The 133,707-nt window shown below is 46.8% G+C and overlaps 3 protein-coding genes across 17 annotated transcripts; all 3 read right to left on the bottom strand.

The window, feature by feature from the left end:
* Positions 1-32,895: 32,895 nt before the first annotated feature.
* ARHGEF12 (Rho guanine nucleotide exchange factor 12) lies at positions 32,896-111,906 on the bottom strand. 7 transcript variants are annotated; one of them, XM_050715016.1, is made up of 41 exons: positions 111,816-111,870; positions 78,394-78,417; positions 77,640-77,728; positions 75,994-76,050; positions 68,481-68,579; positions 67,957-68,006; positions 67,063-67,120; positions 66,194-66,372; positions 65,494-65,571; positions 64,732-64,851; positions 63,989-64,123; positions 62,731-62,802; positions 61,860-61,952; positions 61,133-61,243; positions 60,538-60,636; positions 59,864-59,906; positions 59,360-59,465; positions 58,433-58,570; positions 57,893-57,925; positions 57,023-57,137; positions 55,811-55,916; positions 55,363-55,575; positions 54,772-54,901; positions 54,417-54,452; positions 53,631-53,785; positions 53,220-53,366; positions 52,361-52,446; positions 50,604-50,729; positions 49,695-49,809; positions 48,171-48,271; positions 47,835-47,912; positions 46,330-46,405; positions 45,752-45,919; positions 45,158-45,245; positions 44,217-44,306; positions 43,989-44,065; positions 43,379-43,606; positions 41,036-41,521; positions 39,051-39,367; positions 38,231-38,303; positions 32,896-37,610 (listed from the first exon to the last, which is right to left on the bottom strand). In XM_050715016.1, the coding sequence occupies exons 6-41, from the start codon at positions 67,993-67,995 to the stop codon at positions 37,600-37,602; spliced, it is 4,326 nt and encodes a 1,441-aa protein (XP_050570973.1). In that variant the 5' UTR covers positions 67,996-68,006; positions 68,481-68,579; positions 75,994-76,050; positions 77,640-77,728; positions 78,394-78,417; positions 111,816-111,870; the 3' UTR covers positions 32,896-37,599. The 7 variants fall into 7 exon arrangements, with proteins under 7 accessions (XP_050570973.1, XP_035411846.1, XP_050570974.1 ...); XM_035555953.2 differs by lacking the exon at positions 111,816-111,870 and adding an exon at positions 109,303-109,631; XM_050715017.1 differs by lacking the exon at positions 75,994-76,050 and having other exon boundaries at positions 111,816-111,906.
* Positions 111,907-116,604: 4,698 nt separating this feature from the next.
* On the bottom strand, positions 116,605-123,815 carry LOC118252549 (TLC domain-containing protein 5-like). 8 transcript variants are annotated; one of them, XM_050715028.1, is made up of 4 exons: positions 123,600-123,815; positions 122,794-122,872; positions 120,869-121,068; positions 116,605-120,446 (listed from the first exon to the last, which is right to left on the bottom strand). In XM_050715028.1, exons 3-4 carry the CDS (start codon positions 121,065-121,067, stop codon positions 119,908-119,910), a joined length of 738 nt encoding a protein of 245 aa, XP_050570985.1. In that variant the 5' UTR covers position 121,068; positions 122,794-122,872; positions 123,600-123,815; the 3' UTR covers positions 116,605-119,907. The 8 variants fall into 8 exon arrangements, 5 of the variants coding, with proteins under 5 accessions (XP_050570985.1, XP_035411840.1, XP_050570984.1 ...); XR_007709101.1 differs by lacking the exon at positions 122,794-122,872 and having other exon boundaries at positions 116,612-119,107; positions 119,705-120,446; XR_007709102.1 differs by lacking the exon at positions 122,794-122,872 and having other exon boundaries at positions 116,612-119,107; positions 119,701-120,446.
* A 1,863-nt stretch (positions 123,816-125,678) lies between these two features.
* LOC118252548 (TLC domain-containing protein 5-like) lies at positions 125,679-129,127 on the bottom strand. Of its 2 annotated transcripts, none has more exons than XM_035555944.2 (3): positions 129,025-129,127; positions 128,425-128,624; positions 125,679-127,780 (listed from the first exon to the last, which is right to left on the bottom strand). In XM_035555944.2, exons 2-3 carry the CDS (start codon positions 128,618-128,620, stop codon positions 127,242-127,244), a joined length of 735 nt encoding a protein of 244 aa, XP_035411837.1. In that variant the 5' UTR covers positions 128,621-128,624; positions 129,025-129,127; the 3' UTR covers positions 125,679-127,241. The 2 variants fall into 2 exon arrangements, with proteins under 2 accessions (XP_035411837.1, XP_035411838.1); XM_035555945.2 differs by having other exon boundaries at positions 128,425-128,621; positions 129,025-129,089.
* Positions 129,128-133,707: the final 4,580 nt, after the last annotated feature.

Consider the following 133,707-nt stretch of genomic DNA (forward strand, 5'->3'; position numbering starts at 1 on the left):
TAAATCAGCATGGGGCTGCAGACATCTACACGGAGATTTCAGCTACGCAGGGATCCTGGTATTGCTGGTAGGATTCAGGACGTGTAGGCCAGCTGCCCTGCTGCAATTACACCAGCTCAGATTTTAGTAGAAACAAAGCAAAGCGGTGACAGAGAGACGGGACGCCTGGATGCTCATCCTGCCTCGTCATCCCTGGAGGTGTCACCACCCCTCTCTGCCCGTGTCCTCGGCAGCAAATTAGAAATTCTTGTTCTCGCCGGAATAATGCCTCCGAGGGATGGCCAGATCACAGCACATTATTTCACGCGAGTGCTAAGTGTTACAGACAGAGCAAAATCAGTATTTAGAAAAATAACTGGGGAATAGCCATCCATTTTAATTGGGGATACGTTGCTGTGACCATCGTGCTTTGAGGCTTTTTCCTTTTTCTGTACTACAAACCTGTACCTCCATCATCATGGTTAAGAGGTTCTGCATGTCTGCACAGAGCAGTGCCAACATTTCCCTCCCATTTCTTCTAGCCTTGCTCCAGCTGAGTTGGAAAAATCCTCTGAGGAGATAAAGCAGGGTCCAACGTGAGTTACCACATCCTCTCTAGCCTTGTGCTAGACACTAAACTAGAGGGGAATAGGTCCCACATCTAGTGAGGAGCAGCCTGTTGGCTATTAACCTCTGGTAAAGGAGTTCTGTACAGCCACTGCCCCCCTGAGCCTGGCTATTCTGCCTCTGCCTTCCCGGCCTGCTCTAAAAGGTAACAGCAGTCTGAAAAATAGGATGGAGCAGAAAGCATCCCTACTGGCACATTAGTTACTGCGATCAAATGGCTCCGGATTTCTCTGTTAAGAGCACATCATTGTCTCTGTCTCTCCTCTTAACTGCCAATCCTGCAAACTCAGACCGGAGCTGGAGCTTCATGCTGGGCCCTTGCCTTTTTGGCCATCATGATTCATAAAGACCACGCTCGCCAAATGCGGCCAGTGAGGCCCCAGGGCCCTGGAGGTTCTGGCTCTGGTTTTGGGGAAAGAGAAGTGCAATTGCCTGACCCTTTGGCTGAGACTTTGTTAGCACTTCTGCTGGCGCACGAGCCGGAGCAGATGACTTCTCCTCCAGCTGCTGTGCAGGGCTCGCAGGAACAAGGAGGAAAATAAGCCCAGAGGAGGTCTGACTGAAAGCCCACCGGTGTTTTAAGGGTGAAAATACATTAAAGTGACTGTCAGATGGGCACTGCCATCAGGAGGAGATGCACATTTAGGAGAATGGCTATGTACTGTGCTTAAAATGGGAACGGCTATGCCCCACTAAGAAAACCCATGCTAACCACTCTCCCTACGTTCACCATCAAAGCTTAAAAGAGAGCTGTAAAGATGTCCTACGGCAATAAGGTTTCTTCTTCCCAGCCGGGGGAACCAGTCCCTGCCAGTGCCTCTGGGACAGCAGCTGTGCCACCAGCTGCACCCAACGTGCTGCTCTCGCCCCTGTGCTGGTGTTGCAATAACACAGACGACCACACAGATGAATGGACTTGTTCACATCAAAACCAACACGACTTCAGCCCAAATTTGAAATTAACTTTATGCTTTAGTGTTGTCTTGATGAGGATGTGAGGTCTTTTCCCCCAAGACACGGAGGGAGGCTGTGGTAGGGTCAGCTCCAGGACCGGATCTCCTGGGTTCACGGAAGCCAGCTTGGGATGGGACGGGAATCTCCAAGGCAATTGCTCCAAAAAGAGAGACACCCACTGCAGAACCACGGAGATAACTGGCAAGGACAGCAGCAGCAGGAGGAGGTGTGAAAATTAAATTGGGTAAAAGGCAGGTGTTCGGGGAGGAGTGGAGGCTGAGGGGAGGGGGAAGGCGGGAGAGGTAAAGCAAGCAACTAAATAGAACGATACCGGCATTGTGCTGCTGTCACTGGCACTTCAAAACATTTTCAAAATGCTCCTGTCTGCTTCAGGGAGAAGAAATAGAAGGAGATCTGGAGTTTTAAACTGCATAATCAACCCATGAGGAAGAGTCTAAGAAAAGCCACGTCTCCATCAGGCTCTGGCCCTGCTGCAGAGGCCAGCAGCCCAGGACAGGTGGACGCACCTTCGGTCACATTTGGAGACCAGGGGCCAGATGGGAGCACAGCAGGAGCACGAGGCTTTTGGGGATGGAGGCAGTGATGGCAGGAAAAGGGGCAGAGGGGAGGGAGGGAGGAAGAAAGAGTCCTGCTTCAAAGCAATGCGGCAGAACAACATCCCTTAGTTCATTTTATTTTCACTTTGACCACCTCCTAAACTTTCCAAGAGCTTTACATGAAGGGAGGTGGCAGCAAGGGGAGGAAAGACAGCAGCCTCACTCTGACCAGAGCTCCTTGTTCCTCCAAAACCAAGCTCAAAGCCATGATGCTCTGCTACACTGTGCTGCAGGCATGACCAAGGGGGTTGGATAGCATCCCTGCAAAACCAACATCTTGCAAAGCTCAGTCTCCACCAGGCAAAGCATGCAGTGTTTGATGGAGCCCATAAATTAGGTTGTCCCCAGACTGGCTGCAGAGGTGGGATGCTGGGGTTAGAGGGGAGCCATTGCACCTTGCCTGCGGGGTCAGGAGGGGAGAGCAGCTCTGCTGCTGCCCAACCACTCCCCACGTACAAGATTTCAGACGAGGCAGCATCCGTGCTTCAGAAATAATGATCTGTGATTACACAGGATGGTGGCCAAAACACATTACAGCTAAAGCCGGGGAGAATTTCTCAAATAGTTTTTGTCAAGAGAATGGCCTTCTTCCAAAAATTGATAATTTTTGCAATTCAGCCCCCTCACCACGAAGTTTCCAATTTTTCCCACAAGCCCTTCAAGTAACATTCTCAGTTTCCATCTCCTTTCCTAGGGGTTACTGGAAGAAAAAAAAAAAAAAGCTCTTACCAAAAGGAAAGAACACGAAAAAAAAAAAGAGCAGAAGGGAAGAGAGGCCGTGAGAAGGAGGAACATGACTTTTGCTTGTCACCTCCAAAACAGCAACTATTTTTCCACGTATGTATTTTTCCCCATCCTGGAGCCTCCTCCGGCTCTCCCGGGTTTACTCAAGCCCACGCAGAGCAGGAGGCAGATGGGATAATTTGGGTTCCTCCACGCCACGGGCGATGTCCGGCCAGATCAGCCCGGGATTAGGGCAGAGGAGCTTCCCCTGCAGGGCGATGGGGACGTGCGTCTCAGGAGAGCCCCTGCACGAGGAGCTGAGCGTGGTGGCAGCCAGCAGCCCTCCCTGCCCTGCACACACACAAATTGGAGGAGCAGAGGGGGCTGACAAGCAGCAGGGACGTGACCTGCAATTGCCTCCTCTCCCCAGCGCAATTGATCCTGTGACCTGGAAGGCAATTGCCTTAATGCACGGACGCAGCGTTACGCCAGCCTGTTAATGCAAGCTAATACTCTGGTTGATTACAGTATTCATATATTTTACATATAAAAAATTACTGCTTTCCCTTTCACTTAATGGCCTGAAGAAGTTTCCTCTGATAAGTGCTCAGAACCGCTCCTCTCCGCCTGACCGCTGATGCCCAGCCTGGCCCTTCCTTGCTGCTGGGCTGCTCTCCTCCAAGCTCTCCGCCAGGAAAGGCATCAAGACGCAGCACAGGGTTATTCCAGATGCTGTCACTGACTCACTGCAAATATTTCCATTCCTTTCCGTCTATCTGCTGCTGGCAGAAGGTGCAGCGATTGGCAGAAGTGCAAGAAAGAGCCCAGTGCTGTGCACAAAGCATCCCACCGAGGGTGCTACGTGTGCAGAAAGGCTCCCGTCCTGCCCCTGCTCCCTGCCTTACAGGAGCTCCAGCAGGTGTGAGAGGGCCTACTAATTACCCGACCGTAATGAATGAGAGCAGTTTGCAGCAGAGCTGTTACGCTCAAGTCAGGAGTCTCTTCTCTTATGAATCAGCGACCTGAACATTTTGGCACAGACCACAAAAACCCAATGGATGCACAACTCTCGTTGTGCTCACAGCGGTCCTAGGAAAGAGCCTCCAGATAAATGGGATTTTACCTGTTTGCATCATCTTTTCACAGGAAAGCCGCTCAGAAATGACTAGAGGCTTTTCCCATAAGAAGAGCATGAGCAGTTAGACTAATTGCAGACAATTCATCCACAACTTGCAATTTGTTGTAAAGCTGGCTTTACTACCAAGGCTGGAAAAGATTTCAGTATGTTGGTTCCTTAGTCTGTAGCTCACAGAAAGCCTAGTGGCCCCTCTGAAAGGGGTTTGCTGGAGTTAAGTTTCTAGAAACCGAGATCACCATCAAAATTTATGGATTGTTTCAGAAGATGAGAGCATTGCCATGCCCACTCCTAGACCTGGTCTCCAGCCGAAGCAGAAGATTCGGAAGAAGTTGCAAGGAAAACCAGATTAACTTGTCCTGAGGGAGAATTATGCCTAGCCTTTGCCACGTCCAGCACCAGAAAGACATCAAACCTTTCTAAAATAAATAAATTCTAACTCCATAATCCTTGGTCTTTGCAGCTTTGGGCACTCGCTAATTCAAGCTTTCACATCCAAAAACCAGGAAGTCATTATTCTTTTTTCTTTTTCTTCCCCTCTACAGAGGTGATAGGACTTTCTTAGCAAAAAAAAAAAAAAAAAAAAAGGAAAAAAACTCTTTTGCCAATGCAACTTTTAAAAATCATTCTCAGATCAATTAATCAAAACAATCCACTTTCAGCAGTGAATTACGAACTTCTTTTCGGGGGGGGGGAACAGCAGGGTACCTCTACAAGAAGGAGGAAAAGGAAACCAGAAGCACAAACCCCAGGAAAGGTGCTTCTGTCATCAGCGTATCGAAAGCTGTAATCACAATCCCATAAATCAGTTACCTTGATTAGCAGAGCCTCTTTTAGGCGAGCTTCCCGCACTGCTCTGCCTTGTTTCCCTGGCAGTGTTTGATCTCTTAAATGCTTTACATCCCCCTTCCCAGCACCGGGGTGCTGCAGCCGGTCATTACAGATTCAGCAGGCACCGCACACCGCCTGCCGCTGGTGCTGCTCTCGCCCTCTCTCTAATAAAGCCTGCCACGCTAATAGAAAGCCAGATTTTAGTGGTTTCCTTCCCCGTATCCCCCCACTTCCCCAGTTGGAACAACTTGTCCCAGTCCCTGCCTGCTAATTAAAGCAAAGGAAGATCCTGTGCTAAGCTGGGAGATGTTTTCCAGCATCAAAACCTTCACAGCAATTGGGCTCACCACGGCATTACTGTAACCCACACTACTCCAGCCATACAGGACACACATTTGTGCTGCTAAAACACAAACCCGGTGCCCCGTTACGTTGCTCAGGGCATGGGGAACACATCCCAGGGCTCTGGGATGTCCTTTCTGCAGCTGTCCCCCAGCATCATCTCCCAGAGATGGAAGGGGAGCACCAGGGCCAAAGCAGCAAGTGCTAAAATATAAAATCAGGGCCGGAGCTGCCAATAAACCTGAGAGCCTGTTTGCTGTCTGTGTTCCCAGGGACACATTTCCAATAGGTTTCTTCCCCCGTGTCTACAATATTTCATCTGGAGGATGGATGTTCTTACGATACACAGTGAGCTGTCAGGGAAAATGGGTTTCTCACCTAACTTTTAACACGTCTCCTGGGATGCTGATGCTGGAGGATGGCATCCTTTGAGACTCGCTGGACTGATTGACATCGGTACAGGGCCAATAATCTGCTACAGCCAACACCAGCACAGACTAATTGCCTGGTCCAGCAATGCCCAAGCAAGCTCTGCATGAGCTGCTTGCCAGCAGCCCTGCCCTCCGCTTACTCTTTTATATGCCTTTGGTAACACGTTGATGGCCCGTCAAGCGGGAGGCCACTGCGGTAGGCAATGACCAGCAGTTCTGAAACACAAAGGGAAAATAAAACACCCCACGCTTAACTAAACCCATGGAGTTCACTGCCACAGGAAGCCAGAAAATGGCAAGGATTAAAGAGATGGACCTTTTGCAGGGGAAAAGCCCCACGCTTGCATGTAAAAGGGCACATGTGGGAGAAGCACAGCCCAGGCAGGGGCACAAGGATCATTTTGATCACCACTCCCAGAAAGAGACCTGACAGTGCCAGAGCACAGGTGACAATCTGAAACACATCCGTTAGGTTCGGTACTGCAGCGACTATATTTTTTCAGTCGTCTCACACATTTGATGGGGAACGACCCCTTTCTGTGCCCTATGAAGGGATGTCTCCATAGGCAAAACAAAACACACACATGAGCAAGAAGGTATACCGAAACCCTGGCCTGTTTGCTCTCCCCTCCATCTTCTGGCTACCCCTGCAGCCATCACCAGACACCTGCATCCTATGCAGCTATTAAGATTATTAATTTTTAAAAGTCTCATTTATTTCAGCTGGTTCCCTGAAAGCCAGCCCGAACTCGGAGCCCTTTTGCTGACACAAGGCCTTTATAAAAAATGCGCCTTATTGTCGCTGTCGACGTTTACAAATTCTGCTGTATCCATCTGTCCAGTTAATTACTTTGTGCAGTAGCCTGTTAGCTTCTTAAAAAAATGAAAAAAAGACCCAATTATCATTCTGGGCAGCTCCTTCAATCCCAGAGAAGCAGCACATCCCCAGTGCCACCAGTGCCTTTGTTACCGTTTCAAGCTGACAAACGGGCAGGCAGAGAGAGGAGCGAGCGCTTTGCAAGCTCCTTTATTCCCGCGGGACGGGGGCACGATTTCCAGCTCTCGCGTACGTCGTGCCCTCCGCCTCGGTGACAGCTCTCCCTGATCTTCCCTCCCCTGTCCATGCCTGGGCTCTCTCGCATCCTTCTCCTCCTTTTCTCATTCCCTGGGACTCGGCCACCTCCAAATACCAGGGACGTGGCATGGGGCAAGCGGCTCCCCAGCCCCGCACGCGCTCCTGGGCGCGCACAGGGATGTCGGTGCCATTCGGCAGAAGAAAGGCAGGAGGGTTTTGCTGGGGCTCGGCTTCAATGAGAGCATTTTTTGCTGGAACAAGGGGCTGAATTCAGCTGCCTGGTGCTGCCTGATCGCAGTTAGTTGCCAGAGTAACGGAGGCGCTGGAGCTGCCAGGGCCACGCTTCAGGGGAGGGATGGGGCTGCAGCCTGGCACCCTGCTCCATCCCCACCAGGGCTGGGGACATGGGCAAGGGGTCCCCAGACCCTCTGCAGGATAAGCTAAGACCCCAAAGCTGAGCAGGAAAGGGGTGAGACCCCTGGGAATGCAGAACTGGCTCCTAGCACCTGCTGGGGATGTCCTGGGGTGCCTCTGGACTGCTCCATCCCCGGTGAAACAGGGACACCACGCTGCCCGCACCCCGTCCCCAGGAGCTCTGCCTCTTGCTGCAGCCCCAGAGATGTTACCCCATTGTTCCAAAGGTTTTTTCCCCATCTGAAGGCCCAGACATGCAACTGAACACAATGGCAGTAAGGATGCTTGACAGGTTAACACGTCAGCTCTCTCTCCAAGAACGTACTTCAGTCTGAAATAAAACGCAACGATGTCTTCTGCTTTATATAGCAAAACCTGGCCTTAGGGACCCAGCAGACCAGCAAAGGCTGAACAAGAGTGGTTTTCTTACACGGGGAGGACATAATTTGTGCTTTGTACAGTGAGAGTGCCAACACAGCCCCCTAAGACAGAGACTGCAGTCTCTCCAGACCAAATAAAACACCCTGTGATTTTCCCTGCTAAGGGAGGACGAGTTACAAGTTATCCCATCGCACGCCCGATCCGTAAGCTTCACAGCACATTACGGCGCCCAGCGGATCACCAGGAGACCCACGCGTTTCTCCTCTTTTCCTCTCCCCCTGCTCATATATTTGTAAATTGGATTTTCATCTGTAACCCACTGCTCACCTCACTCCCCAACTTCTCTTTGCGGAGATTTTGCAGATTAAAACAGACGGCCAAAGCCCACACGTACATGCCCCCCAGTCTTCTCAGCACGCCTGTATCATAGCGCTGCAAACATCAGGGAAAACACTTGTAAGGCACTCAAATAGCTGTAGACACAAGCAGGCTCAGCGCTGCACGGTGAGAGCTCGCTGCTATCCCCCACGTGCCCACGAGGACCTCTGAGCACGGCGCAGCTCTGTCTCCCCGCTGATTCCCTCGCACAGCCTCGCTGAAGCCAGGAGCCCCAGCCAGCCCCGCTGCGCGCGTTGGCTTGCTCCCTGTTTTGCAATTTTAATTTCTCACCTTCCTAAACAGCAAAAGATTTATCATGCTTTTGACAGAAATATTTAATTTTCCAAACGTGTTTTTTTTTTTTTTTCCCCTTCCAGAGGTGCTGAAAGTCTCGAGGTATAACATTTCCATACAACACCCGGCCCGATTTCCATAAAGCCTGCCTGAAAATAAAGGGCTGCACGCCACGGGGAGCAGAACCCCAGCAGCGTGCGCAAGGCAGGCTGCAGAGGTGCTGATAATGGTTTCTTATGCAAAGTTTGGTCCCGTTTGCATTTGTAGGAATCACAGGAGGCAAGTCCAGACCCAGGGAGGGAAGGAAGAGCTCCGCCAGCCCACCTGCCCGTCCTGTGGGCTCAGCCCTGCCAAGCCATTTGTCTAATCTGCTCCTTAAAATCTCCAGTGGCAGGAACTCCGCAAACTCCCTTAGCAATTTATTTTAGTGCTTCACCCTTTCTACTGCTCGGCAGCATTACCCGACGTCCAGCCTCAGTTTTTCTTGCTGCAATTTATGCCGTCGAGAAGAGTTCATTCCCTTGCTTTGAGATTGTTTCTCCTGGAGTCCTGTGGGCATGTGTTCAGTGCCGAGATGGCCGCAGGTTTCCGTGCTTTAATAAATCAAACATTACAGAGCAGCACTGATGGGCCATCTGATTTCGGCTGCCCTCCGCGAGCCCAGCTCGGAAATTTGCTCTCGCTGCGCTGCCATCCCAGCCCATGCATACGGCAGGGCTCAAGCAAGAGCACAAATGGGAGCTCTGGGCATTAAGGTCTCGAACTGGCGAGCAAGATGGAAGCAGTTACAAACAGCCTCTCTCCAAAGGCATTGGCCTCGTTTTTCCTCACACGCTGGCCATGCAAACGCTGGAGCCTGGTGCTGAGGTTCAGGAGCCCAGGGGGGGCAGTTTCTGTCCAGCCAAGCTAATTGCCTCCAGAGATGCTGCTGCCAAAGGGTTATTTTCACGCTTTGACTGTGGACAGTGGAGTTCAGCCTCAATCTCCCAACATTGAAACGCTGCCTGGTGGCCTCGGGAAGGCAGGAGGAGAGCAAAGCAGCCCCGTGCCAGACAGCTGGGACCCGGTGACCGCCAGGCAGGGCCAGGGCAACACAGGCTGGGATTTTACCAGAGAAAGAGATGGGGAAAGACGGGAGCACGCCGGGAAGGGAATGCAAGAGAAACAAAGCTCTCCAAGTAGGCACAATGCACAGCAGACAGTAAATCTCACTCCTGTTGCTAAAGCAGAACCGCTGAGCAGCCCTTCTGCTCCCAGCCCCTCCCTTACACCCGGAGGTTTTCCCTGTCCACCCAGCTCTGCCCCCTGCCTCCTGTGCACGCTCAGCTCTGAGAACGATGTTACTGTGCCAACACGGCCTGTAGTTCAGGCCCAGAGCCCATTGCATGGGTTGGGTTGGTGCCGCTTGGGGCTTCAGCAGGGCTCCGCAACTGCACCCGTATCCCCTACGGGCCTCAGCAGGAGCAAGGACAAGCCCTCAGCACACCTCTGCAGCGCTCCTCCTCTTTCACACCTTTGCTCCTCCTCTTTTTCATTCTTCCAGGCTACTCTCTAACGCCCCTACCCCCGTCGTGTCGTTTCTTTATCTTCCTTTAGTTCTCACAACCTTCCTTCCCCTTCTCGCACACACTTTGCCCAAGAAGGATGGGGCAGCCGGCCCTAACCCATCATCCGCGACGTTAACAACTGCATATGCAATTATTTGCCAGCCCTGTTCCCCTGATGAATTCCATCCTGCGCCTCTGCAGGCTGTATCCATTTTTTCCCTGCCTTTTGCTCCCAGATCCCATAAAGAACTTTCCCCTGTCATCATTAGGGCCGGTGCCTTTTCATATTCACTGACTAACTGCTCCCGGAGGCTCCACCTTACCCTGTGCCTTTTAAAAATATTCCATTGTTACTTCAGTTCTGATGCAAAATAACAATGCCCCAAACACAAAACAATTCTGAGCTCTCTTGGACTGGAATAATGCATGACACGAGCTCACACACCCCTCGCTCTGCTAGACCAGGCTGGCAATGCAGACACCGATCACACCACACTTGCATGCTCCCTGTTGTTTAAATTAAGTAGGCACATCCACACCTAGGAGAAAAAAAAGCCAACTTACACACAGCAGCTGGCTTGATAATTCCCATCCACCGAAAGCCATTTCTCCAATAATTAGAGGTTTTAGATGCTTTAACGAGGCTAACACCGGCTCCACCCACAGGGCAAAGTTCGGCACAAAAACCGGCAAGAAAGTGAACAAAAATGTGCACTGAATTAAAACTCAAAAGCTAGGCATCTCAGTGGGAGCATCCAAGTATACAAGTCAACAGCTTCCTTTAGCTAAAAAAAGTCATCTCAATCTGTTTTTCCACTTTTTTTTTTTTTTTAAAAAAAGCCTAGGAAATATTTCAAATATTTGAAACTTTCATTAAAAATTAAGTGCCACGTGCCTGTCCAAAGCTACCTGTTTCTACATCCCAGATTATTCACAGCTGAAGAGGGTGACATTGGGTCATAGAGATGCAAATTCTCACAAAGACAACTCCCTTTTAAAATACATAAACACAGTATTTTTGGAAAATGGAGTGAAATGCCAAGCTGAAATGGATCTACCCACAGCACTTGCTGTTCCTAACACTGCCTCATGCTAACTCAAGACCCTAAAAATGCCATGACTCCAAATCATACCACAAGTGGTAACAAAGCCAGCTTGTCCACCACTATAAGGCTGAACTCCATAGATGTTTTCTAGTACCAAATTCATTTTTTTCCAGCCGTTTACCCCTTTGTGCTGGGATCCCACACGACCAGACCCCATGCCAGTGCTCGGAGCGCTCTGTAGGCACACCGCAGCCATGGGACAGCTTTGCCCACACAGCTCAGGGATTCGCGTCCCAGGTCAGAAGAGCTTCCCCATTCAGAAAAGACGCAAAAAGCTTTGCACTTCCCTGAGCCACGACCCGAGGGGCTGCTTGCACAAGCAGGAGCGAGCAGGATTGCACGGTGACGCCAGCCCTTGTGCACCACCGAGCCCTCCCTGCGGATATCCCTTCTTTTCCCTCCCTCCCAAACCTCTCAGCCTTCAAAACAGGCACTTGGCCCCGTATTTTTCAGCGTGCCTGGGCCTTGAAAAAGCAGCAGATCGGCTGCTCTCCGGGCTGCTCGCGACAACCACAGCCCTCCTAATTAAAGGAGAGCTGAGAGAGCCAGAGCAGGGAATGGATGCGCGGGGCCCCCGGGGCGAGCACGGTGCGGATGCGGAGCAGTAATCACAGCCCTCCCAGGCACAGTTTATCACCTGCTCTCGTGGGGCCCTCCTACACTCACCTGCTCTGCAGGAGGCTCTCGGAGATTAGAGCTGAGCCTGGTATCTCCCCTGTCCCTGCACGAGCTCCTCTGCTCTGTCTCACCATGCCTTCTCTGCGCTTTTAAGTTTGCATCATTAAGTGGCCTTTAAAAGTCTATTATGCGGCTCTGGTTAGACAGGCTGTATGTGAGAAAGGGAGAAGGAAGTACAGGGGGGGGAAGTGAAATAAAATTAGCCGAGGGCTGGCAGAGGAAACATGCCCAGCAATGTCATTGCAGAGCGGTGACTTCTTGCGCGCAGCAGGCGGTGGCACGGCAGGTCTGGGGGATGAGCAGGGTCAGGGGGTGCACATTTACCTCTCGAATTGCCCCAGTGTTTTCACTTCATCCTGGAGGGTAACTGCAGGACTTGGTGAAGAAAAGGGGTACAGCAATGCCCTCACCTAAAGGTGGGAAGTTGTCTGCAGCAATGCACAGCAGGCAGCGCCATGGCACAGCCGCGTTCCACATCTGCTTGCTAACCCTCTGCAGGCAGCGACACCGAGCAAAAACCCCACTGCTGGCAGCACTCCGAGAGAGAACTCTTTTGTTCTCTTCCCTGCTGTCTCCATCGTAACTTCTCAGTGTCCTGGGACTGAGAGAAAATGCCCAGCTGCTCGAGGTGCCCCTACTACAAAGCGGTCACCATAGTCCTCTGGGGGGCACATCAGCTCCTCTTTTTTTCTTGCCCGCCTCCTGTCCCCTCCCCATGAGCATTCCCAGTGCTGACTGACCCTGGAAATGCAAAGAAATTACCAGTTCAACCTGCAAGAGGTGGGGGCGTGGGGACTTAACCCAGGCAGAAGGCACAGCAGCCTCCAGGTCACTTGCTGGGCTTCTCAGTGTGGAAGACAAAGCCTTGCATAAAAAAGGCAGAGGAAAGATAAAAACGATGGCACCAACCCTGCAGTCAAGCAGAAATAACTCAGCTGTCCCCAACACAGGTGTAAGTTGCTGCGTTTGACCTTGCCGAGATGTTTCAGGCCAGTGCTCACGACTGTGGCCATCGACAAACAGAAAACACCAGTAGCGTTTGCATCAAATGATCCCAAACAGGTCGCTGGCTATGTTGGAGCTGGGAAAACACGCAGGGACACTCACACCACAAAGCCAGGCCAGTTCCTTACACACTCAATGCTTCAGATTTTCACGTGAAAAAAAAAGTTCATCAGTAAAAAGAATCATTTATTTACCAGATTGGTAAGCACATGCACCCCAGTAATAAAACAAACTCTATTGCAACTGCCCCAGGAAAAGGCAGCACATTTCCTTGTGCCCCTACCAGCTCTTCGGTGCCAAATTCGGGTGGTGGAAAGCAGGAGGCTCCCCTTCACCCAGCTGGAGTCTCCACTCCAGGAAAGGGCCGCAGCAAAACTCTTCATTAGTCACGGCTGGCAAACTTGAAAGGAATAAAAGGAACCAGTGAGTAATGCAAAGCTATAAAAACATAACAACCTCAATAATGGGAAAATCAAAAGCCAGCACAAAGCCTCCACGTAAACAGACCTACAGAAACAGGAGCACTTGAGCCAAGGCGTATAGCTCAAAACGTCCATCTGTATAACTGCGCCTTGAACATTTCACCTGGAGTGCTGTTACACACACCGGCTTGGAAACGGTGGCTTTCCGGTCCTGACATCTGCACGGACACGCAGATGCAACCCAACCATCGCCTCCACTGCCCTGGGAAACCCTTCTGGATGTTGCCATCCCAAGGGGACGGTGAGGGGCAGCGGCTCTACCGGCCATACGTGACGGCTTTAAGAGCTGCATTTATGCAAGCAAACGGCGCGCATCGGCTGCATTAACACCAGCGCCTGCAAAACGGACTCGGAGATTTTGGCCGGAGATTTGCTCAACATACCGCCAAGGAGAGAGCAGCGCTGGGTTGTGCTTTCAGAACAGGATTTCTGCCTCCCGTGGCATTGCCTCGCCTTTATCTGCCGCACATCGGGAGCGCAATCTCGTCCACGCTTTGCACGCAGGACGAGGCGAGGACGGGCTTTCCTCTGCGGAGCTCCCCACTGGACATCCAGCACATGGAGAAGAACCCAAACTGTTGCAATTCGCAGCAGGATGAACCCTGCGGACCGCTACTGGCAACGTGCAAATTCCATCAATTACCTCAGATAAGGGCTACAAAGAGCTTTAAGCCGAAGCTGATTTGATCATTCGTCTCATGATTTCTAAAAGCCCCAGATCCCCAGCTCAAGAGTTTGTAAGAGAATCCCAAGCTTTGTTTTAACAAGCTGGTGGAGGATAACTTTCTGGTCCCTGCAGCCCTAGAGGGAAGTTTAAAGCTGCACCGTGCTGCCACGGCACCGTCCAAAAGGGAGCTGGAGTCGGGGCACAACCCCACAGCGGGCAGGAGGCGGGCATCACAGCTCACCCTGGGCATGGAAGATGAACAAGGCAGAATACATCACTGCTTTCTAACCCCTTCTGCTTTCTCAGAGGCTTTTTGGGAGGCGGCAGCACTCGTGCTTGGCAGTCCAAGCCCAAGGAGCTGCTCTCCGAGGACACCGATCAATACCTGGGCTGAACTAGCTCATCTTTTTGCAACAGCATGAGACAGTGATGGGAATGCCCCACACGAACAGCCACTTGCCAGCGTTTTCCAGCATCTCTACCCACCCTGCAGCCTCCGGAGGAAGCCCAAAAGCAGGAGGCCAAAAGCTCAGTGCAATACAAAGAGATGCTGATGAGATATCTCTGCGCTGAGGGATTTAGGAGCCTACGGGCCTGTGAGGAGTTCCCTGTCCTTGCCTGGGTCTGCAGGGTGGTTGAAAGCAGCATCTCGAACACATCAGCAGAGCTCTGACACCCCAACACCACCCCGCATGGCTGCGGGGGCGGGGGGGAAATCACTTGTACCCCAAAGTCGGGGCTGGAGAGGGAGGGAAAGCAAGCAGGGAGCGCACAGGGACTCTCGGGACCACCTGGCAGCAACGGGACCTTTGCTCAGAGCTTATGACAAGGTCCCCAGCAGCCCAGGGTGGCCAGAGCCCCCCCTGCTTTCAGGGCCTGCCGCCCGCAGTGCGATAATAAATCCGCACAGACACTGGTCAGGTAATTCCCAGCCCCTCTCAGACGTTGTCTGCGTGGCTCTAGTCACGAAATTAAAGCAGTCTGAACCAAAAGACTATTTGAGGACAAATTTGCTTCCTCATGACAGCTTTTCCACAGAACTTAATGGACTCTAACTCATATCTGTCAGCACCACGCTTTCATAAAGTCGTTTTCCTATTCCTGGGTGTCACCTGTAGGGATCGCTTAACTCACGCCGTCCTTCCCATTTTGCAACAGCTAGAATAAAAGCCTGCGGGATTTTCCTCCTGACACAGTGATATTCCCAGAGACCTACGAGCTATAGAGAGAATTCTTTTACAATACGATAATTGACTCAGTCTCCAAAGGATAAACATGTCAAGATATGAATATCATTTTTTTTTTCCCCTTACCAATGCAATGAAGATGTGATTGAAAATGTCGTGTTCTGGGTGTATGAGCAATATTCTCATAACTCATCATCCAAAATAAATTGTTCTATCATTTGTACTAGTTAGAAGCTATTCCAAATCAGACAAGCTGAAAGCAGAAGTTTAAACATACTCAGCATGGCAGCAGGAATATTAATTTCGCTCCCCCCCTATATAAATGTTAAATCACAGTTTCTCACCTAGGGTTAATTAATCTTTCAAAAGTGCTCAAGTCCACCAAGCATGCGGCAGAAAGATCTTAAAGACCAGCCAATAGCTTCAGAAAAGCTCCCTGCAAATCTTGAAGATTTCCTGCAAATTCCGGCTGAAGAAATTGGATATGCAAACCCACGCCGCCATCCCCGCGTCACGCCACGAGTCTCATTCTTTGCAAAAAAAAATAAAAAAAATGCAATTACTTCGGACGCGTCGGATCACGCAGTGGATACAGAAGAGGAGCATCGCTGAGTGCAGGGGATTACTGGGATGTGCTGCCAGCTCCTCGCCTCGCGTTAACGAAGCACTCAAGGACTCGCGGGCCCGGGAGCTACATCAAACCCCGCGGCTCTCCTGCCTGGTCCTGCCACTGCCTCCCCGTGTGTCAGCGGGGTGATGCTAGGCTTTGGTTTTTCTTTTTCCCCCCATAAAGCACTATTTACTCCCATAATTGAACCTTCAGCAACAAAGAACCTCTAACGGATGAAGCAATTTCTGGGGAAACCGGGACCCTAAATCCTCCCAGACAACAGCTCCTGGACCGCGTTCAAACACATCCCCTGGCTAAATTCGTGTTTCAGGCCACTTAAAAGCCTTGAAGTATTAGGTGCATTAAAGGTACTTGCGAGAGAACAAGGCTGGCACGCAGGCTGAGGTGCCTCCAAAGAGGAGGAGATGATACTAATTATACTGCTGGTAAAATGGAATCACTGGGGGAGAAAATACGAACAGTCAAGACAGCCACGCGGTACGAGAGCAGCAGTACTATTTTATCAGTGGTGGGCCATCCCTCGGAAAGGGGAATAACAGATTACATCAAGGCACTGACAGACAATCAGTGAACACTCAATTAACAGCTACAAAATTACGAACTTAAGCAAAACGTGGCTTTGCAAATGGCAAGCTCTCCCTCGCACAGATAAACCCTAATTTCATTTTCTTCAACGCACCGATACGAAACATCAATAGGGAAAAATTCGGATGCCGCCACCCGAAAGGAAGTACCCCCAAGTCCTGCAGAGCCAAAGGAGCTGGCCCAGGGCTTTGCAGCCCAGGCAGAAGGGTCCTGGCTTGGGGGCACGGCCAAATCACCCCCTGCCCCCTTGGTTTCAAGGTGCCATCTGTCCCTGGATTTTCTTGCTTCTGCTCCTTCTCCACTTTTGCCTGGTTTTGCAGCTGTAAGGGTGGAGAGGAGCTGGGTATTAGCAGAACGTCACCCTCCTGAGCACGCCCTGCGCGCTAATTAACACCCAGCCACTGGCTGAATGGTAACGACGCCTCTTCATCTCCCTCCCCGAGTTTGCTGAGCACGTCTAGGTGGTGGCACAGGGGATCTGTGGCTGCAGCAACCTTTGCTTTTGTGCAGCAGATGCCAGGGGCTGTGTCTAACGAAGGGGCAGGAGGGGAGCGGGGCTGAGAAAATCACAACCCCATCAGCCACCCTGCAGACATCCAAACACCGGCTGCTGGGATGGAAAACCAGGGGCCAGCAGGGAAAGAGTGTTGCTCCTGAGGACAAGAAACCAGGGGTGCCTGCTGCACGTCGCTGTCCATATGACAGAAGGTCAGCACGTGCCCGGACCCAGCACCACCCTGTTAATGCCAGAGCTTCTGGCCAAGTCCTAGAAACAGGCTCTGCTGACACCAACCCCATCTCCTCCAAGCTACAGCCCCATTCTCTGGTGAGTGTTGCTTTCTGCCTTAAAAATAAGAAAAATGACTTAATTAAAAGTTTTGAAGGCCAATAACGACCACTTTGAAAAGCTTGTTTTATTTGTTATTTACTCCTGCTGAGTTTTCCCAAACCAAGCCACCACAGCCTGCAGCTGACCTAAAGCAGCTCCTGCGGAGGTATCATTTCAATTTAAGAACACCAAATATACCAAGTCCCGGGTACTTCGCTCCTGTGCCTAACTATAGAGCAGTACGAAAATAAAGCAGGCCTTTGTTTTTCTTCATCTGAATTGATTTATCTTGAGCATCCAGCCACAGAACCACGTCCTGCCTTTGAACCTTCGGCTCGCAGAGTCTCCTGCCCTGGTTAAGTATTTACAGACAGCAATCAAATCCCCCCTTAACCTTCTCTTCATTAAAAGACACAGATTGAGCTGCAGCCTCTCTCTCCAGCACGCTTTACAGACCTCAAATCATCCTTGTAGTTCTTCTCTTATCTCTCACCAGTTTGTCAACATCATTTTTAAAGTATAGATACCAGAACTGCACACAATGCTCTCCCAACTTGGATTCATTATTTCTTTGCTTAGATTGCCAAAGATAGCACCAACACTCCCCGAGAATTCACACCACTGTAGGACCAGCAGGTTAGTGATAAGATAATGAAATTAAGCTCCAGCTTCTCACCTTGACGCGGCAGCTCCCAGGGGTTCCTCTCTCCAAGTGAGAGTTTTACTCCCTGCTCCCGTTAATGGGGATTAGTAAGTTATCACATGCCAGGCACACGCCCTGCCGGAGTTGTCTGCACATTTACCCTTTTTTCCCCCCATTATAAACAACTGATAACTCGACTAACTTCACACCCTTGCTCAAAAACCCTCACGCTCATCACCTAAGCGCAGGCTCATGGGTTGTGCCACATGAACCCCAAAACCAGAGCCTGCTCCAACATCCATGAGCGAATTTCATAGCTGTCGGGGGCCAAAGCGGAAAGAAGGAGCTCATTTGGCAGGCTGGGTCCCAAGCCACGCTTTGTGGTCCCAAAGCAAAGCCAGCTCCCAGGAGCCACGAGAGCTCCCTCCACCAAACCGCAGCAGCACCAGTTTGCCCATGCCAGAGCACAGCAAACGCTAAATCCCATGACATTCATACCCCTTCCAGAGCTGCACCTGCAGCCCCTGCTGCTCTGACACCCGTGGGACAAGGAGCTTGCAAAATCCCCCACCCACACCCCAAACCCACGGGGACATTTGGGGCAGCGCTGCCAGGGCTCCGGCACCTGACACCAGATGGAAATCCCAAACTCACTCCGTGTTCGAGGGGACGCAGAGCCGGGGTTTGCTTTAAGAAGCCTCCTCTCTCCCTCTTCTTAGCCCTACCAGTTGGAAGCTCATACGCCGGGATTTTTCCACCAATCGTCGGAAAAAAAATTTGTCATAGGAAATGAGCAAGCGCTGACATCTTAAGACAAAAAAGATGTAGATTTCTCAACTGTTTGCAGCACATTATGGAAATACATTCTTAGGGACTATTAAATATGGGGATTATTGACTAGATAACAGCAACTCAATGGACTAGCTTGCAAATATGTCTTTAGACCATTCTTAAAATGCAGATTAATTATCTAACAGACCAGAACATTTTTTTTCCTACAGACCTTCTAATGATCTGTTGCGTAAACAAACAACCAGACAGTTTTGTTTGCATTTGTGTTGGCTGCGATGTTCTTCAATAACTAAATAGGGACTGAGGAGACCTAAATCTTGTTTAACACCCAGCAGGAACAGAACAAAAGGCACGTCAGTCCAAATCACTGAAAGACATGTTACTTTAAAGACTCCTGGGAAGCCCAACCATCATAACACCAAAAGGCACCGGTTCTCAAGCACACAACTTCAGACACGCCAAGTAGCATTAAGTTTGTTTTTTTTTTATTTGCCATTAGGTTTCATTAAAGAGATTACAACGTTGACTAGAAACCACAACATTTAACGGCTAGTATCCCCATCAGTGCCTTTTTAAATGAGCAGGGCGTGTTATGCTATGGAGATATCATTCAGGGCTCTCTGCTGACTCAGGAGAACATCGCCGCTCCCCAGGATGCTCGAGGTGGGTTTTTTAAGATTTATGGCATGCACAGGTGGAAGTGAGGAGAACCATTACAGAGCCCTGCTGCTCCGCACAGACCCTCACCCACCAATTCCTGCACAACAACTTGAATCCTTAAATTCAAATATACGAATCCCATCTTGACTTTAAATTTGCCATTGGTATAGAGTTGACCATGGCACTAGTTTTTTCAGCATAGGTAATTAACTCGTTATTTGTAGACTACTTCTCCTCAATTTCTAGTTTCACCTTCTCCTCAATTTCTTTATGCCTTTCCTGATAGGTTAAAATGCTGTCGGGTATCAAAACCAATGCAAAGCAAGTGCGAAACATTATTATTCCAGCTTCACACCCACTTTCCCTCGGTGTGAACAATAATGCAAACCGCGAGACAGTGATGAATTGGACCTGGAGAGGACCAGATGCTCTGTGAACATCAGCACAGTCTCTGCCCCAAACATTTTTCAGTCTAAAAAGAGATGTGATAGCCTGCTCTCAGAGCTGTCCCTGCACACATACAACCCTTTAACGCCAGATGTTAGCAGATCACACCCGAGGTGGAGCAAAATGGGGAACAAGAGGAGAGCAAAGAAGAAAAGAGCAGGGGCAAGTAATGAGTACAAGTGGAGCGAAGTACAGTTTGCTCAACCTGGTTTGGGACGAAAAATGAAGCTCTGGCATGCGTAACAGCCCGTGGGTGAGCACTGGGTTCAGAGAAACACGTCCTAGCAGCCCCATGCTGCAGCCCAGCTCTGCCAGGGGCTCCGTTATTCCCCAGCCTCGCCAGTCCGCCCTGGATGAGCCGCATGAAGAGCAATGCCTTCACACACAGCAATTTGCTTCTCCATCGCCGCCTACAAGAGGAAAGCACGAGGTCGATGCCCAACACAAGCCCCACCACGGATCTAAACGTCGGTGCCAACTCGCCTTGCCACCCCTCGGTCCCTGAGCAGGGCCAGAGAGCTCGACGAAAAAATAAATCCGCTGCACCAAAAGGCAGCGCATTCTTCAGAAAAACGTCAACTTCTGCCACTGAACCAAAACCACGCTCGTTTTCAGCAAAAAGTTAAAATATAAAATCTAAAGGCTGAGCACGGAATGTTGCAGGATTTTTTTTTTTTTTTTTTTTAAAATCAGTCCATCCCTCCTGCTCAGGCCCAGGCTATCATTGCTCTCAGGGTCAGATGCCCGTGGAGGAAGGGATGGGTGCAGCTTCATGATGAGGCAGAGGTGTGACCCCACAGCCCCCAGCCTGCAGTGCCCCGATGCTGGAGGCTCCAGCCCCACCAGGGGACGGCTCCGTGGGGCTCTCCAAGGGGGGGACGCATCCACTTGCCCCCGCTCCCACCCGCTGTGACAGCCCCAGCAAGGGAAAACCTGCTTTGTAAAACCAGCCAAGTCTTCCAGGAGCCGAGCACATGCCTGAGTGGGTGGGAAATTAGTGTTATTATTACTTTGTGCTCACGGGGTCTAAGACCTCAGATGACTTGTTTGTGCCCAGAATGAATTTCTGCAGACTCATTACAAACCCTTGCAAAGCAGGGTTTATATGGTCACAGGAGAATTTCCCTTACTGGTAGCCTAGCTAGGGATTGCCAGGATGATCTATTTCTCTCATTTATGCATATGCAATAAGGCCACGACGAAGCTCCTTTGCTTTATTTCCACATCATTGTGCTGATGCTGAGCTAACCAAATAAACTGGAAAGCGGGTGAGGAGGGGAGGAACAGAGAGGCTGAAGGAAAAAAAACAACAAAAAAAAAAAAAAACAAAAAACACACGTACGCCTGGCTCTCTTCCTCATGAAGGATGCAAATGAATTCTGCAGACTTTGAAGCTGGGAGACCTCAGCAGAGATGAAAATCCCCTCGCGCTGGAGGGCTCACTGGGTGCTCGGCTGAGACACCGCGCGGGTGTTGCATTATGCAGCCGCTGCCATGCGAAGGACGGCCGGAATAAATATCGGAGCCCCGACACCTGACGGAGCCCTGGCTCTGGATTTGCAGCCGGGCAGGAACACGAATCCTCCAGGCTCGCTTTTCTCCAGCACCGCTGTGAGACCACAGCCTCTCCGCAACCCACGCCTGAGCCACTTCACAATAACTCGCTCCCTTCCAGAGCCTGCACGCGCTTCCCGAGTCTCCAGTGAGAAGCAAAGCAGGTCCGGAGGGGAAATCACCCAGGTCCGGAGGGGAAATCACCCAGGCAGACGGACAGCTGGCACCCTCAGCTCCTCCTTCCCCAGAGCGATTAGCACAGGATCCCCTTGGAAAGGCACGGGAAGGAGCTGGGGGAGCTCAGCGGGGCTCCCTATGTCCTTTGGGAAGCCAGCCAGCCCGCTGGGGTGCCCGTGACCACGGCCCCATCCAGGGCAGCTGCCTGGCTCCAGCAGAAGGAGTCCCTGGTCTGATGCCAGAAGTTTTGGGTACAGACCCGCGGCCACCACGGTGCCGCTGGAGCACGCGGTGCCCGGGACAGGCAGCAGTTTGCTGGGTCAGAGCATCTCCTGCCCCTGCTTCTTCTCCTGGCAGAGCCCCACAGAAGCATCACTGACCACACCAGCAGGAAAAAAGCCCCATTTGCTCCAGTTTTTCCTTTTTCACACGCTTGGGGTGCTCCAGGCTGAGTTACGCCCCGAGCACTGCCCGAACCGCTGGCGTGCTCAAACGCAGCAGGCCTCGCCTGTTCATTCCTTCAAATGCTCAGCAGCAAAAGCCCTTTCCATTGGCATGCTCTGTGTCTCTCACCCAGCTCTGATCCATTTCCACCTCCAAATCATTAAAGATCACAAATAAACCCAGCCTCAGCATGAGGAACCTTCCCATAATCACCTATCTGCGCTCCTCCATTCCACTTCTGTTTTCTAGAGGTGAACAAGGAAAGCTGGTGCTGGACTCTTCCCCTTACACCGCTATTTATTGCCCACATTCTGCTATTTATTTCCTAAAATAGTCTCTTTGGGTTGGATCTAATGAAAATACCCAAATAAATGAGGTCCGTCGGTACGTCCTCGGTTCCCATTTCATTAACCTCCCAACCCGCCAGCAGCATCAGGCAGGCAGGTTTCCCTGCCGTGCGCCCATCCTCTCATAAGCGATGGTGATTTGACCCCCAAGGTTAGACCCATCAGAATATTTGAGCGATAATTTGCCCATACCTGCCTCATATCCTTGCTCTTCCTCAGGTTTGTTTGATTTCTGCAAAGGCATTGCGTGGCAAAACCACTCCTGGGGTGCCTGGCAGCTCCCTTTGACCGCTTGGGTCTGTACCTTGGTAGTGCCCCAGCACAGGGAAGAGCCGTCCCTTTTGCCAACAGCTGCTGCGATTTCACACCATTTACTCTGGGCCCCTGGATGAACCACCCCGGACCTACAGATTTACAGCACCTGTGGTCCATTACAAGCAAAAAGCACTGGTGTTAACCCCACGGGCTGCCCTTCCAGCCCCTGTCCCACAGGGCAGGTGGAAACTCACTGCAGGGAGCCTTAACAGCGCTCCATCACTTCCTCATGGGTCCTGGAACTTCTTTTTTTTTTTACCTCCCCAGGTGCCCCATTTCTCCTGTCTGAGGACCCAGGACCATGTCGGTGTCTCTGCTGGGAGCAGACAGGCAGCCAAAGCGGAGTTTGGGCTCCCCTGTGCACAGAAGCAGCTCTGCAGCGGTGCCAGCAGCCTCCTCCTCGGCACAGCCGAAAGCCAGGAGTTCCACTCCTACGTCAAGCTTTCACCGTGAAGCCGCTGAAACCCCACAGGTTTCCCTGCATCGCTCCCCCAGGTCTAAGAGAAGACTTACAGAAACTTCTGTCTCACGTTCTGCGTATTGCGAAATAAATAAAATCTGACCCTACCGATAGCTGTGCGTGAAGATCTCCCCGCAGAGTCAGTGAGAACCGATACCCACAGCCCAGCCACGTCAGCAAGCCTTTAGAAAGGGCAAGGCACTGACCACCTGCACGTCCTCGGTACCGACTGAATGCAAAATGAAGCTGAAAGCGGCTTCAAGGAAACACAAGTTTGTCGCACTGGTGAGCTCTCTGCCCGCGTGGCCCAGCGATACCTGCTCCTGAGCACGCACCCGCTCCTCCCCGGTCCTTTATGGCTTGTGTCACCCCGGGCTCGTCCCCTTTTCCCCATTCCCACCCTCGGCTCACCCCCACGGACCCTCATTCCCAGCCAGCCCCCCCACACGTGTGCCCGTGCCTACCTGCCTCGCTGGTCCCCCCGCGGGGCTCCCCAGGGAGCAGCTCCCCTGCCTCGCTCGCCACCCCCCCAGCCTGCCGCGTGCTCCCGGGCGCTCAGGCCTCTGCCAGCCCGCATCGCTCCTTGGCTTCTTTTCCCTGCGCAGCTTGCAAAAAGAAGTCTCCAGCACGAAGCCGGCGGGCGGCAGCAGCGCAGCCTCTGCCCGAGCTGCAGGCAGCTCTGCTTGGGGACCCTTGGCTGCCTTCACCCCGCAGCCGTGCTCTCTGCCCTTCCCAGCCACCCCAGGACCTTGTTTCGGGGCTGCCCGGTGCCACCACCTGTCACCAGCCCCACAGGGGCTGCCTGAAATGGCTGTTTTAAGGAAGGAGGAGCGCTCGTTGTGCCACATCTACAGCTGTGCTCGTGCTCATGCTGGCTGTCGGCTCCCTCTGCCCCACGTCCCGGGCACAGCTCCCTGCCCACGGCACTGACTAACGCCAGACGGGAGCAAAGAAACCCCTGCGAACCAGAGCGAGCCGCACAGCAACTTTCCCAACTTCTGGCTCTGCTGATCAGCCCCGACTCCCAAACGGGAACCGACGGGGAAAAGCTCCAGCCTCTTAGCATCCATTCCTCTGCCCAGACGGCTCCCTGCAAACACCCAAATGCCCAAACACCAAAGCGGGCTTGCAGCAAGACGCTTTAGTAACGCCTTGGCGTGGTGGGAGCCTCACTGCAGATTTCTTCCGGAGAGCAAGCTCCCATTAAGTGGTGAAACGAAGAACGAAACGAGCCACAGCAGAAAAGCACCGAGCCCAGCAAACATCCCCCTGCTACCTGCGAGCACGCACGTCCTGGCCCCGGGAAGCGCTGCCGGCGGCGGGAGCACCAGCGGCTCCGCGGGGATGCTCGCTCCCCGGTGCCGTGGCCCCCGGGACAGCCCCGCTCCCGCTGCCCCCAGCCTGGGAGGAGAAGCTCAGCGAGACAAAGGGATCGCAGCTGGCAGGGGCTGGTGGAGCTCGGGGCAGCCGCAGCATCGCTCGCCACCGGCAGCGGGGCCCCGGAGATGCTCCGGGAGCGCCTCGCCGCCACGGGGGCACGTGGGGGAGGCGAAGCAAAGCCGGGCTGAGCAGCTCCTGTGAACTTTCCCCAGGGTCTCAGCCTTCGGGGTTTGGTCCTGCAGGGCTGGGGATGGGAAATACCGGCGAGCCGGGGGGTGTTGGACGGTGCGTGGGGCATCTCAGCCAGGCGGAGCTGCGGGCCGTGCCCAAATCCCGGGATGAAGTTGGGCCTAGGGAGAGGTCCCTACGCGGAGTTTGCCCCCCGCTGCCCACAGTGGGTTCATTTAAGAGAGCCCGTGCCAGCACCAAGCCCGCACGTCTGCGCACGCCGTGAGCGCCTGGCAGATTCTGAATTATTCACGAGCCCAACTCCGCCGGAACGCGCGCCCCCAGCCCCCAGCCCCCGGCCCCCGGCCCCCGGCGTGCCGGGGCAGGGTGCCCGCGGAAGAGCGTCCTCCCCGCGCCCAGGGCCACGGCAGCCGGGCTGGGCGGCAGCACCGGGGGGCTCGGGGGGCAGCCCCCGGCCGGCTCCGGGCTGCTGCTGCTGGGGGTCCCCGGGGGGGTCTCCGGGTAAGCCCCGGGAACTGCGCCCCCCCCCCCAGCCCGCACTCCTTCAACTTCAGCTCTCCCCAAAGCCGGCGCAAACTCTCCCCGCGTTAAAACGCTGCGGAAAACAACCCGGGGGGGGGGGGGGGGGGCTGTCGGGGGATGCGAGCCAAGCCCCCCAAGGTGGGCACCCCCAGGCAGCAGCCGCCGCCCCCCCCCCGGGCACGTCTCAGCCCCGGGCCGAGCCGAGCGGCTCCCCCCCGGCTGGGGGGGGGGGGGGGGGTGGTCTCGGGCGGGCACCCCCCGGCCGGAGCTGCGACCCCCGAGGGGGTGTGTGGGTGTATAGAGGGGGGTGCTGCCCCCCCCCAGCCCCCTCCCCGTGGGATGCTGGGGGACCCCTGGGCGGCCCCTACCTGGCGGCGCTGCTCTGCCCACGGCGCGGCTCTGCCCGCGGCTGCCGCTGCTGCTCCCGCCGCGCTCCCGAGGCTCCGGGCCCCCGGCGGCCAGCGGGGGAAGTGCAGGGGGCGGGGGGCGCCGGGGGGGGGGCAGGGGTGGGGAGGGGGTACCGGGGTGGGGAGGGGGTGCAGGGGATAAGGGAGGGGGTTAAAAGGGTGGGGAGAGGGTGCAGGAGATAAGGGGGTGGGTACAGGGGATGGGGAGGGGCAAGGAGCAGGGGAAGGATGCGGGGGGGGGGGGGGGGCAGAGGAATGGGATGGGGAAGGTGGGAGGGCAGGGAAATGGGAGGGGGATAGGGGCAGGAGGGGGGATGCGGGGAGGGATGCGGGGAGGGATGGAGGGAGGTGGGCTGGAGAGAGGTGGATGGAGGCAGGGAGGGAGGGAGATGGGGATGCGGGGAGGTGGGATGGATGCAGGGAGGAATGGAAGGAGGTGGGATGGAGGGGGCACCCGGAGCAGCTGCTCCCCGAAAGCAGCACTTTTCCCAGACTCAGCACTTCTGGAAGGACCACTTGACCCCTGGAAGGGCTGCGCCTTCTCCCCACGCATCCCAGCTCTCAGTGCCTGGGGCCAGGGCCCTCCCTCTCCCTCTCCCTCTCCCCGTGAGCTTTCTCCTCCTGCCCTGCCTGAGAAGGACGGGACAAGACACTCTTGCACCCACCTCCTAAAATTCTTCATGTTAAGTATTAATCTCTTCTTTGCCCCCCGCACAGTAACACGTGAGGGCAAGAGGCATCCCCTGGTGCTGGGAGCCAGCAGTGGGACCGAGGGAGCTGTCCTATAGCGCAGAGACAAGAAATGCAGCGCCAGCCAGGGCCAGCTTCCCGAGCTGCGTCCCCTGTGGGCTGCAATGCTCCAGCTCTCCCTGCCACGCTGCAGCTCTGCTTTCCAGTTTGTTTGTTTGTTTGTTAATAGCGAGGAAAAACAAAGCTTCTAAACCATCAATTAACTGGACTCTTGCGTTAGGAGCAATGAACTGCTGCTTGATGGAAATTCATCTTCCCCTCCTGCTGCGAGGAAACCGAAATAAGCTGGAGGAAGAGAAACAACTTCACAGGAGGGAAAAAAAAAAAAAAAAAAAGCGACGCCTCTGCTTCAGAGACAAATTACTCATAAGACGCACAGGTAACAGGCACGGGGTGCTTTGAGCTCATCCCTTTTGCACATCATTTCCCTCAGGACAGCAGCCACAAGGCGATCGCTTTTTGAGCGATCCCTGCGCCTTCGCACCAGGACCCTGCCCACCAGGCCAGGAATTTGTTATTCTCAGCACAGAGGAGCATTTCCTGACATGTGGGCTGCATCCACAGGCTCTCACGTTGGGATATTTTGACCATGATTTTCACCTACCCAGGCATGGAACAGCATGGCACGGTCGCACGCCCTCCTTTACACCAGCACCAGGAGCGGTCCCATCCAAGGAGCATCACGCAGGACATCACAGCTGATGCGCTGAGCCCTGCTCTTCTCCTCCCCTCCTCTTAACCAACTCCGGCTCTCCTGCCACAAGTCTCGCCGCTAAGTTTGAGCCAAGATAGCTGGGTTCCAATTATTTCCAATTGCATTTGCTCTCTCCGGTTCCTGAGACAGTTGTATTTTATTTAAAAGCTTCTGGTATCTTTGCGCTCGAGATAATTCAGCGAGGGAACAAACGGGGTTTAAACTGTCCGCAAATAAATCTGGTTGGGGAATAAAGACTGTAACCCTGAGGGAGATTTTGAAGCTGCCTCCTGATAAAAATAAAAAAGGGTGTGTGGGGAGAGCAGGGGGAGGGAAGGCATCCGACTGGCTTTAAAATAGAGTTCGGTCATTTTATGAATGAGGCTATCTGCGAGCTGCTTGCGATGACCCAGAAAATGCCGTTTGTGGAAGGCGCTGGTGTGGCTGGAAGGCAAAGCCCCCGAGAGGTGCCGGGGGCAGAGCCCTGCTCCCTGCATCCATGCCGGGTGTAAAAAAGGCTGTGCCACGCAGGTGGGTGGCCCTGCCCCTGTTTTCGCAGAGGGTTTGTCCCCTGTGATAATCCAATATGGATAAACCCAAAGAGCTGGGGGAAACAGCCACCACCCCGCGCCTCGCTGCCTGTTACGCACCCGAGCAATTAAATTATCTTCTCCCTCTCAGCTGCACCAAGAGGGGCTCTGATTTCAAACTGACACCAAGTTGAGCCGTGAATCATTTAAACAACTGCCACATTTATCTTCATAGGTGTCTGGATTTCAGCAGAAGAGTAAATAACAGCACCACTGTATAAAGAGGCAGTCAAACGCGTGAAGTACTGAGAGATTGCGGGGATAAAAGGCACTGCAAAAGGCAAGATTTCTCTTTCGATTGAAATATAAAAAAATAAATCTATTATATACGTGCCTGTTTTTTTCCTTCAAGATTCATAACAACTTTCCAGTGGTAATAGAATATGTCCAAATTAGATCATTTTACAGATAAGAGCAGCTTTGAAAGAACTGGTTAGTGGAATAAGTATCTTGTGGTAGTTACATAAAAAAGCCTATCTAATTATATATATATATTTAGATGGCTCGCAGAAAGTTAGTAGGACGAGTTAGATAAATAAGGAACATTTTGTGGAACAGTTTGTTTTCTTTCTTTTTTATGCAAAACGGAAATGTGTGTGAATTGAAGGGAGCTCAAGTCAGGAACGGCATCTGCGATCCTGGAGCTGGATTTGGGGCAGGCACCCACAGCCCCTGTATTGTGTGGCTACCCTTTAATCTCGTATTATCTAAATATATATACATATAAATGTATATATACATAGCTAGTGCCCAATGCATCACACAGGCTTGCAGGGCAAATCCCCGAGCACCTTTGGTTGCAGCCCCGTGCCGTCGCGGTGCGATTCAGCCTCTTCAGACAATAATAAATATTGGGCTGATTACTTGCAAAGCGTTTATCTTCATTTGGATCTTCGTGTTCCTTGCTGTTTGGTGTTCTCTCCCTTGTAATTACTGCCATCAAAAGATGTTTTCTCCATTCACACACCAAAGAAAAATAAAAGCAGTCATTTATAAAGCAAGGGAAAAAAAAAATACCACCTCTTTTTTGAAACGCGGTGAAAGCAGAAGATTCAATAGACTTTCAGGTGAGAAATAATTAAGCAAAGAGCGTGATGAAGAAGGAAACCAGCTTGAGAGATGTGATGGGCCCACCAGCGAGGGAAGGCAGCGAGGGATGCTCTGGGCTCTGCCATGCCCGATATCCCCTCTGCCCCAGGAGGAAAATTGAGGCTTCAGGGCTGCAAAATTCTCTCCAGGGCTGCAAAATTCACCCTAGGAGTCCCTGCTCTGGCTGTGGCTCACCCTGGGACACGTTAGCTTGCCCTTAAATCCCCACCTCACCAGGCATGGAGCCTTGGGAGGCACCCGGTCGCTCTCCCGTATGCTGATGGGGGCGTGTGGGGCTCATGCAAGAGATGAGCAATGGCTCGGCAGCGACAGGGGCGGTTTTGTTACAGCCAAATAAAGAAATTGCAGAGGGATAAAAAGGAAAAAAAAGTTCAGTGTAAGATACAATTGAGGTTATTTGACTTGTGCTGCGCACAGCCGCTGAAATGATGATGATGAATGGGGCAGGGAGGCTTTTGAAATGTTGCGAGCCTCTTTCTCCCAGGATGGAAGTTATGGTAAATAAATAAACAAACAGAAATTCAATATTTGGAGGTGAAATACTAGGAAAAGGGCAAGCGCGGCAGAACATGGAACAGGCAGTTCTTTAATCAGCTTCTCGTGTTGAATAGTAAGCAAGGACCAGAACTGCTGGAGAAAAGGGAGGGCGCCTCTGCTGCCCCGGGTGCTCTCATCAGGCCTCCGAGTTTTGGGAGGAGAGGGCAGAAGGGAGGAGGAGGGGAAACCATTTCAAAAACGAAGACCCACAGAGAAGGGCTTAATCTCCTTCTCACCACGAAGGTCAAAGGGAGGACAGGTGGAATTCCATCAAATACACCTTTATAAAACCAGAACCAAAGCATTTCCAACTGGAGCTGACGGAGGCCAGCGCGAAGCTTCCTCCTTTCCATGCTAATTCAGAACTGAGATGTTGTTTTAGCACCAGCACTGGCATCTGAATTGAAGCTTCAAGAGACAGGAGGAAGGAAAAATGTGCTCGTTAATATCCTAGTATAACAATAAACTCAGATAATATGAATTATTGCAAAACCTCCAGAGAGCTGATAGAAATGTAGATTTACTCTCCCATCCATGGAGCTCCACTTAATGCAGTTTATTCAGCAACACTGAGTAAATATCAACAAGAAGGTTAAAATATTGATCAGGGAAAATACTTCACGCTGAATAAGCTGCAGACATCTGGAAACAAACAAACTACTGCAAGAAAGCGGCAGAGATATTTTGGGCCTTTCATCCTGCCAAAAGCCCAGCTGATGATTTGCAGCTGTGAACTCCCATCTGGTGAGGAAGACGGGGAGGAAGAGATGCTCAGGTGCGTGAAGCAGGAGAAGGAAGCCCTGATGGTTCATTGGTTTGTGATAGAGAAATGCAGGAGGGGTCTGCAGAGCCACCTCGAGCAAGGAATGCTCGTCTCCCAGAATTGCTTTCCAAGAGGTGCCCAAGTCTGTCAGTGGGGCTGGAAACCAATCTGCAACACTTCCAGCTTGCAGAATGGCTCTGACACTTGCAGATGTATTTTCCTACTCCCTTACTTCTCTCACTTTCTGCCCAGCACAGCTCTGACTCCTCCAGTGTGGAGCCGAACATCACATCAGAACTTTTGTCTGTCCAAGCCCCTCATTCAGAAGCAATCCTGACCCTACTCTTTATATCACAGGTGTCTAAAAAGTTTGGAGCGGTCATTGAGCCGACAGCTCAACGCAGACACACACTAGCTATCAATCCCACACTGTGCCATTGCTCTCAGGCACTTGACACGAAAACATTGGATCACACAAAGCAAACTCATCCAAGCTTCCAATTTTTTGAGAGCCGTGCCCTGCCTGGCTTCATCTATCTGGTGATGCACTTGCCTTCACAATAACCAGACCAACTGGCAGGGAACATGTGCCAGGGACTAGGCAACTTCCATTCTCTTCCAGCCTTCATAAATATTTTCAGGGAAGAAAAACGGCAACAACCTGAAACGCATTGACTAGTCGATAAAAAGAAAAGGTCATTATAGACAATCCACAGGAAAAACAAAGTCACCCGCGCCAACAATGTTCCTGGAATAAAATGGAATAAAGTCTTTTGCCATTTGGGATGGTGCTGGTAGGAGAGGAGGGAACCGCCACCCTAACTTGGACAAAGAAAAAACAACCCTACAAACCAATAATCCAGGAATGAGTGGCTGTGCAAGCAAGAGCAGCAAATACCTCTAGGTAGGTAAATATCCCTAAGACCTACGTGAATACCCTTGGGTAAAGGGGAGGAGAGACTTCACAAAGACGACTGGGAGGTGGGTGGCTCAGGAGCTGCCTTATGAAGTCAGCACTGCTTGCGAATCAGGATCCCAAAGCAGGCTGCAGCTTCGCTTAGACTCCAGCCTCTCTGGCCCAGAGATCAGTCTTGTGAAGCCTGCATCAGCTCCAGCTACGAGTGCCAGGCATTGCCACGGAAGATATATTCACAGCCACTACCAAGCACGTCGGCGTTTCTGGGAGCATGCTGCATGACCGCAATACCTCAGACATAACCCAGAAACGACACGAACCCATCGGAAGGAAGACTCTTCGAATCCTCGCTGGTGTTTTCTTCCCCTATCTGTGGCAGGCAGCAAGGAGAGATTAATTCCATGACCAGGGATGTGAAAGCTCTAAAAGATGCGGTACGGCTCTTCCCCATCCCTAGCTGGGATTCAAGGGCACAGGCTGCAGGAGAAGACACAAAGCAGAATCTCAGCTGTTTATTTTGAATCATTTATTTACAGCAGCGCAGTAAAGGGAATATATAAAATAACATTTAAATAGGCAAAACACGAACAGCATCATTAGGAAAGCATAATAGAGCTCAGATTACCAATTATAATAAAGTAATCTCTCAAGAAGCTTCACATGCATACTGCAGAAGGGAAAAAAAAAAGAGAACTCAATATTCAGAAGTATATCTGATTTAATTTGTTTTCTGTTTGGATGGTTTTTTTTCTTTTTTTCTAAATTCCATTATTTTTATTGGCTTGACCACCAGAAATGTGGGGACATCATTTACCAGGGAAGTCAAAGGGTGAGAATGGGAACACTGCTAAATGATAGGGATTCATGGAAAGCATCCTCTACAGATAACACAGCAAAACAGCGGCCCTGGCACAAAACTCACAGCACAGATGTTCCCTATTAAAAAATATTGCAAGTTCCCTCAACGACAAGTTTCAGCTTTGCTTCTCTTTCAAATTCCTGTTTGATCCTAGTGGAGGGAAAAAAAAAAAAAAGCAGCAAATGCCTGGGAATGAGAAGCCTCCAGTGCTCCCGCAACACAAAGCTCCCGACACGCGATGTCCCCGCAGGCGCTCGAGCCCACATCTTGTAAGGAGGCAAGGGCTGCCAAGCACAAGGGGGAAGTTTCTTCTTCTAGAAACTCTAACTTGGTAAAACAGAGCAGAGTCTAGCCAGGCAAAACACGAGCCTTCTGCCGCACACATCACTTCACACATACGCGCTGTCTTTGTGAACGCTTTTGAGACTGTCTGCTCAAAGGCAGCCTCAAAAAGAACTTCCAGGAAGAAACCAAACTTCTTCAAAGGTAAAGAGTTTAAAACCAAATGCATGCAGAAGGAAAAAAATTCACACAGCGCACGAGCAAGCTACTATTTAAGCCCGACGAACCCTGGCTGACATTTGATACAAAGGTGCAGCTTTCTTTTTTTTTTTTTTTTTTCCAGTTGAACAGCAAACGCTTGCAGTTATGCTTCAGGGGAAAAATTAGTGCAGCACGACTCAATAATGAAAACTGGCAAGGTACTGAGCTCTAACGTCACGTTGAAAGGCTATGCACTGACAGCCCCTAGTGCCCCAACAGTTAGATTCCGTTTTAAAAACAAGAATAAGCTTGTAAGTTAATAAAATCAACTCGCTTAACTTCCCTGGATAATTGTTCTGGCTGGATTTAAAACCACACTGCTAGAAACTTACAAACAACCACAGCAGCAGGTGAGGTGCTGAACTACGGGAACACAAAACCGTTGTAGCCAGGTAGGAATTCACTGTAAATGGCAATATCCCACTTCCAAATCACATCCAACAATTGCAGAAACAAGTGCAATGGCCACGGGGGCACTGCAAGCTGTGCAAAGCAACCGGGACGTCACTTACCGTGGGGAACCTCCTGAAGCATCCTTCTCAGCTCAGATCAAGCGGCAGATCTGTGGTTCCTGGTAGTTCGTGCTCTGTGCTAACTCCTCCTTACTGGGCCATACAGAAGGGAAGACACGGGGACATTCCTCCCCATACAACAAAGACTGCGTTTGGCAAGGAACCCGCCACCGCCACTCTAAAAGGCAGCTCCCAAGCAGGCGCTGCTCTGCTCTGATTTCATGAACTTTCTTTTGCCCAGGCTTAGCGTGACTCTTATTATACACCATGTCCACACCCCCGTCAGATTACTGCCTTCCTATGACACTGCTGGTAAAACCACACCCACACTTCTTTATTCTTTTATTTTCTTTCCTTTTTTTCTTTTTTTTTTTTTTTTTCCATTTTTCTCCTGTGGGTATTCATTTTAAACGACCATCTTGGGCACCCGCCTTAGGAGGAGCCACACGAAATGGGTTACATCGATAGAAGATGCTCTCTAAGCAGAACCTGCTGAATCCAGGCACATCCCTGTCTTGTGCTGTGAGGTTAGGATGGGGATGAGGTTTGGGTGCTTACAGTGAACTCACTGCCTAGAGCCAGCGGTCCACCTGGCCCAAACACTTCCTGGGCACAGGAGGGCATCGCTCTGGCTCCCTCTTCCAGGAAGAGCCCCAGTGCACAGGAATGGTGCTAACTGGGAGAACTGGGCATTCCACGTTTACCAGAGCGGCTACAGATCCTGCGAAGTCACCAGATGAAAGCTTCCCTGGCCCGTCAGGACAGCTTGTCCTGCCAAATGCTCCAAGTAATTAAAATAAAACCACCCCAAAAAATCCAGCAGTCAAAACATGTTTCCTTTAAGCTTATTTAATGATATTTGAAACGCTTAGATTTTCTATTTCCCAGATCCTGAAAACAGATATTTTTTTTTAAGTGACCAATATTTAATTCCAGAAACATACAACCTTATCAGCTAAGTCATAAAAGAGCTATTTTACAAACATACATCTGGATAATTAGAACAATAAAGTCTTTTTAGACATTCAAACATGATCAGTAAAAATACAGGATTATTAATAAAGATTTTTGTGTATTTTTTAAAGAATACTTCCAGATTTTTTTCTTCTCTTTAAAGTAAATCTCTGTTAAGAGTACATGATTGTATGTTGTACAAAGAAAATAAAAATATTCTAGTATGAAGAGAGCTCCAAAAGACTTAATTCAAAACAAAACAGCAGTGTTTTGGCTGCAGTATCCCTTTTGCAGTACATCTGCTTGTCAGTTGGCACCTTTGGGGACGGGGAGGGAAGTCAGGGATTTCTTTGGGGAACAGAGAGAGAAAACAATACCAGATACCATCGAGCACTGAGACCACAGCCAAGGGCCACCCGCAGAAGCATCAGACCCCTCTTCTAACAGCAGGGACAGTATCTGCAATTCAGAACATCTGTTTTATGGAAATCGGAATAGCGCTGTCTGAAAGCTGACCAAACCCACCCAGACTTCTGAGCTCTTCAGGTTCACGCTCCATACCCTTCCTTCTGATCCCAACTATAGGATGTTAAAGAAATCTCCCTCCCTGAAGACATGGCACGTTCAAGGAACCAGAGTGGCCAAAGAGAATCTTGCCATTTCATCCTCTACCCCTCTAGGAGAGAAGGAAACTTCCCTCTCCAGACAGCACCCAGCCCACCTTTTTTTTCTTCTTTTTTTTTTCTGGTCCATGAGGAAGAACCCTTAATAGCAGAGAAGAGAAAGCACATCTCAGAAGGACATGAAAGATGGTTGCTGTACTACATCCTTGTTCCCATGCTAAGAAACCCTTGCTCATCTTATACTGGGAGAGGGGAAAAAAAAACAACACACAAAAACCACTGGAGTACAGGGGCCGGGGCAAACAAACCAGAGATCACTGCCCTGCTCTGCTGTCCAGTCTGAAAAAGGGAATGTACAATCACCAGCCAGGAACAAATTAAAATGCTTTCTTACACTGGGAACTGGAATTTAAAAAGGGTAATCTTATGGCTTAAAGAGGGGGAAAAATGAAAATCCTGAAAAGTGCATTTGAGTTCCAGCTCCCTCCACACAGCAAGCCACGGCCTGAGGTCTGCCGTACAGTAGACGTGCTAGAGAGTAACGAGGAATCCCTCGTAATTGCAGGTAACCGCACACAGGAGATAAAGGATCCCTGACCCCACCGTCATCTTTTTAGAGTAATGCCCTATTTGTGAGGATGATCGATGTAGCGTAAGAAGGCCAGGTGAAAACAAAACCCGAACAGGACGGAGCACAGCGTGACAGTTATAATTTCCATACAACTGGGTTCAAATGGGTCGCTCCCCTCTAACACTCCTTAAAGCACCGTGCATGCAGTCTGCTGCACTGCACGTTGCCCGTGTCATCCGCCCCAAAGGCTCCTCTGCCATCACCGTCAGCCTAGCAGAAAGTGAGGCTGTTTCCCCTTAGACATCCTGAGAGGAGCCAGGGACAGAATCGCACCTCACCTCCTCCTGGCCCACATCCATTAGGGGACGGTGGAGAACTTCTCTCCAGCAGCTCCAGAGGCAGAAACGCTAGGATGAGATGGCAACACGAACGCTCTGCATTCCCAGCTTGCTTTTTCACTGGCGTTACATTCTTAGAGAAGAGACAACACAGCGGTGGATGACGCTACAGAATGCTTAAGCAGAAGTGGAAAAGTCAGAGGCCACGTGGGCGATCGCCCCTCCACGGCCCATCTGAGCAACCTTAAAATTCACGCAACCTGGAGAAACCAGAGAGCCAAGGATTTTGTCTTCAGTTACAAGGGAAGAGAACTGAGCAACTAGGCCTTCACAATTCCTGTCCTGGCTGGTTTTCAGTGGAGTCTTGAAAAGCCAGAGCAAGCTATTTAATACGGTTTGATGGTGATTTTCAATCAAGCATGGGAACCTGCTGGAAAGCTTTTAGACAGCTAAGGTCATAGGAACTGCTCCCGTTTCTGGAGTGTGTAAACCCAGACCAGCATCGTGCCAACTGACCAAGGGGATTTGAGGGTGGGGAGAACACAAGTCCTTGTCTATAGGGAAAAAAGGGCTTTGAACACCAAGTCTGGCTACGGCCCAGCTCTTTTTCTGGCAGGATCAGGTAAAAAGATGCCACATCAGCATAAGGCAGCATTCTACTTCGGGGGCTTATCAGAGGAAGTCTAGATGCTTATAACCAAAGGAACTGTATGGCTGAAGGTGAGGGGGGAGGTCCCACCAGGTAAGAAAGGAAGCGCTCGGCTAATACTGACAGTATATTCATGCAGGTGCAGCAGGACAGGCCTTAGTGGGTCCCAAGGAAGAAGCAGCTCCTGCCAGCATGGAAGAGAACACTTTGGCTTGTGTTGGCAGTGTAATGCTCCTGCTGGTGACAAATGACACTTTGTGCAATTGGTTCTTAAAAAAAAAAAAAAGAGAGAGAAAACTCCTCCCTGCTCTGAAAGGGCTTACGGCTCCATCGTACGATCAGGTCCCAAATCCTCTCTGCTCAACCTCTGTCCATCTTTTCATGAATTTATCCCTTGCGTTATTTCTAACTGGAAGAACAAGAACTGTGTTTTTTTTCCAGTGTGAGTAAAAAAGGGAGAGCTCTGATTCTTTGCCAATAGCTGAAGAGAAACCATTTGTTTTAATGGAGCAGGGAGAGTGATCTTTATGCTGACCAAAGGCAGATTCTCAGCACCTCACGATCCACGCAATCGCAGTTGCTGTTGCAGTTCTGATGTGTTAATGGGATTTACAGGTCTGTGACACTGGGGACAGCTTGAACCACCCTGTGCCAAGCAGGTGCCTGCCCTAGGGCCAACTCCAGAGCAGAGGCACAGCAAGCTTAGGCTGTCCAGCATTAGCTCTGCTGGTAGGCTGGTATTTACCATCTTGTTCCCAGACTGGAAGAAATTACAACAGCAAAACCCATTAGAACAGGCCTAAGGAAGTACTAGAGAGCTGTTCCAGCCTTCTTTGCTTTGCGCATCTCTGTTTCAGTTAGAACACATTGGCACAAATCAGTGTTTTTTAAAAAAATGAAAATAAAAAAATAACACCCCAAGCCCTCAGCAAGACATACTTTCAGGTACTAAAATTTACTGGCCCTATAATCAGCAGTACCTGTGGCTAACTCAAATGGCAGCCCTTATTCATTCAGTAGTGAATCAGGGGCAGATACCCATGTGCCCCACATCTTTGAAACACTTCTGGGTTTGCATTTTTTCTTTTTGATCCAGAGAAGAGTTACAAAAGTGCTGCAGGTCCAAGTATTTTTATCACTTTACAAAGGAGACAATGATCAAAGCCAACGAAGTCAAGAAAAAAAATTAAACCTATCTTTCTCCTCTCCCAGCCTAATCTTGCATGTCAACAAAGGAGACCTCTAATGGGAGAGGGGGGGAAAATAGTTTGCCCAAGTGCCTGGCTATTTAGCGCATGGAAAATTCTCGTTACACGCGTGGTGACATGAGTATTTCCCATGCAGTTTTTTAATATAGATAGTTCCAGCCACAAGTCATCCTAACACCTTCATAAGTAGCTCTTCGCATGGCAGTTTGATTGCCAGCAGGGAGTGCAGAGTCCAGTCCAGTGAAGTAAAGATACACCTGCACACAGGCACACCCTCTCCCCTCAGACCTGACCTTTGGTTCAGGAGCAGTGGGAGGCAGCGTGTACTGTATGCAAAGGGCTAGAACTGTCACTACCCAATTAAAATAGAACAAAAAAAAAGGCAGATTAAAAAATTAAAATGTGCTTTTGATACACGGAATGAAGTCAAATAAATACATTGATTTTTTCTTAAATGTCTAAATACATTTTTATATCCTACACCCAAAGCTCTGTACATTTGGTTTGGTTTTTCTTTCTGAAAAATGAATTTCTGGTATCAAGGAGAGGAGGAGTAGAATAGAACAGACTCCCTCACTGATAAGATAGTGCAGATGCTCCACAGGAAAAGCACCCATGCCCACTTCGCTAGAGTATGGTTCACGTTTGGATGGTCCGAACCCTCTTGTCTCAGAGTCCACACGGAAGACACTAGGTGCTGGGTCCTGATACTCTTCATCCAATCTTCAGCCACTCCTGAAAACATGACTAGCTTTTCTCTGATGGAGGGGAAAAAAAAAAGGGGTGGTGGTGAGAGAGGGAGAGGGTGCAATGAGAGGTGAATGCCTAACATTTCTGAACACTAGTATTACCAGAGAAAGCGTGCTAATGTGAGAGAGAGCACATTTAACCTGAAGACCCTGAAGACCTTTGTTAATAATCCCAGCAATTGCATCTCGAGGATGCCTAAGGCAAATTTAAAAAGCCCCATGACAGCCACTTTACACAGTATCAGAGACACCCCAGAGAAAGAAAGGACAGATTGGAATCATTTTGCATGTTCAAAAATCTTCATTTGGGACTTTACATCAATCCAGCCTTCTTTGAAAGAGAAGTTGTACGCCCTTAGATGTCGGTCTTTGGCAGGTAGGGGTGAGAGAGCTCGCAAACAACCTTTTCAGAGGAAGGAACAAACTCCTCTGCACATGTGAATCTCAATGGATTCAACTGACCTTTCTTGGAATCAGCACAGTCTCAGCCCTGTGAGAGATGCTGAAGTAGATGAAACTCTTTTTGTGTGTGTGTGTGTGAAACATTAAAAATTGACTTCGTGCTCTGTGGTTAATGTCTGATGCCAACACGGTGCATGTTACCTATTGTAGAAGGTGTGGCTGCATACCTGAGTGCTCTCCTGTGGAGGCTGATCCAGCCAGCCCTTGGCGACGGAGGATGATGTAGTCTTCCTCAACCTCCTAAAAAACAAATGAACAAACAAAAAAAAGAACACCGAAAGTCAAGTGGCTTTTTCTCCTTTATCATGTGAACAAAGAGGGCTTCAAATGGGAAAAGACAAGTTGCACTGCGGCTGACTGGAATCGACCATGATGCTACTGTGACCCACAACGGATCTCAGCTCCTTTAGCAGCACCTTTATTAGGCCTTCCATTCCCATTCAATATTCCACCTCTTCCTCAAATTTCAGTTAGATTAAAGTCTGGCTATCGACTTAATGTGTCAGTACAGCAATTGCTGTGATGGATGGACAAACCCCAATACATACAAAAAATTATTTTGGATATAGTAAGTTTGAAAACTTCGTTATTACCCTACTGCAACTTACCACCTTCTTTTAACATTAGCAGCAGCATGCAACAGATTCAACAAGCCTTTGTGTGTCGGTAAGTCATATTCACTGCATTAGTGGTCCCTTCAAAACTCCACTGCTGCAGACATGCAGTTTTGTCCTATCCCTGAGGAATCTCTCCAAATGGAAAGTAATATACATACATCCTGCCTCTACAACTACTAGCTTGTTGTAGTCCCTCAACGTAATGCAAGCAAAATGGCACCAAGTTTCTCCTTTGAAAGCTTCCGGAGCCGAACACATAAAAAGGCACAACTGCCTGCCTTCCTCTGCAAAATTATTTTCAAACTCTTTTCTAAAACAAAGTCTAGAGAATACGATAACCCTTGATACTGCAAATGGAAACGTACTATACCTTTAACTTTTCAAGGTCGTTCTCTATCTTCTGAATATACTGCATCATCTGCACACGCGACTCTAAAGACAAGAAGTGAGGGCTTGCTACAACTGAGCAGGACTCTTCCACTCCCCCCCAGCGCGAGACCAGCATCTCCTCGGCAAACGGGGAGCTTCCTCCATCCGACTGCGTGTCCCGTGGGGAAAGAGGCTGCTGCTGGGCAGAGTCCAAAGAGGTGTGGCCACCTGCAGTGCACTGGAGAACTAGAGATGATACCTCCTCATCTGTGGAGCTCTCCTGCACTGTTCCATATCCATCAAGGATCAAATAATTTCCTGTTAAGAGAACAGATTTTTACGAACACCTCAGTTCCATAATCACTGAGAACCACTGACCTGTAGACAGTTTAAGCAGACTTTAAGAAGGATAAGTGGTGAAAGGCCCATCTCTTGAGACATTTTAAAATGGATAAGAAAAAGCATTTGTGAACACTACACAGAATAGTGATTATATTAGACCAGACTAGCTTGGTTCTGAATGGGACTTTACAGATCAAGGCTGGTTTTTGCACTGCAGTTTGAGAGTCCCGTGGTTAGACGAGCTAATCACATTCCCTCTTGTTTTTCCAAACTCTCTGTATCCAATATAACATCTGAAAAACCTGCACTTAATATTAATGGTACCCACAAACCAGACCGCTAGATTTGGAACCTACACTTACTGGTTACAGTACTGAGCACCCCTTTAGATGTGTTAGCTTCAAAATTTAGCCTGCTGAAGATAATTAAAAAAACAAAGCAATTACAGATAGAAACGCATTCACAACTGCACCTACTAATAGCCTTATATTGAATAATTTCTCTACAATACTACAGCAAAGCTAGCATGTGGAAGCAGAACTGACTGAAAACAGGTCAATCTAATTTTGATGTCCCTGCACAGTTAAGAAAGTAAACAGCATAAGTGGTGACAAGTAAATTAGATGCTTCAAGTTGTTGGCTCAGTTTTAATAATTTAAAATGTTTCCGTAATTCAGGGAAAGACAAATATATACTTGGAAGGCAGCATTTGGACAGTCACAAATTGGCTTATTTATTGGCTCATGATAGAATCCATAAATTCATATTCACAGATAAGAAATTTCAAGACTAACAGTCATATAGAATCTACCAGCTAGTACCTACTTCTATTATAATATGCACAAGATAAACCTCAACTTGTGTGCTAAATTTAGTGCAGGGTCACCACTCAAGCTGATCAAAATCACAGGACTTTCCAAACACAAAGTGCACAAAGTCCCACGCAGGTGCTTACAGCTGCTGTCTTGGAGCTAGTTTTCTGCTGAGTTAACAGCTCTACAACCTTCTTGAAGGGTAGAAGAGAGATGCTTTGAGATGCCGCTCAGGTAAGTGCCCAAATATAGCAAATGTAATAATAATAGAAATAATGATAAGCTTTTAAGAGCTTCAGACTGAGGGTGAGGTCGCTGGAGACAATTACAATGCAAAGCTAAACTCTAAGTTTCTTTTCTGAAGCTCTGTCAGGAGAAGCCAACACAATAGCTACAAAAAATAGCACGAGTCATGGGGGCTCTGTGTGTATGGACTAAGGCAGGGCTTTGCCTTCAGGGACAGTATTTTCCCTATAGGGCCGAACAGCCAGCAGAGAGACAATATGGTCCAGTGCCAACAGCAATCGAGAGCTTGCACTGTGCCCATACCTCTGTAAATACAGTTTGTCACAGTGTGTTAAACCCCATAGGATTTTAGTGTCTTCTTTCATGAAATAGAAAAAATCATTAAGTACAGCCCTTTTCAGGGCTAGAATAACTGCCAAGGACTAGAGAACTTTAAATAAATGTCCTATACTGTATAAGCATGAGAAGCTTCACCAGCAAAACATACTGTGGTTTTCTTTAGTATTTCCTATTTAAAATTGAACTCAGGTCTCTAATGTCAAATCTGGACAGCCTATCGTTCAACGAGGTAATGAAATATGCTCACCTGAGATCCGTATTTGCACATCCTCCTCTTCCTTCCTTTCCATTAGTTCACTTTCAGATGGATTTTCATCACTGTGAGCTTCTCGAGCATCAAAAAAATGCTCCCCGCTCTCATCAGCACCCACCCCTTCCAGCTCGGCGGTTGAGATCTCCAGATTCATACTCATGCGGTCTATTGCTGAGTTACTGCTCGATCTGGGGTCTCTCCCTATCAGCTGCATGGCATCCCCTGAAGCTGGTGATTCAGCTGAAGTCCGGAGGCCATAACTAGCTGTGGATTCATTAGTTTCGGTTCTTGGAAGCATGCGGTCTGTTCCAGGCTGGTGAAATTTGTTATCGTCAGAGTGCTGTAGTCCAAGCTCACTTCCACTCTCCGTTTGGGCTTCTTGAGAGACGGTCCTAAACCTGGGAAAGCGCTGCCGGTCTTCAAGGGTCCCCTTCTCAGAAAAGCCAAGCTGCTGTACCAACAGTTTTTTCAGCAAGTCCACTGCAAGTAGAGATAATGTTGGCAAAGCTTCACAGACCATATTCTCCCTAACAGTGATTAAACTAGACAAAAAGGGCAAACAGAGAGATCTCAGAGCAGCCAGCCCTCTTATTGTTCTTGGTAGAAAACACAGGGGTAAAAATAAATTAAAGGTCTGAAGCATTGTACCAACACCTTACTCCACGTTTCATCTTACAAGTAAAGGCAAAAACAGCGGGACAAGTTCCATCTTGCTTAGGAGAAACAAAGAAATCATCTACTGAATTTACCCAGCAAGTGAATCGTAGCGCAGGTGAGTGCCCGCGTGTTACCTGCCCCCAAATGAACTAAAAAGCAATGGCACTAACAGGGGATTCCCACCTTAGAAATAAGTATATTGAGAACACGCCACCCAACGTCAAATAACAGATCAAAACATAGAAGACCTTTTCCCTAAAATTTCCTGTAAATTTATGCTTATTTGAACTTCAACCCACATTCCTTTAGCTCTCAAATTAACCCAACCAAACACTTCATAATAAGGACACGTCGTTCAAAACAAAAATACGATGCTGCCAAGAGCATAAGTACACTGCTTGTTCTCACAGAGCTCACGTAGCACCCAATAAAAGCTGCGAGTTCACACAATGCGACAGTCTAAGAGGAAGGCTCTTGTCAAAACATGAGTGACCCACAGCTGCTGCTAGAGGGCTGCTCTATGAAGCCCGAGCAGTTATGAGATGCGAGGTCACTAATACCATCTTTACACACTTCTCATACTAAGGTTCTCTATCACCTGTCTCTGAGAACGACTACTAAGAACATTTGTACAGCATTCAGAATTAGAAGAGGGCTTTGAATCCCATAAAAAGGAGAAGCACAAATGGATCAAAAAGATCCGAGGTAAACTATTAGATTGCAGAAGACTGTCATTACTTGTAAAAAGAGAGAGAGAAGAGGGAATTGGGGCCAAGGATATGAATGCTCTGCATTTGAGTAACAGCAAATGATCCACAGAGAAGCAATACAGACTATTCCCTTCACGTACAATTCAGGGACTTTACATCCATTTCAAAGTTGCCAGGGAGAGAGATATGGATTAATGAATTCATTCAAATTTTAGGAAGTTATATTTAGAAACACAAGGAACTGGAATGCTGGATCTGATCAGGTAGGTTGCAGAGCCCCGCATCGTTCCTCTGAAAGAGGGTATACCACCAAACAGAGGAAGCGCTTAAAACTCTAAAACCAATCTTGCAGAATTATCTGTCCATTGGGAAAAATTCCTTTCAATACACACAAGTGTCAACCTAATCATACCCAACAGCTTCCAGACTCTCAGAAGATCTGAACCTAGACTTTGTCAAGCTTGTGTAAAACATCCAACTTCATTTGCATGATTTTGCAAAAAAAAAAACAAAGAAAAGCCGAATCATATTCTGCAACTCATGCAACTTCTCCTACTCTACTTCTCTGGTGCTATGAATGTTAAGTCCACAGGCTAACTGCATCGTCTCTTAAAAAAACTGCTGACTAGCCGTGGCACTTTACAGCACTGCACAAAGCTCTGCAATGTGATTTTGTCATCAAAGCACTTCCTGGGCAGTAAGTAACAATTCATTACTACCCTCATTTTATACATGGGAAAACCACAGCAAAACAATGAGATACCTGCATCCAAAGAGCTCGGTATATGAATTTTGAACTTACAATTCCTTCGTGTCAGATCCACTTTGTTTTGCTATGCTGTATTACAGCACAGAGAAAATTTTTATTTCATAGAAGTGGGCATTATTTTAGCTCACTGCTTCATAAGGTCGATCTAACAATTCCCACCTCCAAACCATATGCTTCCAGATGCTGCTCCACGATACTTACAGTTCCTTAAGGCATCCAATGCCCACTGCCCTCCTGATACCGACGGTAAATCGGTGGCTGTGTGTTCATAGCATGTAGAAGTATCTTTAAGCGTCAGGTCTGCCTGCTGCACTTTATCAAACTGTCTTTCTGTCACAAGAAGACTTTCTACCTCCGACTTTTCAGACATGGTGGGCGAAGAAGTCTGAGCGTTCAGTATCAAGGAAGAGTCTAGGCCCAAATCTTTGTCTAGTAAATAGAAAACATACATTCGCGTTAAGCAACTGTGGCAAATATGATGTTAAACTGCAGAAAATTCTGCTTCACGTTAACTTTTTCACAGTGCTGCTGAAAACACTGTAAAATACAATTCTTGAGCATTGGCTTGGTAAAATGCTGATTTGTTCCTGGGGAAAAAAGATTCTTACTCAGCAAGTTACAAAGGAGATGGAAATAATAAGAGGTATGTTTCCAAGACGTTCAGTATCTCTTCTCCACATGACTCATAAAGAAATCACTCCTTTCCAGAAAAATGTCAATGCTACCAAAAGAGCCCCAAGACACAAGGAATATGGCTTTGTTCTCTACGTAGCAAATTTATGGACACCTTTTATCTGGCCCACTGTTTTACCTGGACTTTGTAGACTACTGGCAGGAATGTCATGCTGCTCTTTGAGCTTCTGCTGCTCCTCTTCTTCACGCTCTTCTCTGCAGGGAGGAAGGAATGAATACAAGCTTTTAGTCACCTGTATCTGAATTACTGCATGACAAGCAGAGCTCTGGCTGACAATCTTCGAGTAGAAGAGGGATTACCAGAAAAAGAATACCAGCCCTTCCTCCCCCAGCTGCTTTTACTTACTCGCCAGGTCCTGACTGTGGTAATGGAATCACTCTTCTGGTACTCTCCATTTTTACAGTCCCCGCCATCTGAGCTATAAGGTCCTGCCACCTGCATAAAGATATCAAATAAAAATATGCAAGATGTGAAGCACAACGACTACTGCTCCATTCAACAGTTTTTAAATCCAGCTAATATCATCACTGCTTTTCCTATCAACAGAAACGACTAATCCTGTTGCATAGTTGCCTTAGTTTTTTTAATCCTGTTACAGTCAGTGCCTCAGTAATACCTTGCAGCCACAAGTGAAACACCACAGCTTAATGCTCACCTCACCAGGATACTACTCAGCGGAAGGAAATGAATGACAGGACCTTAGCAGGAGCCATCAAGTGAAGCAGTTGTATTTATATATAAATACATATGAAAGCATTAAGTAACCTTTCACGCAGAATTGAATAGTTTAATATGTGACACACTACAACAGTTGCTACGTATCGTACAAGTCTATGCCCTGCTTATGCGCTGGAAGAAAAGCACTTGTACCAAAGAGGAAAAAGTGTAGGTAGGGCCTCACATTCAGGCACTGTGGATGCTGATGATGCCAGTATCAAACTCTGCAAAACTAAGCGGTTCTGCAGGAAGATGCAGGATGATTTCAGTGACTTATCTGGCAGTCAGTCACATAAGACCAAGAATTGCAATTTTTTGTTTTATACGTATCTGTATATATAAATACACTCATTTTTGTGTATACACCCTCTCCCTGCTTTTTAGAAGCTGGGAGATACTATGCTTGGATACTCCCCATGGAGGCAAACATAGTTATGTTTTCAGCTAAGCTTAGATAAGGAACTCAGGTAATTCCTGGACACCTGCAGAGTTACTACACACAAGCAGATGTAAAAGTTCTCTCAAGTACAACAAATCACACAGCAGATGGAACCGAACCAATTACTTACACATTCTTCTCTGAAACCGTCTGTGCCACCAGTTCATAAATATGAGCGCCATTTTCTGACATGGAGATGACGAAGAAAGCTTTGTTATCTGGAGCAACACAGGGAGGGAGGAATTTAATTAGATGCCTTGTTCCGTACAGCTTTCTGAAAATTCCTAGAACTGGACATAACCCCAACCAGAAGCAGTGAAAGAAGAGTTCATGAAATAAACCTATAATGCTATCATATACAAAGACAGATCTTTCTCTGTCCAGGAGATTTGTCTGTTAGTTCAAACTGCTTTGAGACATATTCTTCCCCTCTTTTCCCTCATAATGATTTGCATTTCTAGAGTACTTTTCATCTAATAAAATCAGACTACTTTAACTTAGAGGTCTATTTATAACTCAAGCTGTGCCTAAAAAGGTTATTAACGATGCAGAGAAGTTAAGCAGCTCATACAGCATTACAGAGCAAGACATTGGACAACCAAGAATTAAGCCTACGCATTTCTGCATGTTCTACTGTGGAACTCTAGACAAAACCAACTGTCCTCAACTGATCTAATCTTCATTTCTGGCTTCCTCCTTTGCTTTCCCCATTGGTTACACTGACCTGTTGCCACCTGACGAACCAGAACAGTGTTCAGCTTGATGATAGGACTGAAGGTGTGTTTGCTATCAGCTGTTGATGCCAAGATTTTACTGTGACACTTCAAGACCAGTTTATCATCCTGTTTCTGCAACAGCACCAGAATGTCCTCCAGGAGCAGAGTGTAGAGATCTGTACAGAGCGCAAAAGAACCCAGAATGAGTTAAAGATTCATGGTTTTCTATCACACCCCTGCAGAAAGAAAAAAGCTGCATTTTTGATTACTCATGCAGAGGCACTAATCAGTGCTATGCCATTCTAGGCAAAGCTTGCAAATCTTCCTCATCAAAACTAGAGCAGAGAGCTACAGATGGGATTGGATCATCTCACGACTGACTGCTGTGTCCCTGCATGGCCTTAATGATACTCCAGCACATTTCAGAATTGACAAGAATAATTTAATCAGCTCTGAGAAACACATACACATTATTATAGGCGGCAGTACAGATCATAATTGGAAACTGCATAAATGCTTTCTCTCTCCCCCCCCTCAGCAAACACATACAAACCCAACTCTACATCAGCTGATGAACAGGACTCACCAATAGTTTTGTCACGATTAACCTTCCAAGTTAGAGGTCCTTCATGAAGCATTTTTCTCTTTGTTAGATCCAAGTTCTGCCAGCAAGGGAAAGAAAAAAAAAGTAGCAATATGAAATTTTTATAGAAGCATGGAACGGTAAAGCATGGGAATTTCAGAGGGAAAGCTACAGATAGGCACTCCAGTGTGGAAGTGAGCAGCTAAACCCAGTATGGAAAAAGAAACGTGGATCAGGAATTAGGTATGCTTGTAAACCAAAATCTTGTGAGAGGTGTTTGCTGTCATTCTTCCTCATTCACTGCTCTTTTGCAGATACTGGGAGTGCCAGGGTGGAGAACTGTCCTTCCAAGTCAAGCTCCTAATGCATTAGGTTGTCTTCTGATTTCTAGGAGGAGTTTTTCCAATATCCCATACAAAGTTTGCAGTTCTAGTATTATAACAGGTTAATGCTTCAGCACTCTATTTGCAAGTCAAGTATGCCTACAAATGACACACTGATATAAAAATCATTCCAATGATCTGATGGACTTTATAATGTCAATGGATTCTTCAGACATTTCAGTGCTTGTGACATTTAGATCTGCAGGCAAGTAGAAGTGACAATTTTCACAAGTCATTCCTTCCAAGTCTCAGAGTCTACAATCAATAACAGCAAGATTTCATAACTGCCAGTAAGTTCTTCATTTCCTAACTAAATGCTTGCAAGTTTATTTGTGGAAGACTACATAATACAGATTTACAGAGAAGTCTTCATATAAAAATGTCTTTGGATACGTGCTGACTTTGGGGAAGGTAGGGGAGTGATAAATAAACAACACAATCTATGCATGAGACAGACACAGATAGTGGTCAGAATGAAATGGGGTTAAAGTATCAAAACATCATCATCCATCTGAGACATGAAAATTTCCTAGAGTTAATTTTGCTCTGAGCGTGTTTTTGCTCATTCCATTTATCAGCAGTTGACACCAAGTAACCAGCTTTATTAATGTAATTGCAAGAATTTATAGGAGCCACAGTACTTGTAGCAATGGACTTAGAATTTTACTTGGCTATACCTGTGGATCCCCTACACTAATTAGCACCTCTATCAGCTCTTCTTTTAAAGCCTAAACTAATGACTCCCTGAGGCCACCCCATTTTCAACAGCACAACTAAGACACGATTATGTGACAGGCATACCCACTGTAAGATTTACCATCCTCTAAGTACCTCCTACGTGATACAGAAGTGCATTAGCTTGCAGGCCCTTAACATTTATCTCACACGACTTACAAGCTCTATCAGCTCTTCTATGTGCAGAACCACGTTGTTACATCCAGAGATCTTCAGGAATACAGCAAAATTCAAGCTTCTGAACCCAATGATTTTATTTTTTGTACAGAAATGTATATGCCAAAGGCCATTTGATTGTACATCAGAAGACTGCAGTAGAAAGAGCCACAAATTGAACAATAGCGTTGCAGTAATGGTGCACCGAGCAATTACTTCAGTGTCGTGACTTACCCTGAACTCATCCATCATGGGATCCTCAGATTGCTTCAAGTAGGAGAGGTCAAGACGACGCTGATAATCTTCCAAATGCTGAAAAAAATGCATTGGAGACAGTCACTTTGATAAGCAAAACTAACTACTAGAGTCAGAGAGCAAGCAAACATGAATACTTCTATGTTCCCAAAGGCCTGGGATTCCTGCTCTCATAGGAACACTTGGGCCACAAAGCACCTTTAAGCACAATATACAGTCACTAGCACAGAGATTCTAGCCATCTTAAGCAGCCTTTTTCCCTTCATCTCTCTCTCTTCTCCCCAACCCTTAATGCTCACTCCTTTCACCTCCTACCTGCTTGTTCTCAGATTCCTTGACAGCCTGGTTCACGTGGTTAAGAACCTGACGACAATGATCTGCTGCTTTCTTCACTTTCTCTTTCTCTTCAGGCAGTTCTGTAAGAGGACAAGGAAATACAGTAACGTTCTCTGATAAAGGATGAAAAGGCTACAAATCTAGCACAGTTTGCTGTCCAAAAATTCGAGAAAGGGAACTCAAATCTGCAGAACACCCGATCAATAAAAGCACTCCATTTCAAAGGTGAAATGATGGGAACACATCTGTGATGGGAGAGAATTCCGTCTGCCCTACTCTGATGATGACCACAGACAGCCCAGACTGCACTTTTTTATATTTATTTTTTAAAGGGCTTACGACAACTGTTCACTGCACAAACATGAATCGGTGAAGTATTCTGAGTAACACAAAAAGTTTACTAAGACTCCACTGTGGTACAAAGAGAGCATTGGGACAGATGCTTGAAGTCACACACAGCCAGCTAGCCAAAGACCCAGCTTTACTGAGTGGCTGCTTCAGCAAGTGACCACTGGCTTCTGCATTCAATTCTTTATTTATTTACACTGGAAGAGAGAAACAAAGAAAATATAATAGAGAATATCAAAAAGTTGCTACCTAATAGCCTTTTCCACCCAGATACCCTGTATTTACTTTAACAGCTTAAAAAATATGTCTCTCTGGCTACATACATGCAGCCTTACTATAAAAACCAGTCTTGCACTACAGGAAGAACAAACAAAAGACACTTTTCCAGCCAATGTCTCTTGATCATACACAAATAGACATAGGTGAACCCCATCAATTCTCACTACCACGAGCCACATTATGCATTTAGTTAACTGGCAAATAAACAAGGACATCAAGGATAATGGAGTATCACATGCTTTCTTAATTATGTTTAGAGTGAACTTGTAAGCGCAGTATATTTTTTACGAGTAATGAAATTAGACTGCAGCAGGTATCTGTTAGTAAACATGTAAAGGCATTTTGCAGTATTATTAATCCTCTTTTTGCCACCACCCTGCTGCAGCCTCCTTTGAGGAAGCCGTAGAGAACAAGGAGGTCTCCCCTAAGTCTCCTTTTCTCTAAGCTTTTTCTCCTGGTTCCCTCAGCTGGTCCTCATAAGACTAGATCTCTAGACCCTTCACTAGCTTTGTTGTCCTTCTTTGGGCACGCTCCAGCACCTCGATGTCCTTCTTGTAGTGAGGGGCCCAAAACTGAACACGGTGTTAGAGGTGTTCAAACCCAACATGGACTGCCACTCACCTATTTCAAAATGCAATTCTCACCCTCCCCCTTTTTTTCCCCTAAGAAAAAAAAAAAATTAATTGAGAAACAAAGACTGGATTTTTTAAATAGTTTTTTTGTTTTTAACTTGCTCTCCAGTGAGGTCACAATGAAAACAGACAGTGACCCATAAAATTGAACTGAACTTCAATACATGCTTTGAAATCACATTTGCTTAGAAAACCTGCTGTGCTGCAACCACCAACCATGGGCTACCTAGTGGAAATGCTTTACCTGTGTACTTAGCAATGTTATCCAGCAGAAGGGGGTACTTAGTCAACCTCTGCATCTCTGTGGGAATGATATCCTTCAGCTGCAACCGGCGACACAGTGGATTACTCTCAGCATCCTAAAATTAAACAGCACAATAACTACATTTGTCATTTTTATTAAGACTATAATTACCTGAACGTGTAACATCTATTCATCACATAAATGTCTATTACTTCACTTTCTGGTAATTAAATACAAGACAAGAAATGCCAAGATCTATCATTCAGACAACACATCCTCTCTCCATTTGCAATTACATATAGGAAAGGCTGATCACAAAAGCAGCAGCTTCCTTCCCTCATTACTTCACAGAGGCCTGGTGCTATCACCAATCAATCTCAGTCACTGCCATACAGGAAAGACATCAGTTTAGCCTTTCAAGCTATAGCAAAACTACAGTACATTTTTCAAAATAACATCAACCCTCATATTACAGCAGTTCTTCCCAGCCTGTGGTAATGAAGATAATGTTCTCCTCTCCAAATGCCACAAGTATTCGAGTCCCTTTCCTGGTGGGCAGAATAGGTGTACAACATCTGTCTTCTGACTGTGGCATGCTTCAAAATTGCACTGCTATAAGCAGTTTTCCCCGCAGAAGTACTCATCTTTAGGAAACAGCCACCTCAAGTGACATGCGATTTTCCTGCCTAGGACAGCTTTTCCTTCCTGCATTGCAACGGGACGTTATGCAGTCCCCTCCCTCCAGAAACGATTAGAAGAGATAAATACAGTGCTGGAAATGATCCCAATCTGAAGGCAATGTTAAGCATAATCTCATTAATGATAACAACTTTACCTACAGCCCTTCATTATCCCATACTGGCCATCAGCCGCACTCTCAGGCAGATCAAACCCTTGCATAAAATTCACCTGCACGAAAGTCTGGAAACGAGAGTCCTTCTTCTGACGCGATTTTATGACCTCTAGAGCAAAGGGCTGGTTACTGCAGAACGTGGCAGTTGCGTGTTTTATCTTCTCCTCTGCTGCTCCACTAAACTGTGCCAGAAAACCATGAAAAGTCAAAATTAGACCCAACTTCAGCATGTGCCATTGATAAAATAGGATAGAATAGAATAGAACAGAACAGAACAGAACAGGTTCAGTTGGAAGGGACCTACAAAGACCAGTGTTTGACCACCCCCTCAGTAAATATTTTTTTCCTAATACCCAGTCTGAATCTCCCCGGCACAGCTTTGTGCTGTTCCCTTGAGTTCTATCTATATATGAGAAGTCATTTCTATGGAAGACAGCATTTTAAACATCCTGGTTTTAAGGGTTTATCTTCCCCGTCTACTGAGGAACCCCTTACATGTCAAACTCTACAGTTCTCCTGTCTCCAGCTTCTACCACATCCAATCATTTCTATAAATGCACTGCTGATTCAGGGAGAGAATACAATGCCATGTCTCCACTGTTAGCTGTAAGAGAAGTGGAAAAAACTGCACCCAAATGAATGACAAGGGATTATTTACCACACTGTTGGCCAGCAAAGCCAAGACCAAAGGTCTTGCTTCTCAGGGACACCCATTCTTAAAGACCAAAATATAACATAATATCTTGTTTCCTAAATGAAAATATTACAGAAACATGGCTGGGGAAAATGATAGCCATGAACAGGGCTGAGAAATGTGCCGCAGATGACAGATGGCTAATCTGTCACTCCAACTTTTCCCATTCCTGCTACCCAATCTGTGATGCAGCATAGTAACTCCTGAAAATACTCACTCTGGAGAACAAGATCCTTTTTTTTTTTTTTTTTTTTGTTTGTTTGTTTCAGCCACTTAGCCAGACACTAGTCAAAAAAATATAACTATCAATCTGTAACGCTTAGCTTGCTCTAGCTTGCTCAAAAATGAATGCAGAAGGTATTTTTTGCCTTTTCACAGCACACAGGGGAGAACTGAAGGGGTTGGAGGTGTTCCTCTACTAGCCATGTCTGATTTTCATTTTCTTTTCTTTTTTCTGAAATACTAGACAAGTAGTGGGATTAAAAAAATAATAATTCACAAGAGACTTCTGCATGAACAGCTGAAAAGAATAAGCAGATCAATCTTCAATCCTAAATTATGTAGGCTTGAAAACAAACAACAAAACAGAAGACTCCCAAGAGAGATGGTTTTGGTTTTTGTTTTTTAAAGAATTTATATCACTCCTGCTCTTGTCATTTGGATCTCAGAAATCTGAAACGATGCCTGCAACAGTGCTACAAAATTGAAGAGGTTCAGCTATGTAAATTCTAGGATTGGAAAACAGTATTTTAAAATACCTTTAACTGCACCACAGGCAACACAAGGCATATTTCAATATTATTGCAATAAACTGTGCTATTACATTTTTCAAAATCCTACTCTCGGTTTACGTCTCCAGAACTAAGCTTCTGTTCTACCAACACATCAAGAGGCAATGTTTTTTTTCTCCTTTAAATGACTTCTGTCTCTAGACAGATGAAAATCCTATGAGTTGTTCCTGCTTTCTTTCAACCCTCTTTCTCTAGCTCTGTGTTGGCTCCATAGAAATGACAACTCTCAGACCTTCAGTTCCTATTAGCTGGGAATGACCTTCATTAACCTCTGACTCCAGTTGCAATTTTATGAAACATATTTTCAAGTACAAAAAATGGAGTTTACCCAAGAAAGCAAGTCCTCCCCAATTTGATCAATAACAGAAGTCTCGTTCCTTTTTCGGACTGCTTTCATCTGATCGTTCAACGCAACTTAGGGGAAAAAAAAAAAAAAGGAGATTTTATTAGTATCGATTAAATTGTGTTTGATTTTCAGCATTTATTTTAAAATAACACCAATTTGAATAAAAGACTAGACTTAGAATTATTTCAATTACTTAAAGTGTCCTGCAACATAATAAATTTAGCAGAATATCTACGAAAATGCTATGTTCCTCCTTTGCACTTCTATCTCACCTGTATTCAAATGACCCCTAAGAACCTCTCCAGTCTATCTTTCCTGAGGCTCAATATCATTGACCTTTTAAAAACACAAGAAAAATGTAGAATACACTTCAAGCCACCTGCCTAACATTTTACAACTTACTATTCAGTGGCAGAGCTGAAATTCTGACTCTGAACAGCCCTTTCTCTAAACAATTAGAAAGGGTGACCCTTCAAAACCACCTGCAAGACATCAATCCTTTCACTTGTTTTCATAATTTCTTCAACAACAGTTACAACTTTTTGAACATTGGCCTACAAAGACCATTCATCAAAGCATTGCTCTTTTCATCAAAACATGAACGAGCACAAGAGAATCTGCGTAAACAGATACAGAAAAGCAAGCATCTGAAACACCGGACGCATGCATTCTTTATAAAAATACCTTTGTAAATTAGAAATGGGAGAATTGTGTGTGAAAGGAAAAAGTGTTATAGGAAGCTGCCTCTTGTTTCCTGTTCACCTGCATAAATTTTTCAGATATCTGTATCCTGAATTTCAGCTGAAACTGCGAAGCTGAAAAGCACCTCAGCTACTCTTACCATGAAGCCCGAGGATATCCTCCAGATTTGAAAAGATTTTCCGTTTGTCACTGGAGTTCAGGATCCCTTCCCGGGTGACACGCTGGTAGAAAACATTATGCAGAACCTTCAGAGTGCGGACATGAGCTCTCTCGGTGTAAAACAGCTCTGAAGAGAGAGGGGAGGGCAGGATTGTTAACTACTGACTTAAAGAGGTGTAGCAATGTGGGATCGGTCTCATCTCAGGATACTTTTCAGTAGCAAATACAAGTTTCACACACATGAACTGTGGAAACCAAAAGTAATACATGGCTACTACTTTGGATAGATTGGTGAAAAGAGACCTTGTTTTAGATGTTAAGAACTCCAAAGCTCTGCAAGACAAGATTTTAACTTTGCACTTGGTGAGCTAGGAAAAAATATTCATCTCACCGTTAATCACTTCTTGGCGCTTGATTTCATAGGGTTTCAGCCCCATCAACACTTCCCGGCTCACAAGTTGCTGCCAGTTGGGAGGGTCCATGTCCGTGTCAAAATCATACAGCTCATCTTCACTTTGTACATCTGCGAAACCGACACTGTCCATCCTAAGAAGAAAAAGTAGGTCAGACAACTGCCATTTTAGGCATGGATGTAAGGAAGAAAGAAGAGAAAAATCTAAGTATACGTAGCAGTTGTAAAGCATTATGAATATGCCCTCCAGTAAGCTGTTGTATGTCAGAAGCTACAAACACATTTTGTAATTTTGCCCTTTACAGGACAACTAAGAGTGAATATCTGTTCTTACAGTATTTTCACAAACCTCCTTTTAATGATACAGATAAAATAATTTGCTTAAGATCGAATAGCAAGCCAGTGAATGGGCAGGTTACAATTTCTTTCCTCTGCTTATCTGCAGATACAGAGCTAACAGAAACATACACACTTAAAAAGAAAACCTGGAAATCACAATTCCATAGCCCATCAATTCAAATCAGTAGATAAAACACTTAAAATATTTCACCCATAGATCAAAGGGTTTATCTGCATATGATCTGCTCCACCTGTCCTATACACAGATGCCAATGCCTCTTTTCATATATGAGTTATTTAAGAACAGGAAAGATCAGGCAGGCAATCATACTGCCTCAGAACAATGAACGCTGCAGCATTCAGCTTTATAACCTATTAAAATCTCAATAAATTCAGTGAAGCTCAAACAGTTATAAGCACACTCACTTGCGAAAAGGCTTTGGTGTTCCCATTTCGACAACTCTGCAAAAAAAGAAAGAAAGGGATTATGAGGGAACCACGCAAGAACTTCACCCCACTCAGACATTCAGCATAAATTCAGAGTAAAGGCCTAACCTCCTAACCCCAATGTTTTGTCCATTTCTCAGCCTCACCCTCCTGAGAGCAGACACAGACCAGTATTTCCTTCTTCTACTAATAACGTTTAATGCAAACGTTGTGACTAGTGTTTTATAGAGCCGGCTTCACCACCCCTTGTCAAAACCACCACTGCCACCAGCCTGTCCAGCAACAGCTATCCAACAGCCACTGCCCCATCCAAGCAAGCAGGGCACTCATTTACCTCTCAGATTCTCCCTCCTCCTCTGGCAAGTTTTCCAAGGGAGATGGGAATTCAAAAGTATTATTAGGTGTGCGGGGTGTGCCATCCACACAGTCATTAGCAGGTGGTGCTTCTCCAGTCTGCTTCGAGCCTACAAAAAAATGTGTAAGAAATGTCAAGAACTGTATCAAATTAGAGTACCTAAGAGAACTTCACAATCTCTTCATAGCCTCTTGATTCATAGCCTCATTTCAACTTAGAGCTGGAGGAAGTGAATTTGTAGCTTGGTAAGAAAAATCCCCATGATATGTGTTTCCAGGTAATACTGACTTGTGATTACAAAGGCAGGCACCTGGGGATGCTTTTTTCCTGTTGGATGATCCAATGCCACCATGACAGAAGCCACCAGACAACAACTTCTGGCCATGACAAGACTTCCTAACTTAAACCAGAGACTAAGTCAGAAAACATGACGAAGCACCCAGGAAAATCATGTCTAGTGACACAGAAACATGTCCCAATTTGTCAGGCTCCTTGCATTAGAAGTGTGCCTTCCATATCCTATTCACAACACAATTTTCAATAGTCCCTCTTCAGTAGTATCATCCTAACCTGCTTCACTGTCCTTGCTTCCCTCTGGAGATGAAAAGGGACCCGTTGCCAAAGGAGACATTGGGTTGGCAGGTGCGTAGGGTGCATCTGTTCCATCACTGGAGGACCCACTCTGGCGCATCTTGCCAGAATCCGGTGGTTCTGGGCTAACAGAAGATGCTGTAGGTAAGTGCTTTGGATGGCGCTGCTTCTGTATTTCCATGGCTCTGCCAACTAAACAAACACAGAGTCATTACATTGCTGAAAGAGCTTTTACCTGTTCCCAGTAACCAAAAGAAGTATTTCAGGACAACTACTTTAATTAAGATTTGCCTATCGTTAAAAACATGGTTTAAAATCAAAAATTTTACTAAGTCTTTTGTTGTTGTTGTTGTTGTTGTTAAACAGCAGAGACTAACTGGCTTTCATACAAGTAGCGGGGGTACATACATTTCCTTGTCTGACATACTTGCACTGCTGTCATGTCGGCTTGGTCTCCTCGGTGGGCCCAGAATATTAGGAAAGCCTCTTCTCTTTCCTTTTTCATCTCCTTCTTTCTCTTTCTTGATACTTTGCTGCATTAATATACAACAAAGAAAAGCAGAGTAAACAGGAAACTCATTTCTTCAGGCTCAATTATTTACTGGGATATTGACTAATTCTTTAGAACAGCAGCAGCAGTTTGGTACAAGAAAAGCTTATTTGTCATAAAGCAGGTTTTAAAGTTACCCAGGGGTCAGCATCCTGCAGCATACCAGGCAAAGACAGTACGGACAGCCTACGAGTGGTGTGTACCAGGGTTTGCAGCAGGGAGCCACAGCATCTTAAGAGATGCGTCTGTTAAAAGCAAGAACTCACACAGCCTGGTTTTAACTTAACGGGAGCCAGAAACCACTCTCTTCCCTAGGGCAAGACACCCATTTACAGTGACCACTAGCTCCTTGTTTCTCCGAAGAACAACATCTTGTGACTCCAAACCACCACAAACATACAGACTCTAATCTGGGGAAGAAAAATACAACTTAGCAAACCACGTCAGAAAGGCTGCTAATGCTTAATGTAAACTTTTCACACTGTCAGTGCAGAACTGCTCACGACAGCCTTAACATTCAAAGGAGGCTGAACACCGATGAAAATACACAGCTGCTGTGACCAGACATGGCCACACCGTGGGAGATCACTGAACACACCCACGGAGATGGAGTTTTGGTGAAAAAACTCATTATATAAACGGGGGAGTGTGGGTGGCAGGAAGAGTAGCTTTCCTGCACCACAAAGCCTTTGTTTTTGGGCAAGTTTCTCAAGAAAAAACCTTAAGTATACCGGCCAACAGACTGATGGGTTTAATGAGGTCCTGAGTTCTGACAGCTTTAATGAGGTCCTCAAATTATTTAATATTGTAGTACGTGAAACGTTTATCACCCAAAGTTTTAATAAGTCTAGAACCGTGAAAAGGAAGGTAATTAATTTATAATTGAGGTGTCTGAAAACATATGTACAACTCAATCTCAGCTGTTAGGTTTTCTGTGCAGATTGATAATGCTATATCCTGTTGGTGCAATGAAGACTGTAAAAATCATACCAACTTCTAGTGTGTCACGCAAAAGTCTATTCTGAATTCTATTGAAGCACCCATGTCAGACAGTTTTAAACGAATGTGCTCTGGTCACAACACTACTACCTTGATCTTTGGCAAGAAACCAATACGGCCACGCTTCTGCTCCAGGTTCCGAGGCTCTTTAACTTTGACTCCCAGATGCTTCATGTAAGTAAGGATCACGTATTGCATTGTGGAACTGCCAAATAAACACAAGGAAAGAAGATGGATGTTAAGGAGAAATGTACTGGGGAAAATCCATCTTGTCAAGAAAATGAAATAGGTCAAATGCAAAGGTTCCGTGGAGAAATGAACCATTTCTGGATTAAAGGAAGTTGAGTGATTTTGTCTGTTTGTTTTAATATGAAACTATGTGTTACATACAATGGAAAATACTCAGCCAATATTATAACCTATCCTTTTGTAAATAACAGATGCAGTTTATGAAAGGCGTACCAGCCTAAGAGGTAAAAATATATATATTTTTTAAGAATTACACAGAAACTTCTAAGCTCATACACTAAGTACATATCTGAAGTCATATTACGGGAGTTACAGTAAAAATCAGTAACAGTAAAAGGTGTAGTAGCTGTAGTGAGTATAGTAAAAGCTACCCAGCTAGTTGTAGGGTGCCAAACAAACTGAACAGGGCAAGGCATCACTTAAATATTAGACTGGACTGAAGCAGCTACAGAACCAAACCAAAGAAACAGATGAGCTCTCAGAAACAGTAACTTTTTCTGGTCTGAAACAAAAGAAACAAACTTCACAACAAGGAGAGGCTGGAAACGAGATTGATACTTCAAGTTAATTATGCCAGCAGATTTAGAAAATAAGAGTTTGGAGCTACGGCCAGCAGAGGGCTGCCTTGTTCTGTTCAGCAAAGAGAGCCAGCAGAGCAAGCATCAGCAACGGGGTTCTTACTTCAGACTAAGCCCACACAACTTCCATTACCTCTTTTCTTCCTCCAAAGGCTGAGATGTCATCCTAAAAACAAGAGAGAATGTAAAAAGGAAACAATAATTAACTAACAATTAACAGCCAGTCATATCCAGCGAGAGTGTCAGCAGTAGTATTCAAAGTGTCCTTTGGCATATAAGAAAGCCCCAGGAAAAGGAAACAAAAATGAAAGTTCAGTTAGGAAAATCGGGTTCAGCTCACATTAAAAAAAAAAAAAAAAAAAAAAAGGTTATGAAACTATAGGTTTCTACAGCCCAGAAGAAGGACCCTGACCTAACAATGCACAACACAACAACAGAAGCATACCTCTGCTATCTGAACAGTAGCCTCCCTTAAAAAGATATATGGACTTCAGCTAAATATTAACATATTTTTTGCTGTCATTACTGAAATATATGTTGGTAGCAAAATGGGGAAGCAATATAAATGTAGTGGTGTAAAATTACTTCTAGTTATTAATTCCTTTGCTCTGCTGCTGTAAGGTTCAGGGTGAAACCGTTTTTAACTCCCACAATTATACTTGCTGATACTCACAAGACTTCCTCAATTTTGGCAATAATCTGTTCTGCACATGCTCTTTCCTTCTCCACCGCGTTCCGATCACGAACCCTTTCTGCATCCAGCTTGGTCAGCTCTCCTTCTGCCAGGGTCAATCCCATACTACGTTTCTGCCTGAAATACAGAGAGAGGGAAGCATCACTCGAAACTGAGTACTGACTTGTAACAAGGAAAGGCAACCTCTTGACATTCAGAATGTCAAGCAAGTTGCATTATTGGTTTCTGAACAAGAATGGAGAGGTCATCACAGTTCTCTGTAACATTTGCATTCACTGTAAAACAAAGCTAATAAAGTTGTACGATATTTATCAAGAGAGCTAGCCATGGCAATGGCCAAGCAAAAGTGGTCGTTCTTTTTGCAGTATCCCAGGTTGTACATTTGAAGCATCTACTTGAACTCAGACACTTTTAGCTGTGAAAAAGTCCATTATATCTTTTGCTACAGCATCTCATGTTGGCACAGAATGCTCGCAACTGTACAAGAAAGGGCATATTAATTATTAAATTCTACCATATGCTCATGACAGCTCTCTAAAGTGGATTATTTCTTGTCCAAAGGAGAGCAAAAATAAAAAAGGATATAAACTGATTACAAACGTGCTTAGTAAGAAAGATTCATGTAACATCACCTAAGTAATAATATTCTAAAATTGCCTAAAATAACCTCTAGGAATAAATAAACAAATCTCTAACAAAGATCTTGCAAAGAACTAGTTGCAGCACAGTGTCAAAAAACATTCAAGTGTTGGTCAGGGTGACCCCGTAGGCCCTCTTCAGTGCCATCTTCCTGTTCAGTCTGAGATGAATTACTATGTCCCTTGAGTTTGGACTTCTCCCATAACGGACATGTTGACTGAGGGCAGGTATGAATTAAACTAAAGCTGCACGGGCAACTGTTGTTACCTGAAGTCTTCCAGATTCCTCTGAACTTCTGGACAGACTTTATCTTGCATAGTTTGTATATAGTGGCGATGAAGTTCTTCAGGAATGAGCTCTGGCCTTCTTTTGTCTGCAAGCCAGAAGAGAAAGTTAAGAGATTATTCTTTTGAGAACAGTGATAGCCCATGCTACATTAGAATAAAGTCACTCATTCACATCTTTGACCCATCCAAGAGTACCCTTTTGCTTTTCACTTACTGATAATATGAATTTTACAGCATTAACTGTAAAAAGATTTAGTCACATCCAGTATTAGACTAAAAAATACACATGCCAATGTGGCCAGTGCTTCTCACTACTAATGCATGTATCAGAGCATGCATAATGCCCTCCATAAGAAACAAATATTTATTTGTCTCTTCCTGTAAACACATGATACCGTATATCTGAAGTAACCCTAAGTGCATTTCAGAAATTTCCTTGGACTGCCTTGAACAGCAGAAGCTGCAGAAGTAGATAGTGCCTTACCTAGATCTACGGAGATTTCATCTGGAACTGGAACTTTAAGATTCTGTTAAAAAGAAAAAAAAAATGGAAAGAAAAAAAAAAGACTGGGGGAACATACACAACAAACAGCACCCCAATTAAACATACAATGCATACAGTACAACCCCCTCAAAAAACAAAACCTACAACCTTAACACCTAAAGTTATCATGAGGGAGGCTCCCATCTTGAATATGTATTATATTACACAAGGATTATTTCATCTTAGCATGCGATACTAGCCTCTGCTACACTACGTGGTAGTCTGATTTATGATGGTAAAGAAGCTTCGCAGGCTTTCCACCAGACATACAAAATTGCCCAATCCTTGCAACAGCCACGTCAATATATGCAGTTGTTATTAACTAAAAGGGAATCTATAACAACTAAAGCTAGCTTACACATCACAGAAATACTACTCCTATCAGACAATGCATTCTCTGTGACATACAGACTTACCCAGGCATCTGAGCCTATTTACCATTCATTTTGCCTTATTTAGTGGTATCATTTTAACCAAAAGAAAAAACAAAAAAACGCTATTGATTCTGGAGGACTTATATAACTCCTGAGTTTCTTCCAGTTCAGGAGAGCGAAGAATGGTAAAAGTCAACTTCCTGGATACACCTGAAAACGAGAGAAAGGTCTGGAACTTACTGCAGTTCGGTCCAAGAAGAACTGGTAAAACTCAAGAAAGACACGCCGAGTCTCTTTGGAGTTGGTCTGCTTGTACAGGTCTGTGTAAAGGTAGCACAACTGTGGGAAAGAGGAGGAGAAGAAATTAGGAGATACAATGAGAACTCTTCTAACACACCAAACTCAAATCTTTCTTTCCTCTATTTCAAAGAATTCAGCATTGCTGGATTGTGAGTCTTCCTAGCTACCTTCAGCCACCTAGACTGCACAGGTAACCTCATCTAGTCAGCTAGGCTGCCCCTGTAATCAGTGGAGGAGGGAAGGGAAAAGAGAAACGGAGATCAGACCTTCCTTGTAGATAACTAATCCCACTACCTTAGGCTGGAATTAAATGCTTTCAAGAGCTAAATATTTATTTGTAAACCACTGAATGTAAAGGAGACAGTTCTCTTCGTCCTTCTCTTCCTTTATCTGAAATACCCTCGTGCCTGCACAGAATCTCTATTTGCTGATCCAGTGGTGTCACTGGTAATGCTACACAAGAACAAGGAGATCCTGAAATACTCTGGTTAAGACTACAAATTTTGGCCACGGAAACAATTCCAGAACATCTTACCAATGCTGCAGGGTCAAACTGGGACACCACATGATGCAGAAGAACAGCAAGGTGAGCTGGGCGAGATTTCAGGAGCTCAATGTTTTGGAAACAGCTGCACTGTCCATTAATCTGCAGAGATACAAGGAAACTATTTGAATTATTCAAGAAAGCTACCGTGCAAAAAAATAACAAGCTTCTTCCTACAGCTTAGCTCCTCATTTGTTTAATTAAAATAAAAACTGAACAATTCCAGAGCCTTTGCAATGCCATTCTAACATCCCAGGAAGAGTTTACAGTGGGAACATTTCTTTTAAATACACCCCTGAACACTGACTACAATATAATGACACATAGCTCAGAGCAAAGGAGAGCTAAAATAACTCAGAATCAGTATGTCAAAAGCCATAGCAGCTGTACTGCTGTGACTATAATGCAGAACTGTTAATAGAAACTTAATAAACAGAAGGAAATCAAATAAGGCAAATGAATTTCTAGAAAGCTTGAATTTGTAAGAAGAAAGATTAACAGAAAGAATCAAAGACAGAATATTGTCATAAAATCCCCAAGTGTTACTATTTGGTATGATCAGCAGTAACAAGAATCACATGCCTTAATTCTTAATTCACCACATGAAAACTGTTAAATAAAAAGAAGCAATGGAGTCCTTGCAGTTTAGGCACAGAAAAAACAGAATTCTGGTTGAGGTAGGGAGAAGGGGTGGCTGAGGGCTAAAAGTCATTCCCACCTGCTCCTGCTCAGTGTCAAAGTCATCATCCTCTGCTCCAATGATCTGAGGCCCTATGCGGCATGAAGGACTTCCAACACTCGACTGAGAATCCTGGGGCGAGTCAGAAGTGTGAGAAGGGAGGGACGAAAAGTACAGCTCTGTTAGTGTCTTGGAACAGTAAACTTTCTTTACCTAGTCAAAAATATCACCATCACTTTAATTCTTCTTTTCAAATTGCAAAAGAAACCCATGTGCCTTTATTCAACCTTGTCCGAGTTTATAGTTGCGAGATCCCCTTTAGAATGTTTCTCCCGAGTTGGAAGCATTCAGAAATGTCAAATCAGATGACTCAAAACCAATTGCATCATCTGCAGACTTCTGAGTACATTAAACATGGAGCATATGACAAATGACAGCTTTGTACAAATGGAGAAATATGACTTCAGAAAGTCATGCAAATGAGGGAAAAATACTTCAGAAGTCATCCTGTGGAAGACGGCAGTACTTTCAGATAGCTCAGAACTTCCTGCTATGTTCCACTTTTATCCATTTTCGAGGCCATCCCTGATAATACCAGCCTTATAATTACTTGAATATCCTAAAGACTGGTTTTCATTTAGGGTTGGACTCAAGGAATAAAATATGTACAACAGCTATTTTAGGTCCAGCTGTTTTACTGCTGATTATCTATTTCTCGTCTCTAAATGGGCCTGCTCTTAAGCTCCATAAACATTTATTCAGCTAATTAACATTCCCTGCACAATTTTAATTGCATTTCATTTTCTAAAGCAAAGTTTATGTGTGCTTCATCTAGAAAGCGGGGGAAAACAAGACGTTAATGGGCCCATTACAGGAGATGCTGTCGTTATTTTTTATGGTTTGGACTCACAATATCTTGAACCTCAGTCTTCTCTGGGCTCTCATCCAGATAAACCCGCTCCTTCGGGCCACTGCGAGGACTCTGGGGAACAAGAAAGTAACTACTAGTGGGCTAGTAACCTCCCTCCACCTCCTGGCAATCCTCTTTCTCATGTAGCCCTGCAGACATTTGGCTTTATTTGCAAAAAGCATGAGCAGTTGGCCCATCTTCAGTGTGCCCACATTAACAGCCAAGGCTTTTCAGCTGGGCTACCACTCAGCCTGTTGGTTCCCAGCCTATGTTGATGCACGCAGTTATTTCACCCTAACTGTAGAACTCTGGACTCCATAAACTTTGAGAGCTTTCCATTGCCCCCAGTCCTTAAGTTTCTCGGTGTCACTTTGGATTGAAATGCTTGAAAGTTTGGTGTGTTAACCACCTCCAGTGATCACTTATCATCAACAACTCTGACAGAACTAAGGAAGACAGCTATGAATTCTATTCTGCATTTATTCTATACAAACACGAGTGACATTTAGTCAGATTTGGAGTTAGCGAGGGAGTGTTTCAAAATAGAGTCATCTGTGTTCATGTTTTGGAGGCACATCTGACCCATCTTCCTTTCCCTTCCAACTGCTAGTACAGATTTAGCTCCCACCTCCATAAGTTAAACAACAAACTTAGGCCAAAGTGCAATTACAGAGTCTCAATTTCTTTGCACTAATCAGATAGCAGCTTAATTAAGGATTAGGTGCTAAGGCACTGCAATAAGGAGACCATACGAGCACACAGATTGATAACTGATGAGTGAACAGACTAGGAGTATTTACTGTTGGCAATAATTGAAGCTTATTTGGTAAAAGTAAGGCTCTTCCTCACTTTCATGGCAACTTGCCCAGTGACTGGATCTGAATCACAGCTACCGCAATTGGAACATTAACATGCTCTTAAAAGATACTCTAATTGGCATCTCTCAGTTTTGAGAAAGATGCTGGCATCGCATCTTTCTTTGTCTGGTTACAGGGAGTGTGCCAGGAAAATCTAATCCTGGATGAAAACCCAAAACCCACACTATTTATTTCTCAGTCCCTATTGGAAAACCAATATAGTACGCTTCCTCAGGGAAATATTTTTGGTGTGTATTTAGAAGCCTATTCTAGTAATACACACCTTTACTGAGACACTACATATCTATAATACACAGAACAACACAAACTTAAAAAATCTGCACAAGAAAACCAAATCCAAGAGGTTTAGAAACAAAATCAAGGAGTCATTCAGTACTCACATCAGCAATGTCACTGTTTGGTCGGGAGGGGCTGTCACTGCTGTAATCTAGTTTGCTCAGACCATCCCCACTCTCTGCCTCCACTTCACTGATCTGCAGCGATTCTGTCACGGACCTGGAGGACAGAACTCCATCCTAAAAAGATAAAAGTGAGTTGGGAGCAGCACAGAGCAAGTAAAGTATTTCAAGAGACTATTATACTCAAACGCTAGCTCTTTTAAAACCTGGACAGCCCACATTGTTTATTAAACTTCCTTCATGTATTTTTAAAAAGTTGCAATGTTCTTCTAAGAGAAGACAATAGAATATCACATCAAGTTTTCAGGACTTATAAGCTTAAAGGCAGAGAAAAAAAGGAAAAATAATACAACTCAAAAAAGAAAAAAAAAAGCTGGTTTAAGCCTCCAGTTATTTATTCTTCATGGCAAGAATGACTACACAGGTTTCTTCTAGGTTGTATTGACAAAGTAATATACTTCACAATTTGCACTTACTGCTTTAAAAGCAGCTCTTCATAGATTGTTTGGAAGTTCATTGTAAAGTCCACTTCATATACTGACATTCCACTGTATTACTTGACAGCTTCTGCCAGCCTAATTACCAGTCTCAACTCTAGAGGGTGCAATCTGTCTGTACAAGCACTGAAGAGCGTGGCAGGGAACTCCTGCTTGCCCAGAACACCATCATCCCCCAAGAATTTTCAGCCAGAACATACCACGGAGAAGCCTGACACATTCTGTTACCTGAGTACAGCCTGTGGCTTTGGACAGCTGCTCCTGCAGCTGAGTAATGTGCTTCTTTGTTTCCTGTATCTCTTTGAGCAGTCGTGAGCTGGATGATCGGCTATACTCTTCTTGCAGAGACTGAAAAGTAATTTTATGAGCTTTCATCACTCAGTATCTGCTCAATATCAAAGCTTACAACTAATCTTAGCCTACTACTAATCTTCATTCCATTAACACATCTAAAATAATAAACAGCACGTTTGCACACCTACTGTCATATCAAGTAACTGCTATGGAATGTCTATTTTATCCAGCTCTCCTCTGCCTTGTGCCATATGAAAATAACTCCATTCTAGAGATTTATTGAATTAATCACAACCGCATCGAGCATACAGCTGAAGACACAATAACTCAGCACCACCAAGGAGCACAGTGCCAACTGTTGCTCCTAGTGAGAAATGACTCACTTTCAGTTAGTCAAAGATGCTTACATGTCCTAGGATTAGACCAGATTGACCGGGTATGTACGTTTCCACTTAAACTACCACATTTTTTTTCCAATCCTGTCAAAGATTAAAAATGCAAGAGTTGACCAGTCCAAGCAATTAGACAGATCTCTGATGTTAGGCCAGTATATAGAAAAGCTAAACTAAAACACAAGCCACACAAAGGAATGCTGAATAAGCTACTTAATACTGATTCAACAACCCATCTTTTTAATTCACATCATCCCCTTCCCTTCCCTCCACCCCTCCTGTACACATGCAACAACTCCAGTACCTGCAGCCGCTCCTGCTCTTTCTGTAGCATCTTTCTCAGAATCTCCACCTTCTGGTTGTGGACAATATTATTCTCCTCCTAGAAAATAAGGAGCGAAGGAAGATAAGGAAAATGGATATGCCTGCTTTCCACCTACTTCCTAAACATGGGCCCAGAAAAAGACCAACAAAAAGCAATTCAAGTTTCTGCAAATCCTATCCTATGTAGAATGTAATCACTCACTCCTACTTTTGAACGTAGTTATCTACATTAAACAAAAAAGAAAGAAAGAAGGAAAGAAGGAACAAAGGAAAGAAGAAAAGAAAGAAAAAAAGAAACATCTGTGTATTTGCTTTCCTTACTCTTCTTTGTCACATGTCTGCATGTCTTACAGCCCAATTCTTAATAGAAATTACAGAATACCTGGCTTTGAGCAGCGTCAACTCACACCATACGAACTGCAGTGTATCTCAAAGACAACCTGTGAATAACCTCTCAACTCTCTTTGCATTATCTCAGATGGGACAGGATATTTCCTTGCAACATGTTGTTTCCCATGTGATTAAATGCCCACTGGGTGGCCAGACAAATACTGCAATTCCAATTTGTTATTTGTGCAAGAAGTTCAAAACAATTCCTTTGAGAAAAAAAAATGACTACATTTTTTCCACTGCTGAACTGGTTCTTTGGAAAGAAAATCTTAAAAAATCTTAAATCTTACCCCCATAAGCACTGGGCTAGTAATCCTTTCTGCATTTCCTGATGTGCCAGGCGAATGGGGCGATGTCATGACGGGACACATATGCCCAAACGCTGCCAGATCCACTTCAGAATCAGCCAATGGAATCTGGGGAGACCCTGGTGGGCGCCCCTGAACAGTGAGAGCTACATAGGAACCCGCTGCAGGGAGAACAAGAACAAGACACATTTCAGACACTTGCAGATTTCTAAGGTTCTCACCCCTAGAGACACAACTCAGACCATTCTTCGTTTGTTCATTCTTCACACCGCTGAGCACTGTCAGATCAGTTTTCGAGATCTCCATTTAAATATCAGGTAATCCAAAACCTTTCATGATAGCCAACCTTAAGAAAACGCAGGGCAATTTCTAATCTACCAGGTTACATTTACAGTACACACAGGCTCACACCACAAAATAAACTGTGCCGGGGTGGAAGGAACCGCTAACGCTTTCTTCATAGTACAAGAAAATCAACCAAGAATTCACTTCCGTGGGCAATATCAGTACTTTGTAAGCAACTTAAAGTAATCTGCAGGAACAGTGCCTGAATAGCTGTGGCATTTAAGGTGAAATCAAAACCGGACGATGCGTGGGCTAGGTTTGATGGTAATTTCAAACACCAAGCAAAGGAGAAACTGCAGAAGCATGGATCAGCTCAAGTCCAAGTAGTCAAAATTAGCCTATGTTTCACTTTACTGCCTGTTTTATACACAGCCTTTATCTCTCAGCATGGAATGTGATTGTCCTTGTCCCTTGATAGCTGAATCAATCATCGATCCTTTAAAATTATGCCTTTCATGCATTTTAAAGGAGCACAGTGACAAAAATAGCAACATGCCTTTACTTACACTTGATCAGCTTTACCACCTCCAAATGGTTTGAGTGTGTTACAAGAGTGCCATTCACCTGGGGATATGAGAGAGAAAGAAAGTAAACAGTGGTTAGCTCCTGATTTCTAACCCAGGAAAAAATCCCACTGGGTCCCCGCACACTACACAATAAGCAATGTAATAGAACAAGCAACAGTATTTTTTTCCTCTCATCTCTATTACTAATGTCTTTCAAGACGCTAACAGAGAAACAATTTCTCCCTCTAAGTTTATCTCAGCGAGCAGAGCTCTACAAAAAGAAAACCATACACACGTACCAAAGAAAAACAAGCAACCGAACATGAGAAAGCAACCCACCTCTCACTGGGCAGAAGGAAATTTAGGGTAGTTAACTTTATTCATTAATTTATATGCTTGGTTGAAATCCCAGCTCTATCTGTGTCAAAGCGGCTCTAGCACAGCCATCATTTTGCAGCACTGAGTTAGATAATCATTTTAGCCAATGACTTGATTTCTTGGTTGTTTGGGACTAAAAGAGAACACTGATTGGGGTGCAGTTACGTGAGTAACAATAAAATCCAAGACGACCATTTATTTGCAGGTAATCATCAGTAACACACTGCTCTCCTCCCCCGATACTTCTTTTTTTCTGTACATGTGATAACTGACCCTTGTAGGATGCTGAACTTGCCAATGAAGTTCTGAAATAAGAGTGATCTCCAAAACAAAACTAACATTCAGCAGTGGGCTTTCAGTGGTTACGGTACATGCCCAGAACAGGGAAACGTAGACCATTCCTCTATCCCACAGGCAAAAGCAAACATCAGTGCAGAGCCATCAATGACCTGCTTTCAGGGAAAGAGCTCATTTAATACAAAGGATCTATTTCTCGGATGATGTGAATGCCCTTACCTTGATAATTCTATCACCTGTTTGCACTCCAGCCCGCATGGCTGCTCCATCTACAGAGGCAAGAAACCATTAGTTCCAATTTCAATAAAAATCATACAAACCAAAAATAGTTTAAGTGCTTCTGTAGTTCCATGCAAAGCTACTTCCCATAGTCACCCAAGCTTCTTCTTTCTTTGTTAGATTAACATCTCTGAGTATCTACACTAAAGTAGTTCTGTTCCCATTTTGTAGTGGATACGCCAAACCACAATCCACCACTTTACCAGGCATAAACTTACTTCCTTTCAACTGCAAGAGGACAGTTTCCATATCCATCAAACATAGGAGGGGTGGTTCACTGCATCCCAACAGTGTGACACTCTTTGTCCTTGCACATCTATTCCAAAGTTTGTGATAGCAAAGCCATCCCACCCATAAGGAAAGAATTTGGAGTTTTCTACTCCAACTCATGCACATATTTCTTTGATTCACACGAAAACCCTCTAGGCTGCTCTCTGGCTAGCATATTTAGCATGTCTGCTTACCTTCTTTGACGGACTGCACGAAGACTGGATTGTCTCCGCTGACTGTCAGCCCAAATCCATTTTCATCCCGTTGGATAATAACACACCGTTGAACAAGACCTGCATAAGAAAGGTGGGGAAAGGGCAGAAGAAAGAGAAGGAGAGAAATACAAAGAGACACAAGCTAGGCATCAGTCCAAAACCTTATCCTCCTAGATAATCACAGAGCACAGAAAGAAACTGGTACAAGACAACAGAGGGAAGAATATATGAGAGACAGAAACAGGGCAGCAGTCCAGAAACAGATAGGAATGTCAAGACAGGTCAAGCTTATTGCTTCAGTTACACAAAACAGAGATATACAACAGCAGAGATGCAGACAGCTCTGGCACATCAGACACAACTTGAGGTAAAAGCAGCTTGTAAAGAGGAGCAGCTACGTACATGAACCAATGAGCACAATTTCCCTTTGTCCATATCAATAGGTCTTCAAAGTGCAGCATAGGGCTGTCACGTTCCCGTACACCATCAACAGCACCAAACAATTTTTACAAGCTACTTTTAATAAATAAATAAACAAACAGGTTACAAATCTCTCAAACTAACATAAATGGCTTGTGCTAATACTGAAAAATTAGCTCGTGCTAATACTGAAAAATTAGCTCGTGCTAATACTAGAAAAATCTCATCTCAGGGCACCTTCTGTTCCAGGTGAGAATATTCAAGGGAAGCAGATCAGTAGCAGTAAAGAAGTACGAGCCACATGTGCTACACTTAACTAGTCTTCCGAAATCAAGACCGTGCTTCCCACTGAGCTATTAGTGGGCTAAGTACTGGGCCAAAATCCCAGGAGATGTGAGTTCGAATCTGCTCCTCCTCTAACTTGCTGTGTGACATCAAAGGCAAATTGTCTTTTTTCCCAGGAATCCTCAGTATGCTGTGAACATAAATAGACAGCAGAGATAAATGCACTCAGGAGGTGCAGCACTTTGGGAAGGTAAAGTGCTAGACAGAATCACAGAATCGTTCAGGTTGGAAAAGACCTCTACGATCATCTAGTCCAATAGCTATGTCTATTGTTCACCTGAAAATGAAACAAGGAAAAAAAAAGGGGAAAAAAAAAGTAGCAGCCCCAGCATATTCCTTGCAGAGCACTTCCCTAAGAGCAGCTGCAAAAGCCTACCACAATGGAGCCTTTATCTTGAAAAGCAACTTTAGGAACTCTGCAAAACGCTTCCAGGATGTTTTTTTATTTACATAGCAGAAACTACTAGCTACTAAACATCAGCCTTCCTTCTAACAGCTTGCTTTGCTTCTTCATTTCTAAAGCCACATCAGGCAAAATTCTGACACCAGCATCTCGAGAAAGAGTTCTCCTCCACATCAGATACCAAAATTGTAGCAGTGTTGTTTAGCATGGAGGGGGCAGAGGAAATTGAGAAAATCCTGCCCCAGCAAAGCTGCCTTTGCTGGAATCATTTTTAAGGAATGAATTGTAAGAGACCGTGGAGTCACATCCACGCTTTAAATCGCTCTCGTACCAGCACAGCTCCTTTTATGTCTCTGGAGCAACTCCTGATGGAAATGAAGAGCCTCAAGTGAAAACACTGTCCACCCAGTCAGCCCTGTTCTCCCTGAGTGCGGCATACATGAAGACAGGTGTGGGAGCGGTGGAAAAGGTTGCTTTCCAGCACTTGTGCAGCCATCTGGTCACAGAATCCCATCCCAGTAACTCCCCTTCTGCTGATAAAGGAGAAACAAATTACACTACCCACAGCGATCTGCAGGAAGTTGATGGAATGGATGCAAGGGGAAAGCAGACAAGAGGAAAAAAACCACCACCTTTCACACCCTCTTTATATGCTTAAGTGAAAGAACATGCCTCTCCCTTTTGTACCTCCCATTTCTCTATATGACCAAGCTTCTTCAAGTCTCACTTCACAAGAATGATGCCCCAGGGTGGGGTGTGGGAAAGAGAACATATGCTATTTCATAAAAACAGCTCGTTTTAAACCTTGCTGCCAGACGTGCAGGTTTTATGAGTAAGACACTAACTAATCTTTTGACTCATAAGAACTTTCCTTGCTTAAAGGCACAGCATAGCCCTGTGTACTCGCTGCTCTTCCACGGAATTTCTCTCTTTACCAGAACCAATAACCTTTGGATTCAGGGTACTGATAAGCTTCCTCCTGGAATTAACGTGATGCCAACGCACAGGCAGTGCATTAGGAGATGCAACAAAAGCTGGCCTTGCAGAGGATGACTTAAGTTCTAGGAATGATCAAATTAAACAGTTTCAAACCACAAGTCTCAATTCCACCCAATACCACCTGTTAATTTAACAATGGGAAGGCAAAAGAAATTACGCTGACTTGAACCCAAATTATTCCAGAATTGCCTTTTCCCTGTATTTGTTCACCTCAGATCAGAAACAGGCATTTAGCCCTTTCCCTAACACGATATAAAAGGATCTAACACAACATAATGAGGTCTACATAGGCCAGCTGAGACACCATGCTTGACGGAGCTACACAGCAGCTTTACGGTGATTTTAATGAATGTGAAGTTTTCTGAAGGTACTGCTGCCTGCAGAACTAGAGCAGCTTCAATAACAGTGCCGGGCTGAGGCGGGTAACCCAAAAAGCAGCTTCCAGTGCTCTCTCCTGAGCTGCTGTGAGGACAAAGCAGCACAGGACCTCCCCACCAAACCTGTCATTTGCTCACTTTTGTTCTTGCGGTATAAAATACATTCCATGTGAAATCTGCTTTGTGGGGGAACGTTAAGAACAGAGCTGTGATGTTTTCATAACCCAGATCTGGTACCTTGACCACCTCATTAGACACTCTGGAACGGTCTCAAAGGCAAGGCACAAACCACCGAGAGCCCAGTGACACACACCGTGAAGTTTTCAGCAGCTGTTACTGCCATGCCTTGATATCACAAGTACCTACAGGAACTTGTACTTTAAAACACTGAGCAGCAACTTCACCCACTTCAAGTAAAGTCTACGAGGTCGGTGCAACGCTGAAGAGCCCATGTTAGCAAGTGGCAATCAGCTTTTGATGCACGATTCATTCATTCTTTGCCTGGGTGTTCCAATTCTCACTGTTTCCTGGATGGAAATCATGAGTCATTCTTTTTGAAGAACCTTATTAAGGTATTTGATGTTTTCCAGCTGAAGCTTAAGAAAAATTACAAGGACAAAGGAACTCATCATTGACAACATTCAGAATCAAATCAATGATTAACTTATTCCCATATTCACTTGCACATGACAGTATCTTGAAATAAGGAAACATCACTGTGACTATGTTTTAAGTACATAAAAAAAAACAAAACAGACATTTGTATTTTGGGTGGATTCATAAAATTTTGTAGAAGAAAAAAAAATCTTTAAAATCCTTTTTCATCTTCATGCATATTGCAATTCCCCAAACTTGTCGATTACTCAAGCCACGAGTGCAGCAAAGCAGCTAACTGCATTAGCTGCTACTAGCTGTACTTAGAGGTTTAAGATCAGAAGTGAAAGCTGTTAGAAATTACCAGTCTCAGAAAAAAGGAATTAGAGAAAAAGCTAAAATGATCAGCTCCTCAACAGGTGGCACTATTCCCTCCGAGACGTTGTGTCCCGTCCTCCAGCCCCCTTACAAGTGAGCCTTTTGGGTAGCAGCAAAGGGTAACGTCACAGGTTCTCAAGGTCACTTACACATCATGGTAAAAATGACTGTCTCAACAGTCCTGACATACATTTTGATTCTCCATTAACTTCTTCAGTTAAAAGATCATTCACCTTCTTCTCTATGGATCCTAAACATTCTGAAGCTATTCAATTACATATGAAATTTTATTTCCCCAGCAGGGCATAACAAATACAGTAGGAGCTTGTTCTGAAAACCTAACTCACAAGAGAGAATGGAGCCATGAATTACATCTCCCATAACATAATGGGGCTTTTCCTCTGATCAGACTGTGTGGGACACTGCATGGGAGGAGCCTCGTGAACTATAACCTCCCTGGAGGCATGAGGCCACAATGGGAAAATGCAATTTAATATAGTGATTTGAAATGAATCATTCAATAAACAAAAACAAACTCCTTGGGGTTTTGAGAACGTCCAACTGTTTCACTTCAGTTGGGAGGCTTTATTTCCATCAAATATTTCCAGAAACCCTGCTCCACAAAATAAATAAAACTATCGGCTTTTAAAAGACAATTTCTCACCGGATGAAATTCTGAATTTCACTTCATTCGAGTTATCACCATGTTCTTCATACCAAATGACATATTTGCAGCATTCTTCAGATTCTTCCACTAACTTGGTAACAGAAGTCATGTAAAGCCAGAGCAAAAACTATACTGTTGGAAATTACTGCAGTATATAATGGCCTGATAAGGCTGCTAATAACAATGGCACCGAAAACCATTCATAAAACAAAGCTTGGTAACCTTTCTAGAAGAAAAGAACAATGTATTTTAACCATTAAAAATAGGACTATCTGCTCCCATGGCAACGACACATTCAATCCCTGTGGTCGAGTGCCCCTTGCACTCCGAGCCGTTTCTGGCTATTATGAGGGGAGCGATGAGGGGCTCCCAAGAGTCCTTTTAAGAGGCTGGAAAAATGGTCACAAAATAAAGTACACAAGGCTGACAAGAACTGCAAGGAACAAAACAGGAAGAGTAAGGATGGATTCCCTAGGGTTCGATTTAAAAACATGTCAACAGGGGCAAAATCTGGATTTGCAAAACAAAAAAAGATCTAAAAACCTCCCCCAAAATTGGAGGCAATATGCGGAAGAGTATGCAGAAGGTCTCGTCTAGCATCTGGGCTGGAATATTATAATTAGTAAATATAAAGGAAGGTATCTTTAGGGAGCAAGCAACCAATATCTAACCTCTCACCCTCAAAGCTATAATCAATTTTCAAGTTTGTTTAAGAGACGGGAATTCTATTTCAAGAAAGAGGTGTCAAGCATTGTGGATGGTTATAGCACTAATTAGTTAATTACAGCTTACCTGAAATTACACTCAATCTCTCTTCTCATCAGCTAGACCTTGTTGAGTACACAGATATGAGATGGTTGGATTTATGGGAGAAAATACCTCACTCTAAGTTTGATATGGCTATAAATCAACTTCTGTCTATCAGAACAATTTCCCTACCTAACCACTCTCCCCAGGCAAGCCACTTATATTCTTCAAATTCTGGCCTATTGCTCCTTAGTTAAGAATTTTGAGAGGTAAGAACAAACACACAGAGTCACACCTCCTTTTTCTGCTGTCATTCAAGACTTTTCTATTAGTCGCTTTCCAAGGGCTAGCCAAAAAAGAGCCAGTTACCATCCAGTCACCAGCAAGAAAAATATCAGTACAGTATTTCCACTTGCAGGTCTTTAAATATTTTGGTCCCTTCCAAAGCAAACAGCAAACCTCTCTACACATACCATGGAACCTGGGAAAAGAAGAGGGTAGAGACAAAAGGCAGGGCAAGGTCCACAACAGAAAAGGCCATCGGAAAGGAAGGATGAGTGGAAACTGCTCCCATAGATACTGGACATGGGTAGAGCATCTGCAGGAAACTTTGGGGGAAGTGGAGGCTTAAGTTAGGAAGTCATGTTTCTTTCTGCCATACATGAAAAACCAGGACACTGTACAGACTGAGGGAGAAGTATAAACACAGATACATTCCATTAAGCATACCAAATGTTTCCTGTAATTAAACTAGAATAGTCTGACAGCACCTCCAGTATATTATGGGTAAGCAGCATTAGGCAAAACTTAATGAAGGTTCACGCCATAGGGATCTAGTCAACCTGCGCTGTCCTTAGCCAGCATCAACCTGGCGAAGGGAAGAACCAGTCAGGGCTTCAACATAAGCTCATCAGAAACATCATCCTAAAATACATGCTTTCTGATCGGGTTGTTTCCTTGTTCGTTGTTTCTGAGGAGGAAGACATAAGCTGCAGCAGGCCAGGTCTCTGGGATGAGTTTCCAGGTCTACCGAAGCTCTCTCCAAACCTCTTTACAGTCTCCGTGGAAGTCTCACACCCTGAGGAACATAACTGTCATATTACTACTGTTTGGTTGGTTGGTTTTGGTCGGTCGGTTTGTTTTTAATAAGAAATGTGTGCGATTCAAAATTCCAGGGGAAGTTAAGAGATCTCATTTTGACGGAAGGCACAGACCACACCTCCCTAAGCTGTGCCAACTGAAGGGCTAACGGGCCTATGGTGGCTGAGAAGGAACTCTACAGATTTGTTGCTTGTTTTGCTTTTATTTTTCAAAGTTCCTTACAAACAGAACTATGACAGCATCACTTTGTGTTACACAGCTGGTTTAAGAAGTCGGTTCGCAGTAACACCTGGCAGTTTTATTCTAGTGAAATAATAAAACTGATACTCGAAGAGTCAGTGCATCTGTCCAAAAGCCCACAGAAGGTTCTGCAGCAAGCAAAATTATCAACAAGAGAAAAATCAGAAGGTACCACAGACTATTTTAAATACCAGAACAAAATAGGAAAGGACATGAAAGCCAGCGATGGACAAACAAGCTTAGAATCGTGAAACGTGGCAGTACTGGCCAGATTCGGTCTATGTCCAAGGGTCTTAGAAGCTGGTAGGATTCAAAAGACCACCCACCAACTTGTGAAAACTTGCAACGTTGAGTTTTCTAAGACAGGAGTGCAAATCTCTTTAGGGATCACAAATTCAACAAGTCATTAACATAAAGGTAGAATGGAGAGAGTGTCACAGTCTAAAGACTGACATATCTGATGTAAGGCGAAGAAGGGCGGAGGAGCAAACAGGCTCCATTTGGTACACATTCTTTCCAGCAGCACTGGCCAAAGTGTGCTGACAACATAATGACGTGGAGCTACTCCTGTCCCTGATTGTTACACGCCAATTTGTTCCAGCCTACAAACTCACTATGCAGTAATACACAGTAATACAGGAGTACCAGGGAAGTCACCCCTTCTTTGGAATGGAGAATGGTTAAATTCATATGAGGAATGATTAAGCTTATATTCTTACATTTTTAAAAATTATTTTCAAGTATTTATTTTTCACAGAAGTGGAAAAAACAAAGAAACTAATAAAAGATCCTCTACAGATAATGCAAAATACGAATTACCAGCTCACCCAGATTAACCTCTACAGTTAGAGCAAGACACAGACTTTTCTCCAACTACAAAATCTCTGCTGGAGTCCAGCACAAGCTGTGTCTTCGCGCAATGCCAAAAATACTCGGTGGCACAAGATCTCCAAGAACAGCAGCCCCACCAGGTTTCCCCAGTTAGGAACGGAGAACAGGAGAACATAGGTGCCAGCCTGTGCTTGCCATGTACGTGTTAGTTTCCAGCCACTACAAGAACTACAAGCTGATACACTGAAGCAACATTTAAACCCAGTTTCCCGCTCCTTGCTGCAGAGCCAACCATGCGGATCACGTAAAGGATAAAAGCCTCGGGTGCACAGACAGAAAGCATGGAGCAGACTGCAAAGGTGCAAGGCTGCAGCGGCTGCTTTAGCTTACCATACGTCTCGGATCTACTCTCCTCCGAACTAGACTTTGTCTTCTTGGAGGAGCTATCTGCACGAGAGCAGGAGAAAAGGAGAAAGAGATATAGAAAATATGGAGACCAAACATGAGAAAAAAAAAACTTAATGAAAAACACAGACTGATTTATTAGGTTAAATCGTGCAAAACACAAATAGGATGTGAACAAAACGTAGGCGAAACACTTGGAATAAGGGGTGAATAATACAAGCATGAAGACACAGGTAACACCACAAAGAATCTATTACAGAATTTGAGACACAATAAAAGAAGTTCTTGGCTACGAACTACAGAAAATATTCTGGATAAAAAACAGTCCAAGCACAGAAACTCTGGTAACATTCATCTCCAGAGTAAGTAATAAACATATGCACAGTGGTTCAGCATTCTGAATTTACCCCTTAAAAAGAAAGGAATTTTATGAAGGCTACAGTACAGAGTTCATCTGTTAGACCAGATCATAACCATTGTATTAGTGGTGCCAGGTAGCAGCTCTCGAATCGGAATTACTTTTATCAATTTAAGATTAGAAGATTCCTGAAGTTTGCTTCTGAAGAATTCTTTCTGCAAACCAACTTCAGGGCCCAAGACCTCCCCCAACCAAAATAATTTTACATTGTGTATTCCCAAGGACTAAGGAAAAGAAAACAACCTAATTTAAGTTCTCTCCCTTAAAGAACTTTTTTTTTTTTAACATAATGTTAAAAGCCCATTTTAATTTATTTTGTGCACACTAGGAAGGAGTCATGCAGCTAGTGGCAGGAAACACTAACGAACAGGATGGTTTCTAAACATCAGCTTCAAATGCCTTGTGCAAAAACACATTCTACAAGTTCTACAACCTTTAGATTCAACTCTTGTCTCTTCCACAAGCCCCAGGGAAATCACTGGGCTAAACAGCAGAATGCACAGACATGAAAAAAGCACATTGCATGGGGCCAGGAGGCTCAGGCAAGAGCCTGTCATGCATTTCACGAACACACACAGTAGTCACTGGGTTAGTGTTTCGCAGAGGGAAGGAAGAATCCCTGCATGCATCCTAATTTCCATGACAGCACTGGACAGGTTGACCAAGCTGACCCAGATACAACCTTTCAGAAGGTTAAAAAATAGGATAGCATATCCTTTAAAAAACAGAAGTTCATCTTAAAATACATCATGCTGGAAAGCACAAATTCACTCCACAGAGATGGTTCAAAATCCACTAAACTTCAGAAAAAATTTACAAGGAATACCAGAGCTAGTCGAGTCTATAAGGTCTCAGATTTCACACTTTTTTCTACTAAAACAGCCAGAGAACTACTCACAACTAATTACAGTATTTGCCTCCTGAAATTTCAGACTAACTTTTCTGAAAGAGGAAGTAGTTAATAATTACTCACTGATACCACTAATCTAGGTTTATTCTTGCATAATTAACAGCTACTTTGTCAATGAGCACGTTTAAAAGCAAGACCGTGTTCATTTCAATGCCTGCATGCTTCCGAAGGGCTTTGCAAGCACAGAAGACCACAACTCTCAAAAACCACATCTGTTGACCCATTAAAACCGGTTTCATTCCGATCCCCAGCACTTTCCAAATCAAAGCCTAGATCTTCAGCTGAGAAGCTGTAAGACTTTACCTGTCGGATCAAAGTCGTGTGTGCTACTGCAGCGTTCAACCTTCTGCTTCTTGTCAGCTGGAGACTCTCTGCTCAGAATGCTGCCGTGTCTGTGTCAAAGCAAAGCAGATGATTCTGACTACCGTGCCACAAAACCACTGCTCAACCTTAACTAGTTCTGGAAATAACCTTAACTAGTTCTGTTTGCTAACATGAAATTTGGACCATAGAATCACAGAATCATTTAGGTTGGAAATGACCTCTAAGATCATCTAGATAAGAAGGTACACAGTAGGTTCACCTCTGAATTTCTTCCCAGAGTATGGTCAAGGGGAAAAATGGTCTCCCTCAGAATAGTTACAGACTGAAAGACCTCCTCAAATCTTAACTCCACCTCCTCTCCCACCAAACAGTAAATGTTTATAGATGTAAAAAATTAAAGACTTAGAATACCCACCCCACACCCCCCGAAGCAAGTGTCTGCACATCATGCACCCGCACAGCATCATTTCTCCGCCCATCTCAAGCCCAAGGTAAGATGACCCACCAGGGTACGTAACAAAAGCAAACAGTAACACTATGCCGTGCACTCTGAGCACAGCACCAACTGTATTTTTGGCACCTCGTTCTGATCTGGATATTAATTTCCTTGCATCCATACTGGGTACTTCTACCTATGCTTGCACACACTGCTCTCCTTTAAAAGAATTCCTCCTTCAAAAATCATGTACCATAATTTGTAATACAGATAAACAGTTAAACTTCAGCTACTCACCTTGTAGGTTTTTTGAGAGGAAACCTGAAAAGAAGAAACAACAAGTTTAATGAACTGTCTTTGTTTTTTTGGTTCTCAATATTATGCTTGATAACAACACTTATTCTTAAATACAAAGTTATTTTACTCCTCTGTAACATCTTTGGAAGAGAACAACCAAGGCTTTTCTATTCTTCTGCCTCAGCAAATTATTAGTTTATTGATTCAACTAGGCAAAAAATTATCAACATGCTTCAGGTTTCAAAAAGAATAAAGAACAAAAGCAGAATTCGTGCTGCCAAATCCAGTGTCCAGTAGGCCTTTCTCATTAGAGTGTAGTGGCTCATGGATCACCTTCCTCTCCTAACAACTAGTTCCATACAATAAAAATTAACATAGCTTGATTTCTTTTTGTCCCAGTATCTATGAAAGCCCAAACTCCCACTGAAAATTCTCGTATAGCTGCGACATTCCCATTACGTCCCTCCCACGTGGGTTCCGTGGTGTCCAGGAATATCGGAGCTCACGCTGACGTCTCCTAAAAAGACCTCTAACTATTTTCATGAAACTAAGAACTCGGCCAAATTTCAGACAAGTACAGCAGCATAAAGTTAAGCTGAAATTCTATTAACTATTCCAAATATTATTTCTGGGACGCACAAAGAACATAAGCAACAGGAACTCTGAGCTAAAGGGAGGCAGAAGTGTATATGAATTTTTAAACTAACAAATAAGACACATAAAAACAAGTAAGACAAATAAAACCTGGATATTTTCCCCTTGAATTATCACAAAAAAATGACAAAGCAAGGTGTACACCACCTAAATTAAGGTACCAACCTCCACTTTTATAAAACAACTCTTTATTCTTAAAACTTTTCAGAAATTTAGCTGCACCATTGCTACTTGTTAAATGTTTTTCAGGTCCTTTGGCTGGAAAGCAATACCAACGTTTAGACCTCTACGTGTACTGACGAAAAAAGAATAAATCACCTTTTGTTCTAAATGAGTACATCTACAATTGTTGTAGCTGGTAATTCCCCACGCACACACCAGTTATCCTTACTGCACTTGGGTTTTCCTGTTTACATAGGCTTTCCAAAAAGTAACGAGGTGAGGGTCAGGAAGAGATTCAAGTAAAAACAAATCTAATACCACAGAAGTTAACAGGGCATTAAATGACTTTTTTTTTTTTAGCAGACCTATTTAGTAAAGAACAATATTCCGCAGTAGAAAACAAAACTGCCATCGGAGCAGGACGCTCCCAAAGGCACCACCCTCCAACCACATCCAGCTGAGCAGAGCGATGGCCTTGCCCAACCAAACTGCTCCAATGGGCAGAAGCAAACCGCTCCCCAAGAGCGCTCTGGAGCATTACAGATGCCTCGAGCACTGCCCACAAGCCTGCCCCAACTGCACACCTCGGGTTTTAGGCTCCTTTCTCCAAGGAGGAGCACCTCACATCCTCTTGTCCTCGGTGCCACACTGAGCAGCCCAGCCGGGAACAGCACAGGCTCAGAGCTGCTAACTCCTTCCCAATTACCTGGAAAACATAACTGGATACACAGAAGAAGCACCCAGCATAATCCCTCGCTTCAAATAACAACTTAACTGCGGACGGACGAAGCAGTGGCCAGCTCACACGCGCCAAGCCCCTATGCAAGGCTGAATGCTAGGCACTCCGAGATGAGCACCTGATGACACACTAGGCAAAAGAAACTCAAATGACAGTGGCAGTGGTGGCTGCCTGTTCCTGACAATAACTATACACAGCAAGACACCTGCCGTCTCTTAGACAGCAGAAGCAAATGTAGCTGAAATGCACCGACGGCTTCAAAACCGAGGGGACAGACAGGTTTGATCATATAAGCCTTAGGAACTGATGGGTAAAGCAGCACAGAAGTTTATCAGTTAAAGAAAAGGCGCACCCAGACTCCACAGAAGTGCTGGAGCTCTTCCCCCACAAAAAGCCAGGAATCACTATTTTCACCTCAGAAGCTGGGAAATCCACAGATTCAAATAAGCGAGGTGCAGCTAACGCAGCCCCTCCTCGCACTGCTCCACCTGCAAAGCCACATCGCCCTAGCACTCAGCCCTGCCGTTTGCGGATCTCAGTCAGCAAAGAACTGCTTTGTGCAGGACAGACAGCCTGAATCCCAAAGCAAAGAAAACAAAAGTTATCCCAGGCCAACCCAGCCTGGCCTGAATGCCGCACGGTAAGCAGATGCAGCAATAACCAAGCGTCGCTTTCAAAGAGCAGAAAGGGAAACAAAGAAATCCAGGGGCAGACAAACCACCATCCCTTCAAAGGCAGGGAAAGATGGTTAAGATTATACTTTTTTTTTTTTTTTAAATCTAACGCACTTGCTTGTGAGTTGCATAAAAATTTCCTAATACCACTAACAAATACTTTGATGGGGGAAAACTTTTATTCTGTAGGCTTCCTCATCAAGCACCCAGAACTCCAGGCTTAAGCTCCTACAGCAAAAGAAACCATTTACAAACAAAGTAAAATTAGCTCCCTGTTGCACTGTTTTGGTTGGTTCAGAGCTATTTATTATGTGTTCAAGCACCAAGTGCAGATGATGTATTTTCAAGGTCTAGAAGTTACGAACAACGTTTCAACTTATTGTACACAAGCTGTTGACGTTATTTATAAAGGAAACACTGAAGTTTTTTCAAGCTGTATTTTTTCCCCGGGCTGAAACCCTCAGGATTTCTTCCTGCGCTTCGACATTAACGGGGAGCAGAGAAGTCCTGAGCAAGAGCCAAAACCTCGCAGCTTCCTCCTCTAAGGCTGCAGCCGCCCTCACGATTTTGGGTACGGAACAACCCGTCGGCGATAGCGCTGGAGAGCCAAGCGACGTTTGGGCCTAAGCCCATGAGGGAGGCAGCAGCGTCCAGGCCTAGGCCCATGAGGGAGGCCCCTAGGAGCCAGTGCTGGCTGCCTCCCGGCTCAGCCTTCCCCCAGGGCCTGCTGCAGGCCAGAGGAGGCCGGGAGAGGTTTGAGAAGCACTGGAGGCCCTGGGCCGCCCGCCAGCTTCCCCAGTTTCGCCCCGCTCCCTGGCTGGTGGAGGGAGGCCGGCGGTGGGGAGGCCAGCGGTAGCGGGTCAGGGTCCCAGCGCCTGCAAGGCCAAGGCAGGTCCCGGTCCCCTGACAGCCGATAATTCTGCGCCCAGCGTGGCCATGGAGGTGCTGGGTGCAGCCGACAGCTGAGGAAGGGGCTGGTTGAGCTGGAGGTGAAGATCCCCCAGAAAAGTCCCCTCCAAGGCCTGCAATAGCCCCAGCCTATCGAGGTGTGAAGTCACAGAAATGAGAGATGGAAGATACAGCTGAGACTATAAATACACCTGTAAAAACCGCGCTAGCCAGGAGAAGTTCCCCTTCTCTTCCCCAAGCCCTAGCAGAACGCTACCTGACATTTCTTAGCTGAAGATGTTCCTCAGTTCCCAGATAGCACATCGCTTGCACGCTATGGCACAGTGCCACTGGATAAACGGAGCACACAGTACACAACAGAGTCCCCCATGAGTTTATTCCACAGCTATTTGTGTCCCAGTGCCACTGACCTTCACTTGGACATAGCATTAAGTTTGGAAGTAGTACTGAACCTCCCCTCGCTGCTTTATTTCATTCAGCACCATATATAACGTATAAAATGGATTTCACCTACTTCTGTAAACACCACGCAGGCTGTAGGCACGGCAGGGCGCGGTTAACAGCTGGAGGTTTAATTCCAGATCGAGCTGGCAAGTTTAGGCTCCATGATAAAACCCTGTAGACATTTTGTCTGATAACTGATGAACATCAGCACATTTTCAAACAAGTTGTTCCACTCTCTCAACTCCCAAATACCAGGAACAATTAAAAGCCAAGTCACATTCTGTTTTTAAAATACTGGGTCAAATAATTTAAGCAATTTAAATGCATCAAATTACTAAAAGTATGTCTTGTTAGTCATGCTGCATTAGTAAAATCTATTTACCGGAAAGCCAAGTGTGAAAAATATACCTACAACTAGTACCACTGTGGATTAAAAATTACAACTCTCCAAGTTAGCTCACACATGCATGCACCATTCAGTACTGGACCGGTGCCTAAAAGCTACCTTCAAGCCAAGACAGAAAAAGATAGTTTTAAGATCTAGTGTGTCAAAACACACCAGAGCAAGGAAGGATTCCCAGCTCCCTGCAGTACAAAGCATTCCATTCCAGCCCTGGAGGTTGAAAATATATCTGACCATAAATAGCACAGCACTCAGATAACCATGTTGGGTTTCTTGGTGTGTTTTTTGTTGTTGTTTTGCCTTTTTTTCCCCTCCCATGCTAAAATATTACTAGATTTCAAGTATTTGCTATCTCAAAACCTGATCAAAGAAAAAAATATTTAGATTCAGACAAGAGCCTCAACCTTGGAAATATTTACTCATGTGCCTAAGTTTAGTTCCCTTTACTTCAGCAGGACTACTCACATGCCTGAAATTAAGCTTGTGTGTATTTCAGTGGAAGTATAAATTACTACAAGTTGTGCTGAGATGAGTAAGAAATATTGTGAAACCCACACAAAAGAGAACAGCCCAAAACTGCTTGCTTGACGGAACTAATCTTTAATTAGGAGACGAACAGTTGCAATAGAAGCTTCTTCATTGCTTTATTAGTTTCATTTAAATAGGGCGTTGCTTCGTTACAGACCAACCCTCTTAGAGAATTCTGGATTTGGAGAAAAAGCAGCAAAAGCACCCAACTACCCCAAACCCAACAGAGATGAGAAATAATTACAGGCTCATTCGTCTTGTCCACACACCTAGAGAAGAGGAAAACTAAAGGTTAACTCTAAGTCTTATCCTCCCCTGAATAAAAGCCCCAAACCATAGCTATTTAAAATTACATCACCCTACTTCAGAAGGTTTTCACCAAGCAACGAGTCAATGGGAGGCCTTCTGCTAGCACCACCTCCATGGATGCTGGTGACAGAATTGGTCAGCTGCCCCCTCTATTTCCGGGAGGAAGAGCCAGATTCTACTCTCCTCTTCCTCATCCGTACCCAAACAGATCCTGCAATGGAAGGACTGAAGTCTGCTCACTTAAACGTCACCAGTCTCACAACTTGATTTCGAATGCATCTAGCGCATGCAGCTCCCCCCAGTACCTACAAGGCTTTATTTCTGATGCCCTGGTTGGACCTGCACTGGTAACAGACAGAAAAAGGCTGCATTTTCTGTGCAAATCTAGCAGGTTTAAGGAGGTGCCTTGAAAGTGCCGTGAATATGGATGTCTGAAATGCCATTTCACAGGTAGTTCTCAGAATTGCATCTTGAAAGAAACAAAAACCGTCTGTATATTTATATTCCCCCAGTCTGCAGACTCACATAGCCACCAGCCACTTGTTTGCTGGGCTTAAAAGCCCTGAGAAAGGTATTGTGGCAGAGTGCTGACATGACCCGAACAAAAGCAGTACCAATGTGACCTTAATATAGAGCTGAAGGCAGTCTTCTGCCACAACAAAAAGGGGTAGACGTGCTCTGTACAGGGCAGCGGGCGAGTAAAAGGAACTGATGAGATAGCAAATGACAGGCGGATCGAGAGAAACACAGATGCAGCAAGTGGGCAACTATTAGCAACCAAGAAAAAACGCAGACACAAGTCTGCCATTTCCCTGCACTGCCCACAAAGTGCAGCTGCAACCACAGCAGCTATTCTGTGGACACCACCGATTCAACACATCGGGTCTGTTTACCCTGGCATTAACCCACTTACGGAGCAGCTTTGTGCACCATCATCTCTTCCCCATATCAAAGGACATAAGCGCAGGAAAGCAGTTTTCCTCCTCAAAAAAAAAAAAAAAAACAGACAACTGCAGACTGATGGCAACAGAGCACAACACAAGGTGCAGCAAAAAAGCCAAGTGAAGGAGGGAACCAAACGGATTCCCAGGACCACCCAGAGCCAACGTATGGATCCTAAAACCATAGCAAGTGCACAAGGAGGCGAAACCGAGCTGAGCAATAAAAGTTTCCATGTTATTTTTGTAGGAGTCCAAGGCAACAACCACAGCTGACGCAATGACTCATGGAAGAATCGTTCGTGGCATTATTAGCTTTAGATTACCGACAGCTTTGCCAGCAGGCTTAGTTCTGCCTTCACAGAAGGAACCCAGGAAACATAAAGCAGTGGCCTGAGAACCCCTAAAGCTCTTACCTTCTCGGGCTGACCCCACAGCTCTCCATCTTCTCAACGTTCCCAGCAGCTTGGATTGGCCCTAAGAAAGCATCAGCAAATGCCTCCATCCTGGTCAATGCTGTATTTTGTTCTTCTGGCCCACCAGTGTTTCTACACACAACTAGAACGTGCTATTTAGTTTTCCTTTTAGGCTGGAAAATACGGAGTAGCCCACACGGCCCATCAACGTGCTTCTTGGTGGATCAATACAAGAGACCACTGCTGTGGCAACCAGAAGCGCTGAGTTAAGCACTTAAATAAGATTAATTCTGATAAAATTGAGGGGAAAAATGATGCTTTTTTTTTCAAGTCTGGAAAGCCAGCAGGTTTCTGATGGCCTAGGAAGAGAGGGTCAGGGCTCTAAAGGAAGGTATTTCTATAGGGAAAGAGCAGTCCAGCAGTGCTAGTGCCAGCACCTTTCCATCACAGGGACAGGTCCTCTGTGAGCTTTAAAATCCACGTACGTATACACACACATGCAGCAGCGTTGGACAGAGGAGTGCTGCTGCACTGTAGCACCACGTGTATTTTGGGAAGCCTTCATTCTCACAGTTATCCAACCAGATCTTTATTTCGGGTGATGGTTTCTTCAAGAGGGGTGAAGAGAAGCAGCGAGCAGGAGAAGGAAGCAAGAGGAAAACTTAAAAAAAAAAAAAAAAAAGTTTTTTAAAAGGTGAAAGAAAAACAGAATGCAAAGATAAGTCTTCTTGATAAAATGTATTGCAAAAACATGGAGATGCTGCCTCCATACAAGGAGGTACATGGAATTTCCTGATGATGCAGGTGGTACTGCCCACCTAAATCAGCATTGTTCCCTCGTGGAAGTATGACTTTGCAGTTAGACCTATCCAGCTCTGAAAGGAGCTTCCAGTAGTGTATGTTAAATAGATAAATAAAAAAGGCAAGCGGTGCACTCCAAGCCTCCTGTAGCCCGTGGTAGTTCTTTCCTACGCACCCTTTTGCTGTCCGTCCCACTTCCAGAAGGGAAGGGTTTCTATTTCTCTATGAACAGGAGCGTTTGGAAGGGGCAGAAGAAAAGCATCTCCAGAGGAGTTTCATCCACAGTCCACTCATTCAGTCCCAGCCCAAGCAAGTGCCTCAGCTATTTTCCATGACACAAGCACTTGGATTTTTCCAAGAGCTGATGTCAGGGCTTTTCATGGAGAAAGAACTGCATTTACAGGGCCGGCAAGGAAGGAGGGCTTCCCCAGCAGCTATTCTCAATGTGGCCTTTGTGCTGCTCTGCTGCTCAAGCCAGGACCCTGCGAGAACTCTCAGTCCCCTCAGAAACTCTACAAAGGGGAGGGGACAGAGACATTTTCAGCAGCCGGCACTGTTCTGCTGCTCCTGACCGACTTCCAAGGCTCAGAAGCATCAGCTTTCCATCTCAGGGCCCGAAGCTCCAGCCTTCCAACAAGGCCACCTATTGTTTCCTGCCTCTACGACTGGGTAGGAGCAGACAAACAAACGGGAGCTGGGGAGGGGGGCAGTGGAAGAGAGCATAAATAAACCAAGTGGCTCGTGTGTCCCCCGTGCTGCCTTCGGGTGCAGCTTAGAAGCAAGATTCAAGCAGTGGGGATGAGGTTTGCCCTCAAAACACGGTTCAGAAACTGATGAAGAACAGAGGTTGCCAAATCATGGGTGATTTTCTGCTGGTTTCCCAATCTGGCTGGCTACGAGTTCCTAATTCAGTCAGTTTCCACCGCTGGGAAAGCGAGATTCACATCTTTGAAATGGAAATAAATAAATAAATGAATTAAACATTAAGAAAACCTTTTTTAAAAAAGCCCAATATCTTCTAAAAGATCTTCAGAAAATGTCATAAAAAATTAAACAAAAATCCAGTGCTCTGCAAAGAAGAAATGCCCCCGATTTCTTCATTCATTTGCTGCAAGTTTTTCTTGCATTACGCATGTAGCAGCATTGACCACGTACAGTAGAAAGGTCAAGCCTTGTGATTTCAGAAGTTATGACCCACTTTTCTTGCTTATTTATTTTTAAGCAGGCTATAGACAAATATTCCCAGGCACAGAGAGCTCAAGCTTCCCTGAAGGAAGGAAAAGCAGCTGAAATAAGGAAAAGCAGCTGAGATAAACACAGCGTGACAATAGAACAGGAGCTCCAAAATTGCCCTTTTCTCCCCATTTTCATATAATCTTGGCAACCTGAGCTTCAGCTCTTTGAGGAGGGAAAAATAGCGCAGAACATGGGTGCTCTGATTTTTTCCCCGATTTTCTTTTCTGAAAAATCACTTAAAAACCCCTTTTGCGCGCAGCCTGCTCCCCACTCTGGAAGAATCACATAAAGCAAGAGGGATTGTTGCGCAGACAGGGCGTGGCGGTCCAAATTAACCTGCCTCCGTAAACTGTAGCTAATTACGGGGAAATGAAATGTTTGCTTTGCCTGCCAATAATTGCAATACAGAGCTGGCTCAATGGCAGCGGCCCCGCTCCCCGCCTCCCTGCAACCACTCCTCCTACACGGAGTCTGGAGAAGCTTTCTAGTTAGATGCACACGAAAATCAAAGCAAGGCACAAAGGAACCGGGGCGCTGCGGCAGACCTTTTTATTTCCCTAAACCGACCGTAGGAACCCGAAGCCAGCGAGTGCCATGGGATTTGCTGTCACCCAACGCATGCAGAAGGGCTCGGAGATGGCTCCTCACGCTGCCCCAGCGCGTCGAGGGCTTTTTGCATGTCATTAGGCACCCAGCCGAGCTCCTTATTAATGCCGTGCCTCGCCTGTGGTCGCTGGGAAGCAGCAACAAGGCTGGTGTGTGGAAGCAGGTCTTAAAAACAGCAAAAGACAGCAATTAGAAAGGGAGGAGAAAAAACAGCGCACGCAATACAACTGGAAACGTAGCTTTCAAAAGACCGTAACGCTAATTCCAATTACCCAGCTTTAAGTTTTGCAAATATATGTACAAGGTTCAGAGCCACATTTGAATATTTGGCCCAGAGTTCACATTTCTGGTAAGTGAGCACAGTGCCTGGCACGGGAACGCCGCACCTCCACAGCCTGTTAGACCCACGCGTATCCCGGGTTCTAGATACCGGTAAGAAATGGGGTCTGTTCTCCAGTAACTGCAAAAGTTCGGAATTAGAAGCCTTGCTCCTGCTGAAAGAGACCTGACATAAATACCAGGGGATGCAGAACAGGTTAAGCCCTTGCAACCCAGCTTTTAGCCTAGACTCAAAGAGGTGAGCGGACTTTTCTCCCTCCGTAGCTTTCAGAGACGAACCACCTGTCTCCGGTTTTTTAAAATTTATGGGTATTTAACATCACACTAAGACATATTTACTCTCCTCCAACATGCCTTTCATGAGCTGTTTTAAAAAAGAACCAACAAGGTTAAGTCCTCCTGCTCCTTGGCACTGCGAGCTCCTATCTGACTCAACACCAGCTCGCTGCAGATTGATCTCGATACAGATTTCACTGCAATTTGGAAACATCAGCAGCAGTACATACATCAGCAACATCCTCACTGATGGATTTATGTATTTAAAAAGAATCAGGATAGTTTGTCCGACCCACTGCACAAAATGTCATTACGTTACCCCCATAACAAATGTGGTCAGCACGGCTAACACCAGCTCCAAGAAGAGCACCTTGCCTTAATTTAGATTTACCTCGGATTCTCTTGGCAGCTTGTTTTAAAGGTTAATGTGCATCAACCGCTCCAGAAACCTAACGCCAGCACTCCAGACCCAAGACCTGCCGGCTCATCAGAAGGAGGAATTTATCAGCTCAGAGCTGAGCAGACACTCAACCAAGAAGCAGTTTCAGCCCTGCCTTTGCTTCTCCCACCCAGTCGTGAACCTTTGGTCAAACTACGCCCATCCTGCATAGGATGTGCAGACAGGGCTCACCCTTACGACCTTTGCAAAGCTTCTAAATATTTGCCAGCTGCAATAAACTAATTTACAGCTAATACATCTTAAACTACCCAAAGGCAAAGCGCTCCCAGTGGCCTAATTTACACCGAGGAAAAACTGGATGCACACACTATATTACAAACAAAAGCTGTAGCAGGGAGAGGAGCAAGAAATCATTACCACTTTGTTGCTTAACCTGTACAGTGTATTATTAGCTCTTAGCCTTTCAGCTTCTAACGTAGCTAATTCCCCTGGTGAAGTTTTACTAAGGCAGATGCAAACACCAAGGGCAACAACATCAGCGTGACATCACGAGTCTAAACTACCCGAGACTAAATTAAGAATTTGCAGCTAATTGAATACTTCACTTTATCTGCTTCAGCACTTCCAAAGAGGGTTTCTCTCTTAGTATGAGCTCTGATTTTAGAAGCATCCACGGAAGATTTCTCAACGGCATATGTCAGTTCGTCAGAATTTACAAAAAAGAAAGTGCGTGATGTCAACTGAGCCGCAAAGACGTTAGCTAAGCTATACACTGAAGTTACAGCTATCTTATTTGCATTGCCTAAGAAAAACAAAGCAATGTCTGTGATACGCAGACCCATTACTTCCTCTTCCCCTGAAACGCAGGTCTCACCCATAAAGCACAAGGCAATAAGACTGATTTGGGATACACTGCGTGAAAAGTGAAAAAATTCACACCAACATTCACAGCCAGCTTTCCTCCCCAGCATTTCATCGTCCCCTTCATCTAAGTTCCAGGATAAATCCAAAATGACCAACCGTAAAGGGCTGGAGCAGCAGACAGGATTAGGATTTCACAGTAATATCAAGCCCTGTTTCTTCTACTATAAAATGGAAGGAACAACAGAAAAAAACAGTAGTGAAGCCACGCCGCTCGTAAAATGGCTCAAGACCCTGAGAACAACATGAGTCAAACACACGGCTATTAATAGGTCTCCGAATGTGTTTGTGTGAGCGTTTGTCTCTTGGTTCTCTTAAAATAAAGCTTTAAGAAAGGAAAAAAAAAGTCATTTACGTAGGAAACCTACCGGCTGTCAGGAGGCGATGGCAGGGAAATCCCTCGAGACGTGGCAGCGGTGCAGAGATCATCGGGCTATGGGACGTCTCGGGATCAGTTGGAAGCTCTTTCCCCACCCCCTGCCCTGCCACCAGGTCTCGCTGCCTCCTCCCCGCGGGCACCGCCGGCTCCAGCGCCGCGGGGACAGCCCCAATCGCAATACCTACGGGTTGTCCCTCGGGATTTGTCCCTCGGGGTTTCCGAGTCTCCTCTTGGTGGCCGAGCCACCCGCGCTGCTGCCTTCCTGGGGAACGAGCATCTATCCACCTTACAGCACACCCACTCAAAAAAAAAAATAAATATGTAATAAATACATATAGAGATGTACGCACACGACATGTAACAGAAGCCCTAGCAGCGATCAGCATACGCCAAGCCCTTTTACATCAGATCTCCGTGCCCTGCATCAGCAGGAGCTACGGCTAGCGGCGAGAAGGCTCCGGCGGCTGTCGCTGTGTGAGCGCTGTCTCAATCCTGCACCAGCAGCACCGCCCCGAGCAGCGCTTTGGAGATCCTCCACTGATGCAGGTTGCTTCATTTTTTTTAAACGCTACACAATGAAATCCAAAAAAAAAAAAAAAAAAAAAAGGAAAATTTCAGAGAAAGCCGTTTTCAGGGAAAAAAACCCACACCTCAAAGATGGTTTCTTGAGTTTCTTGGTATTTAATATCAACGTGCATCAGCTATCAGCTTATCGCATCACAGTCACTGAGCCTGCAGAAGCTGGTGAGAAGGCTCTGCTAGCGTGCACGAGGGCTGGCACGTAATCCAGCACGGGGAACTGGAAGGAAGGTACCGCTGCCCGCATCTACACCCAAGGCTTCTTTCCTAGCTGTCAAAACCTTTGTTCTTCAGCTGAGACGCCGGGGCAGATTTTCCCAACGATCATATTTAATTGGCCATTTTTACAATGGAAACACAAAAGAGTAACTAAGGTTCACGCAGCAGCCATTAAAAGAATGGAAAGAGGAAAAAAAGAAAAGCCCTGCAAGAGAAAAACCTAAACCTTCCCACCCTCCTTTTTCCGACAGATACTGAAAGAAAAATTCTTCCCCTCTCCTCTGCATTCAAGGCAGCTGTTTTCTCATCTTTCAGCATATTCACGGAGCGCAGAAAAGGAACAAAGACTCTCAGCTATTACCTGGTTCACCAGACACAGCTGAGCAGGGAGATCCCCCAGGCCCATTCCCAGGGGGAGCACGCTGAGACCGAGCCCCTCAAGGAGCTCACGCCACCCCTGCGAAGCCGATTTTTTTTTCCTCCAGCCTCCCTGGGAGGCATCTGCCCGGCTGTCCACTCGAGGGATGGGACCAAACTCCACCTCTCCTCTCCCACCTCCTCCGCGGAGCAGCGTCCAGGCGGCGCAGCCAGCAGGGAGCTGGGATTTGAACATTTTGCATTCCCGGAGCTCCCAAAGGGCAGAGCAACACCTACCTGCAAGGCACGTACGTGTGTGCAGTACCCCTAGATGTGTTCTACGTGTGTACCTACGCATTCATGTGCATAAATATTATGGGTTTTTCTTTTTTAATCGGATCCCTGATCAAAGCAACCGCATCACATGAGGCACGTGAGCAAAAGGCCTGGATTCTTGCAGCCAGATTTTTCCTTGGATCCTCGCAGCCTCCCGCGGGGTCGCGCCGTGCCACGTAACGCCGTCTGTTTGCGGGCGAGCGTGGCACCTGAAGAGCGCACAGCCGCAGGAAAACAGAGCCCCGGTATTGTTTTTAGGAGAGAGGAGGGCAGGAAAGAGGGGGAGAATGAAAGCACGCCTCTTTCTGTCATCCCAGGAAGGGAACCGGGAGGTCAGAGCAGGGGGGGCAGCGAGCTCGTACGGCTCCGAGGCTGCTCCAGCCCTGGGGAAGAAGGACCGGAGGCTGAAGGGGCTGTTTTCTTTTTCTGCCCCAATAACCTAATTAAGTTTGTGAGCGCTGCTAGCGGGAAAGAAATTTCTTCACGCTACACTGTCTGTTTGTGTTTGATTAACGTAAATCTTCCCAGGGCTCCAGCCATGCCCCAGGCGCTGCGATGCCTGGCACTCCATTAGCGAGCAGCCAAGCCGCCGCATGCAGCAGGACGAGAGGGGAAAAAGCACCATTTCTATTTCAGCCTTCGCCGTAAAACCACCTCATTCAACTGCAATATCTGGGGGAGGGGGATTTGAATTGCCATCCCTACTTCAGCTCCACGTCTTCCTCAAATCACGGGGGCTATTAAAAAGATGAATCTGCATAAATCACTTAATATATTAATAAAGAGTTCCTTTCTCCTGCACTCAGGATTTATTTTTTGTATTACTGAGTACACTCACCGTAACTTGTGTGCTGCCTGGTCCAATGTGTGCCGGTACCAAATATAACCTCAAAGCCACAACTGCACCAAGGCTACAATTACACAGCAGACAGGAAGCCAAAGAAATCAGCTCCTACCCCTATCTGCTCCACGGTTCTAAACACGCCGTAATTTCCCAGCCCGAGCTTGTATTTTCCATGCTTCCATCTTCCCTGTGGCGTGCATTATCATTTTCTAAAGAGTCGTAAGCTGTATTTAGTTGGTTCTTAGTCTGAAAGATTTGCTCAGCTCTTCATTTTCCAGGAATTTCACCAATCAGACGAGAAAATGCCAGCTCTCAAAAAGAAAATGGTAACTGGAGGAAAGAAAAAAGCAAAACCGCAGTGAGCAGCCAGCTGCTCAGCTACTCGCTGGCTAGCACCTCTTCCTTTAACACTCCTGGTATCTGACCTAAAGCACGGAAAAAAACAGCCAGTGCCTTTTTTAAGCAAACAGGGAATCACAAAGCCTTAAGGAAGTGAGGGAAAAATCGTTGCAAATCCCAGGGCAGAGCTTCATAGCCACTTTACTCATGCCTGAGCGAGAATCACGTGCACAAAAAGCCACTGCTAAGACATTAAGAGAGTATCAAAGCAGAGATTTTGAAAGCTGGTTTACATTTTAAAATGAGTGATACCCTATTTTCCGCCCCTAAAGCTCATCGGTAAATGAAGCACTGCTGAAACACCGTGAGCAGGCGGATTCACCTGACTTCAGTAAACTGCATTTTGCTTAAAACGCAGATTTTCCCCTTCCTTCACCGCTCAGAGCAGCTCATTCATTTGCTGTCCCCTCCAACAAGCAGAGCCTGGGACGGATGGGCAGAACCAGGTTCCTGTTCCCAGCTCTACTCCCCTCCACAAACCCACACTTCACGGCTGCGTGCCTGCCATACAAGAGCAAAACACCACTGGGCTAAGATTCTTAAGCTGCTTTACAATCTTAAGAACAAATAGCTATCACACCGTAGAGTATTATTTATTACATCCCTGCAAACTCAAAGGGGGCTTGCTTTTTCAGATTTGCAGGCAAAGGCTTTGGTTTGCAACCCCTCAGGTCAGTGAGCACAGGGAGGCATACGAGACGAGCACACCGCAGAGCGCTGCTATGCCTTTACCTCGGAGGGGACATGTTCAGACCCCTTGAACAGAAAAAGTCTCTTACGGCCATAAACACTTGGGGGAAAACCGCATTTGTACCAGGAGACAGTGTTAAAAGCTTCAGGAATGGTCCTGCAGCCTTCTCTGAATCGCAAGGAAGTCATAAATACTGTGAAGATACTAAACGAAATCTCAGCGTATCACAAGTATCGAGTAGAAGAGGGATTTAAGCCCAGGACACAGCAGCAACATTTCTGGAAAACTATTACAAGAATGAACTTCTAACTCCTGAGCCTCCCAGCACATTTGTTCGCTTCTTGCTCTGAGGTTTCCTTCTCACTGCAAAACCAGCGCAGAAGAGGCCGGTGCAAGCGAACAGAGCCAGCCCAGAGCCTGCTCCTTTCCTGGAATACCCAATTTCTGGGAGAACATCGCTTTCTGAAGCACCAACCGTCATCTTTTGTAGCATATTATGTCCGGGATCAAAATCCCACCAACGTGGCACACATCACCACTTGAGACAAAGTTCTCTACTCGCTCACAACAGGGATGGGCACAGGAGCAACTGATTTTTACCCGGGATTATCATCCAGCACCATCACTGCGGAACCACACAGCCCCGTGACGCAAGGCTCGACTGTTGGCTGCAGGTTTTGGCTTCGGTACATAACAAGCTTATAATTTCGCAGTATTAATTTTGATTTATATTTTATCTACAGATTTTGAGAAAAAGCAACACAATGCATTCCTTTCAAGTCCAAACCGATGCAGCTGCCAGGAAACAATGTAAAAACAAGAAAGGTTCAGGAATGGAAGCTTCTATCTTGCTTCCTACTCTGATTTCCCAGATTTCCTTCCCGCCGTACTCTCTCAGCCACAGGACATAAGAAGAAAACAATTTGGAAAAAAATAAATAAATCTTTGACCAAAAAAGCTAGGAAGACCGTCTGGCACAACCAGGTTTTTAGAAGAAATTAGAGACAGCTAAGACATGGCTTGGACTGCAAACGGAATATCACCACTTTAAATAAACACCTCCTATGAACGTAGGCAAGACAGTGAAAGAATGAGCAGATGCGCCTCATTTAGCCAACGCAATAAAACATTAAGACAGAAAAAATTATCTTTAAGTGCTTCTAAAACATCGCACTGCGAGTTACAAGCCTTTGTATTTCAGGGTTAGCTTCCCCGCGATCTCCTCCCTCTGTTGTGCCATTCTCTGTCGAGTAACTACAGTTTCGCCCCCCGCTCCCTCCCTCGCACTCTATTGATTAGGGAACCCATCGCTTCTTGCCCAGGCACAAACCCCACGCCCCGCAAGCCAAATAAGCAAAGCTCTTCTTGTCGCTAAATAACACCATTGGCAGCTCTCAGCTGGTTAGGATGGGATATGGTAAATATTTATGCGGAATTCACAGACCTTTACCCCAATGAGGAGCCCGGCATGGGAAAAGAGCGGCTTCCCAGAGCTCCCTACAGCGGAAGCGAAGTGGTCCCCGAGGGACGGGCTCCACACCCCTGCAAACAGCATCCGCGCAGCAGCCACAAGAGCTCCGCATCTCGGCGCTGCCACCACGGGAGGAGTGCGCACCACGAAACGCAACGCCCCGACACCCGAGGGCCGAGCATCGGGGGGCCAAACCTCTCGCTGTTTATGAGAAGCTCAGAGGGGATGAAGAGACCTGGTCCTGAAAAAGGATTTAGCCCAAACGCCATCGGCATACAGGGCAGACAGACGTGCGTTTTGCATCAACGAGCCCCTAGGATTATAGCGCATCACATCAACGTGCAGAAAGCTCGATATCACACTTCCTTAGCCCCCAGGATCATAAATGACGGGCAGCAGGGCTGTCCAGCTGCCCCACCAGAGCGTCTGAACACGGCACAGAGCCATGCGCTACGAGCGCTGACCCTCCTCTTCTCCCTTTCAGCTGATGGGCTCAGGATGTTGATTTTTCCTATCTTTTATATAAAGCAACAGAAGATATCCCCTCATCTTAAATAAACAGGAACTTGCAAAAGCCTAGTTAGCACAGGGCTGGGGTTCTTTTAGAGAATAAATCTAAGAGCACAGGCAAAGAAGATCTGCAAGAAAGCTCACCTATTTCAGCAAGACACCGCAAGAGCACGAAGACCACTAGATCGCCCGCACCTTCTGGATGTAACTGAGAAACATCTGTGTGTTTCCAAGCACAAAAATAGCAGGCTGCTCTTCAGCATGCAAATACCTACCAAAAAGCTGCGGAGAGATCAGAGCCAGTGAACTTCACTTTAGCAGTGGAAAGCAAGACCAATGTTTATTCGGTGCGAATCCATTTTATTTAGTAGCTGCACACCGGACTTCTTATTTTTGTTATAAAAGGGTCAGAACTGTTATCCCTCACACACCACGACACTTCTTCCTCATCACTCCGGGCACTGAACCCACACCTTTTTCACGCCTGCTGCCTCATTTTCAAGTCGTGCACTCTTGAGCTTTGCTCCAGACCCATCTCGGCCTTCCACCACCTGTCCCCGTGGGCTGGATGCTGACCCCTCAGCCCTCTTTCCGAGCAGACAATTTAAGGAGAGCTTACATCAGTAAAAATAACAATTTTACAAACAAAGACGCTGCTTCACGTAGACATTATTCCATCCTTCCATTATTTCAGCTCCTTAGGAGCATGCCCTAAATTACTTCAACTTTGTTTGAAAAATAGGAAACGGAGGTGGGGAAACAGGAAATTATTTCTGCAGTAGAAGAGCAGATCGACAATCGCTGAAGGATAAATACTACCCAGACTCTGACCAACCGTTCCATCTTAAATCTGTACGTTTATTTTATTTTTTTTATAGATCAGTAAGAGATGCTTGTGTGGCACCCCAAGGAGCAGAGAACAAGCCACAGACACTTTGTGCATACGATGTATTGGGACAGAAAGCCGGACTGAGTGCTAGCAATGAACAAATAAACCAAAAGACCTGCAGATTTCCAGGTTTTAGAGTAGTTTGACACAAGTTACCCGAAAGCTTTTAGGATCCTGGACACCAGGTGAGAACCCCCTAACAAGTGCCCTCTGCTTTCTAAGCACAGCAGTGGCCACAGGTTCACCACCTACTACGCGAAGCTGTAACATCCACCAGGAAAACTTCTAGCTGAAAGCTGTCTGAAAGGAAGTGAGGGGATGGAATCAAACGTAAGACAAGCTCCAGAGGAGAACTACCCACAAAGATACGAGCAAGGATGATTTAGCTACTGGAAAACCAGATAAACTCAGGGGGGTGGAAAAGCACAGAAGTAGGGGCGGAGGATAAAATACAACAGCTCCCGATTTATTACTCGAGATGTGACCCCACGAATGTATCGGTGCACAAACCCTCTGGCTCTGCTCGGAACAAAGCCCACGTCCCGGGCTGCAGCCGATGACCAGCAGCAGCTATCGGCACACGGCGGGATTAGACGGGCAACCTACTTCACGGAGTCAATCGCTGCAAGACTGAACCACATCTGTCCCTTTTTAACAAGCAGCTGCATTAACCCTCGGCAAAAAGCAGCGCTAAAAAATATTTAAGAAAACACTGAAATCATTACAACTCTAAGCACAATTGTCACGCGTAAGCATTTAATAATAAGAGGTATTACTCTTAGGACCCACAATTTTCTGCCGTGACACACAACTGCTACTCCATTTCCAACAGACAGTAATTAAAGGAAGAAAGTTTTGGCTCAAACACGGCAACTGATTAAAAGGCGGCTGTGAAGTCTGTTCAGTCTGTGACGCAAATAAAAAAAATACCTATCTGCAAAAGCAAAAAGCAAGAGACCCTTTACGAACACGAACCCTAATTCTTTCAATCTCTCATTGTCTGGGCTGACTTCTGGCATAGGAAAATGGGATATATGGAGCTTCATTTAAAAGGTCACACTGTTTCCTTCCTTATTTTTTTACCATGAGCAATTTTAGAAGCCATTAAACATTTTGAAACAGCCCATATAAAAACAAATTTTTGCTTATCCTGCCTTTGAAGTAAGTTCAACTGATTTCAGTCAGCTTGCAATAGCGGGGGGGGAAAACAGCTCCAAAATACAAAATTTAAGCCAGTCGCTAAATTCAAATGTGAATCAATGCCAAAGCAGCATACTAAATCAAAGAGGGAGACAAGCAGTTATTGTATAGCTCACATTTTCAAAAGAGAGAAAAATGAGAACAGGGACGTTCCATTTTCCGAGACAAAGTCTACTTCATTCACAGCAAGCTGCTGAACATAGTTGCTAAAATTGTGTTATAATCTAAAGGGATAAAAAACAAGACCAATAACACGGTTTTAGCATTGATAATACCTTGTTATGGAATGCTCTAGAGCAGGAAGTCTTCAGTAATAAATACTTTGAGGCCTAATAAATTCTACCAACTGCTCACTACATACCGAGAACCGGGAAAAGAAAAAAGAGCTTGACTCATTCTTTCCCAGGATCTCCGCAGATCCTTCTCAAATCACTGCAGATTTCATCTCTCCCCAGCTTCATATGACACTACAAACAAAATTTCAGGATAGGAACCACAATTTCAATCCCATAAGTGACAGTCAGCACTGGTTTCTCACTCCTGTATTCCCCATTTGTAGCCTCACGTTTCCAAATTCCGGAAGGAGGGAAAAAAACAAATCGTGAGGCAGCAATACCTGTATTCACAGCCCCAGACTCTGAAAACGCAGAGATCCATTTCCTCAACGCACTACAACCTACGTTCATTCTCCCACTGCTTCAGCACGACAAGGGAAGCACAAGCACTGATGTTTCGAGTTTGCGGTATTTCCAGACATTGTCTATGAGCCAAATCCCAGTTTGCTCTAGCTCCCCCAGAACTAATTTTATTTCAGAGCCCGTCCTATTGACGATTTCTCCTTTGCCCTGAAGCCAGCGCATAATGAGCAGTCTTTTCCAGGGCCCTCCATCTCCCCGGCAGAGCAGAGCATCGTGCCTACAGCGCGCCACCGGAGCCACGCAAGGAGTCAGGAAGAAAATGAAGGTTTGGGATCTCAACAAAAGTTTTACCATTGTAATTACAAGAGTTTTCTTTTCCAAGCCCAAAGCCAGAGCGCTCACGGAGCTCGTTACACCGGTGTAATTACGACGGTGCGTTTCCTCGCCGAGGCAGGACTACACCTTAATGGGGCCTGGGAGGTGATTCATCCGAATTCCTTCATCCTTGCTCACCAGCTGGGCACTGCTGCCGCCGTGCAGACTTCCTGCTTCGACCTCTGGAGGGAGAACAGCCCTACAGCCGAGCAAATCGTAACACAACAACTGCAGTTATTTCTCAGAGAGCATTCGATCAAACATACGGAATTATCACTTCCATTTCAGCAGAGAACGCGGGCACCTTACCTACAGAAACCTGAAAACGCTCGTCCGTCCTACCAGCTACGGCTGAAAGTCATCCGTGCTTGCAAGAAACCGCAGCTCCCTCAGCGTTGGATCAAAGCATGCTCTAAATGCCAATACACAGACCTCCCTCTCCGATTCCCACTATTAGCTGAACACGTTCGCTACCCATCAGCAGTCGCCCATGCTCAAACGCCCTCGTTGGATTAAATGAAATGTCGTGCAGCACCGTAACACGCAGCTGCCATGATTCGGGATCCCACACATGCAAGAAACCAGCGAACGTAAAAACGAAGCGCGGGTCACGCGCAGAACATCAGCGCTCAGCGCACTGCATCGGGAAGGAAAATAACATTTTATATAAATTTTCGAACCGCCTGCAGTAAGGCGATTTCTCCAAGGCGTTTTCTGCCCGGGGTTCCAAAATGGAATATCTGCAACCAGAGCCAGTGCGGCACAGAAAGCACTAGGACGTCAACAGAAGTGCCTTATCTAAGGCAAACATCTCCACATGATGGAAAAGAGAGAGAGGAGGGGGAGAGCAGAGGAGGGGCGCAGCCTTACAAGATGAAATTCATTTGCTACTGGGCATTTCTTCCTGCGCGTTATCATGCGACCGAATTGGGTTGGCTGCCACTGAGACACAGATCCTGGGGCCGCAGCGACAGCCCAAGTGCTCCTCGGTGCCAAAGGGCTGCCCCCCGGCTGGGTTATTCCTGCCAGACTCACGCGGACTGACAGCTATACCCAGCGTGGCCCCAGCTGGAGAGGTGACGGGGACAAAGGGAGGATGCAGCGCTCACGGATCCTCCGAGCGAGCAGCCGATTCAAGAACATTCCCAGCTTTAGCACCACCGAGAAAGCACTCCTTAAAATCCCACAGGAAACAAGCTTTCCATTTTGGGTTCCTGATATTTCAGCAGACTTCTCACTGCCATACAGCTAATCGGTGCGTTTTGAATTTACTGCCACGGCAAACTGATCCGAATACAGCTTTGAGGTGAAGAGATTTCAGACGGATTTAAATAAACAAGGTCCCTGAGCAGGACTGTCCTTGTGTGAAGTGTCCAGAGCCCCTTTGTGCCTGGCCTCACAACTGATTACAAATCCTTTCCCCACCCTTTTTTTAAAGCATCATTTGTATGCTCTTTCTTATTTTTTCCCCTTTAGCTAGCTTTTGAATGTGATTTTTGGGGCCAATCTCGGTTTTGATTTAAGAGATATTTCATTGAGAGGGAGAAGGAAAGGCAGAGGGAGAACCCCAAAATCCCTACACACACTCTAGCATAACACCCATTTTGGGGACAATATATTCCTACTTCCCAACAGAGCTACAGGAAGCAGCACATTTTGGTGCATTAAACTCGCACAAATTTCTGAAGTCACTTGCTGGTCCACCTGATGGAAACCCGTTAGCATTCCGGGAGCACCTTACGGATCCGGAGGAGCCATTTTCCCATCCGCCAGCAGCAGCAGATGGAGCAGGAATTCCAGCACGCCGAGCCAGCGCGACGTTCCTGTCCTTGCAGGAAGCAGGCAGCCTCGCTGAAGCAGCCACGATGATCAAAAAAAAAAAAAAAAAAAAACAGGAGGGGGGAAAGGGGCAGGTCCTTTCCATCTGGCTGAACTCCAGCCAAAAGCGTTCAGGCTTGCAGACAGCCCAAAACTCAAACCTGTTGCAAGGCTGCTTCCTCTCCCCCTCGGCTCCCTCCGAGCTTAATTATCCGCTTCTGCCTGCAAGTGACCCAGGGGCAGGGCTGCGAGCGCCAGCCTCCTCCAGCAAGGCTGCTCCTGACCGTCAAAACAAGGCTGGATCGGCACCCAGCGACTCTCCCCTCCGCCTGGCGCCTGCCAGGCAGCGTTGGTTTATCTGGCGAGCAGGCAGGAGCGCTGCACGCCGCCAGGAAAGAAGTGTTTTCCTGGCCCGAGCCTGCCGTGCTAATACCCCAGCCACAGAGGGGGAGGCAGAAGCGCAGGTGAACAGGTGCAGACACCAGAAAAACACCGTTAATGCCTCCCTGACGAGTGCGAACCCTGATAATAAGCCTGCTAAAAGGAAAAGGGAGAGGAGGTCAAGGTTTGCTATGCAATACGTACAGCTGAAGTTGCACTGGGTAACATCCAAAGCAAACAACACTCCGGAGTTTAAAGCTATCACCAACATTCCTCCATCTTTCCACGCTGGAAGAACAGAAGAGCATGCCTGCTCTATTTTTTTTTTCCTTTTTTCTTTTTTTAAAGTATTCCAGGCTTTTCTTCTCACAGTAACGTCCGTAATGCAAGTGGGCTGAGCATTGCACAGAACTTTGCAGAGCGTAAAACTTGGGATTTCTCAGGGCTATCTGCAGGCTGCTTTGTACTTACCAGCTGCTGAGAGAGGATCCTCACACCGCTACACCACGGCACCTGCCACTGCAGCGACCAGCCCAGATGCAGAACAAACCTCTTCCCAAGCCCGGGTCCGTCCCCAAAGTATCGCGAGGCATTTCCCTTCCCAGTGAAGGTTCCGTATCTCAAGGGCAGAGAAGAAGCCCGTGACAAAGGTGTCCGTGTTACCAGCACCCTGCAGACTTCGGCACCTCCTTGACAGGACCGAGGGAAACCCCACGTGCGCGAATGGCTCTCTCTGCAGCATCCCCGTTCCACCTCCACCAGCCAAAACGATCGAGCTCGTCGGTTTGCTAAGATCCGATCTGCACCCACACGAACCACTTCCGCTGCCGAAACCACAGGGACTACACAGGGCAAACCACAACCTATCATTTTGTGTCTCTCAACATACAGCGAGAACAAATTGCCAACTTGCGAGCTGCAGTTCATCGTTGCGAGATCTCCAAGCTGTCTAAGAACTCTTGTCCTTGACACAGAGGTATCACTCTCAAGCCACCGTTCCCCTTCACCTTCACATGTAGCGAGTTCACATCGTACAAATCCATCCTCTCCTCTCTTTTACAGCTCCTGACTACCCTTCACAAAGTTGTTAGGACGCTGCCTAAGGCAGGTCAGACGGCTACATGCTGTGGATCAGCACGGAAAAACACACTTTTGAGATCTGAGAAGAGCAACTTACTTTTGGCTGAAGTCATCACCTCATTTCGGATAGCGCATAATTATTTTTCAGAGGGTAGAAAGAGCTATCTTATCTGCGCTGCTCAGAAAACCACATTATTTTCCTCTTTGAGAGCCACGTACCAAAAGAATGAGACTAACTACCACCAGCACGGCTCAAATACTGTCGCAGGGGACCGCTGTCACTGCGAGCAGAGCAGTTTCAGAAGGCACGGCAGTACCCTCCTGGAGGAACAGGGGGGTACCCAGGCACCAAACACACCTCCCGGCCTCCCCAGCAGTCAGCAGGGCTGCGCTCCTGGCACCGTTTGTCATTTTTTTTTTGCCTTACGCAGCAGGTCCTGGCCCTTTGCTGCTGGCGTGTGCCTTCAGGAGGCAGCGGCAGGCAGGAAACCTCCCTCGTATCTGGCTGCTGCCACCACCTCTCCCGTTTCTCTCCCTCTCACTCATTTCCTCTTGACTTTCTCATGTCTTACACTGCAGCTTTTTCCTATTTCCTTTTTCTCCGTGCTCATTATAGCTGCTCTCTTTCGATTCTCTCCTTCTCCCCCTTTTCCCGACACTCTCCTGGTGGCTTTAATCTCCCTCCCTGCTCATCAGAATGCCCTCCTGCAGCTGGGCGCATCAGAGGCGGGCGATGGTGCCTCTGTGCCACAGCAGCACCGAGAGGAGCCGCCTCGTCTGATGTGCTGCCAACAAGCTACACCAACAGCCACTATCATAACACGGTAAAAAGACTTGCAAGCAGCCATCAGATCCTTCAGGGAGGCTTGCAGGTTGGAGCTTGTATGTTTATGGGAGGGGTGGACTCCGAATCCTGTACCTCTCCTGGATCAGCCTGGTGCTTTATTCAGATGGGTCTTTTCCTCCAGACCGGGAAATGCTTGCGCAGGTCAATTCAGGTCCCACCGAAGCCTCCCAACGCTCTTCCAGCGCTGCAGCTCACTCAGGACTCCACAAAGAGCACCTGGCTCTTGGCAGGTTGCTGGTTCATGGCGGGAAGGCAGCCGAGCTCTTGGTAACACGATTGCCTGCGATACCACAAAACCGAGGCTCACAGTTTACAAATAAAAGCCAAAGCAGCCTCTCACGTAAACGGGATTACTTGTGCTGCCGCTCAGAGTTTCCAGGAGGAACAGTACGTGGACAAAAAGACAGGTTTCCACCACCACTTCTGAAGACTTCTAATATATATTTCAAGAGCTCAGGAGCAGACAAACCGATCCTAAGTTCCTAACATCAACACTGCAACTTCATTGTAGCCAACAAAAGAGGCCCTTCTGGTCAATTCACACAGCTCGGCCCATCTTTTGGGCAGCTCTCATCCTAAAAACGTCCGTTTTTCTGAACCGCTGAAAAACCGAGACCTAAGCGCACTCCTAGGACAGCGCCTGCCGTCAGCAGGACGTTTGACGGCACCCGGGGAACCAACGTGACAACGACTCAGGTGGATTACAACCGAATTATTTCAAGTACAGGAACTCACATGCTATGCCTTCGGGTCTTTTCCCGTTCACGTATTCGGCCCCGGGAACGACACCATTCATTTGCTTTTCCAGCGCCCGGGCGATTTCACGACGTACCTTCCCAACTGGCATCGCAGAGCCCCACAAGTTTCAGCGTTGTCAAAACAAAGCTTAAAATAGCCCCGCAGATAATTTTCAAGCATTTGCCAACAAATGTAAACAGCATCATTTCTTACTTACCAGACTTCGTTAAACGGTGCAGCTATGCAAGGAAGGGTTCCTGCCCATTGGTCTTAAAAGTCAAACAGACAAAATACTGAAAATACTCAAGAAAAGGATGCAGAAGAATAACAAAGCATAAGCGACGGTTAGGAGACTATTTGTGAATGTCACAGCCTGAACATTGTTTGTTTTGTTTATACTATTTATAATTATGCTTACATTTCAACATAAAATAAGGACACTGCTTTTTCCTGTCATTTTAATGTATTTATTTTAATTAAAAAAAAAAAAAAGTAAACCTTGTTTCTTCCTGCCTTTTTCTAAATGCGTTGTTCCTATTTTGTACGTCTTGGTATCCTGCCTTTATCCTTTGTACATTCTTGCAGGTTTTGTATCCCTTTTCATTCAACCAGTAACTCTGCTACTCCTTCCCTTGTCCTTACGTTGAGACGTTATCCACATACAGGCTCCTGACCCTTAGTTTAATCAAGCTGAGACATGAACTAACATTTCTATTCTTTACACCTAGTAATTACCCAGAACAGGGCCACAGAGTAGAACAGAACACAGGATCACCTAGCTGAAAGCATGCACTCAGGTTTATTTTCTCTTAGTGCTATTGGTATCTCTTACCGGAGCAACATCTAGTTTTCTCCAAGCACGTAAAACATTAGGACTAGAGCGAGTGCAGGAAGAGTGCTTACAGGAATATTTGTGCAGCCTTCCAAATGCTACCAGGAGCATTTTTACCTGCATCTTGGATCACTCAGTCCGCAAACTCCGGGATAATACAAACGGGATGCGTCACTGAGCCTCCCACCAACAATTTCCAGGGGGCAGAAGGAGGTATTAAGTGAGAAATCTGGAGGCTAAAGCCCTGAAAGCAAAAACCTAAGCTTATCTTTCAAGCAGCAGAGCCAACATACTTCCCCGGTGACCCAGAAGGACCACCTAGAGGTTTAAGTGGAGAATTCAGTCTCCAGACCAAGGCAAACACTACTTCTTTGAGACACTTTGCATAACCACGCTGCTGGCCAGGGTGGGGGATGGAGGCTGTAACCCCTGAGAGGAAAGCGATGCCGCCCAGAACTAGGGGGGAAGAAAGAGCTGGTGGCAGAAATCCCAGCGGTTACACACCAAAGCTTCTGGGGAAAGCATCGGAGCCGCAGCAGGCACTGAAAATACTCAGCAAATGGCATTCCCATGAAGTACTTAGAGCACAAATTCACTGAGACCTGCTTCTTGAAACAACCCCAAAAGATCTTGGGATACAGTTATACATAGAGTAACTGGTGCTGGTGTGATCCATGTTCTACGCCACCTTCAGATGAGCTGCCGAATAAGATTCAATGCCTAAATTCAATGCCTAAATCACTGTTTTTACTACGTGATGTATAATAGCTCTGAGAGTAAACACGGAGCAGCAGCACTGAGCACAGTCTTCCAAGCACCAATGAACTTTTATCCTGCATGGGCCGCGCTCATCATCAGCACAGAGGTCAGGTTTACAAAGCTTGGTGTAAGAACACAGACCAACGCCCACCGCGCTCACCAGCCCTAGGTGACTTCTGCTCCAAGGTGCACGTTTCCTACCAGGCATCCCTACAGGCCAGCAGCAGACATCACCAAAGCAAACCGTGATCCCGAAGCACTCCGACCTGCAAATGTTTTTTCCCAGGAAGAAATGGGGAGGCAGAGGCAGCCCAGAGAAGGACGACAGCCACAACATCTATCTGAAGAGCTCAGATTGTCACCAAACCCTTTCTCCAGGCTTTTCCTGCAATCCCCCGTACCCTCTAGGCTTTCCATAATTAGCTCTGCTAAGTACTGCTGCAGCTAAATGAATCGCTCCCTGACTCCTGCGGATCTGGACAAGATTTTTACAAAGTCTAGAATTGAAATAGCCTCCATCTCGGTCCGGTTCCCCATCTACCCATTTGAAACACTAATAAATGCCATAATAGGAGTTGTGTGCAGGGAGAATTATACAATTGGGCTAACAGATGAAATATCATTCCTGCCTCCACCCAAATAATCACGACGCCCACAGCTCTATTCAAAACTAGAAAATCAAGCTCACCTCAACTTCTGTCTCTAGTAAAAACCCTAATAAATTATGCAGCACCAACTGGTAGCGTTCGCTTCTCTCCGAGCCAGTAGTAAACATCACAGACAGCAGCCCCTTCTGACAGCTTCAGTAAAAAAATAAATAAAAAATGAGGTTACGCACAGATGATGTCAACTACCGATTTACAAACATAGTGAAACAGAGAGAAAACAAGAAAATTTACCGTGATGCCTGTTATCAGGGAATCACAGAATGGTTTGGGTTGGGAGGGACCTTAAAGATTATTTAAATGCAACCTGCATGGGCAGGGACACTCACCCCTAAAATCATGCTTTTTAGTCAACAGAAATGGATGTTTCACCGCAGCCCACTTTCCCTAAATAATCTTACAAACTCTCCTAATTAGGAAGGCACAGAGTAATAGCACCTAGCTGCTCAGTGACAGTAAGGTGCGACTTTCTCTGAAGTCCTTACTCTTACCCTGGTGAAGAAAATCAGCTTTCTTCCCCCGCCACGGGGTTAAAGGAGTCCCAATTACCAGGGGACTTACAAACAGCCAAAGACAGCGAAAGTGCATCTCAGCAGATAAGAAACAATTAGGGCCTATTTTAGTACCAAGTGAGGAGCGAATCAGCAATTAAAAGCCTCTCAAGGATAATTACGTGTAAATTCTACCTCTCCTATTTTCCAATCGTAGCAACAGAAACTACAGCAGGGTTATAAATAAAGCTCATCTGATGGGAACCGCACAGGAAGGGTAGGCGGTCTCCCAAAAAGACTCCCCATGAGCAGCGAGAGCATCCCTTCTTTCGGAGGGCTCCAGCAAGCAGAGAGAAACCTCGGCCGAGTCCTGGAGCCGTGCAGTTGCTTCACCCTGCAGCGCGCTTGGAACGGCTACAGGAAGAAAAATACAGTTAGCTACGAGGCAAAAAATATTAATCGCACACAAATGTTTCTTTAGTGTCATAACAGGATACAGCCCAGTTGTGATCATCCTTCAGCGGCCAAGCAGGGCCTGCGAAGGGCTGAGTTTCATCCCGGCCCCGGTACGTCCTTGCAAAGAATAAAAGCCTTATCTCGGCCGGCCATGTGTCGCCTGCCACGCAGAGAGCGACGCCCAGGGCGGCCGCACAGCTCTGCCGCGAGGCAGCGGGGGCACTTTTGGAAGCGTCCCCCTCCCCAAATGGCGACGCTGGGAGCCTGTAACAGCATCCAGCAACAAGGACCCAGCCTGGTGAGAGCAATTAGGAAGGAGCTTGAGGACAAAAATATGTGAATTTGCAGGCTAACGGGCGCAGTTCCCTCCTAAATCCAGAGCTGAAGTGGAGGCGCACGGTCTCACCTGCCTGCTCCAGGTCCCCTCACTGTGCCCATTTTCCTTCAACACTGAAGGCAATCTAGACCAACAGCTCAAGTACAGATGCCCTCCCAAAATCTTACGACGTTAAGCGAGATAAACGCCACCCCAGGAGGCCTCCAAGGAAATACAGGGGAGCTAGGAGAAGAGTAAATTGAGAGGGCGTGAATGTTTACGGACGAAGTGGCAGAGCAATAGGACTGAAGATGAACTGCGTGATATGGTCCACTGGGCACCAGCGTTCTGAAAAGCAGCAGCTGACAAAGTACAAGAACATCCTGAAAGAAAGAAGGGGAAGTAGGTGTCACTGCCTGCGGGTCTGCATCTCCCACAGCAGCATCAGAAGCCACGCAGGACACCACGGCTATCCTGGGCCACCCTCTGCTTGCGTATGTATTCCTAAATTTCACGTATTCCTCAATCTTAAGTACTGCTCCATAAGACAATCCTTTTTTCTGCCAGCACCCTTTGCGTATTTCTCCAAAAGCGGAGAAGCTGACCAGGAAGGGCCCGTGCCAGATGGGCAGACACTAAAATCTGCTGGGAAAAGGAAGAAAACACCATGAGACAAAAAAAAAAAAGTTCCCAATTAATGAAAATCTCATTTATCATCCTGGCTATAGAGCAGCACCAGAAACGGCCATTCCTACAAATTCTTCTCATTTACGCAGACTTCAGTGCCCTGCATGACCTCATCACCAAAGGACACGTGAGGGATAGGACGAGTGCAACCTGGACATCGGGAACGCCAAAGAGCTATCAAAGCACGCGGGATTTCATTTCATTTTCACCTGACGGGCCGCAAAAGGAAGTATTTGCTGTCTTAAGCAGCTATACATATGCAAAAGGCAACTACGTAAAGCTAGCGTGGAGAAAAACGCAGGCCCCTGTTGCCCCATTTTATTCCGAATGCCATTTGGCAGAGGTGCAAGCTGAGTTTTTGGTTTTGTTTTTAAGGCAGTTCCCAACCTGATCGCGCCAAGGAAGGTCACCGGTAAATAAGGAGAGAATTAAACACGTCAGATGACTTGTGCCGTGCGGGTCTAGTGACACCAGGAGCTTGGAGTTTATTTATATTGCACCTGCTTTGCATTCCAAGCCTGAGAGCGGGACCTAAAGAGGCAACACGGAGGTTTCCTGGGCACAATGGGAACCCACGCCTGCCCCCACCATCCTGCGAGCATTAAAAAAATCCTCGGCATTAAAAGTTACCTGAACCAAAACCCTAACGGGACACCGAACAGAAACAGGCACTCCACACAACCGAAAGCATCAGAAGAGAGACTTTTCTCTTTTTTTGGTCTCTGCTACAGTTTTAATTTGGCTGTTCCAATTCAATAATGGAAAATATTTTGTTTTTCCTAACAAGCAAATGTAACTCCACGTCCTCGTGCTTCCCCCCCATGCAACACAACTGCTTGTTCGTATGAAAATCCTGCTGTTCCTTCTGATATCTTGCAACCTGCCCTAAGATATACGCTCTTAAGTACAAAGCAAACCCACTGAAACATCACCTTTTCACTGTCACTGTCTCGCCTGATGCAGAAAAGAGTCCTGCGACTCAAGAGTATCTGTAGTGTTCATACAAATACACTGCAAACAGAAAAAAAAAAAAAAAAAAAGAAATAGCGAACTGAAACAGCAAGGAGCCCTGCAGCCCCAGGCAGCAACAACTTCACCTCCTCTGCTGGTACAAAAATATTACGCAGTTCAGCTCAAAGTCTCGCTGCTCTGAGAACAGCACAGAAACAAACACCGGCTCGATGCGGCTCCTCGCTGTCCTGGAGCGCTGCTCAACCACTGCAAAAAGGCCCAGGTGTAAACGTGAATTACGCCTGCTCTTTTCTGCCCACACCTGGGATCTCCGAGGGATCTCAGGCACCCAGAGGCATCATCCCTGTCCCTGCCCTGCTTTACCTCCTGTGTCAGAGCTGCTTGCGTTGGTCGTGCAAGGCCTGAGAGGCGAGGCCTTCATCTCACACACACTTGCACCTTAACCAGCAAACAGGCACAGTAACGAAAAACGCAATAAAATCCACAATAAAAGAGAAGCTGGGTTTGCTTGCAAGCATCAAAACAAGCTATTTTTCCTGCTCACCAAAAAAAAGAATAAATCTAAAATTCCATCTCAAAAGCACGTAAGGGGTTTCCTACTGGATTTTTTTTTTTCCCCTCAACATATAAAATATATTTTTTCACCTGCCTCGGCAGCATCCAAGCAGAAGAATCCCAGCCTGCTAACGAAATGCACGTGGCAGCACCTGCAGAGGAGCCCAGAGGCCCGAGCAGGTATCTCAGGCAGGAAAAATCTGGCTGCTACGGTCGTGCAGCCACCAGCACCACTCCTGCTCGGCGACTGCTCCTCCTGCCCTCACCTGATGTGACCTCCGTGCAAGGCTAGGGCGCTTGACCTGCCGAGAAGCAAGCGTGTCCTCGACTCAGCTTTTGAGCTCGAGGCTTCAGCCGTACCCTAAACTCGTGCTGCTTTTCCTGCTTTACTTGGCGCAGGAGCGGTTCCCCTGGGTTTTCCTACCAGCACCGCGCTGGCCTGGGAGCGGAACGAGAAGCCCTGGCAGGCGTGAAAGCAGTTGGACTTGAAATTCTCCAAAGTTAACCCCGGCGCCTTGACAGTCAGCCACCCCAGGTACGTGCTGATTCTGATTCCCAGAAATATGATTTAATCCCGATTTTCTCATCCCGTCACCGAAGTCAAAACGGGGAGGACGCGAGCCCCAAGGCAGAGCCTAAACTTCATAAAAAGAACTTATTTCATACTGACCTGTCCGTGATTGTGGACTGTGTGCCACTCATTGGAGCCTTTGGCAAGAAGTCGTATTATCCACTTTACATTTTACTCTTACTGCAGGAATATTATCGAGGCTTGGCCCCCCACACGCACCGAGGTTCAGGCTCCAGCCTCGCTCCAGAAGAGGCATGCACGGAGAAATTCAGTTCAAGGGCAGGGAAAAAGAAAAAAGAAAAAAGAAAAAAATCCCAAACTCTTCTTGCAGTCACTCAGAATATCCAGACCACGGAAGTGGAGGGGGGGGGGGGGGGAGGTTGTTTAAGGAAAAATTCCAAAAAATAATAATAATAAAGCTGTTCCCCTAGGTGCCCCCAGAGATGGGAAGGGGGGGGGGGGGGGGGGGAAAGGGTCTGCAGAGCGAGGAAATCTTCAGGGGAGCAGATCCTCGGTGGTCCTAGGGCAGGGTGCAGGGGGCTGAGCCCAGGGGAGGCCTGGGGGGGGGGGGGGGGGGGAGGCCGCCGGCCCTGCCGCCTCCCCGCGGGGTGCCCCCTCCCCGCCGCTGGTTTGGGGGATTTTTTTTTTTTTTTTTTAAGGGTTTTTCTTCTCCCCCCCCTTCTTATCTCCCGACGGCTGCCGGTGTCCTTGGGGTCGCCGAGACGAAACCGGGTGCCATGTCCCCGTTCCCCGCCCCGTCCCGTCCCCCCCGCCCGCCGGCTCGCCCGTTTAGGGGAGGGGGGCGGGCGGGTGGGAGCTGCTGTCCGGCTGTCTGTCCGTCCGGCCGTCCGTCCGGCTGCCTGTCCTCAGGCCCGGGGCTCCATGCCCGGCCTCGCCGCTTGTCCCAAGCCGGAGCGATGAGGGGAGAAAGAAGCGGAGGGGAGGGGGGGGGGGGAGTCGAGGCCCGGCCTCCCCCAGCCCAAGGCAGGGAGCTCGGCTCCCTTCGTGGCCTCTACCCGCGGGGAGGCCCCGGCCCTGCCTCGGGCACGGCGCGGCGGGGCAAAGTCCTGCTGCGAGAGGAGCTGCTGCCGCTGCTGCCGCTGCTGCTGCTGCTGCTGCCTCCTCCTCTTCCTCCTCCTCCTCTTCCTCCTCCTCCTCCTCCCGGTTCCGGCCCGGCCCCGCTGCTGCCGGGCGGGAGCGGAGCCTCCCGGTGGAGGCCGAAGCGAGCCGGGCCTCCCCTGGCCTCCGGGAGGGGGGGGGGGGGGGGGGGGGGGGCTCAGCCTCCGGCCGCAGCGCTCCTCCCCGCCCCTCCGGCCGGATCCTTCCGCCGGCGCTGCGCTCCGCCCCGCCCGGGCCCTCTCCTCCTCTTCCTCCTCCTCCTCTTCCTCCACCTCCTCCTTCTCCTCCTCCTTCCCCCTGGAGCCGGGGATGCGCGGTGTGGAAAATGTGGCACGGAGAGGCAGCGGGCAGGAGGGGGCGAGGGGAAAGAGCGAGGGCAGGAGCTCACCCCCACAGCCTCCACAGCCCTTATCTGCATCTCCCGTGTACCCTTCATCCCTCTGTATCTCCCTGTCACAGCCTCCACTGCCCCTCTCTGCGTCCCCCCTGTCCCCTCCATCCCCTCATACCCCTCCATCGCAGCCTCCACAGCCCCTATCTGCATCCCCCTGTACCCTCCTTCACCCGTACCCCTCCATCCCCGCACACCCACAACAAGTCTCCTCAGGATCTCTTCTCACAGCTGAGGAGATCAAAAACCCAAGACCAGCGTGATGGCCGCCCCCTGGCACACCCTGGGCCTGCTCCCGCTCCCCCAGCGCTTTGGGCGAGCAGCCCACGTGCTACCACACCGAATAAATGCAGAATATTCGGACAGCAGCACCTCAAAACGCACGGGTGGGGCACAGCTCCCAGCAGAAATGTGTCCGTGTCAATATATGGCTGTAGTTCCTTGGTGCTTACACCACATACAACAAATCCCCCACCAGAAATGTGTCCATGTCAATATATGGATGTAGTTCCTTGGTGCTTACACCACATACAACAAATCCATCGGGAGCAGCGTCTGTCTCGATGCCACGAGCGTTTAAACAGCACGGCTTGTTTGGGACACTGGATGTAAGGCAAACTGATAACAGACCAGACGCCAAGCTTGAGGTTCATTACCTAATCCCCAAATCTGTTGCCAACACGAGGGGATAGATGAGCTTTCAGGCAGGCACTCTTGCTCTCAAACACCTAGGGTAAGTGCGTCCATACGCCAGAAGCTCGTGAACCTCCCAAGCCACCGAGCCTCGCGTGGCCAGGAACTGAAGGCAGTGACCACCAGATGTGAAATGGAGGGGACGGCTCCACGTGGCACCCCTGCCTGGCCTCCCAGAGCCGAGAACTTGGGCAAGGCCCTGGAGCTGAGGCTCACGTCAGCCTCTCCTACTAGATGCCAACAACAGGCCAAAATGGGAATGATCCCAATCATGTAGGCCACCTTCCTTCTCTTTAATTAACCTTACCTCTCCACACACTTCTTCAAAGCCAGGCACTGGACTTGGAAAAAGCCTGGAAAAGAGGGGTTTTTGGGGAGGGAGGAGCAGACGTGCCAGTAAGCACCATACCTTGCTCCAAGGCGCTCGCGGGACCCCGACGTGGAGCTGCTTCCTCGTGCGGAGAAGTGAGCGGGAATCAGGAAGCCCGGGCGCTCTTTGATAGTCTGATGAATTTGTTGTTTTGAAGAAGTTCGGCGCAAAGAGGGGAAGCGTGGGATGAAATCATTTTCTAGATGGTACTTGACATAGACACGCAGAACTTTTACGCTTCCTCTTTTGGTTTCCTTTTGGGGAAGACAGAGGCTTGAAAAAAGAAAAAGAGGGGGGTGCGAGTCGTGCACCCGCAGCCGCCTCCAACACTGCAGCAGCATGCAACACACTGCTCGGTGTTAATGGAGTGCCTAAATATCTCTGTTTATCCATCTGTATTTATCATATATTTCCTTATTGCATTCTTTATTGCACCTTCTCTGCAGTAAGTCCCTCCCTGCCTTTATCACAGGGAACATGTAGTACTGTGCCTTGAGAGAGAGAAAGGCTCTTGGGAGACCTCTTATTTCATGACAGGCCCAGCGTTTGCGTATTAGGCCTTGATGATTTTTTATTACTTTAATTATATTTTATTGTGCATGACAAAATAATGACAATAACAATTAGCTGGAGGAAATCCTAAGGAAAAAAAAAAGGAAGGAGTAGGAAGCATCTTCAGCTGCAGTAAAAGGACATAAAACTCAGTGGAGTGACACTGATTAACATTTGCCAAAGAATCTGCTCAGTACTATCAAAAGAAGCATCACATAAAACTATACCAAAGACAAGAAGGAAGCATAAAAACCTTATAGCATATTGTTCAGTAGATTAACTCTTGCTCGTAATGGGCTGCATTCACATTGCTACGTTTAATGCCACAATTAAAAAGAAAAAGCAATAATAAAACAATTCCAAAGTAGACTCTGATACCATAATTGCTTCTCCTTCCTGCACATGATGATTTTCATGGGGAAGCTGATTGTGTACTGATGTTAATATACATGTCTATTTATGACACTTCTGCTGCCTGGGCAGTTTTACAATGTGAAATCCAGGGGAAAAAAAATAAATCGATAAGCAATTACATTGTGCAGTACCAATTAAAATAGATTTTGTTTGGTAGCTATGAAGTCCTCACTTAGCCTGAATTTACAGCTAGGACTGTCTTACGAATGTAGATGTTGGAAGTGGGAGCTGCAGGTTTAGCTCATCAGTCCATGTCTCTGGGGCCAAGCACCAATGTTCCCCGTCCCCCCCACTTGTATTTTTTATAGGGTCCGGAGCAGAGCTAAACTGATGAAATAACGAGGACCCTGATGTGAAGAATGTCGAGTGCTACGATACGAATTCCCATTTTGCCTTAAGTAAAGGATGGCACAAAAATCCTTAGAGGTACCTTATACAGAGCTCCTGGAAAGGCACGTCTACAGAGAGAGGCTTCACTGAGGCTCTTTCCCAGACCTCATTTCCCAGCCTGGCACCAGAGGCTCACCCGGGGACCTGATGCCATCTGCTGGAGGATCCTCGCATGGCTGCTCTCATCTGAAATCTTCCACCGGCATTTTAACAGCAAGGGCCCGCTCACCGCCAAGCTGCTTTTGAAACGAGTCCTGAAACCGGAGTCAGCTTCTGGAGTTTCTGGTGCTCCAGGTGCTGTGCTCTGATCCGGAGTTGCACCACTATGGCCTCAGTATAAACACAGGTCAGAAAACAGCAAAAGGCAATAGATTTTTAACTCCCTGAGCCAGATGTATCAGGCTCTGCCTTGTCTTCAAATTTAGAGCATCAGTGAATGTAATCATTCTTTTGGGAAAACTTTGTCCCACATTTCAGATAGGGTAATCAAGCATTAGAGCACCTTACCTGCGAGTGCAATGGATCCCCTGCAGACCATAAGAATAGATAGCTTTGTGAAATTGCATGCTGCAACTCAGACATGATGGGATATTAGCTGAGTTTTGCTGACCTTCATTATAAAAATGAAATGGACAAGGACTCTTCTAACTTTAAGTTATATATGATTTGAAAGGGCACAGATCATGGAATTAAGCCTCTTGTGCTTTGCTGCTTACAGGTAATCAATTTAAAACCAGTGTCAGAATGCACCAGGGTTTTGTACTGGTATTTAGACTTCAGTTGGTAATGCCACAAAATTACCAAGGCACTGGGGAAAAAAAAAAAAAAAAAAGATTTCAGGGAACTCCTCTGGTATGAGATCCTGCTGAGCCAGCTGAGAAGTTGTGGGGGATTTCCTTATTTGCTGAGATTCTGCTTTTGAGAGAGTGGAATATATTATGATGAGCTGTCTGAAATCCAGACTTGGATTGGCCATCCACTGAATTTTCCAGCCAGGTGCTGGGCTGTTGCTAACCAGCTACACCACGACATGGATGCCACCTGCTTCAGAAGCTGATGCAACGACTGATCCAACAGCCACTAATGGCCATATTGATGCACTTCTAATCTGAAAAAAAATATTAATAATAATGAATTTGTGCTGCACTCCACATTGCTATGAGATTTCAAGGCCTTTTAGCATCACATGCCTTAAAATAGGCACATGATTCGCTACCTACAGAGACAGGCTGCTTGTTTCGTGTCCAGTTTGCTGGAAATGCATACAGGGCTGGCCCGTGCTTTTAAGTCACTTGGACGCACGCAATACTTTGCTGACTTTGTTGAGATACAGATAGATTAATCTATCAGGGTTTCCACTGTGACAGCTTATTAAGTGCCTAAACCTGGATAAGCCACATCACAGTAAGCATTTTTATAGCACTGAGCTTTCTTTCCACATCAGCATAATTAAAGCAGCAGCGTGTGTAAGGGCAAAGCTGCTGTATGTTCTGCCACGGACTCTTTCTTCCTACTGCCTGCTAGAATCAACACCCTCTAATTGGAAAAAAAGAGGTATTTTTTATTAGGGTAAAATCTAAAGAAATAAAGAATGAAATTTTTTATCCCACTTGAGGACTATTAGTTACACTGAACAGATGTTCACCTTCTGACGTGATACGGGATTTAAACAACATAACACAAACATTCCTGAAAACCTGTAGCTTGTAACACATGAAAAGCAACAGCAATGGACACTTTCTCTTTTCCATGTGAAATTAGCTACCAGTAAGCTGTTCTAACTTTGTGAAAGTTTCTGCACACACCTTCCAGATCTGTTCAGTTGCTTCTGGAAGTCATTCTCTAAAGATGCCTTAGGTTGCCAGCTTATCAGCTGCCAAACTGCCCCTGGGGCTTGAGGGAAACAGGACAAAGCCAGCAAAAGCTAACACCACCTTCTCTTGCACAGATTTGCAAGAGCACATATTGAAGCTGACTTGGAAAGAGAAAAGCACTCGTTAGTTTTGGTATAACCAAAAAGAAGCTGTTCCTTTTCTAGAAATTGCGTATGCAACACGAGGCTAATGCTGACTAATTCTCTTCTTGGTCTCTGAAATTTGATTTCTTTAGAAATGGCAGCAGACTTGTTATTTTACTTCCAGCTAAGCTATACAAAGTCAGCAACTATCCAATTATCAGGAACATACACACAACTACCATGAAGCTTAAAACATTCTCTTATCTTTTATACCCAAGGAACAGGCCAGCTGACAGCACTGGTATTAGTCTAAAACCAGACTCTAGAGACCTGAACCACTATGCTTTTATAGCAGTGTTTGGACTACTGTTGCAAGGGAATAAAGCCTTCAAGATCACAAAATAGCAATTTCTTCAAATACAAGTAAGGAGTTTAATTATAAAGAGAGGGCAGAGGACCAAAAGGAAGTTAGCTTTATAAAGCTGCACTGCAGGGCCTGCAGTAGAAGCAGAAGGCAGGCAGTGGGGAAGGAATGGGTTTAAAAGAAATAACGGGAAGACATAAAATGAAATAAATTGGGTGGGAGTCAGATGTCACTCTTCACAGTGAAGCACCTTTGCTCATGAACTTAAGACTAGCTTCTAGTGTGTAACTTGGAAGTTGTGAAACTGGGAAGATGCTCGCAGCTCCAAAGCAAAGCTGCAGAATGTTACTGTACTTTCTTCTCCGATTGCAGACTACCTCAGAGGTTAAACAAACTCCCAGGATAAATTATTGCAGTCCCTGACACCACTTCACCATGCAGCCAGGCTGCTTGTAGAGTGTTAAACAGGCCAGGAACTCTAGAGGACTCAACACTACACAGCTGCTCCCCAGTGCTGGAAGATTTTGAGGTAGATTTAGGGTTACGCTCAAACAAAATTCACTTAACTGTTCATAGAAAACAGACTCTGGCATGATTGATCTCTGGCAAAATACTGTGCCCGTAAGCAAGGCAGAGTTGGTTCTGCGTCTGCATAGTGCCTGGGTCTCTCACTGAAATCACCACTCTGACAGAAACATTTTCCTCTCCTCCTGTTTCAGAAGCACCATTTGAAGAGAGCTTTTCAAAGGAACGCACAACTTTCTAAATGACTTTTGATGAAGATGTTCCCCGTGTTGCTGGCTTTCCAAGTGCCAAGCTATTGCATTAAGGGCAGAAGCAACCCCCGTGTGAACAGATCTGAGCCCTGCGCAGCATCTTCGTGGCAGCTCGCACCTCCCACGGCAGATTAAGTGACAAAGTGCCTGGGGAGCTTTGTGGCACGAACAGAACAGGATGTACACAGCTCCCTGCAGCTGCACAGACCTGCAGTTTCTCTCTGGCTCCGAGTGAAAGCAGCCCCCCAGCATGTAAGCAATACCCTGGCAAGCACACGGAGTGACAGACCAGCACCTCTCAGCCCCCAGCTTTGTTCAATGCCAACTCATGCAGCAATCCACAGAAGAACTCCATTAAAAGACGGAAACCAAATTCCTCATATAATTAAATAATCTTTATTTTATAAAACATAATACAAAGCATCTACACCATTCACTGGTGGAACATTAGTTGCTATTACACAGTAATGCAAACACAAGTCATTATATCACACTAGTTCTGCAGTTTCCTTTTACACTTGCTGCAGGCACCATGGACAAGCCTGAGGACAGGTCCCTCCATGTGCTCCACAGCTTACAGGTTCTTCTTCTTCTTGGGTCTGTGATTCTATGCTGGAGCCCACCAGACAGACTACAAAGCCTTGCTCTGCGACATCACTGCTAGCTCTACCTCACAGAGCCATTCCTAACTGCTTTTTTGTTTTTTGGTGCCTTTGCTTAACTTCTAAAGCCTCAACATTGATCACTGAGCCCTGCTTCTTCCAACCCAGTTCCCCCCAGTTCATAGAAGGGGGCTCCCTCAGCCATTAAGTGCATTGCCTTTCTTAATATTTTCACGCAAGGTGCTTCACAGATACCTGCAGTCACTAACTGGCATCCTTATTCTCCATTCCTACCCCGGCAGGCTGCGCACAGAAGGGCTACAGCCACGCATTAAGCTGCGCACCAAATCTCACCAGAGTTTGGGATCCGAATCATCAAGTCTGCTCAGGAAACTGCTCCTGCTGGGCAAGACAATTGCACTGAGAAATGAACGGCCTCCGTTTTCAGCTGTGCTTCCTCAGGACCTGCTGCTGAAAGCCCTCCCTGCGATCTTAGCCCTTATTCCCTGGTCAGGCTGGCTGCCGAAACTCTTCTGACTCCAGATTTGATGCAGTCCTCAGTAGGGAACGCCCACCAGACATCCTTTCTTTAACCTGGGAGTCTAGCTGAACAAGAAGGACCTGGGCTCATTTTTACATGGATGTCTAGCTCACTTGTTTCGACTCCTATCCATAAGCACCGCTGCAAAGCACCTTGGACTCGTGCTTTTAAACAAGCCTGATGCTGGGAAGTGTCATGTTCAGATTAGAAATAACTTAATATGGGCCACAGAGAGAAGTGCTTCACTCCGAGCAACAGCAATTCGCCTTTATACAGCACAGCTTGACAGAGACCACCAAGCTTTCATCAAAGGTGGCTTAGGGTTAACAGATGGAAACGCCCCACGAGGTAGCTGAACATTGTACCCGCTTCACAAGGGGGGTAAGCTGAGGCAAAAAGGCTCCTTGACACATCCCACGCCCGCAGCAGAGCTGGGAAAGAACCAGCGAGCCCTGACTAGCCCTTCTTGCCTCCCTCCAAGGCAGTCACATCGCCGCGCTGTGCCGAATGAGTCAAGTTTGGGTTGAAGGACCAGCTCACCACCAGCCGGCTCTGCTGATCGGAAGCCCTTTGGCTGCAACAGGCAAGGCTGGCAGCAACATGACAGCCCTGGTGCTGAGTACAGAGCTTAAAGAACACATAGGAAAACAAACGCCAGCAGCTGCCAGCTGGGCAGCAGGTTTTCTTCCTGTAAATGGGACCAGATAATTAACATCTTTTCTCCCAGACAAGTACGCTTTTCTGCTTAAAAAATGCCAGATTCTGTGCCTCTCATTTCTTTAATTATTGGGCTATAAAGTAAGTCTCCCTTACCCTGTAAATGTTCACTTTCATAAAGTGAACCAGATCTAATCAGGAAGAGAGAAGTGAATTTAAAGCCCAGAGGTCAAAGCATCAATGCAGATGAAGAAGAGTCCAGATTAGGTCTCTGGCTTGAAGAGGGCATAGGACAGATCTGGAGCTGGGTGTCTCTCCCACCCTAACTAGCAGGTTTTGAAGCTGTATCCTGGCTACTCTTTAACCAAAAATTCCAGTTTGGATCTGAGGAAACACTCTTGTCAAAACTGTTATCTATGGACCTTGGGAAAAATATTAATGTTCATTTCAAGTGAGCTGTATTTATACCACCACCTACAGTCCTCCACTGTCTTTAAACGCTGGGACGGACTCTGGGTTCAGACACAGCGACAGGAATCCGGAAGGACACCTTCAAGAACAACAAAAATACACAGCCTTTACTACAGATTGGGTTCTGCACCCTGTTCCCTTTAGGCTGCCAGTAATGGCAAGTACAGATTATTCTGTAGTGATCTGCAAACACTCCATACATTTACTGCTCTCGTTTTTAGAAGTTACAGCTTGGGGAAAGTATTTGACAGTCTCAGGACAAGCCATTGGGTCTCAGGCTTGCTCCACACCATGCCTGCATTTAGGCCAAAAAATAAAGCAGAGGGAAATTTGCCGTTCTGCAGACACAGCAGTGCTGGGCCCGTGTTGGAGGTCAGAAAACCACTTACTGACAAGTCCTGATGGGGCTCCTCATAAAGGAGAGTGTTGGTCACTCACGGAGCTAGGAGCAGTATTTAGAGGGCGTGGGCAGAGCTTTAACAGTCAGGAGTGAAGAGGAGGAAAAACGTCACAAAAGCGCTTCCCATCAGGGGCTGCATCTTTGGGTGTGTTCATGGAGCACCGAGTCCTGCAAGGTGCCAGTGCTGACCAGAGCTTCTGGACACTACTGAAAAATAAGTTACCAATACGTTATTAAATAAGTTATTGAAAGGAATTAGAAAGGGTAGGAAAGAGTGACCTACTTAAAATACTGTTCTTTCTAGAGTCACGCTCTAGCTCAACCACCAGAACCACGTCTCCCAAAGGAACCGTGGGGATAATGAACAAAGTGCAGGTAACAACCACCATTTTGCGTTTATATAGCACCTCTCAAGTAAAGATCTGAAAGTGCATAACACAGATGGATCGGCTCCATCACCCCCAATTCACAAATGGGGAAATTAGGCACAGAGTTAGAGAGTTAAGTGACTTGCCCAAGGTCACATAACAAGTTGGTGGAAGAGCCAGGAATCCCAACTCCCACGAAACACTAAAACATACTCCTTCCTAGCAGTAGGTAGTCACTCCAGCTGTCTAGACTGTACAGGACACTGAACATCAACATCTAGCATTATTTTCTCCTCTCTTCCAAGACCATAGCAATGCTGAAGGAGTTAGCTGCTAACACTGCTATTTACACCTGCACTGCTGGACCAGTTACGGTTAGTCAGTAAAATTAGCCCTTCTTTCACTCCTATCATTTAGCGTATGTTTACGTACACACCGAGCTAGCCTCTGCCAGGCCAAACACTGCAGATCCGATGAATCCATGGCACAGCTCCATGGATTTCGATGGAGTTATGCCAGGGATAAATTTGGCTCCAGAATTGCTAACGTGCGTTGGCTCCTCTCCCGACAGTGGCATCTCAGGCATGATCCCCTTCCTGCCAGACCGTGAACTCGAGGAAGTTTTTACTCAGCATCCAGTCAGTGGTTTTTCAGATGTCCGTTCGTTTTCAAGTACGGCTCCTCACTCCTCCGACTCCTCCAAGCGTGGTACTTCTTCATGCTCTTCCTCCTAGCGAAGCAACAGATGCTGACCATGAAGACCCAGGAGACAGCGTACATGATGACGCCACCCAGCTTGATGTACCACCTGGGCTTGGGAGAGGCGAGCTCACAGTACATCAGCCAGGCCCCCACTCCGATCCGCACCCCGGTGAAGAGGACCACGAAGAAGAAGTCCACCACGTCGCCTGTGAGGCTATGGTAACACCCCGTCTCCTTCAGGAACCAGCGGGCTTGCAACAGCGGGTTCGTGATCTCACTGCCGAAGATGACAGCGTTGACCTCTGCGGCCGACTCCCCGAGTGCCAGGGATGCTGTGATGCCCAGGATGCTCACCAGGTGGTGGGCCAGCATCAGGGCACCCTCTGTCTGGAAGTACACACACCAACAGAGGTCGAAGAGGAAGTAGCCCAAGCTAAGGCACAGCCCGTGTACCTGGAGAGTTGTGTTTGGTGATCCTGAAACACAGAGACACCGGGGAGAGCTTTAGAGCAAGGAGGCAACAAGCAGGCAGGTTCTGAGACGGGGAAAGGGGATTCACCTTCAGCACAGGCAGGCTGATATTGTCCTGTACTGGTCACAGCTCCATCAGAGAAGTCAGACGAGCCACAATACTACAGTTGTTAGTCCAACAGCTGCACCCATGTAATGGCCACACGACGTGATCGCACGCTCTGCCAGATTGCAGCTGGGGGGAGGCATTATGCTAGCAAAATACAGCCCCAGTCCCCCCTTTTCTCTAGTGCCTTCAACCACAAAGCACCTCAGATATCACTGCAACCAACATTCCTCATGTGGGCTAGGTATCAAGGCAACAGGAAAATCCCACCTTGTGCTGTCACCCACAGGGGGGGCTCAGGACCACAAACTCACCACTTACCTGGGTGACTCAAAGGCCAGGGGCCGTCGATGAAGCCAATGTAAGCAGAGAGACAGGTAGCGAGGATGCCGTGGGTCAGCGTGACCAGCCTGCAGCTCCATTCGTAACTCCGGTGCTTGTAGCGATGGCAGAACCAAGCGTAGAGGGAGAGCCAGGCAAGCAGGCTGCAGGCTACTCGCAGGGGCAGGGCGAACAGCATCCTGACACGGGAACAGAAGGACAAAACGCATCAGAAGGTCTCGCCTTCAACAACGTTAGCACAACCCTGTAGAGCATTTCACCAGCAGCCACCCCAGCACTGCGCATACAGGTTTTTTTCTGATGGTGGTGTTTGTTCCTGACAATTTTTTTTTTTTCCTGCAGAGGTACTGCAGTTTCTCTGGAGAAAGGCCCACACAAATGAGCACTATTCTTGACAATTTGGGCAGACTCATCATGGGTACAGCAGCACACAGACCCCACCAGCACCACCTCAACTATGAGGCTGCACTGAAAGCAATACCTTGTAAGACAGTGAGTTCCTAGCTCACTGTACAGAAAACACGTCAGAATTTGGTAACGCACCTCAGATGACTTCCCCAACCAGTCTACAGTGCAGGATCTGCTGGGATATTTTAGTGCTCCTCTGCACTGCCTGAGGGGCAGGCTGAGGAGCTCCACATCTAGCGACAAGGCTTTGATCCAGAGCTACTCCAGCCCCTTCATTTTTCTTCCCTGCCCACGTAGTCTGCACTTCAATGTTCTGCTTGCGTTGCCCCACCAGACCTACTTATTCCATCTGCTGTTTGCTAGCCTGGCTCCTCCTCTCCTGAAACAAAAACCAGGAAACCCCCAAAAACACACAAGTCTCTTGCTAGATCCACTGCTAATCAACCTTCCCAGTGCTGCAACACCATCTGCAAGTGGGTCAACAGAAACACAACGGCATCGCCTACCGGAATTTAACCTTCCAGCACTAACACGTTTCAGGACAGTTTGGAAACAAACTGCTGTGAGGTCCCCTTGTCCTCCCAGGGAAACCTCCTGTGGAGCAACCTATGTTCATGCTTCTTCACAAGCAGAACAAAGTGGCCGACCGTGGCAGGGAGCAGCCAAGCACTCACACTGCCACTCTCCCACCCATCGCTGCTCTCCCCAGGTGCCCCCTGTCCCTCCTCGCACTTCCCTGTGCAAGGCGTTGCACGCTGCCTCCTCCAAAGTCTGCGCTCAGGAGGTTCAGAAAAGCAATGTGCAGAGGAGTGGGACAAGGCAAAACACACTGAACTCTCCTACCTGCAGACTTCATGTCATTTTTTCTGGCACCAAGATCTCCAAATCTTTTTGATGCAAAAGAATTAGCAGCTACACCCAGAAAGATTTTTTCCAACAGTACTTTTATGTCTTCCCTCACTGTGCGATACCGAATCTCTCTAACAAACAGAAAAAACACTGCCATAAGAAAATTACAACACATAACTCATCTGTGGAGGACACTGCACCTATTGCTAAAAGCTCCCCAAAGTTGTAATACTCTAATATCTACTTCTCATTCATGTTTATAAAAGCTCTCCAAGAAATACAAGATACATATCATTATTTCTGAGCATTCAGGGAAGTGCAACAAAAGAAGCTGAGTCATGCTCAGGGCCACGCAGGTTTCCAGTTGTGCTGCAGCCAAAGCACCGCTGGTCCTGGGGCTTGCTGAGCACCATGGCTGGGGAACACCGAGAGGACACGCGCGGTGCGGAGTCAGAGGTGCAGCTCCCGACCTTCCTGCCTGGCCTGTTTCAAGTGTTACCAGGCATGACTTAGGAGGCTGGATAAACAAAACCATTATGCTTTAATGGGCCTCGGGAACACGGGGAGATGAAAAAAGGATGTGATTAACTGCTCTGACTGGGCGTTTCCATTGGTATCCCTGGTACCCGAGGCCCGTATGCACTCACAGTCGGGGTAAGGCAGGAGGAATCCTGATGTGACAGAAGGGACTGACGGGCTGAGGAGCCTGCTGGAAGGACACCTGACCTGCAAAATAGGGCAAAAAGCCTGCTGGAAGGATACCTGATCTGCAAAATAGGGCAATAAGCCTGCTGGAAGGGCACCTGTACCTGCAGAAGGGGGCAAGCATCTCGAGGTGTTTTCCACACCTACACTTGAAAAAATTATTTCTGTCTTTCCCCAGGAAAAAAAAGGAGGGAGCTTTCTTCCTATTACACATCAAAGCTCAACGCCTGTCATTAACATGTATAACATATATTTTATCTGCCAGTTATGCCTCTCACTGCACACTGAAAAGGGCAAAACCCTTTAAAACAGGCGGTAATCATATTGTTATCCATACCACCCCTTTAGAAGAAGCAGCACCGTTTGCATTATCAGCAGCGCTGGGGCCACGAATAAAAGCAGAACAATCAACCGCACCTCAAATCCCAGCCCTATTCACCCCAAAAGAGCTTAAACCCCTGACAGACATCTCTAGAAAAGTATCACCTCCTCCTTTTTCTAAAAAAAAAATAAAAAAATAAAAAAAAAAAAAAGGAGAAAACACCCCATCACCACCCCGCAACCGCGCACAGGCCCTGTCCCCACCAGCCCCCGGAGGCCCCGCCGCGGGCCTCGCCTCAGCGCTCCCCGGCCTGGCAGCGCCCGGAGCCGGCTGCCGGAGCCAAGCGAGGCTGGGGCTGCAGGGCCGGGGTGGTGGAGGGCCTTTGGGGGTCCCCCCAGCCCTACTGGGGCCTCCCCACGAACCCACCTGCGGGAAGCGGCTCGGCCGCCGCCGCGGCTGCTAGGCCACACTCCGTGCCTGCGAAGAGAAAGCAGCGGCCGAGGGGCGCCCGCTGGCGGGGCGGAGGGACGGCAGCTGGCCCCGGGGAAAGGGCCCTGTGCTCGCCCCCAGACCCTCAGCCCCAGTGAGGGCTGGCTGGGGTCAGGGCTTTGGCTCCCCCAGGTCCGCTCAGGCCTTGGTTTCGGTGGTCAGCGAGGTGTTGCTCGCAGAGTGAGGCAGCCACAAGGCACGCACGGAGCATCCCTTCGGCCTGCGGGCACGGGAGATGAGCCCCACGCACCCACAGCATCACTCATCTCGCATCCCAAAGATAACAGGTACGGCCACAGCCGCGTCTTGCTCGCATCCAGGCGGGAGGGGGATGTGAGCCGGCTCTCCTGCAGGAGTTGCCAAACTGCAGCAGCGTGAAGGTAGCATATCCCGCAGGGTTTGTCGCCAGCACAGCGCGGAGCATGCAGCTTCAGCAGGCTGGGAAAGCACACGCCCCTGCCCTAAGCCTACCCTCCCAGCCTCTGCTTATGCAGCAGTTACAAAGCCTGGTAATTTCTTCTCACTGCAAGCATTCGGCACAAACACACCTCTTTTCCACCTGCCTCCCCCCCCCCCAAACAAGAGCAGCAAAACAGGGCACTTCAAGTAGCTCACAAAAAATCTTCCTCCGACCAGCAGACTTATTTCTTTCTTAACTTTCAATCAAAGCAATCTCTCACACCCTGGATTAGTATGTATTTTCATCCTGTAGGGTTTTACCTTTTGAAATACAAATGGTGGGAGCGTCTTGTCAGCCTCTCATGACACTTGTAACCATCCTGTTTTCAGCTGGGTATCTCTCTATCTCACCTTTCCAGTTCAAGCCAGGCACAGGTTCCTATTGCTACGAGACGCTCATCCTTCTGCTATTTCAACACGACATCCTTACTAGCATTAATAGCACATTTGTTTCTCTGACAAATCTTAGGTCTCATCTTGCTTTCCTCCGCCTTTGCTGGACCAGGCACCAGGCCAGCCCTAATAGCCTCAATGACAAATGAGACAAAGCTGTTCTGACATTCAGTTTAGGATAAAGAACAGCATGGATACACAGAAAGCTATAGGACTAACATTGACTCATGATGCAGAAACTGAGCAGGCAGGAAGAACAGCAGAGATGGTCACAAAAGAACAGTCAAAGTCTCAAGAAGGCAAGGACTGTTTACTGCCAGAGGTGGTATAAGAGGAGGGTTTTTTTGTGTGTTTTTGTTTTTAAGATCATATGATGTGAAACATTTGTGTACAGTGAGATACAAGGTGGCAAGCTAAGTCACCTCCCAGTGGACTGTACCAGAAATTAGGTGTAGTTTCTACACTAATTTTCTTGTTTGCTTTGTGCAGAGTCAGCTGTTTAAATAGGCAGGCTGAGTTGCACTGTCTTATTTTGCCTGCAGATGAATAGCATTCAGCAAAACAGCTCAGGACAGGAACCTCTGCTAACAGTTATTTGCACACTACTACCCATTATAGTATGGCTATACCCTTGCTCATCAGTAAGTTCTTCCTTTTCTTCTTTCCCTACCTATTCTAACAAAAGCTTATAGCACCAAGAGGGTCACAGGATTTATTAGCTTACCTTCACTTGGAAACTATTTGTCCAAAAATGAGCTGAGAATATACAGCAGCAAAGGCACTGGTGCTGCAGAGAAGCTGCCTAGGAAGTAGGCCACGTCCAGAATTTAACAGGAGCTCCATGACCCACTGCCCATCAAGAGCAAGCACTGCCTGACTCATTGGCAAGGCAGGTTATGGGTTCATTAGTCACAACTGTGAGCTTCAGCTGACCCTCATCCATCCTCCAGACCTCAAGCCAGAGCCCATGGCTCTGCCCAGGCTTGTTTGCCCACCAGTTCTCTCCTTCCCAAGCTGCACAAAAGGGCACGAGCCAGAGCTTTGCCAGTGACTACTGGCCTTGGCATGCTTAGCCTTCCCTCAAGCCTGCTTTGCTCAGGGAAAGCTTCAGTTGCCCTCCTCAAGACACAGAACAAAAAAAAAAATTACAGCAATTGTTTCTTTTTAAGAAGAGAACATAACTTTATTGGAATTCTCATCACTCAGGGGAGTTTTCACAAGACCACAGTGACTCCAAGAGCTGCCACCTCACCAGGCCCCCACAGCCACACTGGAGACCCATCAGGAACGCAAGCTTCCTGCCTTTCTGACCATATTAACCTGCTTCCTTGCCTGGATTCACAACTGCAATGCATTCAGGGGGCACCTCTAAAGTTACTTCATGCCATTTAATCTCTCCAGACACCTTCCTGCAGCCCCCAGCTGAGGCAGGTATCAGCACCACACAGGACAGGAGGTATGGAGCTGGTGGGACCACCCCACCACAGCAGCACTGCCACCGCTCCCCTCCTGTGGCTCTGCAGCAGGAAGAGAAAGTGCCACACAAGCAGCCTCAGGGCTCCCTAGCTCCATGAAGATGCTCTTCTCAGTAAAGTCTTCAAAAGCAGGAGGGAAGGAAAGGCAACCAGCCTCGCTAAGCCTGAGGGGAACTCAAGGCCATTTGTTTTCCAGCTGTAAACAAGGCTTTTATGGGAGGGTGGAGGTCTGAACTGCAGCCTCAGAATGAGGGAAATTCACATTAAAACCCCAGGAGAAAGTCAGAACACAATTCTGAGAGGTAAAGACGACAATAGAACCGGTCCATACTCTGAGACCTGCTGGTATGGAGCAGATGTTACACTGAGATCTGCCTAAATGTCACTGTCACCACTGAAAACATAGGCACTTGCTGGACTCTTGTTGGCCTCGCATTCAGCTTAAGTGGTCTGTAATAAGTCAGTCCCAGAACAGAGAGCAGCCAGAGAGGACTCTGATCTATCATCTCTCACACAAAAAGTGCCTACTTAAAGAAAAATAATAATCCAAGACTAGGCAAACACCTGCTTATGGAGTTTATCAGCACAAGTCTAATTCTGGATTCCTGTTTGCAAGGAACAGGGCCTTGTAAGTGCCAGAGTCAAACTCAGGGAAGTCACAGTGCTCTAAGATCAATATCTGCTTGAATGCAAGTATTTAAATAATAATAAAAAAAAGAAATGTATCATTAAAAACAATGAGGTAAAACATTGCCTCACCCTCAAGTGCCATCGCTTCACGCAGAGGACAATTCCACTGTACCCCTACAAGCACTTCTCTCTGGTTCGCAAGCTTTCTTCCAAGCACTAGGTCCAGTTTCTGGATTAGGGAAGAGTGAGGCTGAGTAAATCCTGGTTAGGTCACCCCCCTACCCGGTTCCACCAACAAGGGGATGGGATTTTCCTGATTAGACTTGCTGGCCCTACACCCTAGTTGCAGATCGGTTAGGCCCAGCATTAGTGCGCTGCTAAAGGCTGCGCCACTGCTGGAGAACGCAGGGAACCACAGGTCAGCAGACATGCTAAATTCCTCACATTTCCACTTAAGTCCCCTTTCTATCAGCTTTTCTGCACACCTGATTCATCTTCTCTGTGGGTGGCAGAAAGCTGCAAGTGCTCAAAAGCCAATTCTGTGCCACTTTCAGGAGTTCTTGTCACCGAAATGGGCCTCAGGAGCCAGAAGCTACCCCAAGGGCCCCTTCCACAACCACAATTAGTGAGCTGTCAGGTGCCCATTCGTTTTCACAGGGGCATTCATACTCCTCAGGCTTGTCCAGGAAGGGAATTTCTTCAACATTTTCCTCCTCACGAAGTGGCAGATCTCAACCATGAACCCCAGAGATACAAGGTACATGGTCAGGCCCCCAGCCTTGAGGAGCCAGCTGGGCTGAGGGGACGCCAGCATCGCGTACATGATCAGAGCTCCCCCCGCGATGCGCAGCACCAGGAAGAGGAGCACAAAGAAGAAATCCACCACCTCTCCCAGCAAGGTGTGGTAGCGGCCCATTTCCCGCAGAAACCAGCGGGCCTGCAGCAGGGGGTTGGTGATCTCACTAACAAAAACAACTGCATTGACTTCCGTAGCAGACTTGCCGAGCCCCAGCACCATGATCAAGCCACAGATGCTCAGCGTGTGGTGGAGCAGCATGAGGTCCCCCTCTGTCTGGAAATACAGGCACCAGCCCAGGTCAAAGATGAAGTAACCCAAGGTCAGGGCCAGCACGTGGATCTGAAGAGGTGTGTTTGGTGAACCTGGAATGAAAGACACACATGAGATTGGGGTATTAAATAAGACATACTTCTACAATACATAGCAAACAGGTGGTCAGCATGCCTCTTTCCTCCTTGCTTTCTGTGGTTATCCTACAGGCCATGAACCAGGACACCTGGCTCTGCTCTCCCTTCAGACTTCAGCCCGCCCACAAAACCCAGGCAGGTCATCCCATCCTGGCACACATGGCTTCTCCTTTTCTCTCCACCCTTTTAGGAAGCAGGATATGAGAGCCTGACCCCATCAGCAGAGCAATGTGAGATTTAATGATAGAAAAGAACAAACCCACAGTCAAGTGCCAGCAGTTATTATACCCTTCAAGACGTGAACAGCATTTAGTTTATTCTCCGCTTTGCCACACCTAGCAGTAATAGCACCATAAATTCAGCCTGAAAGTCTTCAGTAAGTATATGGATAGACCAGCAGCAAGATTAAAAATAAAAAGCGTTAAGAGCTGGAGAACAAGCAGGGGAGTTGAACAAAGTCTTGCCATGCCCCACAAACATACAAATAAAAGAACAGACAGCAAAGTCAGCCAGATTCCCACTCCATTTGGGCAGAACCAGAGGAGTCACGTCCCCAGCGGATGACAAGGATGTGTGTCAGGGTAAGACTCCAAACATACCTGCATGGGTCAGAGGCCAGGGCCCATCCAGAAGAGCAACGTAGCCCGAGAGGCAGGTGACAGCCACCCCGTGCAGCAGGGTGACCAAGCGGCAGCTCCACTCCCAGGAGCGGTGCTTGTGCCAGCGGCAGCAGGCAGCATACAGGGACAGCCAGGCCACCAGGCTGCATGCCACCTCGAGAATGACGGACACCATCCTGCTGAAGGCAGAGAAAGAGAGTTGTGAGCACAGCAGCTCCAGCACCGAGGGGTGATCATCTGGCCCTGCTTACTCATGTGGAAAAAACCCAGGGAGAAAGAAAAAAAAAAAAAAAAACGAGAGGAAAAAAAACTCAACAAGCCACATGCAAGCAACCAAAAAGGTCCCAAACATGCTTCACACCCTTGCCATGAGCACAGCACCCTGCTGCACAGAGCTAGACCCCCTTTAGCACCATTTCCCTGCGCACCCTTCCTCGTTCCCACAGCCCTAACACCAGTGGGAACAAACACGGTCCCACAGCCCCCAAAGCATCCCCAAGCCCCCTGCCCTGCTCGGACACCGCTGGAACCCCCAGGGAAGGGACCCCCGGTCGGGGACAGCCCCCTCTGGCTCCTTACCGAGCTCGGGGCCCGGAGCTGCCTCTGCGGGACCGGCTGCGGGCTCCGGGAGCGCCCGGGGAGGCGGTGCTGGGGCTCCCCGAGAGGTTTTTATCCTCCCCCGGTCCCTCCCTGCTCCCCGCCCCCGGCCGGCACCTCCTGCCCCTCCGCTGCCCTGCCCCGGGGGGAAAGGGGTCGCGGGGGTAAATCGGGAGAGGTTTTTGGGGAGCCTCCTTCCAGCCTCCTCACCGCAAGAGTCCCGGGCTCTGGTTTGGCAGCTTTGCGTCCTAATGGAGGCGAAGAAAGCACAGAACGAAGGTGGCTCAGGCAAGTAGGGGAGGTGCTTTTGTCTTTTTTCTTTCTTTTTTTTTTTTTTTTTAAGCGTTCTGGAGTCCCTGTTTAAGTTTCGTGCGTGGTTTGGTGGAGGTGACTGCATGGAGGGAGGAGGAAGAGGAGGAGGAGGAGAGGGGAGAGGAAGAGGCAGGATGCGGGGAATGGGGCGAGCAATGGGGCAAATGATGGGGCAAATGATGGGGGAGCCGAGCACCAGGGCAGGGGGTTGTACCATGAAGGGCTGCACAGCCTCCAGGTCCTTGTGGTGAGCTTGGAGTCAGTGCCGTGCTGTTTCTGTTTATTCAATTCGCTTAAAAATCTGCCTGAAGGAAACTCAGTGCCCCCAGCAACCCTAAATCTTCCTACAGCCACTGAGCTCTGTGCAGGGAGTGGAAGCAACCACTGAGAGCTTTAGGTCCTCACCTAAGGGTGCTTTTTTGGGGGGGAGATCCCACTGCAGCTCTAGCCCTGCAGGCTCAAGGTACCCAGACCTATAAAAGTGAGCCTGAATTTAAGCTCAGCTTCTGAAGGCATTGTGTAGGAGTGTTAGGGTTAGGCTCTACACTAATGCTACCAGGAAGGTAAGCCCCAAGGCTGTGAGCATCAGGGATGATGAGGGCACCTGAAGGGAGCATTTAGACACTTAGAAAATGCTCAAAGACACCCTTCGGGTCACGGGGAAAACCGGGAAGGGCAAGGACTGTGCCCTGCTCTCCCTGCTTGCTCTCACTCTTCTCCCAGGTGGAAAGCAGAGGAGGAAAAACAGAGGAATGAACAGAAATACCAACAACAAATTATTCCGTTTCCAACCCTTCCCAGTCTTGCTTGAACTCAGGCACAGCGGAGCAACATGAGTGTGCCAGGAAGGACACAACCTCTGGTTCCTGATATCCCACCCCCTGCCCCTTGCACGCTCTCTCAGAGCTCTGGGGTCGCTGCAGCAGTCGCATGGAAGAGTTGCCCTCGACGTCAGCCGTTAGTACTGGCTTTAGCATCTCCTATGTGCACCCTGACATCTGTCAGCAGAGGGGAAAATGGGGAGGATTTGTTCATATTGCATTCTGAGGATGTCCCTTTAGCTGTCTCTGGCTGAGAAGAGCAGGAGCCCAACTTCCAAAAGCATGCCATGTCCTTGCCCCGATTTTGGTGCTAAGGGGAACCTGGCTCATTTCTCCAGCAAGCTTATGAGTGACCAGACCACGGATAAAAATAAAAGATGAAGGGGGTTGCACCCCTTATGCTTAGAAGCAATAGAGAATGGCCCTGCAGAGATGTTTTTAGATGGGGGACGGCTGACAGCTGGCTCTTCACTCACTCCAGGGGTCCCATCACTGATGTCAGGACTTTCAGCTTGAGTCCTAACGTGGAGGAGCTCTCCTCAAAGAGACGGGCAGGGACGGGGTGCAGAGGCTGCTGTCAGGCACCAGGGCTGCTTCGGCAGCAGGTCAGGTCCAGGACATGGTGGCAGTTCTTACAGCCACCATGAGGCACCTCTGCTTGCGAGCAATTGTTCCCCACGTTGTTTATTTATGGCTGTGGGAGGTGACTCTAGGTCTTGGAAAGCTGGAATTTCCTGCCCTGTGTATTTTTTAATCCCTTAGCTGCTCCTGTGAGATTGGAGCTATTCCTAGAAGACAGGGGAATGAAAACCTTTCCCTTCCAACCGTAGCTATTTCTGAAACAGATAAGCTGCTAGGTTTGTTTTCCTGTTCAGGACTAGTTTATCAATAAACCTGAGAGCCATTTTATTGTGTCGGCAAACCTTCCAGTGGATATCAGCTCTCCTGTTGTGTTTGCACAACACCTGGCACAGCAGGGCTTTGATCTCAGCTGCAATACTGGCGTGCAGGTGCCGCTACCCAGCATCGAAGAACTTTGTAATTGCTCTCCCCACCTTCCAGAATTCCTATTCGAAAATTTACTTAATGCTGCTTTTGTGGGAGCAAATTAAATAGAGGGATTTCTGAAAATAAAATGTTAGTTAACAGCTGGGTTTTGATCTTGATGCATCTTCTGTATATTATAAAAATATATACATGTACAGTAACTTACAAATATACGATTGCAAATAGTAAATTGCCTTTTACTTCCCTGTGTTTTTTTTTTGCTTGTTTATTTTTGGCAAAGAAGCTCACAAACCTCTGAGACCCTTCACCAAGGGTTTAAGCAGACTATCAGCTGCCTCTAAAATCAGTAGCCGAGCTACCAGCTACACTGTTTAAAATTTGCAGGCTAGGGTTATGAAGGCGATCGAAACGGTCACTTCTGAGCTTTTAATTAATTGCTTATAATCTACAAAATAACTGGAGATTTTTCACAATACAAATGAGCTTGAAACCCGAGTTTTTCCCAGCATTAGTATAATAAATGTCTTCTCTGACGGCAGCAGAATCCGCTGTGATGTTCGTCAGTTGTGACCTATGCTGTTTTGCGCAAATTGAGGACTGGGAGGAGGAGAGGATTGTCATCGCCTAATGGGGATTAAGTGGTGTGTCCAAGGTCATGCAGGAAGTGAGTGAATAGGCTGTAAGCTAAGAAAGGCGTCATGAAAGTACAGATTCAGGTTTAAATTCATTCTTCGCTTACACGAGCCTTTACATATTTGTAATAGCCAGAATTTTTAAAAATATTAGAGTCATTGTCTTAGCAGCGTGATGCACGTTTCCAGTATGCAGCAGAGCTTTAGCTTCAAGAATTCTGCATCTTAGCAGGGAGAGGCCACGGCAAGGTCCCTTCGTGCTACCTGAGCACCTTTGTCGTATGGAGCTGGCTTTGAACAAGGATCGGAAAACTATTGCTGACTCCAGGATCTGATTAGGGGTCTTCCTAGCATTCTTAGGGGTCTTTTTAGTGCCACAGCAGGCGACAGCCGCAGCTCTTCTTCAGCCCTGCTCAGAATCCAACCCCTACTGACTTTATTCATAGCCTTGTGGCATGCTCGGTGCAGCCACACGCAAATCGCTTTTCAGGCTGGCATGAAACCCCCAGCCCGGCTGTTTCACGCTCCTGTGCAGGATCCTCAGTGCAGAGGGAGGTGTTTCTATGGAAGGCCTCAGAGGAGAGGCAGCTCCTCCAGGGGGATCACCAGTTTCCCACTTACCACCCACACCTTGTGCTCGGGATGTGCAGCATTGCTCCTCCAAGCCCCCCGGCCACGTGGAGATACTGCTGGAGGATCGCTTCATGGCTGGAGGAGAATTCTCTCCTTAACTCTCAACCAAAAATCCCATGGTTAAGGCACACGGTACAAAAAGCTATCGTTTTTAATTCCTATCAAGAATAATTCCTGTTCCAGTTGCACAGTACTGGTCTGGTAAGGGAGTCCCTGCTATAGGGGGCAATGGGAACCTTAAGGAACCTTAAGCAACGTGCCACAAAAACCCACCCTCGCGGCTGTACCAAACCTGTCAAATCCTTTAGAATAATTGTACCCAAATAATTTGTTTCACATCTCTAAATACAGTTGGAAAGCAATAGAGAACAAGGCTTGAAATCAACCCTCCAAGCATGTAAGAGTATTTAATTAATGGCAGAGAGAAGGGCCAAAGCAATTAGTTAGATGAGTACTTCCCACCTACATTTCTTGCTTTCCCAACAGAAAATGCTTTTTAAACCACAACAGATTTTGTTGCAAAAAATAGAAAGTTTCATTTAATTTTAGTGTTTCCACTGAATAAAAATGCTATGACGAAAATGTTTTAGTTAGAGGTAAATGGGTGATGTGGGGATCCAGGAAACAGGAATACAGTTTCTCCGTTCTTTGTTGCTGTTGCTTTTGATGATGTCAGAACATTTTTTAAAAGTGATTTAATATTTAAAAAGGAAATATTTCTCAAATTCTATTTTTCAAGAAATGTTACCTTAATCTGTTTCAATCCTTTCTCGTTATTATCAGTGTCTGCTTCTATACCACACCACATTGAAGCGACAAATGCAGTTCCACGTACAATGTGCTTGTAGGGCTCAACACTTTGTGTAAAGGTAACTGAGAAACTCTTAAGGTCCACAGACCCATTACTGCAGTAGTGTCATCGCACAGCACTGAAGGAACAGGATAAGAAACAACCGAATCAAATACATTTTTCCCCAAAAGAAGTGACAAAGGATAAATTTTACTTAAAAAAAAAAAAAGCTCACATTTGCCTAAAAAAAAGTAATCAAAAAAAAGAAAGACTACTTCTCAAAAATGTCTATTTACAACCTGTGAACCAAATGCTCATTTACTCTAATTTCACTGAATTAATTACCTGTACCCATTGACAACCTGACCAGGAATTTGTATTACTCAAGTCTACTTTTACAAAATTAAATATCTGCCTCTTTTTAAGAGGAGAGTTGCAAGTAACCACGATTTCCCTGGCGATATGCTGT

The sequence above is a fragment of the Cygnus atratus genome, chromosome 22 (assembly GCF_013377495.2).
Source record: "Cygnus atratus isolate AKBS03 ecotype Queensland, Australia chromosome 22, CAtr_DNAZoo_HiC_assembly, whole genome shotgun sequence".
Lineage (NCBI taxonomy): Eukaryota > Metazoa > Chordata > Aves > Anseriformes > Anatidae > Cygnus > Cygnus atratus.

Excerpts from the sequence above, each read along its gene's own strand:
- ARHGEF12 (XM_035555953.2), bottom strand. The coding sequence starts at position 109,334 with ATGAGTGGCACACAGTCCACAATCACGGACAG. Across the intron at positions 45,920-46,329 it reads TAATCGTGACAAAACTATTG|ATCTCTACACTCTGCTCCTG; the intron begins GTGAGTCCTGTT and ends CGCTCTGTACAG. Across the intron at positions 43,607-43,988 it reads CAGTAGTCTACAAAGTCCAG|ACAAAGATTTGGGCCTAGAC; the intron begins GTAAAACAGTGG and ends TCTATTTACTAG.
- LOC118252549 (XM_050715027.1), bottom strand. The coding sequence starts at position 123,065 with ATGTGTAATAGGAAGAAAGCTCCCTCCTTTTTTTTCCTGGGGAAAGAC. Across the intron at positions 121,069-122,793 it reads CCTCCTGCCTTACCCCGACT|GATGCTGTTCGCCCTGCCCC; the intron begins GTGAGTGCATAC and ends TTCCCGTGTCAG. Across the intron at positions 120,447-120,868 it reads CTGGCCTTTGAGTCACCCAG|GATCACCAAACACAACTCTC; the intron begins GTAAGTGGTGAG and ends TCTGTGTTTCAG.
- LOC118252548 (XM_035555944.2), bottom strand. The coding sequence starts at position 128,620 with ATGGTGTCCGTCATTCTCGAGGTGGCATGCAGCCTGGTGGCCTGGCTG. Across the intron at positions 127,781-128,424 it reads CTGGCCTCTGACCCATGCAG|GTTCACCAAACACACCTCTT; the intron begins GTATGTTTGGAG and ends CTTTCATTCCAG.